The sequence below is a fragment of the Mus musculus genome, chromosome 12, assembly GCF_000001635.26.
Source record: "Mus musculus strain C57BL/6J chromosome 12, GRCm38.p6 C57BL/6J".
Classification (NCBI taxonomy): domain Eukaryota; kingdom Metazoa; phylum Chordata; class Mammalia; order Rodentia; family Muridae; genus Mus; species Mus musculus.
This window is the reverse complement of record NC_000078.6, coordinates 106,615,528-106,759,706: the sequence shown is the minus strand read 5'-3', so window position 1 is coordinate 106,759,706 and position 144,179 is coordinate 106,615,528. Positions and strand designations below refer to the sequence as shown.

Below are 144,179 nucleotides of genomic sequence, written 5' to 3'. Positions count from 1 at the left end.
GGAGAAAAATATAAGCTAAAAGGGTTTTTGTTTTGTTTTGTTTTATTTTGTTTTGTTTTGTTTTCATAATGCAGTTTGGTTAGAAAAAGGGTTTTGAGAGCATTTAAAATCTATGACTAAGCAAGTATGGACAAAAATGCCTAAATTCTTTAGAAATTGATGCCATTAAAAGAGGTGATTAAGTTGTTCTGGTTCATTGAGAAAGATACCTTGAATGCAAGTCTGCATGCACAGAAGTAAGATTTTTTTACTGAGGAGTAAAAAAAATCAAAGTTTTTTTCTTTAAAACAGAGTCCCCAAGAATACTGTTGGGGTGTGGTCTCACACAGGACTATCTAGGGAAGAGTATTCCCTCGTTCATGTACCCAGTGCTCAGAAACTGGTGCATCAATGGCTCCAGTGCAACAGACTCCATCTCAGGCTAGCAATAGAACTGGCATCTGGGCTGAACATGGGGACATAGATTTGTGACAAAGTTCTGAAAAAAAAAAAAAGCAAGGCCAGAAAATTGTGTATCACTGAAATTCCCAGCATGAAGCTTCTGAGTCGGCCATGAGTGGAACTGCAAAGTGAAGTCCACGTTGGAGTAGAGACTCATGGATTGTTGGAGACGCTGGGAACATGGAATGTTTGTCAGAGGGATGCAGGTAGAAAGTGGAGCCAAAGTAGAGAGAGACCACATATACTGCAGATAACAGGGATGTACACAGGGGGCTTCACAAACCTATCAGACCTTGAATGAGGATATCATGAGCCTAAGATGCTGATACAACACTCTAGTGTTGGGTGTAGATGATGCAGGGTTTAGTCTTGCTTTAATGTTACATTTTCTATCTTCCCACCTCTCTGTTTTCAATGATAATGCTTACCCTTGCTGTCGTATGTTGGTCACTTGTTCTCTTATATAACTTTACAGGAGCTCATAGTTAAGAGTTCACCTTGGGTCTCAGAAGAAGCTTTTTGGATTCTGAATGGTTTTGAAATCTTTTTTTTTTTTTTTAATGTGGACGTCTGAGGTTGGATTAGATGTAAACTTTGTTATAAAATGCCTACGTACCAATAAATGCCAAGAATGAAATGTTATGGTTTGGATATAAAATATTCCTTGCAAGCTCGCGTGTTTGAACACTTCACATCAGGATGCTGGGTGCTCTTTGAGGAGGCGGTGCTGCCTCTAGAATAGGAAGCATGGCTGATAGAGATTGCTAAAGGTTAGATACCTCTTTCAGTTCCATCCCAAAGCTCTGATTTCAGGTCTACCCATAAGGAATGAATCCATTACCACTTACCACCACGATGCACTGAAACCCCCTGAAACCATGGGCCAAAGTCAATCTTTCCAATTTGTTTCTGCAAGGTGTCTGGTCATAGCGATGGAAACTTCGTTAGCACACACAATCACTGCCATTTTTATCTATTTTGTTTTCCACTTTTATTTATTTTTCTTTCTACCTATATTTATAATTACTTACCTATTTTCTAATCTTATTCTAATTCTCTATGTCATTCTCCTGCAGCCTTCCTCTATGACTAAGTTCCCTCGTCACTGGTACTTTGTTTTCATTGGTCATTGATCCTTGAAGCTCTCCTTAAAGATTTTTGCTTTGCAGTTATGACAATGTAGAAAAAATCCATTTATTATAAGAAACTTCTTCAAAATTACAGCAAATGAAAACTGATTTTAAGGATGAGGAAAAGAAACATATAAAACATAAATACAATTATATATGTGCATAATTATATCGCTCCTCCCCCTAATTGGAATTTGTGATTTCCCATTTTCTAATTCCATGTCTCTTAGTACTCTCGTTATTTTGCTTTTATATCTCCATATGAAAACACAAATGGTATATACCTACCCCCGCCCTGGTGCACACCTTTAGTGTATTCTGAATCCAGACTGCTAGCCTCTCGGTCCTTTCTTCACTATTCTCCTTTTGATTACTTTTATGCTAAAGCAGGTAGCACAGCCTCTCATCTGATTTGCTTCCCTAATGTGAAGGCTGTTTGATGTGTGGGTAACTGTTCAAAGTGATGCTTCTGTAGGGAGATGATCACAGGGTGGTCTTAGCTGCCATCCTGCTTGGCTTCCCCTTTGTATTATTAATGACATTAAGGCACATCTACTCAAATTCATTGTCATTCTGAAGTCACAGAAGTGTCCAACCCTGAGCAATGGTTGAGTAAATTATTTATCAGTAATATGAAAGCACAATAAGTAGATATTTAAAACACTGTTACAAAAAGTCAAATACAAATTTAAAATAGTTGTTAGATAATAAAAATGGAAGTGTACATCACAGAAATGTGCACATTATGTATTTGTATCTGTTCATAACATTCTGTGAAATGACTGCACTTAACGAAATGAGAAAGAAAATAGCTAAAATAGTAATAAGTAGGCTTTAAGACTCATATTTCTTCAAATGTCTTACAATACAAATTTCAATTCAAATGCAAACTATTTTAACAAATTCATCTATGTGTTGAGAATAACCAGTAAATCATCCCATGTTTAGACAAAGGATCTCTCAGAAGAGTCAATGCCTACTCTATTTCTCCTTGGTTTTCCCAGTGACCTGATTTAACTCAGAACTGATATTTCAGAATATACAGAACACAACAGGCTTTGCAATGAAAGAGATGAAAGAGATATATTGACAATGAATTGCATTAGAATAGGCTTAGATACTGTCTTTGTTTATTCTCTTGTTGTACAAGATATCCAAACAGAACAAGTCCAGGGAGAAAGGATTCGCTTTAGCTCACAATTCCAGAAGGATCCACTTCATCCTGACAGGGAAGGCATGGTGCAAGGAGCAGGAGGGTGGCTGGTCACATTGCATCCCCACTCACAAAGCAGAGAGGCAACAGGAAGGCCCACCCCTTATGACTCACTTCCTCCAGGAAGGCTCTGCCTCAGAAGTATTCCACAACCTTCCTAAAGGGCACCACTTGCTAGGGACCAAGTATTCAATCACACAAGGCTATGGAGATACTTCACATTCAAACCACATCAGACGTACACCTTAAATATATTGACATCATCTCTCTGTTGTATCTATGTATCTATCATCATGGAGTTCTACCTTAATTATCAGAAACAAATAATTCACATTTGAGCGCAAATCCTGTTTCTGACACTTTGAGTCGTTGCACTAAATCTTTATGACAATCTGTGAAGAAATTAGTAAAATATTTTATGTGGCATATGGAAAGTCACTAGTGCATGGCAGAGGCAGGATGTGTCCAAGATATCTCTATCCACTATCCTCTCTCAGTCTTTATCATTGGTTTGTTACCTTGTCTAAGTCTCCCAGAGAATCCTTGACGCTGTCCCCACTATCTGGCTACCTGAGTGTTACTACCATTATTATTTATTGTTATATCAACTTGTTTGAACTTTTATATCCAGTCCTTTCCCCCCTGATTATGTTTAGGAAATATGAGTTTGTTTGTTTGGTTTTTCATTTGAATATTTTGAAAATTAGTTCAAATGTAGGAGAGAAGACAAAGGAGTAAATCATGATGATTTCTGTTTGTTTGTTTTTGGAATTTCAAGAATCCTTTAAAATAAACATAGTTGGGAGGCTGAGAAAGATAGTATTCCCTGCTCCTCTCTGGTATCCCTTCTCTGCAGTGCCACCACCGCGGGGTTATAGGGAAACAACACTGTCAACTTCTATAGTGAGTCCACGTAGCATCCTTTACTAGGGTCAAGGCCACGCTCTTTGGATTGGCCAATGGGGTGTCCCTGCTCTGTCAGAATTTTCCCTTCCAATCTCTACTTCAGCTGTGACCCATTTCTAATCCACCCTGTCGCCCAACAGCCAACTCAAGTCCCATTCTTCAGGTAAGACTCTTTTGCACATAGGTGTCTGCACACCCAGTAGAACCTGGCTTTCTCTATGAAGAGCTCCCAGGTCTGAGTTCCTCTGGTGATCTCACCTCTTCTTCAAGGTTCCAGTGGCAGTGGCATCTCCTCTAGCCTGGGCAACTCTGGGAGCATAACTCGAGACCTTGTTCTATCAGCACCCAGCCTTGGGGACTACATCCAAGCCAATCAGAGTGAGCGTTTGTGGGATTTGAGTCATGGCCATCAGTGAATCCGATTTGTTCAACCGGCTCAAGCAGATGGAGGAGAATGTGTTTATCATAAGACCAGGATGGAGTCCAGAGATTAAAGGAAGGAGTAGTGGAGACCTGCAACAGCCAGGGAGGGAGGCCTCACTCAGAAGGCTCTCTATCTGTTTCCAGCTCAGTTCTCTCTCCCTCTCTCACTGTTATATTCCACTCCAACTTATCACTTCCCCTCATGCCACTAGATTTCTCTTTCTTTTTAATAGAAGCACATCCGTCACTATTTCAGCCCCAATCTCCAAATATTCTGTTCCCGTCTAGCCTCCTGTAACAAAATATGGCCCTATTTCTTAGTTTCTGTCCTCAAAACCCCTACAAAGGCCTTTAGTCAGATGACTAAATCTAAACCAATAACATAGTCAAGCTAGAGTGAGACACTCCCTAAAGACCTGAGGCCAACGAATCAGATGCTGGTAACACTGGCCTTGAGGAACCACAAGGGTGTCTGACTTATCCACAAATACTATACACAGACACACATCACACACACACAACATACACACAGACACACATAGCACACAGAACATACCACACATACACACATCATGTAACATACTGTACACACCAAAGTACACACACATATACACACTATGCCACAAAACACACATACACTCACCACACACACTAAACACCACATACCACACACACACCACATGATACACAAGTAAATACATGTCAAACACACACACATCACCTACACAGGACATATGCTCACACCAAACAAAGCATTCATGCACACAAATACACACATACAAACACCACACGTACACACCACACATACACCACACACATCACCATACTACATGTACATACACAAAACATACCACACACGTGCACAAACCACAAGCACACACCCACCATACACACATATGCACAGAAACAAACAGATACCCACAACACATATATGCAAGTAGCCACACATCACGGATTCACATGTATCGTCTTGTCTAACGACAGTAGATCTAGAAATCTTTTTGTAAACTCATAACTGCATTATGTTTGGGGGCATATTTATCAACATACACTTTATTAGTGAGAAAACCCACATTCACAACAGTGGTCTTAGCCCTGCGGAGCCATGTTTCCTTTACCCTCGGAGAACGAATGCATTTCCGTCACTGTGGTCCAAATGCTTACTGCAGTTAGCACTCTCCATCATATTGACCACATGCTCAATGATGTTTGCTTTAATGAAGAGCCCTCCCTCACCTTCTCCGCAGCACTTGATCCTGCATTTGGGGTGCGAGAGGTCACACAGCACGGCTCTGCCCTCAGCTTTGCTTCATGCTCACAGTGGCAGGTCAGAATGGGAAGATAAACGATGAGCCTTGCCTTAAGGGCTTGCCTGGGTTAGCCCCCTGCCTTCTCTCACCTTGTAGCTCTGCTGTGCATTTCAGGGAGGAGAAGTGCAAGGTGGGGGAGTGGTTTAGGCCGGAGTATCTCAACCAACATCAGTGACACTATGAACTGATGACAGAATGACATGGGTAGAGAGGTAAAGCCAAAGGCTTGAAACTACAGTGGCCAAATGCCAAGCGGACCACTCTGCTCATCACTGCCTTCTCAGGAGGGATTCAGACCAGCCTCATCTCTGTGCTCCTCTTGCTACAAAGCAAGCATAGGAAAAGGAGTGCCTGGGGCTCACCCAGGGGCTGAGTGTCAGATGTGTGCAGGTTGAAGTGACATCCCCAGCATCCCTGACATCCCTACATTAACATCTCAGTGTTAGTAACCTGCAACCTGGACACCCCCCCCCCATGCTCCTACTTTATGTGTTCCCCTGTTCTCGCCTTGCCCCTGATCCCCACCCCTCTCCTCTGGCTTGTTTGCAGCCTCTTTTCCAAGCCTCTGTCATGACTCCTTCTCTTATTCTTTATGTAGTCACTCAACAGGATGAACTGAATGATTTTTGTTGCCTCAAACTCAAGGCTTTGTGATTACTTCCACCCAGAACCTCACATTTGCCCAAGTAGTCTCCACTACCTCCCTGCTTCATTCCCAGCCAATCATGACATGGCAGGATGGCCACTACCCTCTGATGCGTTATCTTGGCTCTGATGTGAGCCCTTGGATAGAACCAAGGGCTCCCTAGAGGCTGGAAGGCAGTCTTCCCTTCCCTTGGCAGTCTTTCAGCATCCGGATAGGAAACTTTAGTGTGTAGACAGTTCACAAGTTCTAGATTATTCACTAACTGACACCCCCCTGTTCCCATACTCAACTTTAAGTGGTCATGGCCAGGCCTACAAGTGGCTGACTGTCCCTCCATCCTATTCCTACTTGCTTCACTCTACCCCAAACAAGCTCCTGTTTCTATACATTTGTGAGGTGTCCCAATTTTTCAGATAATTGGGGCCCTGCATCAGGGTATCCAATATAATACCAAGTTGGGAAGTTGGGAACAGACTACCATAAAGAGAGAATAGTGGTTCCCACTGAGATCATGGTAACAGAGAGAATCTTGGTGTGTGGGTATACATGCACACATGTGTATACAAGTAGGCACATGTGTATAGGTGTGTGTTTGGGGGCAGAAGTCCACTTTGGGTGTTATTTACTGGCATTTTTCACATTGGATTTTTGATACACAGTCTCTCATTCGCCTAGAAGTAGGATATATGGGTCAGCAAGCCTCAGGGACTCACCCACCTCTACATCTCCAGCACAGATATTACATGCATGTGCCATGCCTGGCATTTCATGTGGGTTCTGAAGAAGCAATCTAGGTTCCTGTGCTTGAATGGCAAGCACTTTGCTGAGAGCTCTCATCAGTCCTCCTGGTCAGAGTCTCTATACAAAGAACAAATATAGTGTCTCTCCTACTGAGAAGACATTGCATAAATGAGATCCACAGCTCTGCAAGCAATGGACACAACAAGCTGGCCTCTCAGTTCTCCAGCATGAGAGAGCATGACAAAGCATGGGAGAGCATGACAAAGCACAGTAGAGCATGACAGAGCACAGTAGACAAAGCATGACAAAGCATGGCAGAGCATGACAGAGCCCCTCCTGGACCACAACCATGAAAGGGCTGTGCACAGACATTGTTTGCCTGTGAATGTCACAATCATGGAACCTCTGACTTACTTGGCTCAGACTCTACATCTGTGTTTCTACACTCTAGTTGTGATACTGGTAGCCACCAGTGTGTGATGTCAACCACAAACACTTGTTTTTATATTTTTGGTTGTGAGCCTAGCCTTTAACGGCTGAGCCATCTCTCCAGCCCTGACACTTGTTTTTAAATGCAGCAGAAAAATGGTATAAGAAGGAAGAGTATTTGAGAATGGTACCCATATCAGAGTATCTTTTCCTGTAGCTTCAGAATCCACACAGGGAACTTAACGGCTACCAATTCTCACTGGATACTGGACTTATGCTCAACTGATTTTTCAGATTTGAAAGTGAGTGTGAATTGTTTTTCTGCCATAATTCTTTCTTAGCATTCAAGAAATCCCAAGAAGGACAGACATGACTCATCAGAGGATAGCTATCATGCAAACAGAACTCAATGCAACCGCATAAAAGAGCAGAGGAGATTCAAACCTTTACTACCAGAGGATGAGTAGAAGGATGCCCACAGCTCTCTGAGCCAGAGTAAAGGATTCCCACAAGTCAGGAGGACATGTCATCATCCATAGGGCCACCAGAAGCATGGGCAACACTGACAGGCTGCCTTCACAAGCAGAGCTGACCTGGAAAGCCTGGGGTAGTCCTCACACATGGTAGATATACAAGAACAGGGGTAGAGAGAGATTCAAGAAAATTTTCATGGCCAACGTTTGCTGGAAGAATCCAGCTGTACTCTAAGAGAGGAAACCCTCTGGGTACATAAGGATCTTCTTGTGGCTGGCGACTCTACAGCTTTTCTCAATGTAACAAACATGTTTTAAATATCATTATCTTCCTAGCAGAGAATTTCAGGCCATATCTTTCGGTGAATAAATTCTGGACCTTCCTGTCTCATTTTGTTAGCAACTCAGAAAGGTACACATCCTAGCAACGTAATAATATGATACTTGATACTTTAAAAATAACATTTCAGATCTTTTAAAAAATCTATATTCTTGTTTATTCTTCATAAATTCATGCATATACACAATATAGTCCATCTCTACTCACCACTCTCAAGCTCCATCTCCCTCTAGACCCCCTGAAATAAATGTCTTCTTTGTTTATACACACTCCCACTGAGTCCAATGGGTGCTGCCTGGATAAGCATGGGTGTAAGGTCTTTCACTGGAGCATGGTGAACCTACCAGAGAACACACCCCTAAAGAAAACAGGCTCCTTTAACAGCCACCAGTAGTTATCAGCTTCAGCTGAGGACCAGATGAGACCTCATAAGTGCCTCCCCATTCATACATGAATGTTGATGGCTAGATCCTGTGTAGGCAACCAAAGCTGCCATGAGTTCATGGGTACAATGGCCTATCATGTCGAGAAGGCACTGTTTTTACAGTTTCCTCCCTCAACTTCTAGGTCACCATCTGTCTACTCTCCACTCTGCTGGTTCCTGAGCTGATATGAGTGTCACATTGAAAGTTTAGCATGCCGCAGTCATTTGTTCTCTTACACTGGCCAATTGTGAGTCAGATGCCTTTTAAATATTGAGACATTGAGAAGGCAAAGACTCTTGAGGATCAGGAATGACCTGATATCCTCACTGAGATGCACTTATGGTGGGGGGTGGGGTAGGAGGGTCAGAGACACACGGGAAATGTGATGGGAAAGTAGGGGACAAAGTGATGTACTTTACAGGTGGAGACAGGGCTGTGGTGCCAGAGACATCATTGACAAGGCAATAATGTGTGGGCTGTGAAGACATTCACCAGAAACAGAAGGCAGAAGTAGAGTCGATTAGATGCAGTGCGGCAAATTCCCTGCCAAGAGGGCAGGAGAGAGGGCCTTTCTGCACAAAGTTAGCTACAAAGCTGCTTTCTTGCCATAGGAGCAATTAGGTGCTTCATGGTCATCCTGGAGTCACTCCATGCTGAGCTAGACTAGCATCTATTGGAGCTGCAAACTCAGAAATGGTGACCACCTCTACAAAAGAAAGATGTGGATTCCCCATGCCAGGCTACTTGTGCCTTGATGGATGCTTCTAAGTTCCAGGCTACAAATGATGGCTTTATGGTTCCTACGCCCTGAGTATCTACTGTCCTGTAATAGGAACAGTAAGAAACACGCAATGCACCCACCCAGCAAAGACACTTTAGTCACAAGCTGGGACGACAAAGAAGAGACCTGACTGGCAATCCTGCAGAAGACACCTATGGACACTCTCTCAATTTTTCCAGGCCGATTCCCACTATCACAGCCTGAAGGTTACTGCCCTGAAGCCTGGGATTTGGAAGCTGAAAGAGTTAGAGGATTCAACACCAGGAACTCTTTGTCTTTCTCATGCCAAGAAGAAAGGTTCCCATAGGGAATCTTCTAAGGCATATGAGGATTACCTTCAATGTGTCTAACGTCTCTTATTAAATATGCAAATGCATTTCCCATCTCCTGAGGGGACCCAAACTTAAAAGTACCATGGAGAGCTTCTCACAGTGCTCACTTTTGCAATGTCACCAAGAAGTATCGCAAGCAAAAACTAATGACCATAATCTTCTACATTGACTCCCCCTGCAACACGTGCAGAGTAGACCTTGAATCCCTTGGTGTGTGATTTGGTGATCTACAGAACTAGGAACTAAATAAATGATGCCTGTTTTGGGTTATTAAGGATCAGGGTGCTATTTGTTACACAGCTGAAGCTCACTGATACACTCTCTCAATCCTTCTTCATCTCTTTCTTGCTATAAGTTTTTGCATGGGTCTTTCCCTCTTAGAAGAGTTACTCCAGCCTCTTTTGCTTTCAGTTCACCCTGGTAAATGGTGCTGTGCTCATAGGAAAGTCATCATTACTTGAGTCCCTGAAGCTCTCTTCCTCCCATCTTCCTCCTTGCCATTGCTCTTGCTGCCCAGTGTATTACCTGTGTTTACTCAGAACCATCTCCTCTCTTACATAGACATCAGGGCATACTAAGAGCATCATCACTGCCCACTCAGGGGTTAGCTTGTTGCTAGGACACTAGAGAACCTCAAAGGCTGAGAGAGGAGATCAATGCTCTGGATGACCATAACCTTTAGAGAAAGACAGAGTTGATACATGGAATAGAACATGTACTGTCCAAATAAAAGATATCATATATGAAGACTCTTAGGATGCCAGTTCGAGGCAAAGAAGAATGCAGGTCCTTGTATGATGGAACAGTAAATATGTGCAGGTCTGGAGATGTCACAGGACACCAGGGTTCTGGGATCTGCAAACTGTATGATGTCAGCCAAAACCACCTTTGTCCTTCAGCTAGTTCATTTCCTTGGCATTTGTTCCTTGGACAATCATTCTGAAAATCCCAACCTTGGCAGGGCTGAGAACTCAAAAAGTCGATCGTACTCTCCCGGGCTTCACAGTCAGGCTGAGATTGCCTTTCCAAGTGAGCAGGGCAAGGGGAGAGGCAGAGGCCAGAAGCATGTGAGCCCAGGCTCACAGAAAACAGCTCGCCGAAGTTCAACATTTCCTCCAATGGCTGCTGGAGAATGAGCTTGTCTCCAGGTGGTACCAATAATGGGATAAAAGCCCAGAGACATAAAAGCTGCCTGGAGGGGAAAGAGAGGAAGGGGCTGGGGGATGCCCTCATCCAGTGTTAACCATACCCGCATCAATCAGACCCAAGCATCTCAAATTGGTCTTGCCTGCTCTTCAGGAACATGAAGGGGAGCCGCAAGCCGTAGATCTTTAAAACAGGACAAGCCCCTTTAATCAAGTGGCCTGGCTGGGGTTGGGGGGTAGCAGGGATGTGCGATCTGAACAGGGCTGTGTCTTGGGATGGATGACACACGGAGCCTGCATGGAGTTCTCTTTGTTAGTTTTGGGTTTTTTTTTTTGTTTGTTTGTTTGTTTTGGATTTGTTGTTGTTGTTGCTGCTGCTGCTATTGTTATGTTATAAGATAGTTGAAGGCTTGAGCATATGTTTCTCTACCTTTTTATCATGCCAGATCAGTAGTCTAGATTAATAATAAATAAGACGACAATCTATAAGGTCAGACCATGAGAGACAATAGAAAATGATTTGATGATGACTGCTTGGGAAACATGCTATGCTATGAGGAAGTGGTTGAGAAGGGTAAGTCAAGGCTGACGAAGGGGAGGACACCTTGGAGTCTCACCAGGAAAGAAGAACACTAATAGTACAGCGGAGATTTGATGAATGCCAAGCTGAGTCGGGGGAACTGGAGCCTTAACAAAACAAGAAGTAAACACAGAAAGAATTGGCTATTGAGTAGTGAGTGGTCTGAGCAGGTAGACCAGATAGATGAAAAGATTCAAGACCAAGTAATCTGTTTAAAGTTAGTACTTGGATGGTTTGAATTCAAGATCAGAAGCACATTGGGTCTGATTTGGAAACCCCAGACTGCTCAGACCACATTCAAATACCAGTGTCTGCCTGAAATTTTACCAGGCTAATGAGGTCATATGAGTCCTGACAGCTCAGCCAAGGTCCCTTATTCCAAGAAGACCAGCCCAGCTCAATAGGTTACAAAGCACATTAGTTTACCCAGCCATTTATGTAGATCCTGAAGAATTTTCATCCTTGTGCTTTCAAAGCAAACACTATCAACTGGGGCATTTTCCTAGCTCTGTTGACTTTCTCTAACACAAATCACTTTCCAGTAGCCCCACATTCAAATACTAAAGTTGGATGTTTCCATCTTCCTCTTGTCTCACAAGGGGATAAATTTTAACCCACAAGCATTGAGAAATGGTAAACCATATCCAAAAAATGGACATCAATGTCTCACTGGGATTCTGCTATTTAAAGGAGATTACCCTCTCTGTATACAGTCTAATGTTGCTGCTACATTCTCAGAAAAGCTGGACACACCCCAAGGAGGTGGGGAGAAGAAGAGGAAAGAAAGAATTTAGAGAATCAAGGGCTCATGGTCTGTATGTCTGTCAATCCAACTGATGTAGCCCAAGCCCATGAAGTTGGAGGAGATATTCCAAGGATTCAGAGAAGGATAGAGAAGGAAGATCTGATGTAACAGAGAGCTAAGAAAATACACAAATGAATAAGGATCCTCCCTGCTTTCTCCTAACTTAATTCATCTCATTTGCAAATCTTAGTATGTAGATCAAGTGGCCACTGTCACTCCATGGTCCACAGGAGAAAGCTATGGCTCAGACAGAGCAGGCAACTCTCCCAGGGCTTCACAGACCTGCAAGACAGATCCGCAGTTCTGCTCAAGAACCATGGGCTTCCAGGAGTCTCAATAATGGTCATTCTGCACCATCCGTGCTAGGGTTAACATGAAGAACCATGGGTTTCCAGAGGTCTCAATTAATGGCCATCCTGCCCCATCCCTGCTAGGGTTAATATGAAGTTGTATACAGTACAATTCACAGGGTTGTACCAGTCCATTTGTGTTTTGTAATGCAGAGTACAACCTGTGTATTAGCATGCCTCCTCCTGAGTGAGCACCGCCCTAGTGGCTATGAAGCAACTCATAGGACTTTAATGACTCTCTATTTCCATGGAGCATGTTATTTATGGAAGCAGAGACATCACCACTGCAAACCCATTAGAAGGTGGTGATAGCTAGAAAGTACCCTCGGCTCTCCAGTGAGGATGGGATTCTAATTACTCAGGAACTTGCTGTCCTCACTATGGAAAGAGGCTCCATAAATAACACCCGTATGAAAATGGGACCTGATGTAAATTGCAGCTTCCTCTGCACAAATGGATGGTTGGCCAATGGAGAATTCCAGAATTTGCCAAGACATTTCCTAGCAGCCTGGGAGTTTAAAGCTCTCACTCTCCAACAATGGTGGTCCATGTTCCTCACTGCACACTTCTAAGAAACAACTAACATTCTTATTTAACTCATTGGTGCTAAGGAAGAGATGTCACTGAGAATTTGACAGCCTTGTGAAGTCACATGGGAGTTGGAGGTAAGTCCATGGGACTTCGTGTAAGGATGGACACACCCTTGATGGACACACCCTTGGATACCAGTTTCTGTGTTAAGTTTTTCCCCAAGGAATAATTCTGAGAGCCCACAATGGAAGTTGAACTTCAAAGGCAAATTTGTACAAATAACTCTGGAATTCATGAACTCAGAAGAAATGCTAGTTACAGGACCAAAGAGGCAGTCATTTGGGCCATTAGGGAAAAGACAATTTTCAGATTTTTGAAGGAGGCATGGGTGATCCTGCTGGTGTAGGGTTTAGATCTACAGGATTCATCCTTGTTTCTTGGAAAGCCAAAAGAAGAGTGTGGTGATTTACTATCCAGTCCGATTGCTCAGAAGGCAGCTGGGGCAGTTCAAATCAACAACAGGAGGATTCTAGGAAGCTGCTCTACAAGGAAAAGGGAAGCCCCCTGAATGCATAAAGACAAACACATGCAAGCCAAAATCTAGATGTAGGCCCCGCCTTGAAATACAGGCTTTGGGAACCCTGAAGTAGTCATCTGCAGTTCTGCCCAGAGGGGACAGGCTGAGTCCTAGAGGGGTGAGCAGTTTTACCTTCTGTAGAAAACTAAGCTAAACTTTTATACCTGTGCTTTGTGGTTGTGTTCATTTATTTATTCATTCATTCACTCATTTATTTGACTCACCATCCCACAACTGGTATGCAAGCCATGGTGCTGTCCTCTGTCATAATTCACTATAACCCTGACCTGTGACACTGTGTGTGTGATATCCCTTGAACCTCCTCAACACTCTTCTCTCCCTGTTCCATGGAGTGACTAAGGGATTTGGACACCACCACAGAGCTGACACATAGATATTCAAGTTACAGGAGCCCAGAGCCAGGCTTCTCCAAACTTCCTTTGCCTTCCTTTTCTTCACACAAAGGTAGAATTATTCCAGCTCTGCGAAGTGGTTCTCTGGTCAAGTACATGGGGTAAGAATTTCATGCTAGGCCTGTGTTTTAATGTTTCAACTTTGTGACTTTAAAAACATGCAAGGTTGCAACATCTAGAATCCCTGGCTGGAAGGCTTGTAGTAAGCATTAGGTGGTAGTGACATGAACACATACTTCTTGGTTTCTTACGGAGGAACATTATAAGACCATTTTCTAATTAGCTTCACTATCAAGTTGACACAGCCCACAGGCATTTGAGGGAGTTTTAGTTGGGGAATTGCTCAAATCATATTGGCCTATGGCCATATCCTAAGAGAGATTGTCTTGTCTGTTGACTGATGTAAAAAGGTCCAGCCCACTGTGAGTGGCACCATTCCCTAGGCTGGCAGTCATAAAGCAGCATTGCTCCATAGGCTCTGCTTAGTTACTGCCTTAAGTTCTGGCCTTCAATTATTGTCCTGATTTCCCCCAGAGATGGACTGTGATCTGGAAGTGTAAGCTGAAATCAATGCTTTCCTGCCCAGGTTACTTTTTCCTCAGAAATATATATGCATATATATAGTATTTATACATACACACACATACACACACACAGTATTTCAAGTGACACTGGTGGAACATGTAAACTCTTGCCCTGGAGTAGAGAGGGTCCTCATACCATGTGAGTGATCAGGATATGTAGTTCTCTTATCAGAGTGAAGAGTGGGGACAGTGGGAAGTCTAACTATGAAGCTTAAGAAAACATCTGGAAGTCTAGGTCCTCAACACCTCTTTGCTGACTATGGTCACCCTGTATAGTTTCTAATTTGTGTCTTCAAGCTGTAGAGTCTAGACACTGGAGCGCGCCATCAAAGCATTTCACGGGGTATCCTCCAGTCCTGGGAGCCATCATAAGACAGATCTCTTTCTAGCTATCTCCTGCTTTCTCTTGTTTGGGTACAGGATCTGGGGATGAAGCACACCCTCTTGTGGCTGCCACACGAGTGAGTGTCTGTCTGTTCTGCCTGGGAATCTAGGTGGGGAGGTGTCCAGGTGGTTCTTAGTCCCCAGGGACGACTGACCTCCCTGTCTTCTCTCCATCTTTCCTGGCTCTTGTGTGACTCACTTCTGTCACAGCCAAGAGGGCAAGTGTTGAGAGGCTGTTTAATACATGCATCCAAAACAGGAACCTTATAATTATCTCAAGTGGTCATCTGATCTACGTGGGAAAGCATGGCCTCCCTTTGGCTTCCAGGCACCAGGAAACAGTAAATGAGGCTGACCTACCACAAGGAGGAATGGGTGCCATATGGCATGAGATGCCTTCTGGTCACCAGGCATTTCCCACACACCATGTCATTAGTCTCTGGGGCAGCTCCTGAGGGAGGCCTCACATGCTCTGTGTCCCAGATGAAGGAATCAGCGAAGTCAAGGAACTTGCTGGAATTCTCAGCAGCTGAGAGGAGGCAGAGCTGCTATGTGTCTAGGCCAATGTGCCTGTCTTGGGAACATGAGCTCTGCTTGCTCAGCTGCATGAAAAGCCAATGCAATGTCACCAAGGAAGAAGTGGTAGGAAATTATCTGGGATATTAGAAGCAAAGCATCTCAGTTTCATAAGGACTCTTCTAAGAAACTCGAAGATGCTCTATTTGCCTTCTATTTGATCTTTCTTTTCTTTTGGTAAAACCCAACCGAAGTCTACTGGGTCCTGCCACCTTCCCCACCCCCCACACCCCCACACACAAATATGAAACACCTAGCTAGCACACCATGTTAAATATCCTTATTTTGAACACTGAAGCTATCTTACTCACTCTACTGTTGCTGTGATAAAATATCCTGATAAAAACAACCTAAGGGGAACAGCTTATTTTGGCTTATAGTTCCAGATAAAGTCCATCACAACAGGGAAGACCTGGGTTGGGGGTAGCAACATGACCAAATCAATACTCTACAGTATTTATAGTCAAGAAGCAGACAGGAAGTAGGGTAAACTATAAAAGCTCAAGGACCACCCCCTACCCCTAGTGGCCCACTTTCTTCTTCCAGTAAGTCTCACCTAGTAAAGGTTCCATTATCTTTCCAGAACTGCGTCTCCAATGGAGAACCAGGCGTTGGAGCACATGAGCCTGTAGGAAATAGTTTACAGGCAAGACACAGCAGAGTCTTACTGCCATTCATAATGCTGAGTGTAAGACCCTGGGTGACAATCCAAATTTGCTTTCCTCTTGAGACTAGATAAAGTACTATGATCCAAAACAATTTTTGGAAGAAAATGTTTATTTGACGTATAGATCACAGTTATATAGAAACCATGGAAGAACCCTGATTACTGGATTACTCCCTTTGGCCTGCTCAGTTACCTTCCTCAAACAACACAGACCCACCTTCCTAGGGATGGTAGCACCAACAGTGGATTATGTTTTTCTACAAGTAGCAATTAGGAAAATGCCCCCATAGACACATGCAAGGGCCAATCTGATGAAGGCAATGCCTCAGGTTGGGTTCCTTCTCCAAAGGTGTGTCAAGCTGACAATGACCATAAGGTACGTCACAGATGCTAGTTACATAGCACCCCACAGCCCTCTTTCCTATCTGCACTGTAAAATCTAGAGCATCTGAGTGTGAGACATGGATGTTCACACCTGTAGCCCTAACACGAAGAAGCAAAGGCAGGCGTGACATTGGGAGTTCGAAGCCAGCTGTACTATGTGCTGAGAAATTATCTTATGGAACAAACAAAGAAACAAAACAACAACTACAACAGAAAGAGCTGAGACAAACAGGAAACACCAGCCTAGTGTGTAGTCTAAAGAGTTATGGACAGCTGATCGTAGTGGTATTATTGTGGCTGTCACTGCTGTCTTCTTTGCCTGGTTCTCTGGATCTCCCCCACCTGGTGGCCTTGCCTTCCATCCCCACCAGTTTGAGAATCCAGCCAGCTTGCTTGTTGCTGTAGGGCTCCTTGGGCTTCCTTTATCCCCTGTGTCTTCTTGTTCCTCCCCTTACTCCTCCACAGATAAAGATAAGCAACCTCTGGTTTTAAGGACCTGGCTGACCTCTTATCTGAGGGTGCAATAAGGGGTGTTTTGAAAAGGAGGAGCATCACCCATGTGTGACTCCCGAGTCCTTCCCTCCGGTGGCCCAGGCATTCATTTCTAGTTACATCAATCAAGTTGTTCTTACACCCTCAAACCTGCCATGAACCTTTCATCTTTCTGATAATTTTAAAATCTAGACAAAGGCACATAGATTTTTTTTTAAATCATGTAGAATCTATCCATCCTCACCATAGCACACTTAACTAAATTTTAAGGTTTTATATTTTTAGATCCTTACTTAGGTCTGACAACTCCCTCTAAATGTTTCTGGGGGATTTCATATTCATGTTTCAAAAATAAAATTCTTGGTGTGTCAGGAAAAGAATAGAAAAAACAGATGAGGTATAATTGAGTCAAAAGTTAGCTTGCAGGGGGTGTCTGGGAATCTAAGAAAAGTCCACCATTGCTTTTTAACAGAGTATATTAAAATATTAAAATAGTTGGTTCTATGTACAGGTCAAAGGTCAGCTCCTTACCTCAGCCATGTACATAGAAATAAATGTTCCTGGCTTAGAATTAAAAAAAAAATGTCTAATGATTATATTCATGAGTTTAGTGAGAGATTTCAAAAGCAAGATACAAACAGAATGCCAGTGATACAAAGGTACCAATCCTATATGAAATTATGCTAATAAATAGGTCTAAGAATCTATAAGTCCATCTAGTTACATCACAAGTAGGTTCTGTAGATGTCCATTTTAAACTTCTTCCTCTGTACTGAAGAAAGTTGGCCACAGTTAGTTTTAGCAGATATGCGTTTACTGCACTTCTTCATGAAGAAAATGCCTTTGAGAGCACCCCGCGCCCTATGTAAGCACACCCTGTACAGAGCTGTGTCAGAGTCATAGACGTGAGCCAGGGGAGGTCACAGACCATAGAGGCAGGTGGCTCTAATAGGAGAACGGGGGGGGGGGGTGAACACAAATTGTGGAAAGGGAGGCCCCGAAGAGGCCTGTAGGTGGTTCTAGCCTGAGTCCCTGTCCTTGGAGAATGAGCAGAGATTTGCTAGGTAGACACTGGGGGAAGGGGGCAGAAAAGATGATAGTGAATTTGAATGTAGCAAGGCGGTCCAGGTTCACATTTAGGGGTAGAAGGCAACTGACAAAACATTCTTCCAGGAAAATGTATTGGGTCTTTATTTAGCAGACATTAAAAATTTTCACTGTACTGTATATTACCATGGGTAATTGTATCCCCTGCCCCCAAATATATATAGAAATCACAACTCCCAGTACTGCCCTTTCTCAAAGCTGTTACAACATGACTGACATGGGCAACTTGAAGGTGCATGGTTTCCAGGAAAGCAATTCATCATGGCAGGAAGTCACAGAGGAGGGACTAGGCTACAGGGAGCAAGAACCCATCACTACTGCTTCTCAGCCTCCACGGATTGGAGAGCCTGGCCAGAGCCAGAAAACGACAAGGCTGACCAACCGTTAGATCTGCTGGTTAGATCCCAGGTCCCTAACCTTCAACAAAGATACAATAACCACACCATAAGCTGAGGACCGAGTGTTCAAACACATGAAACCGCAGGGAACATGCTATGTTTAAATCATAACATTTCTACTATCTCAAAACATGATCTTGAAAATAGCTTGATAGAGGTAAATAAGGTAACACGTGTCATTGGGAGGGATACACATTGAGCGCTATTGAGGTTCGTTCTTTTACCTAGATCTTTTTATATTTATTTATGTTTTTATGAGTACGAACATTTTTTCTCAAATATATAAAAAGGCATTGTATGCATACATGCCTGGTTCCCTCAGAGATCAGAAGAGGCTGTTGGATCCCCTGGGACTGGAGTTACAGATAGTTGTGAGCCATTATGTGGGTGCTGGGAATTAAACCTATGTCATCTGCAAGAGCAGCCAGTACTCTTAAAATGTGGACATTTAGACAAAGGTACAGACATTCAGAGATGGTGGACACAAAATTAGGGTGATGCAGGTACAAGCCCAGCCATGAAGGAGCCCTGGAGCCGAGCTCCCCATTAGATCCTTTAGAGGGAACTCAGCCATGCCCAAACTTTATTCTGGTCTCTGGCCTCTACAGCTTGGAGAATACACATTTCTTCATTTGTAACAGACCGCACCAAACAAGTGTAGGTCTTTGCCAACTTTCAGAGAAGGCCCTCATTGGACAGTGCTTACCTCCTCCTCAAAAACACGTGAGCTGGGGCCTGGGAAGACAGCTCAGCTGGTAAAGCACAAGTATGAGGACATGAATTCTATCCATAAAACCCTTGCAAAGAATCCATATGTGGTGGTAAAGGCTTGTAGTCATAGCTCTGGGGAGGTGGATTCAGGTAGATCCCCAGAGGTCACTGGCCAGCTAGCTTACTGATGTCTGAGCAGGTTGTCCTTTGACCTACATGCATGCATGAACACTCACCAACAGATGATGTGATCATGCATTCTCATGCATTCTCTTGTACACACACACACACACAGAGAGAGAGAGAGACAGAGAGAGACAGAGAGACAGAGACAGAGAGCACAGAGAGAGAGAGAGAGAGAGCACTGGGCTGGAGGGGGAGATTCTAGTGGTTATGAGCCCAGCTCCAGACATTGGAACCTGCCTCTAAATTCCTGCTCTGGCTGTATAGAGATACATGACAGGTGCCTTAGTTTCCTCATCCATACAGTGGAGAGACTTAGACCTCTAAAGGGCCATAGCACACAGCAGCTCCTAGATGCTAAGCACCTCACACAGTGTCTGTCATGGTGAGCTGTCAGTCAATGCTAGCCTTCATGTGCTTTTCTCTCCCTTTAGTCCTGCCTTCAAACCACTCTCTGCTTGATAGGATTTGACCCTATGACAGAGGCTCTTGAAATTGCATGTTTGCATGCATCAAATCACTAACATTTTCCCAAAACGGGGTTCTCTTCCACTTGAGTTTCTCCTTGCCAAACCCAGTTCCAGGCCCTGGGAAAACATGATGCTATGACTAGTGAACGACTCATTGACCCTAAACCTCTTCCTGGTGATTCTTTTCAGCCCTTCTAGAATGTACACCAAAGTAATGAAAAAGAGCAAGTAATCATATAAAGGGAACTATGTGGTATGGGGATAATGTCTGAGACTTTAGGCCGAGGGTGGAGGGGAAAATGTGTGGCCTTAGACCTGTGACCAGGTCTTCGTGCTTCAAAGTCTTAGCATAGGAAATGAAGCCTTTGCTTGCTTGCTTTCCTAAGGGTTTAATGTGGTGAAATTAATGGTTCCTGTTGTCACATGTTAAACCTTCCTTGACAGATGCCATCTATCTTCTGTCCCCTCCTGGTCAATGAGGTCCATGCCATAGCAAGAAGGGCAGCCTGTGAAGGGATATCTCAACTGGCCCCTGCAATTTGGGAGCCTCTTGTTGCTAGGCTGCAAATATTTACCACTGAAAGTCTTACTCAATTTCCATATAGCAAAGAATGCATACTGCTCATCAATCTCATTTTCAGCATTTGAAGTCAAATTTCAGACATGACTTTTCAGGATCTGTCTCTTTCTAGATATATTTGGTGAGCTAGAGCTGGGAGGGGTGAGCTGAGGAGTGTCTCAGATCCAAGGGTGGCCTACAGGTTGTGTATGTATGTATGTATGTATGTATGTATGTATGTATGTACATATATATGTGTATATATGTACATATATGTGTGTATATGTGTACATATATGTATATGCATATATATATGTATATTGATGTATAAATGATATGTATGTATATATGTATATGTGTAGATGTATAGATATATATGATGCATATATGTATATACACATACACACATTACACACACATGCACACCTACACATTCATTTACATTTACTTCTACACCTACATCTATACATATACTTACTCCTACTGCTACACTTACACATAAACATATACATATACATACAAATATACATATCCATGCACATATATATATGCACATACACAATTGCATGCACAATTTACTAAAATGACTTACAGGCTGTGGTCCACTTAGTTCAACAATGGCAGTCTACCAATGCAAGGTCCAAGAATCCAGTAGCTGTTCAGTCCATAAGCTGGTCTTCAGTGTATGCCAGAATTTCGAAGAACTGGATGCTAATGCCAATGAAGGAACGGACTTGCCATCTAGAATGCGGGTAAGGAGGCAAGAGCTTCCTTTGCCCATATCCTTTACATAGGCTGCAGCCAGAAGTGGTGGTCCAGATTCAAGGAGGATCTTCTCACCTCAAAAGATAAAGATTTAAGGTGGATCTCACCTCAAAAGATGGAGATTTAAGGTGGATCTCCCCATCCCAAATGAGTTAACTAAAAATATACCTCCCAGTGGATAGTTATACTAGGCTCCTGTCTACTGTTGTCTGAGAGGCTCCACAAAACAGCTTACTGAAACAGATGCAGAGACCCACAGACAAACATTAGACAGGGAGTCTTGTGGAAGAGTTCTGGGAAGAGCTGAGGAAGCCAGAGGGCAGGGGCACTCCACAAAAAGACCAACAGAGTCAAATAACCTAGACCCTTGGGGGCTCCTGGAGACTGAACCACCAACCAAAGAGCATACATGAGTTTGACCTAGGACCCCCACACATATATAACAGATATGCAGCTTGGTCTTATGCTGATTCTCCAACAACTGTAATGGGGGCTGTCTGTGACTCTGGTGTCTGCTTGTGGATCCCATTCCCTTCATTGGGCCACCATATCTGGCCTCAGTAGGAGAGGAGATGCCTAGTTCTGCAGTGATTTGATGTGCTGGGGTGGGTTGGTATCCAAAGAGACCTCACCTTTCTCAGAGGAGAAGGGGAGGGGTGGGGGGAGAGACTTTGTAAGGGGAAAACTGGGAGGAGAGGGGACTGAGATTGGGATGTAAAGTAAGTGAATGGATGGATGGATAGATGGATGGATGGATAGATAGATAGATAGATAGATAGATAGATAGATAGATAGATAGATAGATGATAGATAGATGATAGATAGATAGATAGATAGATAGATAGATAGATAGATGATAGATAGATAGATAGATGATAGATAGATAGATAGATAGATAGATAGATAGATGATAGATAGATAGATAGATAGATAGATGATAGATAGATAGATAGATAGATAGATAGATAGATAGATAGATAGATAGATAGATAGATAGATAAATGAAAAAATACCTCATAGGTATCTCCAGCCACTTGGGTTTTAGTAAATTCCAGATGTAGCTAAGGTAACAACCAAGAAACCAAGAAGAGCTATCACATTAGTAAATGGTCATTTTTTTATAATATTTTAGAAATAATGAATTTCATATCTACTATACAGAAATGTTTTCCATAAACCACCTAAGTAAAATAATCCAAGGATATGAAATAGTTATCTAGTTTGGTGTGTGGGGGCGTGTAAGACATGCAGGTACGAGGAGACAATGGGTCTGGTTCCGGGCTCTGAAGCACTATACAGGTTTGAGTTCCTTGTGCAGGGAGCAGAGCTCTAGTATCTAGACAACTTGGTATGTGCTGGCCTCTACACATCCTCATCCTGTGGACTAGTGTCCCAGAAGCTGGCTAAATGTCATAGTGTTGGTGAAGTTAGCCATGTGAACTCAAACCTCCACCTTTCAAGACCAGACACATGACCTTAGGAGAAGGGCAAAGAGAAGATGCTAACAATCATTTGAGAAAGGCCCAGCATCTTGCACCAGCTCACACATGGACTGTATCAGTGCCTCACCATCTTAACTCCAAAGTCAGGCTCTCAGATCCTTACTTCCACCAGCATCCCAATTCCTGAGGTATCTTGGGGTTCAGAAGACACTGCCTGGAGACAACGAGTCATCTTGCCAGGTGCAGGTATGAACAGAGCCTGTGGTGGGGTGCCTATGAGGACCTGCAAAGGAAGATGACTTGTGGAAGACTAGTTGCTGGGAGGTGGTTGGCATGGAGCTCCACATCGTGATCGTCAACAATGAGACTCAATGATGATGCAGCTCTTGAGCAATGACAGAGAAAAGAGGAGAGGGACAAGCAAACCCATCTCAGGAAGTGGAAGGACATGGTGAGGGACACAGAGAATGTGTCTCTGACTGTACTGGGAAGAAGAGACGTAGGGACAGACATAACACAGGATCACTGTGGGAGAAGGTCAGTGGGTCTCTGTGTCATTCCATCTCCTAGCTAGGTGGCATATGATTATGAGTCTCACTCGTGTCCCTAAGAATGGTGTCACTCATGTCCCTAAGAATGGTGGAGCGATAGTGTGTATTTCAAGTGTTCAGAATCAAGTTGCTGCTCTCCCGAATACAAAATCTCTACACTATGGGGTCCAGGGCCATAAGAGGCACAGTGTGTACACAGGGCACAGGCAGGGAGTCAGGTAGGATGCTTTCTCCAAGAGTAGGCGAGGGCATGAGGCTACAGCTCTACCATGATTGTTCATGGGGAAGCTTCCAGTGTGGGACACCCCTTGGTCAGAGAAGTGGTCCATGGATCTGTCATCATCTGGATTACAGACATCCCATCTTCTCACCAAGAGAGAAGACATGGCTGTTGCCATCAGCGAATGGAACCCTGTTCTATCAGCCCTGGGAACCTCATCAGTCCTCACAAAACAGGCTCTGTTATCAGCAAAAGAACGTGCGCAGTCCCAAGGATACCTGGAAGGTAGGATGTGCACTCCTTACCCTGTGTTCTGTTCTGTGACATGAGCTCTCTTCTTGAGGGAGAGCCTCCACCTCCATATCCGGCACGTTGGTCTAGCTTGGTGTGAGTTCCTGAATGTATGAATGAGTGATTAATTAAATAACAATAAACTGTTTACAAGATGGGACAGAATAAATCTGCAAAGAGGGATGAGGACTTGGGCGACTTAGAAAAGTCTTCATTCATTAGGTGAAACAGGAACAGGTCCTGATGGTGGTGAGGTGTCCCCAGGTGAGGACAGTGACAGTGCTGTTGCTCTCAATCATGCTCTCCCTGAGAACCTGGGGGTAAATGGGGTCCTGGAACTTAGGAGACAGTCATGGCTTTGCTTTGAGTTGAGCCTAGAGTTCTACCCTGAAGAAAGCCTTCCATGTCCAAAACTGAGATTCTCTCTGTCCAGGATGCCAGAGCACCATGAATGGATTGGAGAGCTGTATGGTGGTGACAGTAAGTGACCTGAGGACCAAGATCCCTTCAGCAAAGGAGAACAGGTCTGGAAACTAGGAGACCTGGTAGAAAACTTCTTGGGTAGAAGTCCTAACCCAAGAGAGTGGGTGGCAGGCAGAAATGAGGAAAGTTTGAAGAGGGCGTGCCCTAGACTGGTGAGAGCTGGCAACTGGCAAGGAAAGGGAAACAAAAGGATTTAATCTCCAAGTGGGGGCAGATGGTGTCCTCGTTAATGAGATGGGGAGTACAAAGTGACAGAGCTGAGGGGGGAGGCAGTTGGGATTGTCAAGTTCAAATCCTCTGGGTGGGAGCATCCTATTCCAGGTCTTTAAATGTCAGGCTGGATAATCAGTATTCAAACAGAACAGAGAGGAAGCTGTGCAGGCTGCTAGGGCGGACACTGGAGGATCTGATCTCATTTCAACCTCGCTTGGAACAAAAAGAAGCTGGTACCCATCCAGGAGCTCTCCGTGCAGAAATGGATGCAGCGCATACCCAAGTTCACAGTGGAGCAAGTTTGTTCCTTTCCCCATCATAGAAACACATTGCCTCCATCACTGCCACTGCCTAAGGCACAGCCAGGCAAGGCTACAAATATTTCACCTCATCTGAGAACCATTAATGCGGAGACTGTTCAGGATGGCCCACTCTGAGCAGGACATGCCAGACCCAACCTGAGAGTGATGAACTCAATTCCAATCTCAACTCCTTCTCTCATAGGGTGTCATGGTCACTGAGTCAACTGTATTCTCAGTTATAAAAACACCAGTGAACTCCTGCAATCCTTTCTTCCCTTCTTCTGTGGGATTCCCTGAGCCCTGTTTGTCTGTGGGTCTCTGCATCTGTTTCCATCCACTGCTGGATGAAGCCTTTCTAATGACAGTTAAGCTAGGCACAAATCTATGAGTATAGCAGAATATCATTAGGAATCACTTTCATTAAAAATGTTTGCCAGTCATGTTTGTTTCTATCCTAGGTCTCTGGGCTATCTGCCCCTGTGTCCAGACAGCTCCAGGTGGTGTTGGGGATTGGTTCCCCTTGAGGCATGGACCTTAAGCTGGAGCAGTCATTTGGTGGCCCACTCCCACAATTTCTGAGCCACCTTGACCCCAGCACATCTTGTACGCAGAATAGATTGTAGGTTTAAGGTTTTGTGACTCCCTCCATTGGAAGTCCTTCCTGGATACAGGAGATAACCAGTTCAGTTCAGTACAGTTCAGGCTCTGGATCTCCCATTGTTAGGAGTCTTAGGTCAACCTCATAGATTCTTGGGCGTTTCCATTGGACTAGGTTTCTAGCTTGCCTCTAAACTGTCCCTCAGTTCCAGTTGTCTCAGTGCTCTCTCCCTCCATTCTTCTCACACCTGATCCCTCTTGTTCCTGCCACCCCATCTATCTGTGATGTCTATTCTATTTCCCATTCTTAAGATTAATGCACCCCCCCCCTCTCCAGCCCTCCTTATTACTTAGCCTCTCTGGGTTTGTAGCTTGGTTATCCTTTATGACTAATACCCACTTATAAGTGAGCACATATCGTGTTTGTCCTTCTGGGTCTGGGTTACCTCACTCAGGATGATCTTTTCGGTCCCATCCATTTGCATACAAATTTCATGATGTCTTTCTTTTTACCAGTGAGTAATATTTCATTGTGTAAATGTACCACAATTTCTTTATCCGTTCTTTTGTTGAGGGACATCTAGGTTATTTCCAGTTTCTGAGGTGAGCAAGAGTCCTTGTGGCATGGTGGAGCATTCTTTGGATATATGGTCAGGAAAGGTATTGCTGGGCCTTGAGGTAGATTGATTCTCAAGTTTTTGAGAAACCACAATATTGAGGGGGAGGAGCATAGGAGCCAGAGGGGTCAAGGGCACCACATGAAAACCCACAGAATCAACTCACCTGGGCTCATAGCGGCTCACAGAGACAGAATCAACAACCAGGGAGCCTGCATGGAACTGACCTGGGTCCTCTGAATATACGGTACAGTTGTGTAACTTGGTCTTCTTGTTAGATTCCTAACAGTGGGAGCAGGGGCTGTCTGATTGTTTTGCCTGCTTTGGGGACCTTTTGCCTCCTACTGGGTTGCCTTGTCCAGCCTTAATATGAGAGGAGGTGCCTAGTCTTACCACAACTTGATATGCCATGTTTGGGCGATATCTGTGGGAGGTCTGCTCTTCTCTGAAGAGAAAAGGAGGAGGAAGAGTGGATGACAGGGCAGAGGGGAGGGGGGCACTGGGAGGGAACAGGGAAAGGGATCTGTAGTCAGGATGTAAAAAAATAATGGGAGGGAGGGAGGGAGGGAGGGAGGGAGGGAGAGAGAGAGAGAGAGAGAGAGAGAGAGAGAGAGAGAGAGAGAGAGAGAGAGAGAGAACTCCAATCAGGTTTGCTGTTGAAGTCACAACTGCACGGATGCCTGGGCCAGAGGTGCTCCAGGAGAGATAGTAAAGTCCTCAGGGTAGGATGTCCCTCTGCTGATGAAATGCTAGGCAAGAATGACTTCTAGCAATGACAGAGGCAACCCAAAGATACCTTGAATGTAGAGATAGAAGAGCCCTGTGGCCAACCGGCGGGCAAGGGGATGTGCCTCCCTAAGTCCACTTCATCTTTGCAGACTTGCTGGGCTCCTCCTGACGAACCCCTCACAAGCGCCCAACACTATAGAGGGAAATGCTACCACAGTGCCCAGCACTGGCAAGCTCACAGTGACTCTGCCTGGGCAGCCCGACACCATCACTGGGCCCAGACTCTTGTGGTAGGATTACTTTCTCCTGAAAGCTGCTCCTTGTCTGTGCTCTTAAAGGCACAGGCCTCTGCACCAGATGCCTGACAGCTAGTAAATGTTCAAGGAAAGAAAGAGCTATCCCAGGCGGTAAATCAAAGCCCAGCATCTAATAAGAGAAACAGCAGAACAAAGAATACGGGAACCATTTGAAAGATCCAGAATCATAGCATAAAATAATAGTGTGCCTGGGCCTATAAATAATAACATGTGCTAGGGGGAGGATCCGTTCCCTTCTGATAGGTTTCTGAAACCAGATGAAGGGAGCCAAGGATCACTGGAACTCCCCGCTCTTAAAATTGGAACTCGCCAGAGCAGGGCAGATGAGAGCAGTTGCCTGATGATGATGTGTGGCAGAGAGTCTGCCGGCAAGTGGTGAAACGGCTCCTGCCTACTTGTCGAGGAGTTTGGTGGCTGAGGTGCAGAGAAGGGAAGGTCTGGTGAGATTCAGCAGCGCCACTCCTGAACGGGTGGCAGCGTCGTGAAGTTGGCCAAGGCTATCCTAAATCATATCTGCCTGGGACTGCGATCAAAGTGAGAGGCTGGAGGCAGGGAACTCAGCAGAGCTGCGGCGATCAGTCAGAAATGAGACACAGCTTAGGAAGCTGCTGGAGTAACTGGGGGCCAGGGTGGGGTGGGGGAGAAAAAGATCAGAAACAACTGGAGAACCCGGGATGGGACCCTGTAAGAGGCTCCAGCAAGAGACTCCATGGGGAGAGAAGAGGGGCAGAGGCTAATTGCAGGGTGATGGGGGGTGGGAGGGACTGGCACAAACTGGAAGGTCAAAGCAATATATGTGTTTCTGCCAATACCAAGAGTAAGCTATTCTGGTTGGGATATCATAGAGAAAGACAGGGGTTCTAGTTTGGGCTGTGGTAAGTTTCTGAAACTTAGGGGGTGGCTTTTATTCCGCTCAGCAGTGTTAGACTCACTCCCAGAACATTTCAGGCCTTGATGTCATTCATCATCTGTAAAGATCATCCAAAGTAAAGGAAATGGGACAACAGGAAGTGCTTGCACCCTGACCGTGAGGACCTGAGTTTAATATGCAAAATCCATGTTACAATGCAGAGGGGGCCATAGCAGTGTGCTCTTGAAGTCCCAGTGCTGAGTGGCCAACTGGGCTTGCAGGGGCCAGAAATCCCAGGCTACTTGATGAGTTCTTGGCCAATGAGAAACTGTCTTAAAGGAGAATGGCATTCCTAGAGGTGGCATTTGACATTGTCTGCTGACCTCTACACACATGCATACACTTGCCTGTAAATGTACACACCCATTAAGGAAGATAATGAAAATATACCCACATCATTGCTTTGATGCCTACAAATCAGAAAAAATCAGAAAGCTCTCAAGGGCTTCGCAAATACCAAACATTGATATTGTTTGTTCAAACAAGCCAAATTGATCAGAAAATTTTGTAGAGCGGTTGAGTTGCCATAAAAAACAGACATTTTAGTGAAGTGCTGGTGTGTGTGTATGTGATATAGGTACAATTTCTTCAAGAACTTCATACAACGTATATTAAAAATATTCACTGTCTTCTCCCAAGACTTCCCAGACCCATCCCACTTCCATATACATAAAGCTTTGTCTCTATTTGTTTTTAAACACATCAAGTCTAATTTGGTCAGTATACTGACCGTATACTCTTGGGTGTGTAGGCATCTGCTGGAGAATCTACCAGGAGGCACAGCATTAAAGAAAACCAACTCTCCCTCTCCCAGTAGATATCGACTACCGATCTCTCTTCAGCTAGGGGGTAGGACTTCGTGTCCTTCCTCTTCCATGCTGGGATTTTGTCTGACTTGAACTCAGTCTTTGTTGCCACACCTGAGGTGAGGCCTTCTGTGCAGCTGTCCTGCTGCATTCAGTTAACACCGTGTCCTTGTAGCCATCCGCTGCCTCTGGCTCTTACAATCTTTCTTCTCCCTCTTCCTCAATGACCTTGATATGAGGACCAACTAAGTTGATATGTGTCCACTCATGACCTAGATAATGTAACATGTATAAGTTGCCTGGATGCACATGAACATTCCGATCATTGGCATCTTGGCAGCGTGCTATCATGACACACAGCATGTGACACCCCACAGTCCCCATAGTTTCTTTTGCCTCAGTTTACCCATCTAGAACCTGAGCTCCTCCAGGTCAGAACTACCTCATCTATGTTTTATATTCTTTTTTTTTTGTGTTGTTGTTGTTGTTGTTGTTGTTTGAAACAGGGTTTCTTTGTATTGCTCAAGCTGTCCTGTAACTCACTCTGTAAACCAGGCTGGCCTTGAACTCAGAAATCCGCCTGCCTCTGCCTCCCGAGTGCTGGGATTAAAGGTGTGCGCCACCACTGCCCGGCTCTGTGTTTTATATTCTAACACAGAAACTTTGTCACATGGGCTTGTGGCTGGTTGTCATAGGATGGCTAATATTTATTGCTGCTGACGTTGTGTAATTATGTTAGTTGCCTTGCCTACCTTTATCCTCACAGAAATGCTGGAACTAGAAACTCTCATGAGACCTATGGCTAAGGTTTCACATACACAGAAGTGACAAGCCATACTGGAGTATTCCACAGTCTGGACTTGTAAGTACTACAAACACGGCATGGAAAAATCTAGAATGCTAGCTGGGTGGATGGGTTCCTTGGGTCCCAAGCTCACTCTTTCCCTTTTTTTTTCTTCTAGAAAGCAGCCACCTGCACACAGCCAGCAGGACGTCCTGCAGTCCTCTCCCCCTTGCTAGCTCCAGTAGGAGGATCTGGGTTCCACATGTTTCCCTGTGAGCTGCCCGCCAGATGTTAAATTTGGTGAAATCAAATTGTTACAGAAAGGTTTATGAACAGTGTAGCAAGAATCACGCCACACACCCAGGGCTCGGCTGCTCTGAGTCACTCCAGTGTAAGACTTCTGCAGCAATAGCAATCTCAAGATGGTACCTGCCCCATGCCCACCCTAAGCCCTGGCCCTCACCCCACCCCCATCCTGGTCCAAGCATTGTGCCAGTTGATCTCACTTACTGTCACCATCTGGCCATTGAACTAAACTCTCAGCAGAGGAGCTGAAGCTATGTTTTAACCAGTTCCTGGACCACTCTAGGATCCATGTCTAATCTCTCCATTCCTCAGGCAACCCTCAGTCCATCCCTGCTGTAAGCAAGCAACCTTTACATCCACCACTTATCATCTGCTTCAGATGAAAACTTTTGGCTACTGCTCTTTCTGGCTGAGAAATGTTAGCACCTCCGAAATGGCACCTCGTTAAACTTTTAATATCCTGTACGGCCACTCTTTGGAACTGTTATCTGAGTCTGGGAGGCACACGTGTATTAACATTTACACACACATACATGTACACATATACACAGCCTTTCCATCTTAGAAATAATGACAGAGTCAATGTTTATGCTTGGTCCTATTTTTCTACTACACCACCCAGTTTACTATATGGCTAACATTTACAATAGGCCACCCCGAGTCACCCACAGTCAATAGCACCGCGAAACCCATTCTCCCTCATGCTCATATGTAGACATCTCAGAGGCTAAGGCTGGCCTCCTGGATGGATGTGCAAACCTCTGCCCTGCTCTTACCTCTGTTCTCTGGCTTTCATCTTCCTGTTACATCTCGGAGTTGATCTAGAGTGATCTGATGAGTCTAAGTCAAATTTCCAAAGTCCAAGTTCGTGATAGTCAGTACTGTCAACTTGATAAGGTCTGGGACTGAGTTTATTGAAGATGGAAGACCCTCCCTGAATATGGGCAGCACCATTCCATGGGCTGGGCTCCTAGGCTGAATGAAAAGGAGAAAGGGAGCTGGGTACCAGATTTCATCAGCATCAACTTCCTGAAATCCTCACGGTCTCAGAGCTATGGCTTCACCTCTGTGATGGACAGCACCCTCAAACTGTGAGCCGAGCTACACCTCCCCTCCCATAAGTCAGATGTTTTGTTACATGGAGGAGAAAGGGTAACTAACACAAAGTTTCCCTGTGCTGGCTTCCTACCTGCTTCTGAAGCGCCTTTTTGCATTGCCTCAGGCTGTAAACCCTACACCAAGCTCCTGAATCTCTCCTACAGTCCACCATTTGGCCAGTTCCTCCACAGTACTGAGTGACAGCTGCTTAGTTTTCAGAGTGACCTTGTGCTATGAGGGGTAGAGTGCTTCCACCCCAGGTCTCTGTAATTAAATTCTGTGTTTCTACTGCTCCCACCTATCATCTGTCGGGGATTGCTACCCTCTGCTGAGTGGCTACCTTCCATAAACAGCCAGTCCACAGCCCGCTCACAGGATGCCCACCTTAGCACCTCTCTGTCAACTGATCCCTACGCAAGACCCCAGTCCCAGCCATAGCCACCCCCTCACTAACACACACTGACTCATCACTCCTAGAAGATACAGGCAGCATCTGTTGGAAAACATGGCCTAGTCTCTAAATGACTTTGCCTCTAAACACCATCTCCGATGGATGCAGTGTACAGCCTTGTTCCTCTCCTTCCCCCTCCTCATGCAGCATTCCTGGCTCCTGCACTGTTGTCTATATAAGAAAGATGTCCCTTTAAACCACTTAGCACCAGGGTTTTCTCTGTGTGGCCTAGGGTCTAGAATTGAGGCCCATCCCACACCTGACTTGGGGTTGAATATGCACAGCCCAGAACAGTGCATGGCACCCAATCCAGAAGCCTCCAGTAACACCAGATTTGGGGGAGAGATAGATGGCCCAAAGCCTACAAGGTTCAACATGCTGAATTTCTCACTTGCACCCTTTTTCATAATAACCACATCAGAGAGTCTTCATAGGGGTTTTGAAAACACACAGTAATACGAATAGTAGCAAGTTCATGCTAATGTCTAATTCCTGATCCTGATGCCGAGGACTCCAGAATTCTGTGCCAGACAAGGAGAGGTTTCACCTCATGTCATATGTCATATGGCCTGAGCCCATACAAAAGTTCCCTGATGCCAGATTTACTGCCACCATGCCAGGTAACATGGACAAGAGGGGCACACAGCCAGGGCCCAGACAGGGAGGAGCAGCAGACAGAAGGGGAGTCCTAATGAAGTGAGTGGTTGAGACTGTCAGCCAAGAAAAAAAAAAAAAAAGAGGTTAGAGCTGGACTCTTTGGGGATCTAGAACAATCAGTGTCCCAGGCTCCTTAGCCTAGAGAACACAAGGTATAAAAACATCCCGTCCAGAATTCATATGAATTTCCGGCCATAATCAATGACCACCCATTGGGTGACTACAAACAACAGAAGTCTAAAACCAAGGTGTAAATGAGGGTGATGTGTCCCCAGGGCTGAGGTAGAACTTGTCTCCCCCCATCTGCCAGCTGCTGCTGGTTGGCTGCCAATCCTTAGCAATCCTCCCTTATAGAACTATCATTCGATCTCCTGTCTCTATCTTTGTGTGACCTCCTCCAGGACAGTCTCCGTCCCCATCCCTCTGTGCACGGCTGCTCCATGTGTCCCTCTCTCATCGGGATACGAGTCAGTGAATGAAGGCCCCGCCAGCCTAATCCACCATGACTGGATCTTAATTTGATTACTCCTCAAAGACTCTGTTTCCAAACAAAACTGCATTCTGAGGTTCTGAGTAGACAGGCATATTGAAAGGGTCCATTTAGCTCAAAGCATAAGTCCCTTGGCAGATAGGCGATGAGCGGGCATTGTCTCTGGCCCATGGTGGGAAGCACAAGCCAGACAGATGGAGCACATTTGTATCCAAAATTACACATTCTACAATATGGCACCCATGATTCACCATTTTTTTTCTCTGTAGGCACTGGAATGGAACAACCATGTTAGATCCTGAGGCATCTTGACCAATGTGTAGGCTTTAAAGAGCCTGGAACCACAATGACTGTGATAAGGACATTAAAAAATAATATTTTCCCCAAGGCGTCAATGCCCTTATTTCATAACCCAAATGAATGGATAGGTGTGACCACAAAACCAAAGGAAGATGAGAGACACTGCCCAAATTGGCACTGATGTGACTCTGCTACTTCACTTGGAGGCCAGTGTCTCTGTCCCCACTCAACTGGGTCTTGGTGGTGAGACTTCGCTACTTCTCAGCTAGGGATCCAAAACAATCTTGCTTATGATAAGCCTATAAATGATTCCAATAGTCTATTCTTAGACTCAACAAAATGTTAAAAAGCTGGACATGGTAATATATATCTGCAGTCCCAGAACTCATAAGATAGAGGAATATATGTTTCTGTGGGTTCCAGGCTAGTAATGTAACATGGTGAGCTCCTGTCCTAAAGAAAGAAAGAAAGAAAGAAAGAAAGAAAGAAAGAAAGAAAGAAAGAAAGAAAGAAAGAAAGAAAGAAAGAGAGAAACGAAAGAAAGAAAAGAAAGAAAAGAAAGAAAGAAAGAAAGAAAGAAAGAGAGAGAGAGAGAGAAAAGAAAGAGAGAAAGAGAGGGGAGAGGGAGGGAGGGAGGGAGGGAGGGAGGAAGGAAGCAAAGAAGGAAGGAAGGAAAGGGGAAGGGGAAAGGAAGGGGAAGGGGAAAGGAAGGTAAAGGGGAAAGGAAGGTGAAGGGGAAAGGGGAAGTGAAAGGGAAAGGGGAGGAGAGGGGAATGGAAAGGGGAGGGGAGGGGAGGGGAGGGGAGGGGAGGGGAGGGGAGGGGAGGGGAGGGGAGGGGAGGGGAGGGGAGGGGAGGGGAGGGGAGGGAAGGGAAGGGAAGGGAAGGGAAGGGAAGGGAAGGGAAGGGAAGGGAAGGGAAGGGAAGGGAAGGGAAGGGAAGTTACCTTGATAGCTTCCAGAGGCTTCTTACTGCTTTGCCTACAACATTCAGGCCTGCAGAAACCTGATGGCTGACCATGCATAGAGAATCCTGTAAGGAGAGAAGCATAGGAGGTTGGAACAGTTCCCCTCAGGCGGGTAGGGCAGGATCTAGATGCACTACTCAGTTGTGTGCCCTGTGCATTTCTGGCTGGACTCTATCCCATGTGGTCAACCCACATCCTTATCTTTCTTGTCCCTTGAGATCTGCTTTCCTCAGCTCCTGTTCCCGATGGCTGAAGGAATTCAGGCTGCTTTCCCCTCTAGCCTACCATTACCAGTGTATACACTGGGGTCAGAACAACCCGCTGTTCTGACATGTACCAGCTAGCATTGGTGAGTGTAACCCTTTGACCTCATTTTTCTCCTTCAGGAACCACAACGGCAGAGACAGTTTGGGCCCAGGCACTCCCAGTCCCTGAAGAAAACATCAGTTTCCATCTTTTGGATGAGAAATCAGGAATTAATTAATTAAGTACTAATTAAGGTACTAAAGGTTTGTGCCTTATCAGACTTCTCTCCATGGTGACCATTTTCTGCTCTACGATTTCCTCTCAGGCTCATATCCTGTTTATCACTGGTGCCTCTCTGTGTGCCAGGTTTTGTGAGGACACAGTACAAATGGATTTGGCCCCATCTGCCTGACCTCATGCAACCCTGATTACCTCCTTAAAGGTCTTGTCTCCAAGCATCCGCACACACAATGTAGTGGGTGCAGTAGTGCTTCAACCCATACATTTTAAGAGGTAAGAAGGAAACAGAGGACAAGGTATTTGGCTCACAACAAGAAACAAAATTAAAATCACTTTGAGGGATGGAGAGATGGCTCAGTCATTAAAGACTAGGCTCACAACCAAAATAAAGTTGCCTTGGGCTCACGGCTGGAGCCTAGTCACCTGGACTTGAAAGCTATGCTACATGCAACTTGCAGAGCTTCGGCCTGGCCAGGTAATTGCTCAGTGGTCCTTTGCAATCTTTAAAGTGAATATAGAATATATAAAACCCACCTCTTTGGATGGTTGAAAGGGTAAGATGAAGAGGCACTACATATGTAAAACCAAGCATGACCCATTATAATCTCTCACAGATAGCAGCCATTTGAACCACTCATGTCTGCAGCAAGGACAAAGATACATTGATGCCCACTTAAGGGTTATTAATTATTATGTTTGAGGGACGTTGTGCAGTTTATCCTTAGTGCAACTGTATGAGAGAATAGCCTACGCCAGAGGTCCTTTTAGGGGCCCATGAAGAGTTATCTCTGAATTTCTTGAATCTGTAAAACCCCTGAACATCTAGGGGAGCCACTGTCCTCAGTATGGCAGGAAAATACCTGCTCTACTATGGGGTACAGTCTGAGGACCTTCTCCGTGTGGAGTGTTTTTATGTAAAAGACAAGACACAGCTTGACATTTGTGAAGCCCAATGTCTTTCTTTACCAAATGTTCATTGCAAAGGAAAACTGGACGGTTTTTATGTCTTCCAAAAGAGTCTGAAGGTACAGGAGTAGACTCTCTCCACCCTGTTTTCTCCTGATCTAGAAACACTGAGACCTCAATGACACCATGTCTGCTGCAAGGGAGTCCAGGATCCTGATGAGGAGACAGGTACAAGAAAGAAACCGAGGACAGGGAAAGCAGGGGGTGGAGCCTCAAGGATACATGCAGGGATGTTCAGAAGGCAAGCCCAGCCCTGAAGGACAAGGGAAGCACACGGGGTAGGAGAGGTAAGTTTGACCTCTGAACCTGGGCCTGATTTAATCGCCACCCCCACCACCACAATGAGAAAGTCCTGAGATGGGTAAGGAGAGGGAAAAGAGAATTGGCCATGGTAAGGATAAAAAATTCTGATTTGGCTATGTTGGGATTCAGACAGCCTAGCCACCAGCTAGAAACATGACCACTGCATGTGTGGGGGTCTTACAGCAAAGGTTCAGCTGTGTCATGGGCCCTAAGTACCCACCAACCTCGCTATCACAGGTAGTTGAAGCCATCTGTCTCAGTCCATTTCTGTAACATTCTGATTTCTTCTTCTTGGTCTCTGCATGGCACATATCTCTGGTGGGCATTTGTTATGCTTTGTACATGCTTGGCCCAGGGAATGGCACTATTAGGAGGTGTGGCCTTGTTGGAGTAGGTGTAGCTTTGTTGGAGTAGGTGTGTCACCATGGGCATGGGCTTTAAGACCCTCAGACTAGCTGCCTGGAAATAAGTATTCTGCTAGCAGCCTTCAGATGGAGATGTAGAATTCTCAGCTCCCCCTGCACCATGCCTGCCTGGATGCTGCCATGCTCCTGCCTTGATGATAATGGACTGAACCTCTGAACCTGTAAGCCAGCCCCAATGAAATGCTGTCCTTATAAGAGTTGCTTTAGTCATGGTGTCTATTCACAGCAGTAAAACCCAACGCAAGCAGCTTTATCTGAAACCTCTGGTTGCATTTCCTTTCTTAATGGCTATACAACACCGACGCCTAGCCTACATGGGCTGTACCACACTCAATCACACTCTGTTTTGCCCCCGTTGTATCTGAAGTTCCTTGAATAAGTGCTCTCTTTCCCATCTCTCTACACACAAGCCATATCATCATGGAGATGAGGAGAGGTAGGCAAAGGGCCTTGAACAACATGGGGGCAAGGGGCATGGGAACAAGTCTTTGCCATGTGGAATCACCATCCGTTAAAGCCTATGTGTCAGGAACTGCCCTTCTCATGAAAACCAGGCTTTCACCGACCAAATTTCCAATACATATGGATTATGACTTCTTCAGTCAAAGTAATTAAGAGACCATGATAAATTAGAGGTTGATAAAAGGCTCCAGTTCAAGATTTATGGCTCTTCCAGAGTTCTTTCAAGTTCTCCCAAGTGTGCAGGGACTGGCCCCTCTCCTGGAGAGGCAACATCTGACTCCGGTTAGCACGCTCCTGCTTGGCTGGGAGTCCTCGCCTTCCACGGCAAGCAAGCCCCATTAGGCAGTGCATGCCCCTGGCCCTGGGAAAATAGGGTTGACTTTGGGAGGGGGCTGCTCTCAAGTGCTTCTCCCTCCCCTGTGGCCATCAAGGTCAAGACTACAAAGGTTAGGCCTCTGTATTCTTTTCCTAGACATTTCTAGGGACTTTCTGACACCTAAAGTTTTCTCAACAGGAAAACATATGTGTTTACGCAGGCCTACATGTGATTGCATACAACTGTGTGTTCTAACACTGATAATCTGCAACATGAATTTAACAGGATCTATTTTGAAAAGCAACCAGGGATCGGCAATTATATAGAGAGAGGACGTCCTGGGTAACTGTTGTGCACCGTACATAGTGGCCACAGTAAGGCTGACAGTCTGAACGTTCTGTCCATGTTAGACTGTGTGGCTGAGCACCTGCAACGGGTCAGGCACCATCCCGGCGGCTGGCGACCCTGAACTGAACAGGCTCCTCACCCTCCTTGCTGAGGGAAACCTGACATCACAGCGGTGAGTGGGGAGACAGACAGTAAGCATCAAACAAACCAAATTCGATCAAGTTTCTGACCTGAGCAAGACAGGTGATCTGGAGGGCAGGTAGGTGACAGAGACCAGTAAACCCAAAGGCAGCTGAGGAGCATTTAGCCTGAATTAGGTGAGAGGTGAAGGCCAGAAAATAGCACTCAGCAGGAAGGAGGAGTCAAAGAGAGAGGGGAGCTGGTGGGGACCATGATAACGGTCACAGTTCACTAGCCCCTCCATACAGTTGTTCTGTGACAGTGCACACTGAGCTTGTGGCTTTAACTCTCACTGCCAGTATTTCTAAGATAGAACCGTGTTTTGCTCCTAGGACATACATGTGGCCCTGGAGCCATGACCTCCATGGTATTGTGTTTCTCCTTGGCTCTGGCTTGTTTCCTGTGGATGCTAGCTTTCTCATACTTACCTCTAGTTCATGCACTTCTGGCTGCTGTCTCTCACAGACACTCCCCAGTTGTCTCAGTTACATGCGAAATGATGAATCCCAGGGCTCCCTAGTCAAAGTTCAGGCTCATCCCAGGCCCCCTGAGCAAGACTCGTATTCACAGACTCTGAGTCAATCCCCCCACACACACCCCCACCTGTGTCTGAGGCTCTAACTAATCCAAAGCATTTCTCAGATTCCGCTCCACGCATCTGCTAGGGGGCTCAGATTCCTCCCTCCTTATCCAGGACTCCTGTGATCACGTTGACCAGGGATGAGGCTTGGATGGCAAGCTGGACCCTTCACAGGGCCCTCCATCTGACTTCACAAAAAGGTCCCTTTGACACACCTGCTCAGGATGAAAATTAGTGTCTTTCCGGGGTTTAAGCTCACTTAGCCAAGCCTGTAAATCTGTCCTGGTCTGGGGAAGGCTGGGGTCACCTGTCACATGTGGTTTCTGATCTAATCCCAGCCACTTCCCTGAGTGTACGCCTCTTACAAGGGAGACACTGCCCTCTGGGCTTTGGGACTGTGGCTGGGAGAGGGTGGCTATCTGAGTGCCTCCCTTGATCCGGCTGGGCATCACGAGGTCTCAGCCAGATGTTTTCTAAAACACTTGTCACTAAGCTACTTTGTGGATACTGATGAGTCATCTCAGTTGCCTATCCTTTAGCACCAAGGTCTGAAACAGAGCAGACATGGGTCCACAGCCCTTCTGCGACAGACACTGTGTTTGCCTTTGGAAATTGTCCCTCCTCACAGGCATTCCAATGTGGTGGTAGGTGAGAGAGCCGTAGGAGATGCTGTGCGGACGTCCCATGCGTCTGCTGTGGCACAGGTTGTCATGGATGTTCTTGTGGATGTTGTACTGAAGAGACAAGATCTCTCAGGACACTGCCGGCCCAGACCAATCTCTGACCAAAAGCGTGTGTCCTTGAAGATTCCAGGACAGAGTCTGATTGATGGATGACTGATTGATTGATTGATTGATTGACTGATTCTGTTTATTTGTTTGAGCATCTGTGTGATGCATGTATGTGTTCCTATGTGCATTTTGGGCAAGGGGGCTATGTGTACTTGTAAATTGGGGGACCAGAGGTTGATATGAGGAGTCTTTCTTGATCACTCTCCACCTTTTCCTCCTGAGATAAAAGATGTCTTCCTGTACCTAGAGCTCACTGATTGGCTAGGCTGGGTGTCCAGTGAGCTCCAGGGACCATGTGCATCACCTTTAATCTCCTAGGGTTAGAAGCATGCACCACTGTGACTGTGCCTGACTTCTTAGGTAGATGCTAGCAATCCAAGTCCGGGTCCTCAGGCTTGCATGGCCAGCACTTTACCAACGGGAAAACACATAAATCAGAAGAGAGCAATGACTTCATCAAGGAGAAGAGACAAAACAGCATCAGCACAGACTTCCTGCATCCTCCCAGCCCTGGGCTGGCTCTCACTTGCACTTTAAAATCTAGATCGACAGAATCTTCTCTGTGAAGCCATTCCCAGGAAGGACCAGATGTCTCCTTCTCGGTGACCTTAAGATTTCTACATGCCTCGTACTCTATGGTAAAGGATGGCTCTCGTGTTTCTTTCTTCCAGTAGATACAAAAATTATACCACAGTTCCTGACTACTTGTAGTCCCAGGAAATTGCAGCATAACCAATACTCTGTGAAGCTTTTTTCCTTCCTTCCTCTCTTCCTTCCTTCCTTCCTCTCTTCCTTCCTTCCTTCCTTCCTTCCTTCCTTCCTTCCTTCCTTCCTTCCTTCCTCCCTCCCTCCCTCCCTCCTTCCCTTCCTTCCTCCCTTCCTTTCTCCCTTCCTTCCTTCCTCTCTTCCTTCCTTCCTTCCTTCCTTCCTTCCTTCCTTCCTTCCTTCCTTCCTCTCTTCCTTCCTCTCTTCCTTCCTTTCTTTTTCCTTCCTTCTTTCCCTTCCTTCACTCCTTTCTTTTTTGCTTTCCTTTTCTTGACATTCATTTTCTCCTTTACTTCTTACAATCCTGGTCCACACACTGAAATTTCCATTTTGTAGGAAGAAAACTAAGATGCTCACAAGCTCCCTTCCCCATCAAAACTAAGAGAGAACTGAGTAAAAATTTCACATGGAGGAGTGACTTCCTAAATTGCAGGAGCTACTCACAGCTAAAGCCACACTTCACTCTGTCCTGCCTGACCCTCACCTCTGCCAACATGCACTCTCCATATCTACCCTCACCTCTGCCAATATGCAATCTCCATGTCTCACTTTCCTTCCCATGCCTGAAGCAGGCGTTCCCTGCCAAGTCCACTTACGATGGGAGCATCTGCAGCACTGTCTTAATAGAAGACAGATCCATGGAGGACAGTGGTAGAGTGATTAGCTATTTATGTCCCTCCCTTTGTGCCACTGTTTTGTCCTCAGTAGAGAGTGTAGTCCCTCTCCAGGGGTACCTGGGATGTTCAACAATTATTACTGAATTATTACTGACTCTCTACCCTAAATCTACATTCTTGCCAAACCCAACATTCCCATGACCCCCACCCACCCCCAACCCCCAGGAAATGAGTTCATAGTTCCTTTACCTGCATCAGGGGGAAAGGCCTGCTTGTAGTTATTAGTGCAAGGATATTTTACCACAAGTCCACAAGGTCCTTATGCAGAAGCCATGGGTTGGGTGGCCAATCTGATGACTGTTTTACTTTGCTTTTCAGTGTAAGGTGATAAATTGATGAGGGACTCGGGCAGAAGGAGTGTGAGAGGTTGGTCACATTGGATTCGCAGAGAAGAAGCAGAGAGATGAATGTCGTTGCTCAGATCACTCTCTCATTTTATTTACTTCAAAGCCCCTCCCTATGGGATGGAGCTGCCCCTATTTAATGTGGGTTAGCACATATCAATCAACCCAGCCTAGAATTCCTCATAGGCATGGCCAGATCTGTGTCTTCTAGGTGATTCTAGATCCTTTCAAGTTAACAGTCAACACAAACCATGAGCCAGGTCTCCAGCAAGCCTTCAGCCTTCATCAAAGCAACCCACAGCATCCCCTAGATGGAGGCAGACACTTCATGCCTTTCCATGATGGGGAGGGGTATCAGCTACCTCAATTCACAGTAGTCACAGCATGTAGATTCTTAGGGCTAAGTCTCTAGGACCTAGACTTCGTGTTAGGTTTTATCACTGCATCCTTCAACACTATGGAAAACTAATTTTTTGGCTTGGGTGGAAAACTAACATCTGAGCTAACCAAGTTTTGGTCCTGTTGGTTGGTCAATTGCCTAGTCAAGGGACCACTGCTTGGGAAGGCGGGCTCATATTGGGTCATGCTAAAGTAATGGGAGGGATAATTATCCCTTTAATGGGATAGTGTACTTTTCCTTCCCAGAATGCAGTTGCTTACCAACACACAGCCTTGTAAGTCTCCCTGTTCTTCTGCAGTACTCAGAATAATATTCCCTTTCCTTCTTCCCCGCTTTTATCAGCATCTTTCCCCTAACACTTCTTCTCTAAAGCCCCCTCCCCATCGTTTGGTTGCTGGCCTACCATGTAGCTGACCTCCATGCTTACCTCAGAAGGCACAGGTTTCTCTCTTCCTCTTTCCCATCTCCCTCCTTCAGACATCTGATGTGATTTGCAGCTTGCTTACTTTGGGGTTTTTCTTAAGTTCTTTTCCTAAGCCAAGTAAGAGGCCCTCAATTTTCCCAGAAACATGTGGGACTCTGGTGAGACTTGTCTTACGTCCGGCAACAGTTTGTGACTCCTAAGTACTTTTCCCATTTTCCTCTACCACAGGCTGCTTCCTTTAAGGCTTCCCGAAGCCATCTCTGTTCGTAAAACATGCAGATCCCTGAGACATCTCATCAACTTCTCCACTCCCCCACCAAAAAGAGGCCCTATAGCTTGAAGTGCTTCCCTGTAGAATATGAGGATTGACTTGGGGGTGGGCAGGTAATGGGAGGGGAGCCAGGCCATGTACACCTCACTTGTGCATAGCATCCCCATCAATGTCCTGTGTGCTTGGCGGGGCCAGTACTATTCTGGGCCACTTACATATGTGCTTAGCGGGTGGCCAGTACTGTTTCAAGGCTTCATGGCATATGACTGCTCTTCTCACCTCTGTGGTTGCAAAATCTAAGATTCAAGGAAATGGACCTGCCCATGATCCACAGAACTAGGAAACCACAACATCCATCCCTTTGCATCTCAGTATGTACAAATTCCAGTGGCATCGGAGTACTCAGCCCGTGGGTCTAGACAGTATCACAGAAGCATTATCAAGGTCTGTTTCCCTCGCCTCCGAAGGGTTTAGTCTACCAGTCTTTCATCCCATCCTGCGGCTCCATGGCCATACCCGACCCTTTGCCCTATGAGCAAAGGCTCTTTGCAGCCCGACCTTGTCCTGGGCCTAAATCTAATCTATAATCAAGGAGGACCCACTAGGCTGGCAGCATGCATTGGTTCCCTGGAGACTTGATCAAGGTACCAGAAGTGTGCACTAAGAAGGGGAGAGGCCTCTCCCCCGACAAGAAGAGTAGAGCTCAGCTGGCATGACTGGGTTCTGTCCTTGGGAGGTTGGGATAACCTGTGCAGCCCAGGGTCTACTAAAGTGTCACAGGCTTACTTCCGGATCCTTTATCATTTAGCCCTTGTCATAGTAGCCGTCCTTTCTTTTGACTTAGCCACTCCCTCCTAACAGAAGTGAAATATCCCCTTTGAGACAGAACTCAGCAACATGTTGGGACAAGAGAAGGGAGTCATTGAAAGTTGCCCAGGAACCCCCATCGGGAGCAGTTCCCGGGCTCTTGAAATTTGGATTCAAGCTGCTCTCATTTCCGTGTGTTTGCTCGCGTTGGAACACAGAAAGGTGGACATGATTGAAATTTGCATTTAAATGGAAATGGTTAGAAGTAAGGGCCCCGTGTTTAGAGAAATGAGAGTATCCATTTTTCTGAAAGGGAGGCGAGTGTTATCATACGCTATTAAGGTGTCACGAAGCCGAAATATGTTTAGAAATATTAGCCACTGCTACTGCATGCAGAGTGGCGCCCGCCATTTGGAAATGACTCCACACTCTGAACGGATCCCAGAGACCCTGCATCAAACACAATTGCTTGTAATACCACCTGCCACCCCTGCCTGCTTCCAACCACGCACACCAAACGGTAGACGGGCGCTCTCTTCTACTTTGCAATGGTAGTTAAGTGCTGAAGTCAGCTGTCAGCACACAGCTGGATCACACGGGTCCGCTCCCTCAGCGTGTTGGCATAGCCTTGGAATGTGTGGCTGCACCCTAACCAGGAGTACCACATGGTTGCGCACACCTCCGGTAGGCAGTTCATGGGTGACTGTACTGAGCCGAGGAGAAACAGCTTAGCATATAGCAAGTGTCGCCGTCTTCATCACCTCGGATCAGGTGACAAACATTCCCACTCTTTAACTGTATCAGTGACTTTTCTGTTGCTGTGATAAAACACCGTGACCAACGGAGACAATGAAAGGAAGAGTTTAGTTTGGCTCGAGGTTCCAAAAAGAATCCATCTTGGGGGCGGAGCAGGAAGCTAAGAGCTCATGCCCCAAATGCAAACATGAAGCAGGAAGTGACTTGTAAACAGTGCAACGGCCCATAATCTCAAAGCCCACCCTCTGTGACGTACTTCCTAGGCTGCAGCACCTAAACCAACTGATTTCCTCAGGGAGACCAACATCTCATTCAAACCACGGCAGCCTGCAAAAGCTAGGCTTCGTTCTTATGTGTGTGTCCAGGATCTTTCGTGGGCCCAAAGAGCTGGAGCGGGTCTTTACTGACTTACCGCTGGTATTTGCCACAGAAGCAGAAGCGAAGGTATAACTGAAGGGCTGCGGTACATAAATTAACATTTTACCCTGACGTCTGTCATGCTTCTAAATTTCAACACATTGACCAAATCTAACTTACTCCCAAAACAGGGTTTTACTCTGTGCTGCCTAGGGTTTTTATTCCCCCCATAATTTATTTTTTATCCATATTATATCCCGTTCTCAGTCCCCACTCCCTCCTCTCCTCCCAATCATGCCCTTACAAGTCCCTCTCCCATACCTGCTCCCTTTCTCCTCAAAGAAGGGGAAGCCCCACCTTGGGTACCACCTCACCCTGGGACAGTTAATCCCAGCATCTAATCCCAGCAGGACTAAGCCCATTCTCTCACACTGAGGCCTAGGCAGGTAATCCAGGGAGGGAAAGAGGACCCGATGGCAGGCAACGGTGTCAGAGACCGGACCCAATCTAATTGTCACGAGATGCTCATGCAGAACAATCTTCACAACTGCTACAAATGTGGGGAGGAGAGAACTAGGTCCAGCCCCTGCGTGACCTTCGGTTGGTGGTTCAGGCTCTATGAGACCCAATAGGCTTAAGTTAGTTGACTCTGTGGGCCTTGTGCTGTCCCCTCCAGCTTACTCAATTCTATCTCATACTTTCCCACAAGACTCCCTGAGCTCCATCTGATATTTGGCTCTGGGGCTCTGCATCAGCCTCCATCTGTTGCTGGATGAAGACAATTAATGCTAGACTCTTGTCTGCAAGCACAGCAGAGTATCATTAATAGTATCAGGGGTTGACTCTGTCCCGTGGGACGGGTCTCAAGTTGGGCCAATCATCAGTTGGCCATTCCCTTGGCCTCTGTTACATTTTTATCCTTGTGCAACTTGTAGGCAGGACAAATTTGGGGTTGACTGATTAGTTTTATGTCAACTTGACCCACACCAGAGTCATTGGGAAGAAGAAATCTCAATAGAGAAAATGCCCCCAGAAAACGCAGCTTTCTCTACAGATTGGGAAATGTTGTGTGACCTTGAATATTTCTCAGTGAGGGTGGTGTGACATTTCAGCCTTAAAGGAAAAGGAAATGTGTGTGTGTGTGTGTGTGTGTACACCTGCATGTATACACCTGTACACATGCGCACACCAATGTATTAAGAGTGAACAGGAAATCTCAAGAAATGGGGACTAGAGAACCTGAGATGAGGCATAATAAATGGTTACAAGTTTCTGGGGACAGGGACTATGTCCAGCTATCTGTGTCCATTTCCAGGCAAGTCGATAACTAGAACCTTGATTTCCTGTTACTCTTGGGATGGATAGCATGGCTGCAGTCATTTTAAAACCACAGACAGAAGTTTCCTGAATCCACCTGGCTGAGGTGGGCTTCTGTCATCCAGCCTTGGTTCCCTGAATTAAGTGTGGGAGCTATAGCCTTTCCTACAGAAGTCCACAGAAGAGTGAAGGTTGTACAGGCTGAGAACTCAAGTTCTCTGATTTGGAATCCTGCTTAGAAACTCTGTTAACCCAAGACAAGTCAGCACTTCCCACACCCATGTCCCTAGATTCTCAATGAGCAATGATGTCACCATCTCTTGCCTTCTGTCATCTGTGCACTTAGACCTCACATCATGATGCTGGCTTCTGCTGCATGTAAAGGCTATGCTGTGGTGCTGTGATATGAGTTATATGTGCCATAGCATGCAGAGAAAGAATATTTGATCAAGGTATGTCCTACATTGCAGAAATTCTTTAGTGCACTGCTCAAAATGCTTGGAAGATGGAATAGGAGATGATCTATCTATCTCTCTCTCTCTCTCTCTCTCTCTCTCTCTCTCTCTCTCTTTCTCTCTCTCTCTCTGTGTGTGTGTGTGTGTGTGTGCAAGCTCAAAAGTTGGAAAGATTATAACTACATATGTGTTACTCACTTTTCTATTGCTATGAGGAAATCCCAGGACCAAGACATCTTACAGAAGAAAGGGTTTACAGTTCCAGAGTGATGAGCATTCATGGTGACAGAGTTGAAGCATAAAGCATGACAGCAGGTGACAGGCAAGACTACACAAGGAGGAAACTGAGAGTTCACACTTGACAAAGCAGAGAATGGGAATTGGAGGTAGGGTGAGTGCTTAAGCTCTTCCAGTGTCAGTGCCTCCAGCAAGGCCACACTTAAGCCTCCCAAACTGGAGATCAAATGCTCAAATACTCAAGACTGGGAGACAGTTCTCTGTGACCCTACTTTTGGCTACTTTGTTGGGTTCTTTTTCCTCTACTCCACCCTTATCGCTTCCAACCCTCCAACACGAAGTAGGAGAGAAGGAAGTTTGGAGGGGAAAGAGGGTATCCACACCACTAGATCTCTTCCTGCTAATTAAGGGCATCAAGTTCCTTGAGACAAGTCTAATCTTCACCAGCAGGATATCTCCAACCAGCAACTAGCGCACAGCACAAGGGGATGTGGCAGCAGCCACTGTCTCTCTTAAGACGCTGACATTTTATACCCTCTGAAGGGTACCCAGAATTCCAAACATAAACCGTCTTCAGTTGGCAAAATCACACCCCTGCCAGAGCACTAGACAAACCATAGTTATCGGCTGTGAATAATCTGAAACAGCCCCATATTCCACACTTGGTACAAAAACAAAAACATATTCACATAACATCAGTGTATTTTTAATAACCAAAAGTCTCACCACCATTCTCATTCAAATCATTGCAACTACACGAAGAAAAGTGAACTTCACTCTACTATAATTATGGGGGAGAGAAATCTTTCTAGACAGGGAACACTTGGAGGATACAGGAATAGAATCACATTTATTTATTTATTTATTTATTTATTTATTTATTTATTTATTTATTTATTTATGTGTGTACACTGTAGCTGTCTTCAGACACTCCAGGGAACACTTGGAGGATACAGGAATAGAATCATATTTATTTATTTATTTATTTATTTATTTATTTATTTATTTATTATATGTGTGTACACTGTAGCTGTCTTCAGACACTCCAGAAGAGGGCATCGGATTTTTGTTACAGATGGTTGTGAGCCACCATGAACTCAGGACCTTTGGAAGAGCAGTCGGTGCTCTTACCTGCCCAGCCATCTCACCAGCCCCCGAATCCCATTTTAAAATCATGGAAACCTCAGTGTACATAAAGCCCCGGGTCCAATTCCAAGCAACTGCATCAACAGGGCACTGGCAGTTTCGTAACTCACACCTCTAACCCCTGCTCAAGAGGTAGAAGCAGGAGGATTAGAAGTTTAAATCTTTCCTGGGATACATAGGGAGTTCAAGACAAATGTGGGCTACAGACCCCATGTGTATGGGGTGGGGTGGGGGGAGACAAAGACAAGGACAGAGAGACAGAGAGAGACATAAATACTTAAAACTGAAGAATTCACTAAGAGATGAAGATTAGCTGAACTGATTCTGTCTATGGATATTTTCTCATGTGAAAGCCACCTGAGGGGCTCGCTGCATACCCAGGGCACTGGGAGGTTGATTAGCATGTTGTCCCCCATCCCCCTCCAAGGCAGAGGTCACACAAGCTTCTCCCTCCAGGTCCCTTCAAGCCCACTGGTAAGCAGTGCTGAGTGCTGTTCGTGACTCTGGGTTCAGTGGAGGCTAGGTGACAGGAGCCCTCTTGGGATAGTTGCAGGGGCTGTCTGAAAATCCTCAGGATGTTTCCAGGCTGTTTATATGATCATAGAGTCAATGTTTATGGATGGGGTGAGTATGACCTCATTGCCAAGTTCTGATGCAAAGAACAACGCCAGAAGAATCAGGCAGAGATACCACATAGATCCACATCTGCTAAGATTTAGGGGGAAAGGGGTAATCTATAGTTTATAGAAGGACTAACCAGCATTTATGCTCCATAGGGACCAGAAATGTACAAACACTTCTCTCTCATCTCGTGAAATGGGAACAGTTCTTATTTCCCAGATTCCCAGATGAGAAAACAGGTCCAGAGTGGTTAGGTGGTTAGGAAGTTCACACATGGAGGTAGCAAGGGGTGAAGACTCACTCTGAGTTCACACTCATCTACACTAGAGTTCCAGATGTGTGCCTTACATAACACTTCACAACTTTAACCCCTGGCCCACAGATCCTCAGCTGGCGACCCACTTCTTCTATTAGCTTGGTTTCTTCATTTACAAAATTGCAGTAGAAATAATCAGTGCCTGGATTTATTAACAAAAGAAGAGTTGGAAAGCTATGAAGCCATGTGTTGCTTGAAGTGAGGGCTCAGCATATGCAATAAATACCATTTATATTCTTACTATGCTACAGCTTCCTCTACGAGCTGTCTCTAAGTGATGAATAGGGCATGGATTACGTGAGGCCTAATCTTGGTTGTCCTTATGAATAGGTTTGATATCAAATACAATACTAGGTTCTCCTGTGAGAGACTTCCTTGATCAGATTTTTTGAAGTAGAATGATTCCACCTTAAATGCGGACAAGTGTTGGAATGATCTCTTGTGTCCTGTGTAAAAGCACCACCCATCAATCAAGAGCTGAGCAGCCTATAACAAGGCAGGAGAGAATAGGTGGAACTTCTGAGAAGAGATGAGGATTCTGGGAAGGCATCAGGCATGGGAGATTTGCCACTGAGACACAGAGGAGGTGGACCTATGAACTAAGGAAAGGTACCCTGCCACATGGCACATATGGAATAGTGTAAACAGGTTAATTGAGTTGCAAGCTAGTTGGGGAACAAGCCTAGCTTAAGGTCTAGGGATAACTTCATAAATAAACACGCCTTCGTGCCATTATTTGGGAACTGGGATAGACATAGAAAAGACTAAACACTTACAGGTAAGACCGTCTGGCTGCAGCCCAAAGAGACATGGGAGACAGGAACATATTCCTTTTACCTGTTTGCCTTAATAACTGCTGGCACATCCGTCTACCAAAGATGCTGTGTTCCTTCTCTGATGGTAGAATCAGTTTCTTCATATTCCAGTGTAAACTGAAGACCAGAAGCTGACCTTTGGAGACATCTAGTCCAGCAGAGCAGCTGCTGCATTCTCAGTATCTTCAACGTGAGACAACCATGTCGGAAAACCCAACCCATATCACGTAAGTTGATCTATAGTGTTCCCATTTTATTAGGTCTGTGTCTTTAGGGAGAACTTACTGAAATATGTTGCAACCTATTTGTATCAAATGGGCGAGATGCTGCAAGGACTGGGGATATAGTTAAAGTTAAGAGTGCCTCCTGCTCTTGCAGAATACCTGGGTTCAGTTTCCACCACCTACGTGGTGGCTCACAACCATCTGTAACTCTAGTTTCAGGTTCTGATGTCGCCATCTGGCCTAAGGCCCCTGCATGCACTGGTGCTACTGCGTATGAACTCACATAAGCGCACGCAAACACATAAAAACAAGTAAGTAAGCAAGTGAGTAAATAGATGGATGAATACATAAAATTTTAGAAGAAGAATTAGATGTAGACATTTAGAATTGATAAAGCCAGCAATAATCCTGGATCTTCATGGTGTTGCTGAGGGACCAGCTAATCTATGTTTGGCAAACTGCTTCCAACCAGCCAAATCTGTCCATCATTTCCTGATAGTCCTTCTGCGAGCTTGGAATGATTTTACACATTGTTTAGGTTCAGGTGTTGGAGTGCTAGCTCTCCGGTGTGAGCAGTTTTAATTGTAACACTCTGGGAAATAATCTGGCTGCATTCTACCCATGTCCTAAAATTTTGAGTGAGGCTAAATTCGAAAGTAATGTTTGAGGTGTTTGGAGGAAGAAATTGCAAAACAATGTAACAGTCAGGTCTAGCATACTGAACCGTTCACTGAGCTTGGTCACCTTTAAAATTAGAATAGTGAGTGGAAATGGTCTGAGGAGTGGGGATCCCTCAGTAGGTTAGTGCTAGCAGGGACGAGTGGGAGATTGGGTGGAAGTTTGTAGCTGATTCCTACCTCTTGTCTAATCTCTGCTTTCTGATTGGCTGGATATGAGTGAAAAGAATACCATTCCTTCAGCTACCTTTGTGAGTCTCCTACCACCATGCTTTCCCTGCTGTGATGCACTGGACCCCCAAGTTGAGAGCCAAAGCATGGCTCTCATCATTTAGATGCTTCTTGTCAAGTGTGTGATCACAGTTATGAGAAAAACAACTAATAGAAAAATGGAAATAGGGGGGCAGGCAGTGGTGGCACATGCCTTTAATCCTAGCACTTGGGAGGCAGAGGCAGGTGGATTTCTGAGTTCAAGGCTAGCCTAGTCTACAGAGTGGGTTCTAAGACAGCCAGGGCTACACAGAGAAACCCTGTCTCAAGAAAGAAAAAAATTGAGTACCAAGAGTAGATTGGTCTCAACCCAAACATGAGTACTTAAACCTGTTTACATACTAGAATATTTTGTCTGTGGGTTAAAGAACTCTCATAAGGCTGCAGGCAAAGTTGAATCAGCCATTCTAGTAAACCAAAGGTCCAGACTGCTGATTGAAAGGTAGAAAATGGAGGCTCGACTTGTGAGGACCATAAGGAATGAGGACCCCCATCGTGAAGTGTTCTTGAGGCCATTCATGTAGCATCCTCTCAAAGCATCTGGCTACATCTAACTGTGTACTCAAATTTGAATGAGGTTCATTTCAAATGCTGCCCATGTTGCTTACAGGATAAAGTTTCACATCGAAACATTCGCACCACAGCATGGACGCTTCTCTCTGCACTTGGACATATTTTCAGTGGAATGAGAATACAGACAAAAAGAGGTGAGACATCTGTAATTTGACAAGGAAAGGAACATGATTCTCCTGTTGTAGTTATACACAAAGTAGATATAGATAGAACATCTCATTGCTAAACAGATTGCACAATGTAAGAGAAACCAAGCACTTTGTAGGGGAGCTGTAGGAAAGGTACCCTGAGGGTGAGATCTACCCATAGAATACACCAAGGCATACTTATACACATTCATTGAGAGAAGAGTGCCCTAAACAGATAGCTCCTTCAGGGTGCCCTGCTGTGAAGATACCACTTCTGGAAGTGTTTCCCCAAGTTCACTTGCAAAGGACATGGACGCTACTGTACCCATGGTCCAGGTACTATATATATCACGCTGGCTGGAGAACTTGGCCTTGCTCCCATAGAGTTGATTCTGTGTGCACACAGGATACAAGAGTCAGGGGAGTCTTGGAGAGTTATTCCTGAGTTCCAGAAAGCTTTGGGGGACAGCTAACATATAATAGAAAGCATTTCTGGTACAGAATTCTGGAATAGACTATATTTGAAGCTGTAAGAGTGAAGCTTAAGTTGTGGTAGAAACTGCAGGGTGTTGAGGATAACAGAAACATGAATTATCTGCATTGGAAAGCTTCAAAAACTGATTGGAGTTGGCCTGAGAGAGAGAGAGGCCATATGGGGTGTAGCAAGTGTTGGAGGGATGAGGCCACTTGATTTCCCTAGAGCCTAGATGAAGACATCATGAGTCTTAGATGCCAGACAATGAGCCACAGGGTTTGGTGTGCTTGCCCTATTGACTTGGGTCTTGCTTTGATTTGACTTCTTCATCTTGTCTCCCATTTCTCAATTAGTTAGTGGATAGGATTGTCTACTCTCTGCATTGTATATTGGAAGTAAGTGACTTGAGTTTTGATTTTATAGGATTTCACAAATAGGATTTTCAGTCTCCAAAGAGATTTGAGGTTTGTTTTGTTTTGAGCTAAGTTTTAATTGTGTGGTTATGGGGGTTCTTGCAACTTTAATATAGCCATAAGCAATGTCATGGGTTAGAGATGACATGTCCTCCTATACTCCTATGTTCAAAGACTTGGTTCAATCTGGTGGTACTGTTTTGGGGAGGTGGTGGAGACTTTAGTTAGTAACTAGTTCTTTAGAAGATGGGTCTTGGGGTGTCTAGCCCAGTCTTCTTACTGGCCCATCTCCATCTCATGATCCTTCTGCATGTGAGCAGGCAGCCCCATCCCTTTTCAGCCACAGCCGCCATCCACTTTCACACAACACACCTTCTCAGGGAGAGTGCCCTCCAACTGGGAGGTAAAATCAATCTCCCATCTGAAAATCACTTATCAGCAAGCATCCCCGCACTAAGAATAACAACTGTGCTTGGAAAGAAAACTCAAAGGGGGCAGAAAGCTTTACAGCATGAAAGAAATATGTGGAATTCTAACCCCAAGCTCTGGAGTCACAAGTCACATTCGATTAGCATCTGCTGTGTTCATTTCTCTCTGTTCTCTATGGCAGCTTTTGAAGGCTAGCAGCTAACCTGAGCTCCAGAAACCAGAGGCTCGTAAAGCCTGGAATAGTCACTGTCATGTCCCTTATGGCCTAAATTTAGGAACGTTGTCTTGGTCATTTGTAGCAAAGATAGCATCAGAAGCTAACTTTATATACAATTCCATGCCAGAATATTCTCCACACCTATTCCTACATAAGGTCCTCTAATGATTCCATGGTTCAGCCAGCCTTGGGACCCCAAAAAAAGGCTCCATTAGGAATGCCATCCTTAGACACTTCAAACCCATGGTCCACAGTTGCTTTATTTTTACTTTGAAAACTAATTTATATCCCCCATGTTGATGGATTCAGTCCCTGACTTAGCATTGAACCCTAAGTCTCACCCACAGTGTTTTAGCAAAAGTGATTTAAGTGGGTCACACTCTCTAACCTGAAGGCTGGTTTATCTCTTCCCACCACCTTCATTGAAATACACCCAGTCGTGAACTCGGGGCCTCTGAGCCCTTTGCTAGCAAGATACTCAAATAGTTTCCTAAGAACGGGAGTGGGTTTTATAACAGTCAGTAAGGCTCTGTGGGGGAAAAAATAAGAAGGCAAGTCAGGACGTTTTTGTAAAGCCACCTGAGGAGAAATTCACCAGGACCACGTATCAGTTACCCTTCCAACCTTGGTAAAACTCCATTTCTTTCCAAGTCCTGCTCATGTCAATTGTCCCTCGCATGACAAGTAGCTCACAGCACAGGGGCAACATGCCTGTTAATGTTTGTTGATTTGTTCTGTTTTGTTTTATCGTTCACCTACTGAAATGGTGGGGGTGGGGGAAAGACTTCAATTTCACTGCCAAGATCCAATAATAAGATTTTAATTGAAATACAGATAAGATAGGAGCCTTCCATTTACCTCCTCCCTAAGCAACAGGACGTTCCTGGCTGTATCTGATAGATAGTTTGCCTTTTTCCTCTGTCTCAGCCCAGGCCAGAGCAAAATTATCTCATCTCCAGATGAAATATTTTAGGGATTTGGGGAGTGTGACAAAAGACAGTATTTGTAAAATGATCAGTGACCTCTGTCTTGTGTGTGTGTGTGTGTGTGTGTGTGTGTGTGTAGGCAATAGGCACCTGTAATGAAGTTCTGACAATAAAAGAAGTTGGGCATCTCATTTCCATCTTGCATGCCAAATCTTTCATCCTCTCCTGGAAGATGACCCCAACACATCAAGCGCAAGAGAATGAAGACACAGAACATTCCACTGCAGTCATGTCTGGTGAGGCTTTCTCCCCCAACAACAAAAAGAGTTTGTACAGAATGCAATGCCATAAACATGAATCATGTCGCCCTTACTGCGGACTCAGAGAGACGAGGCCTCCTGGACCACTAGATCACTGTCATCCCCTGGGAGAGTAAATAACAGGGAATCTACGCACAACCCAGAGCTTACCTTCCTGCAGCCAGCCCAGGGCCATCACCCTCCGGTCTGACAGAATAGCACAGATAGGAGAAGGTACAGGAACCATAGGACATGACTTCCAAGGCCAGAGATAATTGAATTACCTGGTTGTCAGCCGTGATGAATATGAGCCACGAAGGCGGTATAAATGTCCTATTTGTTCCATGTCCCCGGTAGCACCTCCAGCTTTTTGTTTCTATGTTGGGACTGAGTGACCTCTACTCCACAGTATGGCCATTTCCAGCCCCTGGGGACCTCTAAGGCACCCCTGGGAGGCAATTGTGATATCAGCCATGAATTCCGTACCAGCGTGACAAAATGTTCTACTATGGGATTGTGTGAGTCATGTAAACTTCCTTAATTCCCCTTAAGTTAAAGATGATATTTGCCAATAACCTATGTATTGTTTTCTTTCCTTCATCTTTGTTGGCCAGGCAAATCTCACCTGCTTTCCCTTGGCATTTTAAATCTACCTTCTCTGGAGATTTTTTTGTCTGAAATTTTGTAAACCTTAAAACTGGTTTGGAGAGATTCTTGGGGATTAAAATCATACTGTTCTTGTAGAGGACTAAAGTTCACTTCCTAGTACCCAGCTTATGACTGAGTGTGCAGTCAGAGCTGCCTGTTCCTCTAACTACAAGAGATTTGATGTCCTCTTCTCGGTCCCTCGGGTGCACATATGTGATGCACTCATACAGACACATGTACATATGTTTGCATGTATGTATGTATGTATGTATGTATGTATGTATGTATATGTGTGTCTACACACACAAACATACATCTTTTAAAAACAAAACAAAACAAAAAAACCCTCAAAACATTAGAACAACCAAAGATAATGTTAATGGTTTGGAAAAGGCAGAATCCTCTGTACCAGAGCACAGAACTGGGTCTAGAGTAGGGGAAAATGTTTCCCATTGCATTTCCCAATGGAGACAACAACCCTAAAGCCTATCTTGTAGGGTATAGACAGTAACCCAAGTGATGCATCACCCATGAGTTTGTTCCCTTTTCCTCTTCCAATGGCCATGGGAGCAGAGCCAGAAAATGCACTCTTTGTTTACCACACTGCTCTCCTTCCAAGGAGACCCAAAGGTTGCTAGGGCTGTGTGTGGTCCATGCGCTTTAAGACATTGGGAACGTGGGTGATATATTCTTCACTGAGCTTCCAGCTCCAGCTAGGCTTGTCCCAGGATCTGTGCTTTTTAAAATGATGTGACCACACACAATTTACAAATAGTCCCCAGCACCGTCGGTGAACTAAAGAGGCACAGCAGCTGCACAGTGAGTTCTTTAATTATGTGCCACAAGCGTCCCTGAATATCACCTGCTCTGAAAAATGCATGAGAGTTCAGAGAAAGAATATGAGGACATTAGGCTGAGTGTGACATTTTAAAACTCCATCATTGGCGTGCCTTTGTAAAAAGTGGTACTTCATAGAAAACGTAGCAGTTTTATGCATGTAAAATCGTAGAAAATATATAGGGGAAAAGCTCACCAGGTATTTGTCACTTTCCCAAGAGATGGGCCTGAAGCTTGCTTGGGGAAGTGGGAGGGGGAGGGCTGGAGTCGCTGAGATGCTGACAGGGATGGAAGGAAGAAGGTGACCTGGAACTAGAGGACACACTGAACATTGAGACATGGCTCTGTCAAACAGAAGCTATCTTCTCTTTTAACTGTGTTTCTTATGGAGGGAATTGAACATAAGCAAATGCAAAATTTATATGATATTCAAATTGCCCTTAACATGTCAATCACATGGAGGTATCTTTGAATTTCCTGAACAAATAGGAGAAGAGCAACTGCATATTAATGACTCTAGTGACTCGAGTGACTCTCCTGTAGGAAGATGGTCAGGCTGTGTCGTGGCTTCTCCGAAGGGTGGGGTCTAAGTGGGTAGTTGTGAGAGAGAGGCAATATGACCCTGGTAGAAACTCATTTCTTCAAGCCTGGGAGCTGGCTGACAAGGAATGTCTGTGAGAGACAGAGAGCACCTGGTCATGTGAGGGGTTCATGTAAAGATGGTAAACAGCTGGTGGGGGCCCCTCGGCTGGTGGAGTGCTGGCCTGGCCAGGTACTCAGTTTGAACCTCAGCACCACATAAACTAGGTATGGGGTTGGACACCGAAAAATCCCAGCCTTTGAGAAGTAAAGGCGGGATCTGAGGTCAATGTTCAAGGTCATCCTCAGCTATATAGCAAAGTCTGAAGGCCAGCCTGAGCTGCATAAGCCCCTAATCAAACAATACAGAAAAAATGCTGCACATGAGGGTCATTTTAGGACTTCCAAGGTTTCTGGCGCCACGGGTGATAACAAACACTGTACCTTAGTTAAGGTTACTACTGCTGTGACAAAAATACCACCAGCAAAGAGACTCAGGGAAGAAAGGGTTTATCCAACATCCACATTGCTATTCATCACTGAAGGAAGTCAGGACAGAGACTCAAGCAGGACAGGAACCTGGAGGCAGGAGCTGATGCAGAGGCCACGGCAGGTGCTGCTTCCTGGCCTGCTCTCGAGACTGACCCAGCCCACTTTCTTATAGAACCCAGAATCACCTGCCTAGGGGATGGCACCACCCAAAATTGCCTGGGACCCCACCCCATCAATCAGCAATTGAGAAAATGTCCTGCAGCTGGATCTCATGGAGTCACTTTCTGAATTGAGGCTTCCTTCTGACTGATGACTCTGGCTTGTGTCAAGATGGCATAAAACTATCCAGGACACACTATATAGATCTCTTTTTCCTACACACACACACACAGACACACACACACACAGACACACACACACACACACACACACAGACACACATACACACACACACACACACACACACACACACACACACACACACACGGTACAGTCCGAGGCTGTCCGCATTGGCAGGTAGTAAAATAGAATAACCTCACGCTGTCATGGAAGTCACATGAATGTGATCACTGCTCCATGAAAGAATCAAGATAAACTTAACAATTCCAGACTAGGGTTATTATTGTTAACCAGAATGGGAATCAGGACCACGAAAACACCAACGACAGAGAGAGGATTCTCAGATGGCATCTGAAGGGTTTTCCAGATACACGATTCTAATTGGGATAGAATCTCACTATGTAGCCCAGGCTAACCCTAAACTCAGAATCTTCCCACTTCTGCCTCCTGAGAACTGGTTTTTGAGCTGCGGATCACCACATAAGGCAAATAAAAAAAAATGTGGCTTTCATGTTGGTGGTTTTTAAACAGCTTAAGTATTCCAAGCAGTCTTGACCTCACTATGCAACTGAGGATGCCTGAGAACCTCTGAGCTTCCCGTGTCCACCTCTCAAGTGCTAGGGCTATGGGCCTGTGCCACCACATCTGGTTCCAATTCTTGACCTTAAGTTTTGGTTTGTGTTTGTAGAGGCTAAGAATGTCCAGACAAAAAGGTCAACCGTGAGTTAACGAAGTGTTCGTCAGATCTCAAATTTCTAGCTCATTGTGAATTGGGTGTGTATGTGTGTGTGCCTGTGAGTGTATGTATGTATGTATGTATGTATGTATGTATGTATGTATGGTGTGCATGTAGGGTGTATGTGGGGATGTATGTCTTGTTGTGGTGATGTATGTGTGTATATGGTGTGTGGTGTGTATAAGTGTGGTATGGTGTGGTATGTGTGTGTGTGTGTATATTCTTATGGGGTATGACTGTGTCTGTGTGTGTGCAAGTGTGATGTGGTACATGTGTGTATTTGTGGTGTGTGTGTGTGTGTGTGTGTGTGTGCCTGTGAGTGTATGTATGTATGTATATATGTATGGTGTTCGTGTAGGGTATATGTGGGGATGTATGTGTTGTTGTGGTGATGCATGTGTGTATATGGTGTGTGGTGTGTGTAAGTGTGGTGTGGTGTGTGTGTGTGTATTCTTATGGGGTGTGACTGTGTCTGTGTGTGTGCAAGTGTGATGTGGTACATGTGTGTATTTGTGGTGTGTGTGTGTGTGTGTGTGTGTGTTGACGTGTCCATCCAAATGTGAGAACTACCTCTAAGTCAACGGGCCATGATGGGGCCAGCTGCTGGTTAAGGTAACACTAGGCAGGTAATGCTCCAACCAAGATTGATAAAACCTGAAGTCATTGAGATTTATTTACTGTTCAGGTTCATTCTGAACAGAGCATCACTGAATGGACGGGGCCGTGTTACTTCACACACTTTCTTTTGTGAAGCCCCGTGAGACATACATAAGAAGACCCACAGCAGCACCTGGCTGCACATGAGGCTGCATGCCATGCTCGCCCGGGAGTGCAAAGGGAGGCATGGCAAGCCTCCATATCCTCAGGCTCAGCACAGGTCACATCATCTGTATTCATCCATCAGTGCGCATGTGCTGAGGCAAAGCCTTTTCCCAGCAAGGGAAAAGAAGGCCAATGGTGATTAAGCACCTACTATATCGGCGGTGCTCAGCCTTCCTAATGCTGTGACCCCTTAATACAGTTCCTCATGCTCTGGTGACCCCCCAACTGTAAAATTATCCGTTGCTCCTTCATAACTGTAATTTAGCTATTGCTGTGAGTAGTAATGGTAAATCTAGGTATCTGGACGCTTGGACTCGGTTGTGGAGCTGTTTGGGTAGGTTTTGGAGTTGTGAGTTTCCTGGAGGAAGTTCATCACTAGAGTCTGCCTTAGAAACTCAAAAGCCTCACGATGTCTAGCTGGCACTCTCTGCTTCATGATTAAGGTTGACACTGGGAGCTCTCAGCTCTCTGCTCCTTTGGCCATTGGTGGGACTTTCTGCTCTGCCTCCTGCCGTGATGGGCTCTCTCTTCTGTGGAACCTTCAGCTCAGCCCAAACCTTCCTTCTCTAACTTGATTTTGCTCATGATTGTTTTATGAAGGCAACAGAAAAAAAAAAATAAGTCAATGCCCCAGCTAAGCCCAACCCCTGATAATCAAAGACCCATCTCCACCTTCATCCGATGTCAGTATCCAATCACCCGTGGGGTATAATGATATGCATAAATATCTCATACACAGAACATCTGATATGTGACCCCTGGGAGAGGGTCATTTGACCCCTTAAAGGGGTCCCGGCCCACACTTCATGAACGGATGTATTATGCGCTTGGCTAACCCTCTCTTCTGTCTGCTCTTATCATTTATTTTAGAGCCTGATCACAGCATCCATTCGGGTACCATCCTTGTCCCCCCTTCACATGGCGAAACTGGTAGCGGAGAGAAGCTGCAGTCAACACAAACTCACACAGACAGTGCACCCCAAGAAGAGGGCCAGGGCTCCAGGAAAGAGAGATGTGTCGCTCTGCCATCATACCTACCATGAGCAATTGGATGCCAGGCACTCACATTTCCAAACCTAAGCAAGCAGCAGAGACGACAAGCTACGTGTGGCTGAGGCGTTTGACTTTCTTTCTTTCTTTTTTTAATATTTATTTTATGTTTATATGAGTACACTGTTGCTGTCTTCAGATACACCAGAAGAGGGCATTAGATCCAATTACAGATGGTTGTGAGCCACCATGTGGTTGCTGGGAATTGAACTCATGACCTTTGGAAGAGCAGCCAGTGTTCTTAACTGCTGAGCCATCTCTGCAGCCCGGCTTTTGACTTTCTAAGGCAGACCCTCACCCTCGAGATGAACATCCTCCAGGAAGCCCATAACTCGCAAACCTCTCCAAATAGCTTCGCCAACTGAGACCAAGTGTTCAAATACCTTAGATTATGGGGCATCCTCTGATGCAAAACACCACACTGGCATTAGCTTCACAGAGAAGGAGGACTTAGAAAGAAGGCCAAGTAGTCACTATGGGACTGCCATCGGTCCTCTGATTGTGCTGGCTGGCTGTCTTGGGCGGGGGCATGTCACCACCTGATCAGCCTCTCATCATGCAGGCTCAGTGTTCTGTGCTTGACCCTGACCCTGAGAAGAGCAGCTAACCCTCCAACTTCACTTCCTTCAGATCACTGTTCTCTGATGTGAATGTAGTAGTAATGTTTAATGTGTTTTTAAGCCCTTAGGTACTGTGTTGTTATCACCATTACAGAAAAATAACCATTTGTTTTATTGGGGAAAAGAACTAAACAACCAGGTTCTGGCTGTCTGTGGAGAAAATACAAAAAACAAAAAACAAAAACTGGATCCTCATCCCAGAAGGAGACACAAAGACAGTCGGTGGGCCCCCCTGCTGCTTCAATGACAGTCGCTAATGTGTCTGTAACTTTGAGAATGGTCTTATGAGCTCACTGTGCTGAGGCCTTATGGCAGCCAAACAGCCCGTGGGAGTCATTTCTAGGAATCCAAGTTAATAAACTGTAAACTAACTTCTCAAAGATTAAGAAAATTAAAAACAATAGCAAAAAAAACAGAGCTACAACTTTCAACACTCCTCGGCAGCTGCCGAGTGTCTGACCTCTGGCTATCAGTCTCTTCCCCAGCCTTGGCATGGCAGATGTATGAGAACCTAGAGCCAGACAGCTTACCTCAGGACTGACCCCATGGCTTGCTTTTCTTTTGCCAAATTATAATCACCCACTAAGCTGCAAAATGTTTGGCCATTTTCTTATGATCACACGCAGAAGAGTGAAAATTTATCTGAAGGGAGAGCAAGAAATTGGAGCTACCTTTTGCCTTCCGGCCCCTGCTCCTCTTCCCTGGCCACCCTAGTTGTCAGACAGAACATTTTGCACCTGGTATGATGGAGAGACGGATGGGAGAGCTTTGCCTCGATGGCCTGCTGATGGGATGAAGAGAAAGTGAACATCTTAGGGGAAGAGGGGCACTGACAACCATGGATGGAGCAAATTCAACAGCCATGCCATGGTGAGGCAAGACTAAAGGCCCACGGCTGCAGGGGAGACATGTCAGCTTCTATCCATGTCATCAGGTACTCAGACAAAGCTCACCCACATTACAATGTTTGCTTTATAAACCCATTAGTCTAAGTGTTAACTCTATCCAAAAGACACCTGTCCAGAAATAGCTGGAATAATATTTGATCAAGCATTTGGGCACCTTCACCTAGCCAAGTTGGCATTCAAAATTAAATGTCATTGGGAGTTATTCACTGTGATATCAAAGTGACAAAGAGTAAATCACCCCCAAATCCAGATGCTAGACATCCTAATTCTTGAAGGGAAATTAACTGAAATCGCACATGCTCAAATTCAGCCGTTGAGACTCAAGTGACAGTGTCCCAAGGAATAACAAAGAGAATGCGAAACCAAAGCCATGGAGAGGACATGGAAAAGACAGAGCCCTGGAATTCTTCAATTCCCTGTGAAGCTTAAACACTAATTCATCACCTTCTGCTATACATGGGCTTCTGCTGCCTTAGAGCATTGTCATCTGTGGATGTGGACACACACGGCATAGGACAGACACCACCTGCTCACTTGCTACCCAGCTCTGCGTGGCTGCCATTATACCCACAATACCAGCAAACAGTGGCAAAGCTCTTGCTAGTCCTCCATGGCTTACCCTGAGTGTACTACAGAGTCAACAACCAGTCACTAACCTCCTAACAGAGAATTCTCACCAGTGTTCTGTATGCAGAAAAGCTGACTCTCGGTAAGGTAGGATAAACTTCTTGGAACACCGAGATTCCAAGCAGTAGAGCCAAGTTCAATCTCACCCCTTCCATGTCTGCTCTGTGGCCTCCACCTGTGACCCACAGGCTGTGCCATCTCTTTCCATGATCTTTGTAGAGTGCAACTTGTCTCTATATCACTTTTAGACTTATATTTATTTAGAATATAATATGATCCAGTGTTGAAGAAGTTACTTTTTTTTCAGGGTTCATATTTTAAAATAAAGGCTCTGAACACCACCCTATCCCATGCTTGGATTTTTGCCTGGTTTGAGTGTGCACAGGACTTGTGCATTACATTCTAACTATGGGCTCATTTGTCTAACTGCCCTACTGTGACTGGAAAATGTTAGGTTTGTAGTCACCCACTACCCCTGGCTCCTACGTCTTTCTGCCACGTGTACAATGATCCCTAACCAAGCTTGGGAAGAGGGGTGTGAGGTAGATGTCCCACTTAGGGCTGAGAACTTTACAGTCTCTTATTCTCTGCCCCTTGACCAATTGTGGGTCTCTAAGAGGGGAGATTCCATTGTCTTTAAGTGTGTGGCCGCTGTAAGGTTAACCATGCTCTAGTGGACGGCTACTCACCCAAGAGCATGTTGCTGTGACTGGACTCAATACGTTTTAAGAAATGAGAACCCGAAGAGTGGGTGGGGAATAAGGGGCTGGGGCTGGGAGGAATTGGGAGAGTCGGGTAGACGTGGTCAAAGTACGATGTATGAAATTCTCAAACAATTAGTGATCTTTAAAATTCTATCAGATAATAAAAGGAGGAGGAGCTATAATATACTGATCTTTCTAACTTTTTATTGATTCTTTGTGAGTTTCATATCATGCACCCCAATCCAAATCATCTCCCCATCCCCTCATATCCACCCTTTATTGTTGTATCCTCCCCCTGGAAAATAACATAGACAGACAGACAGACAGACACACACACACACACACACACACACTAAAGCAGAGAAATCACCTAAACATGGAAGCTGTAATGTGTCTCATAATACACCCCTCTGTCCACACATCTTCACTTGCAAATGTTCATTGCAATGAAATTGGTCTGGTTCCAGGTCTCTGACTCCTTTGACACCATCAATATTCGATGTTCCCTGTTATCCTATCATTGACCTGTGTCATGGAGATCCTGCAGTTTTGGGTCAGTAGGACTGGCCCTTTAACACATTCCAACCATTCACAGATAATATAGATTTTGGACCGGGCCAACTCAAAGCCCAGGATCAGGGCCTGGACAGTAGCTGAACTGATCGGCCCTCTGGCTCCCCCTTATCTTCACCACCAGGGAGAACTCTCCACACTGCTTGGGCTAGGCCACCCAATGCCGTCATTAGCAAAAGAGAAGGTCAGCTCTTCTGCTCTCATGCCCTCAGACAGGCTCACCAGCACTCACCTCCAGAGCCAGTTCCACTTTGTTCAGTCAAAGCATGGGGCTCACTTCCCCAAGTGCCGCAGCCTGAGAAGGCCTGGGTCAGCTCTCCCTGTGCTCACAATCTCAGTGCTGGATTAGCTGTGCCTTCACTAGCAAGGCCAGCTCTACTGGGTTGTCCAGGCAAGGTGCAGGGTCCACTCCTGAGTGCTACACACAGTGAGGGGTTGTCTTGGGGTTTCTATTCCTGCACAAACTTCATAACCAAGAAGCAAGTTGGGGAGGAAAGGGTTTATTCAGCTTACATTATCCACATTGCTGTTTATCACCAAAGGAAGTCAGGACTGGAACTCAGGCAGGTCAGGAAGCAGGAGCTGATGCAGAGGCAATGGAGGAATGTTCTTTACTGGCTTGCTTCCCCTGGCTTGCTCAGCCTGCTCTCTTATAGAACCCAAGACTACCAGCCCAGAGATGGTCCCACCCACAATGGGCCCTCCCCACTTGATCACTAATTGAGAAAACGCCTTACAGCTGGATCTCATGGAGGCATTTCCTCAACTGAAGCTCCTTCCTCTGTGATAACTCCAGCTGTGTCAAGTTGACACACAAAACCAACCAGTACAGGGGTCAAGGAGAGCTCTCCTGCTCTCATGGCCCTGTAGCCAGGTCACCTGTTCTCGTGACCCCAGAGCCACCTCTCTTGATGGCCATAGGAGGTGAGAGGTAAGGAGAAGAGGGCATCACCCATATCCACACCACGTCACATACTGCCTTGGTCTTGCTCTTTTCACAGGTTAAGTATGGCATAGACACAGATCCACTAACTTACCCACTGGAGATCAGTTACCAAAAAAAAAAAAAAAAAAAAAAAAAGAAAGAAATCTAAAACTCAAAATGAAGATGTAAAAATCAGCAACTAAAAGACAAGAGAAAGCAAAGCCCAAAAGTAATGTGATGGTTAAATTTCAATGCTACCTTACTACAACCCAAAACTCCGTGAGAAGGGATAGTCAGCCCAAGTGTTATCTAGATCAGTTGTCCTGTGGGTTATTCTGTAGGGGGGAGGTATGCTGAAGACCCACCTTGAGTGTGGTTGGCTCCGTGTCATGAGTTGGGTCTTGTACCATGGAAGACTAGAAATCGCTACCCGAATAGTAAGTAACCAACAAACAGGAAGCTAGGGCAAGTTCTTTCTCTCTGCTCTCGATATGGATGAGATATGAAAAGCTGTCTCAGTCCCTGGCTTGGCTTCCCTGCAATGATGAACTACACCCTGGAATCATACTCCAAACTCTTTTCCTCTAAGTTGGTTCTTTGCAGGATAGTTTGTCACAGCAACAGAAATGAAATAAGAGCAAGCAAAAAGATCAGAATCCCAATATCAGGAATATTCAATATCCTCCTTTAACTCCCTCTGATACAGTCAGATGCTCCTGTCAATGCCTGCCTGTGGATGCCATCACCTCCGTCGGCCACGAGTTCACGGGAAGCAGATCCCTGATCATCTCACACCTCACCACGGTCGTCTAGGCTAGATGAAAGAGCTCTTCTGCCTTGAAAGATCTCCCGAGTGTGTGTCAGCCACCCGTGAGTCCAAAGCCTTCACAGTACTTACCAACAGGTACTCGGCAAAGATTCTGCCTGCAGCCCGAAACTGAGCAAGCTCTCTCTTAGTCTATGCCTGTATCACAACCTAATCATCCCAGCGACGACCACCTCCCACTCCCCTCGCAGAGTGCCCACTCGCTTAAAACGCACTGGCTGTAATGTTTATTACCCAATGAGGACACCCGTGTTATTGATAGCAGCAATAAGGATGCCATCAAACATGAATGCTCACATTCAGCAAGGGCCCGTCGACTGATTGTTTATGTAAATGCAAGCGTTCGCTCATCATCACGCCCATTTTGCGAAGAAACAATCAGGCGGGCGGGCTGTTCCTTTCTGTAATATGTTTTTAATATTCACTTCACTGGAAAAACAATCTGCAACAAAAGAAAAATATATTAACAAGTGTACAGCTGAATCAAAATTTATAGCGAACACGAGGCCAGAAGATCAGTGGCTGTCTCTGTGCCCTGGGAATGTCAGAGGGGGCTGCAACTCTACTGTTGGGTCTTCAACTCGGAGTTCAGTGGACAAGTCCATTGCCCAGCCTGGCCCTAACCTCTCCTCTGTCTGCTCTCAGGGATCATGAAGACCACAGAAGAATATATTTACATATGTGTCCTGTCCCATGTAACTCCAGCAAGTGGGAAAGTAGATTCATCCTAATTGCTCCTGTAGAAATGATTCTGTAAGCATCATCCCAATGGTGGTGACTACGCAGAGTAGAAACAGACACAGTCGTTATACCCTTAAGCAGAGGGAAGACTCACAGTCCCTAACATGTGTAGTTAATACTGAAGGCTTCGGTTTGTTATAAACAAAAAGACGCTTACTGAACTATGAATTACTCCCTGTAAAGGACCAGACTGTGGATAATTGTTTTCTTTGTAGGCAATGTAGTCTCTACTTGAATGCCTGTTTCTGCCCTTACAGTTATAGACATCCATCAGCAACACATGAAAACATGGCTGTCTAGCCCTAAAATGAATTCCCACTTGTGGAATGGGCTTGCACACAGTTTGCCAATCACTAGTCTAACCCCTTATCACCAGAAGTGTGACCACAGACCCTGAGCTATTATATTCTTCTCAATGAAACTGTCCTGTGGGTTTAAAGAAAGGGTCAACTTTCCATATTTTATTTTTGTTTAGGAATAGCTCCCACATGCATTCTCCTTCAAATATGTCAGCAAATTCTGTTGCAAAAGATATATAGAGATAGAGATAGAGATAGAGATAGAGATAGAGATAGAGATGATAGAGACAGAGACAGAGATAGATATATAGATATGCCAGAATTCTAGAATCTGTGAGACTTTCCTTAGCACCTGTCTGTCCCTCTGAACCTGTCTAAAGAACTCTTGTTTTCGGATGATGCTCTCCTGGTATGCGTTGCTCAGCAGTACCAAGGATGTTGAAAACCAAAACCATTTTCACCCTTTGTTGCTGGCCTATGGCTGTGAGCTAGAGCTGGAGTTCAAAGGCTCACCCAGCAGGTTGAATGTGAAGCTCACCGCTAATTGGTTGAGACACCTTCTCTTGACCCATTGGGAGACACGCCCAGAAGCACCCATAACTAGAGGGCCATTTTGAGAAGGAGAGAGAAGCTGCAGTCAGCCCTGGGCTGCATCTGCCAGCTGAGAGCTTGGTGGTCCTGAGGAGTTTGTTTGCTTTTCTGAATATCCCCAAATCTCTCTTCCTCGGTCAGGGAAGGAGTCAATCGCACTACACAGTCCCTGGGGCCTTTCTTGGTCACATTCCTGTTTCCTGTCTTTAAGGGGAAATGGGATGGAAAGGTAACATCTCAGGATGAGGACAAAGAGAACGGAAGAGTCCTCCCCTCTACCTTAGACTTCACTCTGAAGTTTAACTGCAGGAAGAGAACTATAGTTACATTTTATTTCTGGACTCAGAACCACAGGGGCCATGCCCCCTGGAGGAAGGCAGACACAAGGCTTATCTTCAGCTTGCTATCAGACCCACCAGGCCTGGTCTGAACTTCAGCTCCACCTCATTCCTCAAGGGAATTAAGCAGCCTGCCTTCTCCCTCGTCTGCCCTCGGTTCCCCAGTGTGTCATGGGAGTGTAGGAGGTTAAAGTGGCACTTTATAAAAGATTGTGTTAAGCAAAGAATAGTTGGAGTGATATCATTACCACATCCATCAAGGCTATCCTGCACAAAGCGCGTGGGCAAAATCTGGTTACCTGGGGTCTATGGAGTGCATTGCATAGCTGGCAAAGGCACTGGAGAAGTGGTACTCGGATGTTAAGTGTTGCCCCAGGGAAAATGGGGGTGCTCTTAACCCTCACCTCCCCCTGCTCTCTAAGACATTTGGAGAGAATGATGTGTAATGTCTCAAAGACCATTAAGTACATTTGCCAGGTCATTCCACTCTAGAGAGACACAGGGCATGCCTCACCCCGGAACTTGGCGACAATCTGAAGCTATACAGAGCAAACACGCTGTCAGGGCACAGCAGTCTGTGTCGCCAACAGGGAGGAAGAAGCCAGCCTTGATTCTCAAAGTTTGCATGGAGATTTCAAAGAAAGCATGTCTCTGCTTTCTTGAAAATGTATCCAATTGAATTTCCTTTCAAAGGAGAACTGAGTGATTCCTTCATTTCGGCTTCATAAATACCATCTCTGCACAGTGTATTACGCCCATCATTTATTCAGCAGATACCATAATGTATTCCGGGCTGCTCTTAGGGAGAGAAATTTCAATATTAGATAAAAATAGTGAGATGGGAGCTGTAACTGTGTTTGTCTGGTACACAGAGTAAATAGGATTGTTAGTGATTGCTAAAGGCTTCGGGGAAAGATAGGGTAACAAAGATAGCTTGTGCCGGACGGGGAGCGAAGCAGTCACAGAATTCAAGGGAGCTCATCTGCTGCTGCCGTGCACTTCTAAACAGGCCCGGAGATGAAGCCTTCCTTTCTTAGACCTGCTCATGAGACTAGCTGAATGCTATCCTAATGAGAAATCTACCCAGATTTGGAAACAGGCTGGGATGCATGTCTTCTCTTCCCATGCCTCCGTATCGCCCGCCTTATGCATTCACAAACGCACGCTCGCAACAACCTCCAATGTCACAAAGAATCAGAGGTCTTGAGAATCTCCCATCAACAAGCCAGCTGGCATGGCCGCTCCTCCCTCCGGATGTGAATCCTGCTTCTGCATCTTAAAGCTGGCCCATACCGAACAATGAACAGTATTTGGATCTGGGCTCCGAGTTTCCCATGGACTCTCGGTCCTCACAGCACCTGGGATATAGGCAGCAGTATCTTTCCACCGGATAGGGAATGTCACCATTTGACAAGTGAAGAAATAGATAAGGTGGGCTCAGAGAATTTAAATGACATCCCAAGGTCACACCATAGAAGTGGCTGACCCAACGTTCCCCTTACATTCTAGAAAAACGTGTGCTATCCAGACTGGGTATTCCATCACAATCTTTGGATAAAAGGTACCAGGATTAAAATCTAATGACTGTCAGTGCTGGAAAGGTGATTCAATCCATAAAGAGCTTGCTATGCAAACACAGGGACCTAACTCCCATCCCCAGGACCCGTGGCAACACACACCTAAAACCCTAGTACTCGGGAGGTAGAGACGGGGAACCCCGAGCTCACTGTGGGACAGTCTGGCTGAGTTGCTAAGCTCTAGATCCAGGAGGAGACCCTGCTTCAAAAACAATTGGGAGGGAAAGTGATGGAGGAAGGCATCCAATGTCAACCTCTAGCCTTCATGCGCATGGGTACAGACATAGATGTGCACCTTTAGGCACACAGGGCACATACATGAATTTGTACAGAGACGGAGGTGGGTGGGGAGGGAGAGAGACAGACACAGACAGAAAGATAGAGACAGAAAGAAGAAGATGGAGACAGAGACAGAGAGATAGAGACAGAGAGATCCTCCTGAGCAGTCCCTCAAGCAGCCCCTCACCGTTTCTTCTCAGCCACAGACAAACACCTAGGCAGTTTTCCTTCACGCATCTCACCACACACAGCCCTGTCTCTTTCCCTCTACTTGGCCTTTGTGCGTGGGAAACACCCATGGACGCCTGCACAGGAGGATTTGGAGACCCCATGAAACATCAGACAGTGCAGATGGGAACTTCTCCTACCAGCCGCTGTTTGTGGCTCATTAGGAGATGGCTGGTCTCTGCACTCACCAAGTTAGAGGATTTCTGATGTTGTTTGTTCAGGTATTCTGACAGTTTCAAACCCAGAGAGCAGGGCTCACGCCTACTGCCCTGAATGAAAGAAGTGAAACTATGTGTGTAGAAAGACCTTTCATCTTCTATCTACTGCTCCTGACACACACACACACCGTCAGCACGCAGCTCCTCCACACCGAAGGAAGCAGCACGGGGTCCACCCATGGCTCCTTTCAGCTCTTGCTTCCCGGAGTGTCCTCCCAGTTCACACAGAGGATACTTCTTCCTCTCTGAGAACCTGCTTAGCCCCCATTAGTTCTGCAAAGCTGCTTTCCTAATTCACATGGGCACAGTCCCTGGCACTGAAAAAAAAAAAAAACCCAGATATTGTTTAAAGAAAATAATTTAAGCCAAACTACATCAGATTCCAAAGTTTGCATTCTTGCCAATATGCTCAGTTCCTGTGCCCTGAGTGGAGAGGATGAAAATACACTTTAAGCTATATAAAATGTAAAATATACTTGAAGCTAAAGTTTCAGCCTCCCGTCTGTCAAAAATACCTCCAAAGCTGATAGGAGAAACTGAGTTATCCATGCCTTATCAGCAACGGCAGGATACAAGACATTGGAGCGTGTGTACACGCACTCAGAGAGAGAGAGAGAGAGAGAGAGAGAGAGAGAGAGAGAGAGAGAAATACAGAGACATAGAGAGACAGAGAGACAGACAGAAAGGGAGGAAGGGAGATGCCTGTGGACTTTGCGTTGTCTTGGTTTCACACAGAGGGCACTAAGTTGTGTTCACATTGGATATTTGGGATTAAAGTCAAAGCCTTGCAAGTCCTGGGCAAGTACTGGCCTCTAAACCACACCAGCCCTTTACTGAGGCTCTCTTTTGTTGTTCGCGTGCTTGCTAAGACAGAGTTTGTGTATCCTGGGCTGACCCCTAATTTGACATGTAGCGAGCACCAAGAACTTCTTCAACCTCTTCCTCTGAAGTTTGAATTCAGAAGTACCTACCACAGCTGGTTTGGACTATCCTGAGGATTGAACTCGGGGCTCCGTGTAGCCTAAACAAACACTCCCACTGTGCTACATGCTACATTCCCAGCCCACTAAGGCTCTTTTGATTCCCAACCCACACAGGTGGCTCAGGCTTGGAAAGGCCACACCCAATAGGACCTCGATATTCCTATCTATGTCTTTAATCATTCCCGTTAAATAAAACATTGAGTCCAGAAGGGAGCAAAGACCTGGGCTCAGATCCTCCTCTGTGTTGCTCCATGAGTCTGGAAGAGTCTCTTGAACCATGAGATCCAATGTCTTTCTGCATAGAAGGAAGAGTCTAAAAGTTTCTGATTTCAATTCTTCCTGTCTTCCCTCCTCCCTGGGTTGTCCTTAAGAAACTCAAAGGCTCCACAGAATCCCAGCCTACACAGTGAAACCTGGCTTCCTCCTCTGAATCCCTCTTGTGGAATTGGGGCCACAGCTTCAGGCCTAGGCAGAAGGACTCTTCTCATGTTGTAGTGCATTAAATCCATTCTGCGTTCCAGCCTAGACTATGTCTCAAAGTCACTCTGAACTTGGGTGAAGTCCATGTTCCCAAGAAGAAATCTATGGTCCTTCTTCTTCTTCTTCTTCTTCTTCTTCTTCTTCTTCTTCTTCTTCTTCTTCTTCTTCTTCTTCTTCTTCTTCTTCTTCTTCTTCTTCTTCTTCTTCTTCTTTTTCTTCTTCTTCTTCTTCTTCTTCTTCTTCTTCTTCTTCTTCTTCTTCTTCTTCTTCTTCTTCTTCTTCTTCTTCTTCTTCTTCTGTTTTTCTTCTTCTGTTTTTCAAGACAGGGTTTCTCTGTATAGCCTTGGCTGTCCTGGAACTCACTCTGTAGACCAGGCTGGCCTCGAACTCAGAAATCCACCTGCCTCTGCCTCCCGAGTGCTGGGATTAAAGGCCTGCACCACCATCTATGGTCCTTCGCAAGCAAGGAGATTGCTTGCGTGCTCTCTTCCCTTCCGGGACCACATCCCCTGCTACTAATAACCAGGGGTAAATCAAGTCAGAAAACTGGAAGGAGGAACGAGGACCAGGGACAGTAGGGAGGGAACAAAGGAAGGAAGCAAGGGGCCAAGGAGAAAGGAAAGGAGCCAGGGACAGAGAAGCAAATGGCAGAGAGGGAAGGGAGGCCCAGAACAAAAGGGGTTTCTGAGAGACAGGCACAGCAGGAGACCAGAAAGGCTCAGTAGGAGCCCCTGGGTTGCCCTGTTTAGAATCCCCAAGTTTCTAATTTCTGCTAAACTGGACTGGAACTCACCGTATATTCTGGAGACAAGCCACTCTATTCATCCCTTCTAGAGGGTGATTTATTATTATTATTATTATTATTATTATTATTATTATTATTACTTTCATCCTGGACAAAGTCTCGCTTAACCTAACAGTGATTGAAAGGGGAAAACTGATAATAGGGCAAGGATAAGGTTTACCATCCATGGTCCAGAGCCAGGACTATTCCAACCTGGCTGCTGGTCTCCACACTTTGCCCTGGTCTTACCCAAAGATGCTCAGATACAAAAGCACAGAGAGTATTAAAATGTTCGAGGGAAAGATGCTCCACCTGAACAAGACAAGCCATGGGACACAAATGCCCCAGAACATCTTTTTCTTCCTTCCTTCCTTCCTTCCTTCCTTCCTTCCTTCCTTCCCTCTTCTCTCTCTTCTCTCTCTCTCTCTCTCTCTCTCTCTCTCTCTCTCTCTCTCTCTCTCTCTCTCTCTCTTTCTTTCTGTTACTACAGACCAGCAAAATCCAGGCATGTTGCAAAATCACACACGAGAGCCAGGGGTGCCTGCAACCCGAGCAATGGACACAGGTAGGATTTTCCTAAGTAGCCATCCTGCCAGGAATACACAGCCACCTGCAGGCCTTGAATTCTGGGACAAGTGGGATTGAGGCGCCTCATCCACCGAGCTGAGGTGAGAGCTGAGGTGAGGGCAGGTGATGAGGCAGATTGCTGTATGCCTGGTGGATCTCCGACAACAGGCACACATCTGGATTGTGTTCCTCTTTTATTTAACTTACCCTTGCTTGCCCTGTCTTGCATTTTGCCCCAGTCCCCCCCCCCCCCGATTCTTAATAAGTAAGCGGGACAGAAAACCGGAGAGGGAAAACACATCAAAATGGTGAGAATTCTGAAAATACATCTTTCCAAATTGTGCAGCTTGGTACTGGCAGGATGACAAGGGGCCCTGCATCCTGGTGCAGACAGCGCCGCAAAAATCCCACAGCTTGAGCCCGCAATATATGTATGTTATATGCCAAGCGCTAAACGAGTGCTTTTAAACAAACGATAACGATCACGCCGATGCTCCCAGGATGAGGCTAGGAGAATGTGTGTAAAGGGTCTCTAGGTTCAGATCTGGACACAAGGTCCACCTCGCTCTGCCAGCTGGTGACTAGCCAGGGACCGGCACTACAGCATCCCCTTGGCCACAGCTCCAGGCTCTGCATCCATACCTGGGTCTGGCACCACCAGGCACTTGAATTTCATCCTCCTTGCAAGGCATGTGGGGTCCAGAACATCAGACAGCGTGTTTCCTTGCGCTCAACTTCATAAACTTAACTAATAATTCCATTCGCCCCATGCTAAAGCCACTAGCTCAAGCCGCAAGCAACTTAAATGAAACGGGTCATAAAAATCCCTCTCTCTCTCTGCCTGTGCTTGATGCCGTCGTTAAAAAAGAAGGGATGACAGAGTGAGGGAGGGAAGCGCTGTCATTCCTTTATGTGAAGATTACATTTAAAAATAACCGACTAACAGTCTGCACTTTTCTGGGGCCTGACGTCTCGAAACGCATTTAGATTGATGCAGGCTGGGGCTGAAGTTCCCAAGCTCAGTAAACAGTCAAGTGTTCTTAATAGAAATTGCAGTTTCCCGACATCTGTTAGGGAAAAGGGAGCGGGCGAAACAACAATTTAGAGTGAGATTGGTTTTGTTAAATGCATTTAAATTCCAAGATTAGTGTGTTCTTTCTTTTTCAATTAGCATTCACTTGGAGAAAGGTTACAGATGAAAGGGCCGGGAAGACACGGTGGGTTTTGGTTGGATTTTTTTTTTTTTGAGGGGGGTGTTTGTTGTTTGTTTGGCCTTTTTATTTTTTTTCTCTCTCTCGCTGCCAGGGCACTCTCAAGCACAATACAGCTAAAGCAAGGAGGGGATATAGACGTAAAGGCACTTATCACTGATGTAGAATGGAAATGGCAAAGCTTGAAGCAGACCCATTCCAAAGAGAAGGCAGGTGGGCACTGAAATAAACCGAGACTGTCCAGTTTCCATGATCCTGCCCTCGGCGTGGAAAAAGTAAAATAAAAAACGGTGTGCATTGCTTTGGGGGGAAAAATACAAAAGATGTGTGTTTTCTAAACAGGCTACCAAGCAAAGTGTGTGTGTGTGTGTGTGTGTGTGTGTGTGTGTGTGTGTGTGTGTTTTAAACACACCTCAGCTCAGTCTGGGTGTGTAAGGAGCTGTAACTAGCTCCCCCCCCCCTTTATACCCTTTATAGAAGCATAAACAGACCCAGAAAATATAAGGCATGTCTCACCTGTTTTAGTGCCATTAAATAAACCTCATCTGCTGCCAACCTGTTTGGGGTGACATTTGTTAAATAAATACATTTTGTGGAAATCAGGATGCTCACACAGAAACAGGCCACCAACGTTCTCAGAGAGGCTTCCCAGGGCTCGGAGCCCTGCCCCCAGGGAAGGTTCGCGGCTTGAAGTTGCAGGAAGGGGTCTGATCTCCAACCCCTCAATGGCTTTTGTTGCTCGCCCTCTGGTCCTCTGTCTCCCATCCGTCACTCCCTTCCTTCATTTCTCCCTCTCTCCACAAAGTATGTTTATTCCTTTTCAATTTTTTTTCTTTTTCATGTTTCTATATAATTTCTGTTTTTAGAACTATATTAGCATGCATAGCTCGGGCACGCCTGCAACCTTTAAAATACTGTTTAATCCTCCTGACTACTTCAAAATAGGCATTGTGGGAATTCGCTTCCTGGGAAGCTATGGCTACCATTTCTAATTAAAAAGCTAATAAATTAATTAAGAAATAATGTCAACCAAGACTGTTCTCTGAAGTATCTCTGTGGACTTTGAAAGACACCAAGACGATTGCTGTTTCCGGTGACTTTTTTCTTTTCATCTTCTCTCTCTTTCTTTCTTTCTTTCTTTCTTTCTTTCTTTCTTTCTTTCTTTCTTTCTGTGTGTAGAACTCAGTGATTTCTCAGAAAACGTAACTGAAGAAAATGAAGCAGCTTTGACTGTTGAATACAGGGGAGGAGGACCTTCAGGTGTTTTCTAGCAGGACAGAGCTCTTCAGAGTCTCTCCCAAGTAAACAGAGAAGCCACCCCAACTAAAGAAGTATGCAGTTCTAGAACATTCTGCAACAAAACTCTGGGCACCAGGATGCCTCTGTAGGCAGGCTTCCTCTGAGAGATTTCCATGCCAATTCCTTTCAATTATCTGTCAATTTTCAAAATGCAAATAGAAACATTCAGACATCACTTTAGTACTTACCAACTGATTTCTCCCAAGCACCCAGACCATACGCAAATGCGATTCAATATGCTCCCTCCGCTTTTTTTAAGTAGAATTAATATTACTGAGCAGATTTTGGTCAGCTTCCAGGAACCCAGTGTGTGGAGAGGCAGGATTTTAATTTAGAAGCACAAGTTGGTTCAGAAAAAAAAAAAAATGTGAACTTAGCCCAACTCTCTTTGTTGCATCTTTCTTGCTAGACTCACTTCTCTGGAAACGGCCTCAACTTTTCGATTATTATTAGGAATGTTTTGAATTTTTATGTTAATGGCAGAGAGAAAGTAGAACAAAGAAGAAACGGGCCTGTCATCTAAGCTGAGACGATAATCAATAATGAAAACGCAGGAATGGCGCGGCCTCGTCGTCTATGCACATATATTTTATGGGGTTAGGTTCACACTCTCCTGAGACTGTTGAAGTCTGTGTTTGGACCCCAACTCTCAAGATCCAGTTCCCCCCATTTCATTAATATTTCTTTGTAATCGTAGCCTAATACTGATCTCTGATATTTTGCCTAATTGTTCACCTCTTTCGGGCATTTTATAACCTCCTTTTTGTCCCCCCTCTTCCTGACTGTAGGTCGTGCTTAAATAAACCAATTCGTACAAGTAGCTATCTATGTTGGATTACTTGAGTAGAATGGATTCCTGGAAATAGAATTACTAGGTCAAAGGGTACCGATGTATTTAATGTTCCCAACACACACTGGCAAATTGCCCTCCATAGAAAATTTTATCATTTTGCCCTCCTGTAAGAAGCCTGAGGGGCCTTCATGCAGAGTACTTTCTCTGTACCAGAGGGTCTTGTTTTTAAATCTCTACAAATTTGAAAATGTGAAGGGGGAAGAAAGGAAACTTTTTCCAGGAACCATTTGTTAATAACATGCATGGAACAATCGATTCATTTTTTAAAAAATTATTTTAAATCATAAAGAATTTTTTTTAACTTCTAAATGCTGTAGAGCTAGTAGATTGTTTAGTTTGAAAATGTGCTACGCTTTTACATACACTAAGGAAGATTTTGGTCTGGATACATTTCACTAAAAGAGACAGGCGTAAGTCATGGTGTGTGGCCAAAGGCAGCTTATGCTGGATTCTAAATCTAACTGGTGAGGGCTCCTCATGACCTCATACTTCTTGGCTCCTTACTCCAGGTAAGGGGAGGGCAGGTGGTACCCTGGTATTTGGCAAGGGACTCCAAGAGCAGGAGTGTTGAAGAGGTATTTGAAGACCTGGATTAAAATGGTCTCTTTGAAATTTCACCAGAAGAGAACTCTCAACTGAACAGGAAGGATGGCAGAGAGGAAACTTGGGACCCCTTCCCCCACGCCAATGACAGAGTGAAAATCATGAAGAAGAAGAAGAAGAAGAAGAAGAAGAAGAAGAAGAAGAAGAAGAAGAAGAAGAAGAAGAAGAAGAAGAAGAAGAAGAAGTAGTGTTGTCATGCAGAAGCCCTTGCCAAAGATAACCCAGGGCTCCTGGGAATGTCTCCTTGGCCTCTGATAGAAAGTTCCAGAAGGAGGAGACAGTCAATGCATGCTGCTTTTGCCTGTGTCTCCCCACGGGCTTTGTGTTTCCCTAGTTAATCAAGCCCATCAATCTCATGTCTCGAAGTTTTCTACAAGACACTCCAGTCTCCCTCCCATGACTCGGCTCACAGCAAATCTTATCAGATCTCCAGTGAGCTCCACTGCCTTGAGGTCTCTTTGAGGGAAAAGGGAAGACTGGTCACTCAAGAGTAACTTAGTCCCTAAAGGAAAGCCAGTTCTGTGGCCCCAGCACATGGGAACAGTTCATGCCTAGACCCCACCACTTACTCAAAGAACAAGCAAAGGAAACAGTGGGAAGAAAGGAGAGAGATCTGAGATGTTCCCCCTTCCCTCCCGCCCCAAGCCCCTCCGTCCCCATAAGTGTCAGCCACTGGAAAAGGGAGCACAGGCTCCTGAGAGAGTGGCATTTGTCACCCTTGGAATGCTCCCTCCGTCTAGTGATGAGCTCCACTTAATGAAGTGTTCCCTAAATTAAATCTACCCTTTAGGAAAGGTTACTCCCCAAACAAAATGAACAAAGAAATGTTTCTAGTCCATAGAAATGTCAACCTGCCCCCCAGTAAATCTGTTTTAATCGCCTTTTTTTTTTTTTAAGAAAGCAACCTGGCTGCGTAGGACAGGAACTCAATTACCATGTGTAGGAAGGTAACTGTCAGGGGGGGTCATGCAAAGTGTCTTTCCTAAGAGAGATAAGAGACTGTTCTTTTATCTCTTCCTCTTTCTTGTCCCATCCTCGAAAAGCAGAACAGAATCCTGGGGTCAGTGGAGTGCAGTGTGAATGGCTTCTCCTTACCCATCTGCTCGCTACATTTCTTGCCACAGGATTATTAGAGATCTGTCCTTACGTCTTCGTGTAGAGACACAGATGAAGTCCCAGGGAGCTGACTCATCTTTAGAGGGTTTAGTTTTGAGGGAGAAAGAGTAAGGTGAAACTGGGCCCCTATCCTGAACCACTGAAGAATGCCTCTGTCCAGGAACAAGCAGCTCAGTCTCCACTGAGCCCCAAAAATCACGCGTGGCCAGAGGTTCTTCTGCGAAGTGGCTCTCCAGGGAATACTCAGCTGAAGACGGCCTCTCCAGCCTTCAAAAGCTGAACTCCTAGTGGCTTCCGTTGCTACTGTGTCACAAGGTGTGGAAGGGTGATGGACCACAGGACTCGGGCATGCTGACCCTGAAAATGTAGCTAAAGGTCTGTCAGCCAAATAAAGCTATAGCTAGTCCATCCACAGAATCCGTTTGGAGAGCGCCAAGCACTGAGGACTTCTTGATGCTGACACCACAGAGGTCTGTGCTTTGCACGGGGTTGCTGCAGAGGCCCCTTCGTGTTTTTTGCAAAGTTAATGCGCAGAGGCGAGCTTCAGTGCTTATGTTTTTTGGAATTGAAGTTGCGTGCTTTTCTCTCTAAAATGTGTAAATGTGTAAATTATGCTAAAACAGATTGCCAGTGCAAGTTGAAGAAGTGGAAAATATGGTGTACTCTCATGGTGAGGGTGCAGGGGTGCAGGGGTGTGGCTTACTGGCTAATGTTAAAGACGGCTTCCCAACACTTCCTTCTTGGGGGTTTTGGAGAAGGTTCATAGGAAGACGTGATGAAATGCTATGACACTCCATGGCCTTTTCCAGAGCCCAGTTACAGCTAAGCATAACCCCTTTTACTGGCACAAAAGAGTTTATGTAAACTATGCACAGTACCCGAGTCCTGTCTAAATTAAATTTAATTCTCCCTACTCACCATGTCCTAACCTGATAGAAAAGCTGCAGCTGCCTGCCAGAGCCTGCCCCGAAAGATGTTCAAGAAGAAACAAAAGCAACCTGTGGTTGTCACCAGGACTATGCCACAGTAGGAAGTCCCGTGGATGTGGCTGTGGGTTCTCAAGCCATTCCTTGGAGTGACGTTCCAGTTTATGGTGGTGACAAGACAAGCCTGGTCTATGACATTATTGTTAATACCCTGAGATGTCCCTTTTCCCAAAGATTGTGAAAAGAACGGTGTGGCTCCAGCCTCCCATAGACTGAGAAGGGAAAACAAGCACAAGCCATTTCCATGGCTTGAGATGTTCTCACGACAAAAAAACACAAAAAACAGAAAAAAAAAAAAAAAGAAAGGAAGGAAGGGGGAGGAAGGGAGGGAGGGAGGGAGGGAGGGAGGGAGGGAGGGAGGGAAGAAAGAGAGAGAGAGAGAGAGAGAGAGAGAGAGAGAGAGAGAGAGAAAGAAAGAAAGAAAGAAAGAAAGAAAGAAAGAAAGAAAGAAAGAAAGAAAGAAAGAAAGAAAGAAAGAAAGGTAACGCACATTAAGGTTGTGGAGGAAACTGGGTTGGTAAGAGATGGCCACATAAGCATGAGGACCTGAGTTCAGATCCCAACACTCACATAAATAAATAAATATCCGGGTGTAGCAACACGTGCTTGTAATTCCGATGAAGAATTAAAAGGATCCCCGGGGCTTGCTTCTCAGTCCTCTTAGAAAAATCAGTACGTTTTAGGTTTAGTGAGCAACTCGATCACAAAAACGCCTTTGAAGATTACTGACCGTGATGGACTGACAGCTTCCATACACATGCGCACTGATGCCACAGCACCCCCAACACACACACACACACACACACACACACACACACACACACACACACACACACACACCACACGCACGCACGCACGCACGCACGCACGCACGCACAAACCTGTCTGCGCATGCCCACGAACATGCGCATTGGGCCAGGGATGACCTGTCGTGAAAGGTAAATTGGTAGGTATCTAAATTAATGAAGAAATTGCTGAAGATGATCAGATTCTAATCCATTTGTTCTACGGGTAAGAAAGACAAACAAACAGAAAATACCCAGTAAGAAAATGTCCTCAGAGCCTAGGACAGGTGTTAGGCGGAATGGAACTTCTCCTCAGTCCTTGCCCTGAGTTCTCAACGCAGACCATCATCTGGAAATGCCACAGAGGTAGTTTTACAAAGTGAGAGCACACACACCCCCACCCCACTCCCAGAAATGCTTTAGGAAGAGAGGATTTGGCTTTGAAATTAAAAGGGATAATGAGCATTGGGTTTTTCTTGAAAGGAGCTGCTCCAGCAGGATGAAGATACTACCTTAACGGGTGGGGCTATGCAATTCAGCCACAACACAGACTTTCGTCTCTCCGGAAACTGGTTGTCACGCACAGCGTGCAGAGCAATTCAACTAGGAAGGAAACTTGCAAAGAGAGGGCTGCAGACAGCAATGTCTAATGGAGGAGAGAGACTGGTGGTCAGGCCAGGGAGGACTCCAGGGTCACCAGGTCACCTTTCCTATAACTCCCTCCATTGTCTACTGCTTTCTCTTGTGTCCTCGTGGCTGTGCTGATGAAACAGAGATAAGATGTAGAGGCATCAAAAGCTGGTCGGCAATGCCATGAAGACCATGTAATATACTACACAACCCTACAGAGGACAAGATCAGACTCCCGAAGATAACTAATGACTCTGGATAGATTCTTAGAACGGTTGACACAGACAAAATCAGATGCAGAAGTGGACACACACACACACACACACACACGTCCTTCCTGGTCCCCAGTGGCTTGGCCTTGCATAGGTACAAATCCCTGGACCAGAGAGCCCACATTTTTAAAAATACCATCGTTTCTTTACATGTGCGTTTCCTTTGGCGGGGAAAAAAAATGTTCCTAACCAAGGCCCAGAGCTGCAGATCCAGTCATTATTGCATAACTCTAACACCAGAGTAACCGGAATGATGTTCATCACCTCTTGTCTTATCTGACAATACAAAACCAAAGGTATGTGGTGTCTATGAACCCTGGGAAGCTGTGGAGATATTCAGGAAAATGCTGACCATACAAGCCAGAGGACCTGAGATCAGATTCCCAACACTCCTGCAAAAAGCCATGGATGGTGGTACCTGCCTGTCATCCCTGTGCCAGGGACAGAAGGACCAGAGGATCCCTCATGCTGACTGGCCAGCCAGGCTTTCTACATTGTAAGATCTGGATCCAGTGATAGGTCCTGTCTCAACAAAACAAAAAGATCAACAGCAAGAAAAGAAGACACCCAAAATTAACCTCTGGCTTCCATGTGCCTTTACACACACACACACACACACACACACACACTCACGTGTGCACACGCACACTCACGTGTGCGCACACACATGAACATGGACACACACATAAACCACACATACAGAAGAGGATACTGAAATGTATCTAGAACCGTTAAAAGAGCCTCCGGGTTTAACTCACCATCCCTTCCAAAGAAATGCAATATTATGGGAAAGTTAGCTGTCTCTGGATCTGCTCCCCCTTCAGATCAAAGAGCACACTTTCTGTCTTTGTTTCCTTTAAAAAATAAGTACACTGTCATTATCTAGCACGCGTTGCCTGTCACTTCATGGGCATCTAACGAATGCGAGTAAATGAATGAATCCACGGAACCAAGCAGACAGAAAAGACTAACTTTTTTAATGACACCCCTCCCATAATGCTCTGGGTCTCTGACTGCCTGAAAGCCTTCTCTGCTGCGTTCCTGCTTCTTTCCTTTTCTTTTATTATTATTTATTTATTTATTTATTTACTTATTTATTTACTTCAGCGATGGCTTTCATAGCCATAGACCTTCAGAGCAGTTTATTCCGTTCATTCAGCCTTTCAGCTCAAATGCCTCAACAAGTCTAAAGGGATAATCTTGAAAATGAATTAATATATTCATTGAGGAGTGTGCCTTGTGGGTTCTTTTAGTATTTCATTTTGATTGAAAGAGCATAACTGTAAATAACTCTAGGAAATGATTTTTTTTAAGGCTCTGGCACACATCCTGTGTGGCAGATGTCATCCTGGCCATTTCTGTATATATCATGTCTCCATGTCATCTCTTCTCCGTTTGTCAGCTCCGTCCCACCTCCTGACATCTCACTCCAGAATGAAGGGCCTCTTCCAAGGTCACCGAGTTGTTGCGGAAACCGGAATCTGAATCCACGTGTGTCGCTCACGGCAGCCACATAGGAATATAAAAATGAAATATTCTTTTTCAAACAACTCAAGATTCTCTGGGATCAATCATGAGTGCTCCGTATTTACCCAGACGCTCTGTCAGAGGCTATCATTTATCAGGACACGACTCCACAAAAACTTTTAAGTTTGCTTTCTCAAGTGATTGATTTCGGAGATGACTCTCATTAGATTCCTGCAAGCTATGTTTAGCAAAATGGATTATGTAATCCATTTTTTAAACTGAATTTTTATTATCAAATATATTTTCTAGTCAACTCGTCATGACTGAACTTTTTGATGGCTCCAACTTCTAAACTACACCTTACATAATTTTTTTTTTAAAAACCTAGCACTGAAAAACATGTTGAGAGATCCATTAGCAGCTCAGGAGGCAAGGCACGGGGCTCCTCATTTCTGCTTGCTGTGGGAAGGGGTTGAGATGAGGACCACGGAGCGTTCACCTCTTCAAAACCTCTCAGGAAAGTGTGATCGCAAGTTAGTCCTCTCATCCCTTCACACTCACCCTCTTGTCTGTCCGCTGGGCTGATAAGCATACACATCATTTGCAGTCCTTTTCCCGACTGCTGTGTGTGCACACAAGAAGAGGCTGCAGGGAGTTTATAAATGGCTAAAACAAATGTCATCTCTAGTGAGGACCCTTACTGCTGGAAGTCAGACCAGTTCTCTGACTGACAGGAGCAGGCCCAGCTATCCCCAGATGAATTGTCCCTTGACAGCTACTCAAGACTTCGTCCCTCCAGGCTGGAGAGATGGCTCAGTGGTTAAGAGTATTGGTTGCTCTTGCAGAGGTCAGAGTTCAGTCTCCAGCACCCAGATACGGCTGCTTGCAACTGTCTGTAACTCCATTTTCAGGGGATCCAATGCCCCCTGCCTTTTTGCCTCCAGTGGCACCTGCATTACAAACACACACACACACACACTCATATACACAGGCATACATATGCACACACTCAAATGAATAGACCAGTCTTTGGCTGTCAAAATCTCTGCAGAGGTGATTCCCGGCAATGCAACAGCTCATGAGTCATTCTTGGATTATTGACTCCAAGACCATCCCCACTTCATGCTGAAAAGGTAGCCTTCATGAACAATATCCTACTTATCACTACTATCACGGTTGCTGCTAGTGGCTAAGATGATCTTGATTATATTCTCCATGTGTGTTCAGCTTAAGACAGTCAATGTGGGGAGAGCCGTCCATGCCTGAGACAGTTGGGTGTGCACTGTCTACCCTGGCACCTTTCCAGCTGGGATAATTGCATTCTGCTCACCAAAAACTCCTTCAGTTTTCCCTGGAGAAGGTCTCTCTCATTTCCTGTTTGGGGCCAGCTGTGCTGTGGGGTAAACAGCTGCCACGGAGTTACTGCCCTGTGCTGGCTGTCGACATAGGTCCTAACACAAGCCTGGGCGATCCCAGAATCAAGACTTTGGAGCAAGCCAGTGAGGATCTGAGCATTTCCTTTTGGGGGTGAACAGAAAAGTTTTCATAGCAGTACTTCTCTGGACGCTGGCGAGGTCTCAGCCACTAAAGCGTTTGTCAGGCAGCCAAGGAGACCAGAGTTCCGATCCTCAGACCCCACATGAGAAGCTGAGTGTGGCCGTGTACACCTGCAACCCTAGCACCAACAGAAGGGGACAGACTGATTCCTGGAGCTCATTGCATGGACAGAATAGATAAACTGGTGAGCAATCTGTCCAGTGAGAGACTTTTTGAAAAGCAGAGTAGACAGAGATATAGGGAGACGTATATACACATATACATGAACACATATATAACACACACATATACCCCATACATGAACACATATACTACTACTACTACTACACACACACACACACACACATATACATACACATGAATACACACACACACATCCCATACACTACTACACACACACATACACATGAACACATATGCCACACACACACACACACACATATATATACCATACATGAACACATACACTACTACACACACATACACAGCACACACACCATACATGAACATATACACGATTATACACACACACAAACACATATACCACACACATACATACACATGAACACACACACACATATCTCATACACATACACTACTACACACACACATACACATGAACACATATGCCACACACACACGCACGCACACACACACACACACACACACACACACATATATATATATATATATATATATATATATATATATATATATATATCATACATGAACACATACACTACTACACACACATACACAGCACACACACCATACATGAACATATACACAATTATACACACACACAAACACATATACCACACACATACATACACATGAACACACACACACATATCTCATACACATACACTACTACACACACACATACACATGAACACATATGCCACACACACACATATATATATATCTCATACATGAACACATACACTACTCCACACACACATACACATGAACACATACACATTCCCCATACATGAATACCTACACTACACACACACACACACACACACACACACACACACACACACATGCTCATAGCCACAGCATAGACTTGCTCCAATATATAAAAATAATTTAACATGATAATACTAATAATACTTATAAGTCAATTTTGTAAATTCTCACCTCTGAAACCAGGAAGGACATCCCACTTAAAGATGGCCTGTCAGTTAGCTGCCTCGCGTCTCTCCAGCCCACACTAAGAGCTAAGGCTGATAGATAATCTGGAGCCTTTCCACACTGTGGTCCTGCGGATGCAGTTTTGGATGAGAACATGATCCTATTTATTCAATGTTTAGCCAAAGGGAGTGTGTAGATGTTTGTGGCTTTAGTCGGGCCTCCTGTAAAGCCCATGCAGCACATGTAACCCGAAACCCTCTTTGTAAGCCATCCAAGGCACCTACCCCCAGTCCGTACACTTCATATGTCTGCAATCAACTTTTATTGGCACTTGAATTACATTCTGTGAGCACACAAGCTCTCCCTTGCCAACCTGGGCCAGGAGCAGAGCTCTGAAGTGTCATTAATAAAGGGCCATGTGGTCTGAACACAGCAACGTTCCTTTTTGGTTTTATTGCTTGTTTCTACCAATGCTAATGTTGGTGGGAACAAGGATGAGGAGAGAATATCTCACACAAAAGGATAGCATCAAAATTAGATGTGTGATGGGCTAAAAGTAAGCATTCATTCATTCATTCATTCATTCATTCATTCACTTATTTATCTGTGCCCTGCCAAGTGCTCCCTGTGTGAAGGCTATAAAGAAAGTATTCACATGTATTACATGTTCAGCAGTCTCCTAAGGAGCCTGCGAATGGACCCACGCCCTAACAGTCTATGCAGTATTATAAGTAGGGGGAAAACATGTGATCACAGAGCGCCATTTTGGAAAATAATTAATCTCTGAACTCCATGGTCCAAGCCAGAATTTACCATTCATTTTGCACATTTCCTATGGCCCCCACTGATAGATATAGGGGAGGAACCACTGAGACCCAAAAGCTGCACAGTGAAAGAAGCTTTGGGGCTGAGTGAGGAGCTGGTGGGGTCTGACATCCATCCAGGACACCCCCATGCTCCCAGAAAGCTCTGTGCCTCAGACCCTATTGCTAGCACTGCCCTATGGGCACCCACAAGCCTAGAAAGCTGACCTATGGGCTGGAGTTTGAGCTGTGCCCCACTTTAGTGCACACTTATGTGTCCACTGGAGCCTAGACTATGCACTGTCAGTGAGTTTAATGTTCAGAGGCAAATGCTGATACAAGGTTAATGATAGACACGTAAGGTCACCTCCAAGAGGAATCTATGTGATGTAGACTCTATGCTCCCTCATGCATACCCTTCAAGCAAGATGAGACCCTCTTCCTCGTGCCACATAGTCTGGGGCTCCATCTTCAGCCCAAGTATAAAATGTTCAAGTCTCTCTGACCTATTCTGCCTTTGGCAACTTCTGCAAAAATTCCTTTGATTGTTTCTTCTTTCTTCAAACATTTCTTCCATCTGCCTCTGGCAATTCTTCTTGTTATGCTTTGGAAATTGGATCCTGGTTCCTTCCAAACTAACCTGTAAGGAAAATTTTATCACTAATAAATCCAGCCTCCACCTTCATCAACTCATTTATTTGTGGACGGTGGGAGTGTGTTTGTTCATGTGTGCATTGGGGTGTGTGTGTACTTGTGTGCATAGTTGTGTACATGTGTGTGTGATGGTGTGTGGTATATGTGTATGTGCATGCATGTATATATACATGTGTGTATTGGCATGGGGTGTGTGTGTGTGTGTTGGTATATGCTAGCAGGCTCATAACCTTCCTAGGATCCTCGTCTCCATGTTACCAGAAGGGTGCTGAGCTTTGAAACTTGTGTTAATGCTCCTGGTTTTACAAGGGTTCCGGAGACTTGAACTTGGGTCCTTGGGTCCTCTTCATTGCTGTGAAGAGACACCATCACCATGGCTACTATTGTGAAAGAAACATTTAATTAGGGCTGGTTTGCAGTTCAGAAGTTTATTCCATTATAATCAAGGCAAGGAGCATGAGAGCATGCAGGCAGACATGGTGCTGGGAAGGTAGCTGGAAGTTCTAATTTAGATTGGCAGGCAGCAGGAAGAGAGAGTAACACTGGGCCTGGCTTGAGCTTCTGAGACCTCAAATCCCCCCCACTCCCCAGTGACACACTTCCTCCAACAGAGCCACACCTACTCCAACAAGGGGCCAACTTCTGATAGTGCCACTCCCTGTGAGCCTATGCGGCCATTGTCATTCAAACTACAACAGTTCTCAATTGGACTGGGCTCTGCAGACATACCTCTACCCCAAGTATTATCCAAGGAATATTTGAACAGTGGTGACTGAAAGATGTGGGGGTCTGGTAAATGGAGAGGGCTGTGCTATGTAGTCACATGAATAAGAATTCATCCCAACTTAAAAATGGAAGTATCAGTTTGATTGGTTGAATTTAGCTACCCCACAAAGCTCTACAAGCAGGGAGCTTAAACAGAATCACCTTTATTTAAAGACCCTAGCTCTGAGTCTTTGAGCCCTGTGTCTTACTTACTGATTTTATGGTCCTTCCAGAAGTTTCTCTACCTCACAAAAGCATCTTAGAACCAGGAGCTCTGGTTCCCAGGATGCCACAAGTTCTCCTAGTTACGGGACCTCCAGGCCCTGGGATTTTTCTGTTGTTTATTGATGGGCATGGAACTATCACGTAGATGAACACAGGGGGAGTAGGCAGATGTGAGGGACTCAAAAGGTAAATTAGCCTCAAATTTAGAAAGAGTAGTGGTTAGCAGAAGGTAGGAGTGGGTGCTTAAAAAGAATGCCCAGGCTGGACTTTTGGAAAAGAATGATACAAGACAGTTGGATTGGCTCAACAGCAGAATATCTGCACTCTCTCTATTCTCTGCTTTGTCTAAAATCCACTAGTGAATTCGCCCACTTGAAAATCAACCATGGAGACTTGGGAAGTCCTCCGGGTGGCGAAGGAATTGCCCTTGACATCAGAAGACCTGCATCCTGACCCCATCTGTGTCTTGAGAAGATACACCTATTAACTGAGCTCCAATCCTTATCTGGTAAATGGCCAGGGTTTTATAATTCTTCCTCCACCTCAGTCCAGAGATAGAAAGCTTCACAGCTCATTTCCCAAATTCTTTTTAAGCCCACGAGGTCCCTTGCAAAAGCAGAGCCTCCCTTATCTGCCAAGATCCTATTAAATAGTGTCTTGCTTTGTTTGGTTTACTTGTTCAGAAAGCAGTGTTTATCCTGTTCAGAGGAATTTTAAATCTAATTTGATTTCTCTGATTCTGGCTTTCCCTCTTACTTCCTATTTCAAGAGAGAAGGTAAAGAGGGACCCTGTCTCTCTTTGGTTTAAGGCTCCAACAGCAGGGGTGTTTTGCATTCCGGATGCAAGCTTGGCCTAACAAAGCCATATTTAAACGCAGGGAAATGTCACTTCCATGTATAAAAAGCTCACAGAAGCAAGCCTGTCTCTGCTTCATCTTTGAAGATACTGCTTAATAAAACTGAGAGATTCTGACACTGCCCAACTGAAGCTCTGGTAGATTTGTTCCCTACGTATTTTCAAATGACAATGATAAAGGGGAAAACTTAAAAAAAAAAAAAAAAAAAAAAAAAAAAAAAAAAAAAAAAACAACCGGAGAAAAAGCAAAAGCGGGGGAGGGGCGGCGAATCACAAAGCTCATTCTTCGTGGCAGCCAGATATCTATGAGCTTTGGTGTAACGGAGTCGGTCAGAGAAGACTGGGTATTAATTACGAACATGCACTCCAATTTATCAGTAAAGGATATCAAACAGGCCAAACGCCACAGCCTCTCGTGTAATTTATCTCTTCCTTGGAGGGAGGCAGATAGCAATGATTTGCAAATTACCTCCTCTGCAAAGGGAAGGGAGGCAAAAGTACACACACAACACACAATTAAAAGCAGATAAGCATCAGGCAGTGTGTCACTTTCTCAGAAGAAAGCCAAAAGTGGAGGTCTTAATCTCAGGGGTTGGCTCGCCGGGACTGTCCCCACGGCTACCTCCCTTGATGCGACTACTTAACTCCTATTAAAATTAATAGGGGTCAGGCCTGATCATGGAGGGAGAAGGGGCCTCCCGGGGTGGACGGGCTTCAAGCAACAAGGATTTGGTGATTACTATGTTATTTGTCTGTTCATTTTCAGATTATCTTGTAAGTGTGTGCTCTCCTTCTGATCTCTGGTCCAATTATAAAGAATAACATGTCGCGTAGGATCTATTTTTATTAAAGCAGCCCACTCTGGAAAAGCATGTAATTTAAGAGGGCATCGTGACAGGTTCTTAATGCAGGGGCCTCAAAAACTTTCTCTCTCCCCCTCCCACAAGTAAATAGCAATTCTGGCTGTGAACTGGGTGTGCATTTGGGGACCAGCAGGGTCTCTCATTCCAAGACTTGGGAGCAGCAGCATTTCCCAGAGAGACTTAACTCAAAGGCACCAGGGGAAATGGACGGAGAGACAGACATTGGCATTATGAAGCAGTCCACCTTTCTAGAAGCAATGGGAAGCCAGAGGGGGCAGTGTGGCAAGCCTCCATCGCTCCAGCCCAGTCTACACTCCAAAGGGACTCTCAGGAAAGACACAACAGCCATGTCCCATTTGCAACTCTTACGGATTTCGTCCTTAAATTTTGTCCACTAAAGAAAGAAAGAAATGGGTGGGGACATGGCTCCGTTGTCTTGGGAGAGCAAGACTGTGACTGCGGTTCCCCAGAAGCCACGTGCTTAGAACGTGTGGATGTGGTGGCCTTGTCTATAACCCTCCTTCTAGGGAGATAGAGACAGGAGGACACTTGGGAGGCTGCAGGCCACCTAGCTTAGTCTAATCAAAGGTGAGTGGAGTCCTGAGGAACAACAGTCGTGATTGACCTCTGCCCTACACACACACACACACACACACACACACACACACACACACACACACACACAACGCATACACACCAACAAAGCAAGCAGCCTGACCCTTATCAACCTGCCAATCAGCTCCAATCTCTAGATGATCATTAGGAGACTTTAAAATGGCGCAGCACCGGGGAGTTCTGCAGCACCCAGAGAAAGGAAGCAGAGGCAGAGGCCCTGTGAGCTGACCCTGTTCACAGAGTGTGCTGACCCCATTCTTCTACCGCAGATTCAAACCCCGTGCTGTGTGCACTCTGGGCAAAGATGCTAGCCCTTTGACTTCTCCTGTCTCCTCTTCTCTTCTTTCTCACACTAGTCACTAGACCGCTCTTTATTCGCCTGGGAGTTTGTTTACTTATTTACATATTGCGGTGCTGGGCTGGAGTCTAGGGCCTCTCTCACATACTCTGTGGATAACCGCTGAGACTAGAAGAGGGCAGCAGATCCCCTGGTGGCCATCAACCGCCCCAAGCAGGGGCTGGGAACCAAACTCTGGTCCTCTGAGAGAGCAGGAAGCACACTTAACTGCTGACCCATCTCTCCAGCCCACAGCTTGTTGTGAGAACGAGTCTCACTACGATTCTCAGGATACCATCGAACTCAGGATCCTCCTGTCTCGGCTTCCCAGGTGCTAGGATTGTGGACACTCATATCCCAGCATTCCTTTGGAATTCACGTTTCTGTCATCTAGAAAAATCTCTTTGCCTGTATTTCTGTGGTCTTTCCCGCCTGTGTGCTCCTATATACACATAGATGGGAGCCGTCTACTAATTTGTTGGATAAACTCTTAATTCGACTTTGTCACGAATTTACATGTGGCTGAAAGAAATAAGTGTTCTCTATCAAAATCCACTCGGGGTTAATTCCTTATACCCATGAGAGGTATTAACATCCCAGGCAGAAAAGCCACATTGCTGCAGTCAAATCCTGGAATGCCTTCAGCAACACAAAGCTTTCCTTTTGCACATGTACAAGTGGTGTGTGTGTGTGTGTGTATGTGTGTGTGTGTGTGTGTGTGTGTGTGTGTGAGAGAGAGAGGGGTTATTCATATGTATGCATGTTTGTGTAAGGATTCACATGCAGGTATGAGCACCTACGTGTGGAAGCTCCAGGTTGACTCTAGATGTCTTTCTTGATCAATCTCTAGTTACTGAGACAGGATTTACCACTGACCCCAGGGATTGCCAGTCTCAGCTAGTCTAGACAGTTAGTTGCCCTGGTGATACCCTAGCTACTTTTTCCCAGCACTGGGGTTACAGGGGGCCTCCAAGTCTTTTGGGCCCTTTTGTGGATTTGGGGGATCTGACCTCTGGTCCTTGTACTTGTGAGGCAAACCCTTCATCCACTCTGCTGTTCCCTGAGACTTTTCATAGAAAGCAGAGAAGGCTTCTCTGTTGCTATCTTTCTTTTCAGCCATGCCCACTGCCCCTCTTGTGGTCACCACTCCGTAATCCTTTGCAAACCTTAATAGTATCTCCCATTCTGCCGCTTGAGACGAAATGACAGTACGTTACTCCTGGCCAGCTGTTTTTACTGTTTCTGAGGGACACCAGCCTGGCTCCTGGCTTGAGGCTATTATACATACAACCAATATAAATATTTTCGCATAGACTTTGGTGTGAACATACTCCTTTATTTCCGTGGTTCACGGAAAGTTCTTTGACCATACGATACTTAAGAGGGCGTGTTTTGGTAACTGCCAAATGGTTTTCCAGACCATTCTAGCTTTTCTCCCAGGAAGTCTGCGTGATCCTCTTTCTCTCCATACTCACCAGCATTGAGGATGTCAGGAGCTGGAGGTGCGAGCTGCCATGGTGATGCCTTGCTTTGCACACCTCAATGGGAAGAGGATGCTGGCCACCACTCATAGGCTATGGTCTGTGAGAGGCCTCTAGGTGAAATGTCTCTCATCACTCATTTTCCAGCTGGATTGTTTGTTTTTCTTTGTTTAACATGAGATTCTGTGTGTCTTCCAGATAACAGACCTTGATCAATGCAGAGATTTTTCTCTCACTATGCAATATACATACATACACATATATATGCAGTACACATACATGTGTGTGTGTGTTGCATATATTATACATTTGAAACCCACTGAGTCGCCTCCGTACCATCTGTACAGGTAACCTCTCTGGGGTCACACCCCTAAAGATCTTTGTCACAGCTTGGAGTGGGATGACATGATCCCCACCCGCCCACCCATCCTGGGACTTTGGCTGCTTCGATCTTGCGCATGTCTTGAGTACACTGTCACAGTCGCAGTGGGTGATTCAAGTGTGCAACTCTCCTGTCATGGCTAACAATACTGTTCTGTTTCAGATGCCTGGCATCTCTGGCTCTCTGCTCCCTTGTCGGTGATGATCCTTAAGACTTGATGGAGGTGGCCGCGACAGGTTCCCCGTTTAGAGCTGAGCATTCTATCATCCATTGTCTCTTATGCTCTGTATATTGACCAGTTGTGGGTCTTTGTAGTAATTGTCATGAACTTAAAAACAACAAAAACCCTTCTCCCACGAAGGTTAAGAGCTGACCTAATCTATGGGCATACAGTAAGAAATTAGGAGATAGCTTATTAATAGTCCCATTTAGCAGAATAGTATCGTCAAGTTCTTCCCTGTGACTTAAGCGGCCATGGGTTTCTATTCCAGTTAGCAATGTTCAGCGTGCGTTCAATCTTGTGGAGCAGGCCTTAAAGTCAGGCAGCCAGTACTTGGCTATTCACATAACAGCCATGCCACTATTGCAGGAGTAGGTTTCCTTTTCAGGCCACCCATTCTTGTAGCTCATCAATCGAGCGTATGCTAATGAAGAACACCAATTACTGTTCTTCTCCAGTAGTGCGCGTGGACTCTTCTAGCGCTGAGAAAGCCGCCAGTAGTGATGAGGCTACCAGGTCAGTACCAGCGTGCTCTCTCCATGTCTCATGCAGAAAGGATGTGGTGTCTTGGGCAACAGCAGCTTACCACCAATTTCCGGAAGTGCATTTTGCACATCAAATGGAGCCATTTCCAGTTGACCGCTGCTGGGAGAGAGAAAAAGAGTTCTCTTTAGGAGTATGACAACTGTTGGATTCCCAGTGGGTGACCCCATGCCCATGCCAAGATTAGTTAGACCCAATTGGTTTCATTAACAACAACAACAAAAAAAACCAATAACAACAAAAATAATACAATAATAGTAGTAGTAGTAGCAGCAGTAGTTTTAAAGTTTCTAATTCTGGTGAAGTCCAACTTACTGATTTTTCCTTTTACATAGTGCTAGATAGTGAAGACATTCTGTTTTTTTCTACAAATTATAGTTTTGCTTGTAAGCCTTTCACCTTTTGGGTATTGTGGGGAGGGGGTGCTATGACATTAGACTCAGGCCACCTTGGATGTGTCTTGTTAGCCTCTGAAGGTTCTATTGTTCCCTGACCAGTTCATTCAAGGCTGCTCTCCTGAACTGAAATCATGCAGCATTTCCCCCCACACCTGCACTTCCCTTTGTGTGTGGATTTTCTGTGACTTGGTTTTCTTCTCTGTTCTGTTGACTCATGGATCTACTTCTCTGCCAATAACATGTAATTTTGATGCACATAACAGTGAAATTAGTCTTGAAATTAGGTAGATGAAGGCTTCTCACGTAATTCTTTTCTAATTATTTTTTTTTACTTTTTAAGAGTATAATTACACCATTTCTCACTTCTTTTTCTTCCCTTTAAACCCTCCCATATACTCCCCCCTTTAATTCAAATTTGTGACCCCCTTCTCATTATATTCTTGTTAATATATAACTGTATACCCATAAAGTCTCACTCATGTGACTGCCTAAACATAAGGCAACAATAGACATATATATTCATATGTGTATATATTCATATGTGTGCTTCATATATATGTACATATACATATATATGTATGTATGTATGTGTGTGTATGTGTGTGTGTGTGTGTGTGTGTATGTATGTATGTATGTATGTATGTATGTAAGTATGTATGTATGTATGCTTTAGGGACCTTGACACAAGAGCCAAAACCCTGAGTTCCGTCCTCAGATCTCACAGGGTGGAAGGAGAAAACTGACTCCTACAAATTATCCTCTGACCTCCACCTATGTGCTGCGCACACACACGTAATAAATACACGTGATATATGTTAAGTTGTTTTAGCTGTTCTTCTGCCACTGCATTTACATTTCATTTTTAAAAAAATAATCTTTTCTGTATCCATCAAAAGGCCTCACTAGGACACAGGGTGGAATCACAGTAAAGTTATATCTCACTGTGTGTGTTACTTGTGGCTTTGCTCTGTTGATTCGTGAAGGGTGTCTGTCTTCTTGTCTGTCTCCCTGTCTTAGATATAACTTTTTTTTTCCTTCATCAGTGGCACAAACTTTTTAAATAGAACACACTTTTAGTCTTACACCAGCTTTATTTTCTTTGATTATTTGGAAGAGGTTGTACATTTGTTATCGTTTTGAGACAGGGTCTCACTCTGTAGCCCAGGCTGGCCTGGACCGTGTGGTAATCCTCCTGCCTCAGACTCTCCCATAATATTTTGATTTATTTCTGATGATTGTAAGTGGTGTTGTCCTGTAAATGTTGGCTCCTAAAAGAGGAATGCTAGTGTGTGAAAGTATAATTAATTTTTCTATTCTCCACACTATATGACTTAGCTGCATTTATTCGTTTCTAGGACTATTTTGTAGGTTCTTTTGGAACTCTGTATTTAAGCTGTCACTCTCATTGTCATTTCTAAAATCATCCCTGGGCTACCATCTCGGTGCATATCTCATTGAAACAGAATACCTCTGGGAGTTATTTGGTTTTATCCCAATATACAGAAACTTGGTAAGTAGCAGATTTCGATTGTTAGCACTGACTGTCTAAGGATACCATGTTCAGATTGACTTAGATAACTACGTCCCGCTTGTCCTGTTGGCCTTGGGTTCTCCTCTGTGCTTGCTGCTGTACCAAAATGCCTGCCCGAAGCAACAGGAAAGGAAGGGTTACGAGCTCTTGTGTTTTCAGTGCATCACGGCAGAGAATGCCTGGTGGGGGACCATGGCTGAGTGGGCAAGTGGCAGGAGCTGCTCACACTATGACAGAACATAAAGCCTGGCTCTCAGGCAGGAGCCAGGGCCGATATAACACTCAAGGTTCAACCCCAGTAACCCATTTCTGCCAAAGATCCAGCCTCCCAAACATTTCCAAAATTGGAGAGCAGCATTCAGACAAGGAGCCCCACGGGAGTTTCCAGTCCTAGCCGTGACACCACCCGCTTGTTAACTGACTTTTGTTAACTCAATGTGGGTGTCTCCCTTCTCTTCTTCCTTTAAAATACACGCTCAACTAAGCAGAGGCTCCTTACTGTGGCCCATCCCTTCTGTGATAAATGCAAGGACTGTGGAATATTTAATCCCTTCCTGTATCTCACAGCGTTGTTGACTCAGATTGAGCCCCGTTACCTTGTTTCTAAGCCTACTCAAATGTCCCCTCATGGTAAGAAGCATTTTCTGTAACTGCGTTGTTAGTAGAAGCGGCCCTGTTCCTGAGCGAACGTCCTTATGCACATAGAGCCAAAGCATGTCTTACTGTGCTTGGTGTGCTTGTGTGTGTGTGTGTGCGCATGCGCATACACATACACGCGAGTGGGCAGGGCTGGAGCCTAAGCTGCATCTCTGGCTTGGTGGCTTCTTCTGAAATAGTCTCTCAGTAGTTGCCATTTTCCGGCTCCTCCATGTCCACCTGCAGATGGACATTCTTTTATTTAATGGATTCACTATGGTCCAGGATTGAGGACAGGGTCAACCTTTGGTTTCCTCCCTCTGTCCCTTTAGTTGGCCTCCTCAGTGGGTTCACAGTGTGGGATGGGTATTCCCTTTGAATATGCTTAAAGAAGGCCCATCTGGATTCCCTGAGAGCTCAAAGAGCAGACATTACTGTAAGTCACAGAAGACAGGGGGTGCTTAGGCCAAATACAGCCTGACATTTTTAGGGGGCCTTTCCCCTCATGAGGACACCAGACTGTGTTCCACACTGCCTCTCCCTCTGCCGTTAATCTGCAGTTCATTCCTTTCCTCAGCTTGACCATACACAGAAAGCACACACAAACATATTCCAAGTCCTGTGTCCCGCTAAAATCTAATGACCTGCATGGTAGCTCCAAGATACTCTGTGGGCATTCTGTCCCTTCCGAATAGTCAATCAGGCAGCCACTCGAGCCTTTGCTTCCTTGATGTTGTGACCAGGTGGGACATCAGCTGTTCTGTCTTATCAGCCCATACCTTGGTTCTATATCCTGGCTGCTGTGCCTCCTCCCTATGACATCCACCTGAAGAGATGCTAAGGGTCTGCATCTCATTTCCTTGACAAAAATGTCAACGGCATTATCTTACACATGTGTTGTACAGATAAGGGTAAGACACATTAAACAGTCTGCTCCACTCACTTTGGGTCTACCAGCTTATGTCTTTATTTTTAATTTAGCAAAACCGTGGTCTTTGTCACAGAGGTGACAAAGCCAATCCAAGGCACTGGTACCCAGAGGTGACAGAGTCACCTTCCACAGTATGGGACTAAGATTTACCCAAGAAATAGAGTCCTCGGTGAATAATGATTAAAAAAAAATAGCCACCCTTCCTTCTTGCAAGTATATCAAGTCTTGATAGTTTTTGTATGCAGTTCTGCTACAAATCACCATCCTGGCCAGTGACTTTCTGGGAGTGAAGATGACCTGCCCCTGTGCACTCGACCAAGGCTTCCTGTTCTATTTCCCCTTTCCTGGGTGACAACGTTAACTTCTGTCCAACAATAGTGATAAGAAGAATAAGGACATCTCATGGGATATTCCCTGAGTGTCATCCTCCTGCCAGGCACAGCAGGAGGATGCTTCGTTTAGCTTTGTTTAACTCCTGTCCCCAGCTCCCAGGATGGCTTCACAGGACTGGTGTGGCACAGAAATTCAGAGATCTTGGAAGATCTCTAGTTGGATTCTGATTGGTCAGTATCAACTCTAAACTGAGTATTGGACTTGCATCCAGCTGCCATGGCGTTCAGAGCTTCCGTGCTCACAGCTTCGAGAGCTCTACCAACTGCCATGGGCTAAAGCCTGGTCTTAACCTGCACTGTGCTGGGCAGAAGGCAGCGCCCCCTGGGAGACGTAGCAGGGAGGCTTCACTCTGTTTACTTCCAACAACTGGCCAAAGAAGGGAGGCAGAAGCATCAGCTATGCTCAGTTTGTAAAGTACTCCTTAGGAGGACCTACACATGACCTCCAGATCCTACCAAAGAAAAAGAAGGAGGAGAAGGAGGAGGAGGAGGGGGAGGGGGAGAAAGAGGAGGAGGAGGGAAGGAAGGAGGGAGGGAGGGAAGGAAGGAAGGAAGGAAGGAAGGAAGGAAGGAAGGAAGGAAGGAAAAATCAAACCAGGTGTGGCAGCACACACTTGTAATCCAAACTGGAGAGGTAGACACAGAACTCTGGGGCTCCCTGGCCAGCCAGTATAGTCTACTTGGCAGTTCCAGACCAGTGAGAGACCTTGTCTCAAAAGCACAAATATTGAGGATGCCTGAGGAGTGACCCTGAAGTTGTCCTCTGGTCTCCACGCTGATGTACATACACGTGAATGGATGTACTCATGCACCCCCATACATATGAACATATATGCACATGTGCATGCATACACATACTCCCTACAAAAGAAAGAAAGAAAGAAAGAAAGAAAGAAAGAAAGAAAGAAAGAAAGAAAGAAAGAAAGAGATAAGCAGACAGGAAGGAAGGAAGGAAGGGAAAGAAAGAAAGAAAGAAAGAAAGAAAGAAAGAAAGAAAGAAAGAAAGAAAGAAAGAAAGAAAGAAAGAAAGAGACAGACAGACAGGAAAGTAAATTGCTGTGGATGGCCACACTTCTCCTTTCTTTCCTGTAGATCCACACAAAGGGAAGCAGAAACTGACACGCTCTCTTGCTCTGCAGAGAGGGCTGTGTGGCCAGTAGAAATAACCAGACGTGACAAAGAAGGATGTTTGTTTGCTTAGCAGTGGATGCATGCAGGTGGAAACAAATGATCGCTTTGAGTAAACCTGGTCCTACCGGAGAAGGACCCAACTCAGGGGAAGACTTTCATAGCAGATGGTGGAGTATTCAAGGACTGCAGACCCAGATAGCATTAATAACTGTAGCAAATTATCTATATATCTCCACAGCATATTAAACAAAACCATGTAACCATGTACTATCTAGGCAAAATGAAACACCAGAGTCCCACCTTATAGTCCCTTTTGCATTACATGACACACAGGCTACTGTGTCAACTCTGAGTGTTAGAGTAAAAAATACTGATGAACTGCTATGTGGACTTTGTTAACTGATGGCCATGTCTGTATAATATGGGATATACCAAGTAGGTAGGTAGGTAGGTAGGTAAATAGATAGATGATAGATAGATAGATAGATAGATAGATAGATCAGTCCATACATACATACATACATACACATATGTAGATAGAGTGATAAATGATAGGTAGAGATTATGAATAGATAGATAGATAGATAGATAGATAGATAGATAGATAGATAGATAGATAGATAGATAGATACATAGATACATAGATACATAGATACATAGATAGATTGATACATAGAGAGAATGATAGAGATTATAGATAAGTAGATAGATAGATAGATAGATAGATAGATAGATAGATAGATAGATAGATAGATAGATAGAGGCCAGATAGATGATAGAATGATAGATAGGTAGGTGGGTGGATTGGTACGTACATAGTAGTTAGGTTGATAGGTAAGTAGATAGTAATTAAAAACAGATATTAGAAAGATACATTATAGATAATAGATAACTAACAGATAGATGATAGATAATAGATAAGCAGACAATTGACAGATGATATGCTAATAATAGATAGCATGAAAAGTTTTCTTAAGTCTACTTGTAAATCCACCCATGGGAGGAATGCACAGAACTCAACTTGTTTTAAAAATTAAACAAGTTGATGGCTTGGTGCATAGAGCATGCTCACAGAGATGGACCATTAAGGCCTGGTCCTCAGTTTTGTACTGTGCAGGCTGTTGACCAAAACTCCAGCAGAAATTATTTTACATCTCAACTGCTCCCGATCAGTGCAATCTGATGCAATAAATTCATAAAAAGTCAAAATAGACAGGCAGAATGATAAAGACACAACCACCACACAGGGCTCTGCAGCTATGAACAGAGGAGGAGTGGGCAGCCATCCGACCCAGCAGCCAATATCCACGAGCCATCTGAGAGGTAACTTTGCAAGGTTAATTACTGGTGCATTCAGCAGAATACAGTCATTTTGTTGGGAGAGTGATGCTTGCTTTTAGTGGGAGTGTGGAGCAGCATCATAAAGTAGAAGAGGTGACACTACCAGGGATTTGGCAAACCCTGGTTGCAGGAGACTGGCAGTTCCAGGGGGAATTAAGCAAACCTCCTTCCAACCTTTTTCCCTTTCCGCCTTTCAGGGAACAATGGGCAGAGCCTCTAGCCACCCGCAGTTTACCCTCCTGCTTATCGAGAGCTTGCTGTGGGTGCAGCTCAAGTTTCTAATGTGGAGCACAAATTGGTAACAGTGCCCACCTTACCCCAGCACAGGTGGAACAGGATTCCTGTCAATCAAGCAAACAGACAGCTGCACGGTCCAATCAGAAAGCACAACAATCCTAATTAAGAAACTGTCTCCGTAAGCCAGGGACCGGAATTGGTGAGACATTTGTCACTCCACAGTGGAACTTAGAGCCTGGAATGCTCAGGTCTGAGGGGTGGTGAAGAGTGTTCGTAATCCTCTGCCAGCTGCTAGGAAAGACAAAGCATTAGGGTGGACCCTGGTCACTTGCTGTGCAGTGGGGCTGTGCAGCTTCCTTCTGTTCTGAACTTCAAGGAGCTTGGCCAACCCCTGCAAGCCTCTGCCCCAGCATCCCCCCTCCCTCCTCAGCATCTGGCAGCTTCTCTTCTATTCCTGAGATCAACTTCATAACATTGGCCTTGGAAAGCTGTCACCACAAAGATGGGGTGGATATGCTAACTAACCTGATCTTATCACTAATTGAATGAACACATCTTACACATTGTGCCCATGTTATATAAAATTAGCTTGCCTATCACAAAAGAAACTGGGAAAGCGATACATTGGCTGGAGGTAAGAATGCTTGCTGTGAAAACGTGAGCACCTAAGGTTTGGGTCCCAGCATCCACATAGAAAGCTGGGTGTGGTCATGCCTGTAAGCTCAGTGCTCAGTGCTGTGGGGACAGGGACAAGAGGCTCATTGCGACTTGTGAGTCACAGGTCTAGTTTTGGGGTCCAAGAGAGACCTCGACTCAAGGGAGTAAGGCAGAGAGATAAAGCAGGCTAGCTGATTTCTTCCTTTGGTCGCCCAAAACACCTACATGTATGTCTATCTAATGAGAGCCAGACTCACATACCAAAAATTTTAAAGGGGTAAAGAAATGTGAAGGAAAAATCTATAAAGTCATATCAGAGGGCATGGAACTCGCAAAGTACAATGCAAGCATGAGGGAAGCTGTCCAGAGATGTCCACACAAATTCACATAGATGGCAGAGGCATGTGACGCTCACTACGTCCTGGTGTAGGTTGGTGACATGCCCACCTCACAGAGAGGAAACTGAGGAAAGATCTTATATAACCTATTCAAGGTCCATGGGGGAGAAGCTGGCAGTGCCTGGATCAGAACCTCCCTCCACCTCTGTAAGCTGGGAGCCCGCTTGCCTGCCTTCTGAGTTCCGTTTCTGGAAGGGGAAAGGACAGGTGGACCAGTGTCACAGAACCATACAGTCAGTATTGAACAGACCAAGCACAAACCCAGCTTGGCCAAGTCTACAACTCTCTGTGATGACTGTGACCCCTGATAGAGCATACACAACCTCATGTTGCATGAAACTCTGATGACCATGGACTGGTGAGGTTTTCTGGTCCTCCAAGACAGCTTGGAACAATCCTGTGCCCTTGATGCATTGTAGTTTCCTGGTGTGTCATGGACCTCTGATGTTGTATGGACCTTGTCCTAGTTAGGGTTTTACTGCTGTGAACAGACACCCTGACCAAGGCAGCTCTTATAAGGACAACATTTCATTGGGGCTGGCTCATGAGTTCAGAGGTTCAGTCCATTATCATCAAGGTGGGAACATGGCATCGTCCAGGCAGGCATGGTGCAGGAGGAGCTGAGAGTTTTACATCTTCATCTGTAGGCTGCTAGCAGAAGACTGACTTCCAGGCTGCTAGGATAAGAATGTTATGCCCATGCCCACGGTGACACACCTACTCCAACAAGGCCACAGCTCCTAATAGTGCCATTCCCTGGGCCAAGCATATTCAAACCATTGCAGATTCTGCATCATGTAGACCCCTGATATATCACGGAACCCTAATGTGCTATGGTCCTCGGATGCATCATGAACCACTGAGCAGAGGATAACAAACATATATATTCTGGGTTGATAGCTCCTGCTACAGCATAGGGACTCCTCTTGCTCTGGACCAAGGGAGGTCGCTCTGCAACAATTCCTTCCAGGAGGAGTTGGGGTGCTTCTGTAGGGTATGTGGATACTAGGCCAGGGTCTGAGCAGCTCAAGTGTGCCAGTCCTCCATTCTGTCTCAGCCAGCTTTGCAGCAGGCGAGTCCCTGTAGCTAGTGGTTCAGGGTTTTAGATGCAGCGTTGGAGCGCCTTGGTCATCTGCTTAGGACCCCTCCCATTGTTGTCATTAGCACATTCAGTGGGGTACCATGCCCCCACCAAGTGAGGGATCCATTGTCAGAAGCTGTGATGTTTATAGTTGAAGTTACATTTTGCATATGGGTGTGGCCTCTGAATTGATCTTTGGTGCCACCTTCCCCATTTCCAGATTATTCTTTAAAATTTCTTTTAAGCTATATTTTCTTTGGGGTATGTGATGCCCTGCTACTGTGTGAAGGTCAGAGAACAACTTACGGGAGCTGATTCTCTCCGTCCATAGTATGGGTCCCAGGGATCAAACTCAACTTGTCAAGATGCCCCAGATCAAGGTGCCCCAGATCTCACCGGCCCCAGATTATAATTTCAGTGGAGCACCGTTCATGCCACCCTTTCTGGGGCATCCAAACCTGGCCTGAAGGACTCATCCCTTGATCCCCCTCACAGCTTTGCCATGATATATTAATTATTATATTATTATAATATTATAATTATTATATATCATATATAATATGTTGTTATTTTATTATAATTAACGTGTATTATTACACTTAACAGCTAACTTTGCTGCTCATTTCCAAGGTAGCTGATTGTGATGGTTTGTATATTCTTGGACCAGGGAGTGGCACCTTCTGGAGGTGTGGCCTTGTTGGAGTAGGTGTGACCTGGTTGGAATAGGTGTGTCACTGTGGGTGTGGGCTTAAGATCCTCACCCTAGTTGCCTGGAAGTCAGTCTTCCACTAGCCGCCTTTGGATGAAGATGTAGAACTCTCAGCTCTGCCTGTGCCATGCCTGCCTGGATGCTGCCATGCTCCCACCTTGATGATAATGGACTGAGCCTCTGAACCTGTAAGCCAGTCCCAATTAAATGTTGTTTTTTATAAGACTTGCCTTGGTCATGGTGTCTGTTCACAGCAGCAAAACTCTAAGACACTGATCAATCATTTGGGGGCTGGGAGGACCACTCACTCTGTCTCAAGGTCTGTGTCTTAAGCATCCTGCCCCAGACTTCCCTATAGAGGTAATCTGTAAACATTTATAGTGAGAGAGTGAATGAGTGAGTGACTGAGTGAATGAACGAAATGGCCTGAGAACACATTCTTAGATAAAGGGCAGCCTGAAGGGGCTCTCTGAGTGGTAGATCCTAAACAGCCTGCTACATCCTACATCCCAACGAGCTTATCTATAAAGGAGGAAGTGATGTGACACTCGCCTTGTTCTTATTATCAAGGTCATTTGGAGCAACTAGTCCTTAATCCTGAAAGATCATGGGTGTTGCTTCTGCCCCCTCATCTCTGAAGATAAGAAGTCCTCATGGGACATAGCTAAGCCTCATAGTCACTGCGAGCGCAACAGTCAGCTTCTGCTGTAGAGAGAGGGGGGCATCCTCTGCTCGTCCAAATCCTCCCATGCTCTGCATCCTGAAGTCAATCCTGAAATCAACCCTGCCGAAGTCCGTTACGAGGTCAGAAACGGGTTCAGGGTGAATAGATATTCAGGAGCGTAGATAGCAGACACTCTCACAACGAAGAAGAGAATCATCGCAGATCCTTTTGCTCTGTAGGCTCCCCAGCACCTCTGTTGCTGGAAAGTTCTGCACACACGGGCCCGGAGGCTGGAATTCAGGTCAATCATATTCGGGATGCCCCCAGAGCAAAATGCTTCTGCAGCAAATGCCTCCTTTCCATTAGGACTGTGGGTCCTCTTGCAGCCCCGGTGAAGGGCCCGGGCTTCCATCCTGTTTGTTTAGAAAGCTTTAACAATGGGCTTTTGGGGAAGGAGGGACCGAGAGAAGGCTCCGGATGAGCTGCACAGAGCAGGTGATACCGCTTGAATAATGCATGCCCACTTTGTGTGTGTGCCTGATGCGGGCTGGAATGTGGGGGATGCGGAGCCTTTGAAGCCCCTGCTCGGAGCAGTGTTGGTGACAGCCTGAAAGTCCAGATAAGATCTGAGCCCTGCCTCCTCCCCACTGCCTCCTTGCTCACGAGTCTGCCCCATTTCCCTTTTTGCATTTAAAATAAGCATTGCGACAGCATCCTGGCTTCTGAGAGAGAGAACTTGTCAACAAGGCTGCTTTTGTGTGGCTCCACTTCCCTTTCTGGATAGCCCCACCCTAGTTTAGGGCCTTCTCAAGGCTATTGTTGGTACAGCAAAGGGAGCCTCCCCAGTGGCTGTCTGGGCAGTGGTGACGCCCCACCACCACCATAAGCAACTCTACAGGGATGCAGTAAATAGGGTCCATCAATAAACACACAAGGCTCGTGTTCTGCTTCAGCCCCGGAGACCCACGGCTGAGCTTCCGGTCACTGCTCATAGCTTCATGAGAGTTGGGTATGCCTGAACAAAGGCCTCCCATGTAGGCTTCCCCATCATCTCAGCTCACAGTCAATCTTCTTAGCTTAGACAGTGACACTACAGCATTTCGGCTCTGCTCTGGGTCTCTCAGAACACAGCATCCCTGTCTGGCTTGATCCTTCATTATCTATGGCCCATGAAGGTTTTTCTCCTTTCTATCAACCCCCACACCAGACATGACCAGGATGGAACAGTGATGCACACTTAGTATTGATGCTTATAGTCTAAGCCCCATTGTCTGCATGCCTTGATTCAAACTGACAAACGCTTTGGTATAGATAATCTACTCTCGGTCCTGTTGAAAACCACACTGAGCCTCCAGATGATACAAATGATCCTTCCAAATAGAGAGACTACTCAGACACAGGTCTGTCACTTACTATAGCCCACTAACACAAATCAACCTTCACTTGAAGATGACCTAGGTTCCCGGCAGTGCAAACAGGGTCATATTTGAAGTAATATAGAGCAAACTCTCCTAGCTTCAAAATTCCACCTCTTTCCTCTCTTACCCAAGCTGGGCTCTCCTTCACACAATGAAGCTGGATCTCCATTCTTCATCCAGGAAGCCTCACACTCCCCGAGGCACAGCAGGCTCCTTGCTTAGCTAAGGCTGTGGCATCGACCACAAGGATTGTCACCAACATCTATATGAATGTATACTTTTACTATATCATGAATATACTTAATGATGTGTCATTAAATTTATATATATATATACATACACATATACATATGCATACACATACACACACACTACACACACACATACACATATACATATTTCTGGCTTATTACTAAAAGGCCTATTGTGTAAGCATGGGAATATGAGTATCATCCCTCACATCTACATAAAAGACATGCACACAGTGGCACATGCCTGTATTCACAGTGCTACGGAAGCAGAGATAGAAAGATCCCTGAAGATGGCTGCCAAGCTGTTAAGCAAAATTGGTGAGCTGGTTCTGTGAGAGACAAATGAGGTGCAGACAACTGATAACAACTTTGACCTCCACATTCAGGTACACACACACATACACACATACATATACACACACATACATGCACACACATATACACACACACACACATACATGCACACACATATACACACACATACTTGCACACACATACACACACATACATGCACACACATACACACATACATACACAACACATACACACATGCACACAGATACACATACATACATACATACACACACATAAACACATACATAGCGCACATGCACACACATATATATACACACAGATACACACATATACACACATGTATACATACATACACACATACATACATAGTCACACATACACCCACATGCATACACACACATGCACATATATAACATATATACACGCATACATACATAGTCACACATACACCCACATGCATACACACACATGCACATATATAACATATATACACACATACATACACAAACGTATAAGCACATACATGCACACACACATACATACACACACACACATACACACACACACATGGTCTCACAAACACATACACACATGCATATACACCCATACATACACACACATTGCACACATGAATGATTGAATTTATCCACAATGTTTTCTAAAATCACATAAGGTATGAACAGTTAAAATACAACAGGCGGCCAGTGTAACCCAGTTTAGTGATAGGAACTTCTGGCTTCTCAGCTTCTCTTACCCTTCCACCAAGCACAGGCTTCTAGCCCCCCTGCTCAGCACACTCCTGTTCTCACCAACACCTTGGGCCCTGTTTGGATTCCTATAAATTACTGTTCAGGGTTGAGCATTCTGAGGTTTATGTAAATGGATTCCTAGGAATGCACTCTCCTGACAAAGTGTGCTGCAGCGCAGTGGTACCAGCTCGCTTGTCTCGGCTTCTTGGCTCACTGCTGCTTTGCTGAGACTCACCTGTGTTGTTATCCGAACCTGCGCTAGGCTTGTTTTCAAAGCTGAACAATACCGGACTGTGGGACTCTGCCAGGCTGTGTGTACATATTCTGCTCCGGGTGTACATTTCCAGTGTTTTGCTGTGACAAGCTCCCCTGTGCTGGTTCCTCTCCCTTCCCGTCTCCAGATGCAGGAGAGCGGAGATTCTCCCGGGTGGGCACCTGAGAGAGGCAGCGCTGGCACCGTGAGCACGTGCGCTCTCAATGTCACTAGATAATGGCAAATTGTTTTGCAAAGTGATTGTACCAATTTGTACCCTCGTGAGAACTCTAAGAGCGAATCCCCTGCTCCTTGCTGTTGCCAAAACGTATTATTGCTGGGTATTATCATTTTTGCCCATATGGTAGGTAGGAAACGGGAGCTCATCATGGCTTTAATTTACGTTCCCCTGCTCGTCAATGAGCCACACACTCTCCCTCTGCCGCTGGCCAACGGGCCTCCTGCTTTGTGAATTGCCTGTTCAAATATTTTACCTACTCTTCTATCTGGTCATTCATGTTTTTTTATTATTATTTTATTTATTAGGGGGGTGTGTGTGTGTTTGCCCACGCACATGTGTGCATGAGCGTGCCTGCACACATGTGCATGCATGCGTGTCTGTTTGTATAGAGGACAAAAGACTACTTTTGTAGTCAGTTCTTTCCTTTCCCTGTGGGCTCCAGGGATCGAACTCTGCTGGTCAACTTGGCAGCAAGCCCCTCTCCCCACGGAGCCATCTCAACAGCCCTAAGGCATTTGTATTTTCTTATAGATGCATAGGCATTTACCTTGCTTGATAATATTTTCCCCTTACGAGCTAGACTCTGTTTCCATCTGAAAGCTCTTGATTCCCTTTATTTTGTTATCTTTAGAATTCATTGATGTTTTTACTCTGTGTCTTTAGTTGTTTTTTTTTTTAATAATTCTCTTTTGTTTTGTTTTGTTTTTTGTGTGCAGACTTTATTTTAAATATTTGTCAAGGTGCCATTGCAGTGTCTCAGGATGAGAGAAAGGTCACCCTCCGCAGAATCTTAGGACTGTGTATAGAAGTCTACAGCGACTCTTTAGCTGAAGATGGCTGCCAAGCAGAGCTAGATAGGGTTTAGGCGGGGAGAAGGAAGAGATTGACCCCGAATCAGCATCAGCTCCCCTTGGGGCAGTATCCTGTTATGGCCACAGGCCTCATTCTTTGGACACTTTGGATACCTAGAAATTCCACTTACTAGGCCATGCTGTTGACTGAGGTCTCTTTAAGTCAGTGTAAGTAAGCTCCTGGCCAGACAAAGCCCTGCAGTAAAGAATCCCAAGTTCATTCTGATTGGTGGCTACTATAGATACTGTAGAAGTGGTCTCCACAGAGTCAGGATCCCCAGGGCCTAATGGGTAGGGCTGGACCAGCAGCTGTCACTGTGACCCCACTGAAAGCCATGGCAGAGTCTCCCATCTCCACTTATATGTATGTATATAAAAATATACACTATACAATGCATCCCGATCATATCTACTCTTCACTACCTCTAATTCCTCCCAGGATGCCTCATCACCTCTCCATCTCAACTTCATATCACCGAATCTGACTCATGCAGCTGCATACACAAGAACATGGCATTGTCCACTGCATCATGAAGAACCTACCAGTGGCCACACTCTTAAGGAAGTGGCTCTTCCTGTCCCAGCAGCCATCACCTGCTGATAGCACCTCAGCCAGGGGCAGAGCCTTGGGAGGCCCCACCCCAATTCACACTGGAGTTTTAGCCGAGTTGATCTTATGTAGATCTTGCTGTGAGTTCATGGGTGTGACACCATGTCACATCCTCAGGCCAGCACTCCACCGCTCCCCTCACCATCTCCCAGCTCTTAGAGTCTTCCTACCTCTCTTCCAATGTGCTATTGACAGGCTGTGTGTGCATTAGGGAAAGGTTAGTAACATGTAGAGGAAATGACAGTCAAGGAAGTGAATGCTGGGGAAAGAAGTCTCCAAGTGGGTAGTGGAGAGATGGCGACAAAGAAATGAGAGTCAAGGTAGAGGTTGACCAAAACAAAATGCATGAAGAAGCCACTTGAAAACCAATCATCTTGCAAGTTTAAAAGTGTAATTAGAGGAAATAATAGACCACATGTGACATGAAATTGTCCGATGAGTGCTAGCTAGGTAGTAAAAGTTTAAGTAGGAATGAAAACAGGGGTGAGAGAATCAATAGACCAGTAGACTAATAGATGGATCAGTTGATAGATATAGATAGATAGATAGATAGATAGATAGATAGATAGATAGATAGATGATAGATAGAGAGATAGAGAGATAGAGAGATAGATAGATGATAGATAGATAGAGGCACATAGATAGAAAGATAGATAATAGATACAGAGATATATAGATGATACATACATACATACATACATACATACATACATACATAGAGGATACATGGACAGATTATGATAGATAGATAGATAGATAGATAGATAGATAGATAGATAGATAGGACTGATAGATGAGAGAGAAATGATAAATAGGTGATAGAGGGGTAGACAGACAGACAGACAGGTAGATAGATAGATAGATAGATAGATAGATAAGCAGACAGACACATAGATGATGATTGATTGATCAAAAGATAAAGAGATAGAGAGATGATTGATAGATGATATATAGAGAGAAAAAGACAGGTACATAGACAGAAAGAGAGATGATAGATGATAAAGATAGACATAGATAGATAGATAGATAGATAGATAGATAGATAGATAGATAGATAGATAGATGATAAAAGAGTTTGAACAGGAGTATCACACATTAGTGAACAATGTGCTCCCAGAAGACTAAGCTTTTTAAACGAAAATCTCAGTGCCACACATTAATATTTTGGATCTTGTCAGAAAGATCCAGAAGGCAACTAAACCAACATAGGCCATTGTCATTGCTCTTGCTTGCCCAACCTAACTAGATAGCAAAAACCGAATTGTTGAAGATACACACACTTTAGTCTCAGGTCACCAAGATTACACTTTGAAATGATCAGGAAACTCCCTGATGGCTAGCCTTCAGAGTGCTGGACAGTGCTATATAGGCTGCTGGGTGAGGAACGGTACCAATAATCATAGCCAGCACAGGAACCTGCTTGCTGCCATACTGACCTGACACTTGAGATGTTTACAGTGGCGCAATAGCAGGATTGCTGTTATGAGGACAACTAACCGTTCTATCGAGGCGACCTGAGATCTACTCTATGGGAGACGATTCAATCCTAGTGCTTTGTGCACATGGTCAAAGCCCCATAGCCAGGGCTATAGCCAGTCATAGGCCCTTGGGAACGATCTATTGATCTTTTCTAAACATTTCTGTTGTTAAGCTGCCTTTTAAATATTTACGTCTATACGCATAGCTTTGTGCTGGTCCCAACCTTAATTAGGGAAGCATCTCGTTGCAGTGGGCATTGGTTAATGAAGAGACACATTACTGTTCAAAACTGCTGAAAATTGGTGGCTGTGAGCTATAGCTGGGACATCTGTATTAATGTTTCCCTTTAAAAATGTTGTGCCTCATTTAACGAATTACTCCTCCTCATTCAGATGCATTAACGCCATCCTATAGAATCTTCTATTGCTTTTGTTATTTTTGCCTTCTTAGGTCTTTTTCACCTATAATTCACTATTGTGTACACTGTTCTCCAGAGTCTGTTTTATCCATATAGATAACATACCATCTTTTACTATGAATTACAAAGTTCATCCACTCCGCCTCTGAATGGCAATGAAAGTCCACTCTGTAGTTAAATGTGTCTTTCTCTTTTTGCTCTCATTCTCTCTCGTTATGGATGCTGATGGCTTCACTGGTGTATGTGTTGAACCTGCAGTGACATCACACGATTGTAATTACTACCCCACACTGGCTGTTGATATTTATTCAAATCTCCAGCCAGTGTGGTTCTTCTAAGCTGATAGGCGCTCCCTTTTCCTGCCATTTGCAATTACGCATAAATCACAGAGTCTGCCTGTTAATTTTATCACACTCACATGCCCATATAGCCTATTAGGAAAAGTATTTGAGTTCTAGAAAATGTGGTGATCAATCTATGAAGAATGGTCCCAATACTGGCAATTATGTGATGATACCAATCACTTGCCCACACATCTATGATCTCTCAGTGCCTATAGATTTTTAAAAATCCCTCTGCTTTCTATATGCATATTCAACATGTGCCACCAGCTTCCTTTTCTAGCCAGCATGCCATGCCTATCCTATCTTTATAGACCCCAACTCTCTAGAACCATAAGTCAAAATAAACTCTTCCTTAAGTTGATTTGGCCATTATATTTCCTCATAGCAACAGGAAAGTAGTTGGTTCATTCTTCACATTTGTTCAGTTGTGCAAAGCTCGTATGTTAAAGAGTTACTGTCCTGGGAAGTATTTTGAGTAGAATGATAAAATAGTCCAAAATATATGTGATACAACAAAAGTAATATCTAACTTAAATCCTTAAAAGATTAACCCATAGAGGAAGTAGTGAGTTGATTCTCACAAGCCATCAGTGTGCCTTCTCTAAAGATGAGCAGTGTATCAAGAAGCTGTAGAGTCCCATACCCTGTAAGTCAGGATCCATGAGGAGGCCTTGGGTTACTCCACGTTAGTCCTGAGGTTACCACTAAAAGGAAAAGGGGGCCTCAGTTCCTTCCTCTGTCTTATTTATATCCCGGGCCATAAAGGAAGGAATAAATGCTGCCTCACTGTTCTGGCTGGTTTTGTGTGTCAACTTGACACAAGCTGGAGTTATCACAGAAAAAGGAGCCTTCCTTGAGGAAATGCCTCCATGAGATCCACCTGTAAGGATTAGTGATTAAGGGTGGGAAGGCTCGTTGTGGGTGGTGCCACCCCTGGGCTGGTAGTCCTGGGTTCTATAAGAAAGCAAGCTGAGCAAGCCAGGGGAACCAAGCCAGTAAGTAACATACACACACACACACACACACACACACACACACACACACACACACCCATCCTCCTCATCAACTCCTGCTTCCTGACCTGCTTGAGTTCCAGTCCTGACCTGCTTTGGTGATGAACAACAATGTGGAAGTGTAAGCTGAATAAATCCTTTCCTCCCCACCCTGCCCATAATGTTTTGTGCAGGAATAGAAACCCTGACTAAGACACTCAGCAAAGTCCTGAACATGGGCCCAACTGAGCATAGACTGGGACACAGAAACTATGAGCTCAGAAGAACATTTCTCCTTTATAAATTGATTAACACAAGTATTGGTAGTGATGGAAAAATGATACCATTACAGCTGGGGAGATAATGAATACAAGGAGCTCTGGTTGAAGTCATGTAGTAGTCGTGTGATTAACATCATGTAGAAGTCATGTGGGCATCTTTGTTTCTTTTCTTGTTGCTGTGATAAACGATTCTGAAGGAGCCCACTTAAGGGAAAGGAGTTTATTTGGGCTCACAGTTTAAGGGTGCCTTTTCATTTTACTGCACATGTTAGTTAACTTTCTGTTGTTGTGATAAAATATTGTGACCAGAAACAAATAACAGAAAAGGGGGTTTATTTGGCTGTCAGGTGGAAAGGCTAAGAATCCATCATGGTGGGGAAGCATGGTAGCAAATGGCAGACATGGTGGCCTGAGCTGGAATCTGAGCCCTCACATTCACAACTGCAAACCTGAAGCAGAGGAGAGGAACTGTAAGTGTAGTATGGTTTTCAGTTCTCAAAGTCCATCCCCGGAGACACACTTCCTCCAGTCAGGCTGTACCTCCTCACACTCCGCAAACAAGGCTACCAATTGAGAACCAAGTGTTCAAATTTGTGAGCCTATGAGGGATATTTCTCATGCAAACCACCACAGTGAGAAGTCAAGGCAGCAGAAACCAGGGGCTTGAAATAGCTGCTCACATCAGACCCACACTCAGGAAGCAGAAAGCAGCCAATGCCTGCTGCTCAGCTCCTTTCCCCAACTACACAGTCCAGAATCCCAGCCAGGGAATGGTGCCGCCCATGGTGTACACAGCATCTAGACAGTGAGGAAAGGCTATATATTCCCAAAGCCTGTACCCAAAGCCTGCACTCCCTACAGCAACCTTTACCTCTTAAAGGTGTTATGACTTCCTTGAACCAGCTACCAACTAGAGGCTGAGTATTCAGTACATGGTCCTATGGGAGACATTTCTCATTCAAACCACCACAGCTGAATGGGAGAACCACCTTTTCCAGAACTACTTTCTGAGTGCTGGTATAGTCCCTGGTAATCTTGTGTTTATATCCATAAGGGAGTGGTCCTGTAATCACATAGTCTTTGTGGGTTACCCCAACCACAAAATTTGTAGAAGTATGTTCTCTTCCATTTGATAATCTGCAACATATGTGTGAAGTTGAATTATTTATGACTTTACTTGATAGTGGAATCTACTAGTAGAGCCATTGAGGATAGACTATCTTTGCTGGAAGTTTGTTTAAAATCTGACCACATCCTCTTACTCATGATGAGGCTGCTTAGATTTTCTTCTTTATTCTTAAGTCAATTTCTGTCTTTGGGGGAGGCAGAGATGACTCAGTTGTTTGGGGTAGAGGCCTGCACTGTAGAGTTTGGGTTTCAATTTCCAGCACCAACATAGCAGATCACAACCTTCTGTAAGTCCAGTTCCAGGAAATCTGACACACTCCTTGGGTCCCTGTCAGCTCTCTATATGGTGCTCATACATACATGTAGTATGTACACTTAAACACACAAAATAAAACATAATAAGTCTTTAATTTTTAATCATTTCTCTAAATATGTTTTAATTCTCTCTAAATTTTAGAATTTATGAGTTTAATATCTTATTATCATTCCAATATTTTCACCATGAAAATGATATTTCCTCTCTTAGGTTTTACTTTGCCATTTTCTTACCTATATTCTACAGCTTAATAATTTTTTCAATTTTTGCTAATATAGAATACATACATACAAAAACATTTCTTTCATTGTACTATCTTGGGTTTGTGGGACTCTTAACCTTTTCCTTTCTTCTCTTGTAGTAGAACACTCTAAAAATGTAAACTGGGGAATTATTGTATAAAACATACAGTTTTATGTTCTTTTAATCATTCCCCTATAAGTATTTATATGTTCAACTATATAAAAAACCATTATCTATAAATCCAGGCATGGTGGTGTGTGCCAATAATTCTAGAGTTTGAGGAAATAAAACAGAAAAATTGCTGTTAGTGTGAAACCTACTAAGAAGGAAAGGAAGAGAGAGAGAGAGAGAGAGAGAGAGAGAGAGAGAGAGAGAGAGAGTAAAACCTCTGTGCCTATAAGCTCATAGTGATTTTTTTCCAGATGTATTCTTGATACTGATGATAATTTCTTTTCATTTGGGTCAAAGTTGAAGCCTGAATCAAGTTCCCTCTTATTCTAGTATGTTGTCAGTTTTCTCTATGTTATTTGTGCTTGAAAAGAGCTTGTGTTATACAATGGTTGGCTCTAACATCCTATATGAGACCAATGGTTCTATAAAAATAACATTTCCTACACATAGAAATATTATTCATAAGCTAATATTCTTAATACTTTTCAAACAGACCTTACTGTTTTCCCCATTCTATAAGGCAAGTGCAGAGATGTTTCCTAGACTGTCAGTAAGTGCCAGAGCTAACATAGAGACTTTCCAAACCTTCTCTTCACCATGCAACTTCTTCCACTCCATTCCCTTTCTAATTCATGACCTTGTCTTTTTAGTTAGATATTGATAGATGGATGGATGGATAGATGGATGGATAGATGGATGGATGGATGGATGGATGGATGGATGGATGGATGGATGGATAAAAGGATAAATGGATAAAAGGATAAATGGATGGACAGACAGATAGACAGATGAATGGATGGATGGATGGATGGATGGATGGATGGATGGATGGATGGATGAATAAATGGGTGGATGGGCAGATAGACATGGAGCAAGCATTCTGAGTCCCTTTAGTATTGCTCACATGTAGGTGTGTGCTTAAAGTTGACCACTTAGAATTGATAACCTGACAGGCAGATTATCCCTAGAAAGAACTAGTTCACCCTCATTGATTGCCTAAATCTCTTCATCTATGAGAAGAAAATGTGAAATTTCTCCCATAAATACTGCACATGTATGAAAATCTCAAAAAGAAGTATTTTAAAGAAAAGAGAAAAAAAATGTTTTCCATATGGAGCCTATTCAAGATGTCCTGATGTAGTCGTGATAGTGATAGGCTTGTTTGTCAGTCTCTCTTTGAGGATGTGGCTGGATTGAAACATGTTGATATTTTCATCATGGATCTTATTGTTTCTGGAGCCTACAACTGTTGGAAGGATGCCCTCTATTCTTTAAGGTTATTTCTCACTAGTATATCGCCTGCTTCCTTCGAGACAATAAAACGTATAATCGTCTCTCCCCATCCACTTCCTCTCTAGCTCCTTGTTCCTGCATTGTAGAAAATTATGTATGCTGAGCTCTATTTTTCATTCATTCTGAAAGTACATGAACCACTTAATAGTATTCATTTAGTATAATCCATGTTTGTTGTATTTGTTTGGTTTATAAAGACAATATCTCATGTAGCTTTGGGTGGCCTTGTACTGACTATGTGGTAAGGGATGACCCTGAAGTTCTAACCCTCTTGGCTCAGCTTCCCAAATGCTGGGATGGTAAGAATACATCACATCACCTTATTATTATGTCTGTATTTTATTAGCTCATTTGTATTGTCTGCAGGTGGTGCATGCATGTGTACGCATTTGGGGGTAGAGATAACCTCTCTCTTTCTCTTCAGCTCTCTCTTGCTATCTCACACTCTCTCTCTAACTCTCTCCTCTCTACCTCTCTCACTCTCTCGCTCTCTTGCTCTCTTTGGGAGTAGACCACAAGTTGTTAGAAAGTTCTTCCTCTGTTTTCCACCTCATTTTTGAGGCAGTGTCTCTCACTGACCAAGAATTCACTGTTTGGCTCGAGTGGCTAGCAAGCCCCCAGAATTTACCTGTCTCTACTTTCAGCTCTAAGGTGAAAGTTTCACCCCAGCATGCTACCAGTTTCCAGCATCTACATGGGTTCAGGGGATCTGAACCCAGAGCTTCAAGCTTGCACAGCAACCACTTTGCCACTGAGCCATCTCCCGGGTCCTATATTTAATTAATTCTGTGTCAAAGTACTTTGTAAGTTCTAAAACCCCATCTTCTCTTCATCAACCTCATCTCTTGCTTTTTCTCTGACTGTTTGACATTTGAGCTTTTTCTCTATCTGACTTAGAACATCGCAAACATCCTTTCTTCTTTCCTTTAGTAGCTGTGAAGTATGAAGGCTCATCCATAGTTGATCATTGAGTAGAACTCACTGGGATCTGTCCCTCTCTCCTTCCTTCCCAGGCAGCACCGGTTCTCTGGAAAACTAGCTCAAGGCACTTCCTCTTGACTTCAAGGTCTCATTGCTGGTTTATTTTGTATCTTTTTAAACTCGGTCCATATCTGGTATTGTTCCCTGTGTAGTTAGTGTTTTACACCATCAGACACTCCTTCATCTTCATCACAATGGCTCCAAGTTTTAGGTTTTCCATCTGGACTGACTTGACTCTTCCTAAAGGGAAAGATTATCTTTAGAGAGGGTCTGACAATGATCAAACTCTCCTCTCCCTCTCCCTCTCCCTCTCCCTCTCCCTCTCCCTCTCCCTCTCCCTCCCCCTCCCCCTCCCCCTCCCCCTCCCCCTCCCCCTCCCCCTCCCCCCCCTCTCTCTGTGCCTGCATGTGTGTTTGGTGCCCTTCCACTAGGTTACTTTATTCTAGTTGCTTGACATTTAATTGGGTGGTTAAAAGTTAAGAGTTTGTACCTTGATGTCTTTCTCCAGTGGTGAGAGATTTAAGGCGCCATCTCTTAAGTGTATGCTAAGTATAGTCCTCAGGGGCACATTTTTATGTACTTTAAGGCACTGGACAGCATGCCGGGCTTCCCAGCTGACCCTCTGTGTCACCCACCTGGCCACTCTTGCTCCCTTGGTCTTTCTAAGGTGCGGTCACAATGTCTCTTCATTCTCTCTTCTCCTTCGTTGAGCCGCTCCTCTGTCCCGAGTGTTAAACAGACACTGAGTTTTCAGTTGTACTTATTACTATTGTAAGTTTCTCATCTTTCTGCTCGATTCTCTTTTTGAGATTACTGTCCATCCACTCTTATCTTTTCTTGATCTTATTTGTATATCTCCTTTCACTGAGAAACACTTCAAAGCACTTATTTCATGGGCAGTTTCACTGAAGCATAAATATTACCGGATAAATTGCACAGATTTATAAAGCACACATTGGTGTTTGAGGCAGATGCCTAAACTCATGAAAACACCAGGAGTGTCAAGACAGGGACAGAGTAATCAGCTGCAACCAATCTCATCCAACACCCTCCTCCCTCCTCTCTCCCTCCTCCCGTCTCTTCCCAGAGAGCCCCTGAAGTGATTTTTCTTTTCATCATTTGGTTTTAATTTACCAAACAGATTTACCCTCTGGCCTTAGCAGCTTCAACATCTATGTACTAGTGTATTAGTTTAGATTTTGATTCTGCTCTCTGGTTCTGCAAATCCAAATGCTGGAATCTCCCCCAGGTAATCACACAGATGAAGTGTGTGTGTGTGTGTGTGTGTGTGTGTGTGTGTGTGTGTGCCCCGAGTGGTACATCCTACATCCCATTCCTTGGGTCCCATCACCTCCCTCACAGTGTCTCAGTGCCTTCTCGGAACTATTCCGAGTTGCTGTGAGTACAAAGGGTAACTCTCATCCCTGTCTGCCATGAGATGAACCTGTCTGTGCTGTGAGATTAATGGTGTCCTCCTTTCTTCTCAAAACTTGTCCATCAGAGCAACAGTAATGCCAGTGTGTTTACGAAGGCCTTCCCCGAGCACTAAGCAGGAGGCTGAGATCCAAACTGTTCTCACCCATCCTTTCCCCATGACGTAGGCTCAGAGGTTAGAACTCACCTGAAACATGCTGATCTGCAGACCAGGGGCTCCCACTCCAGTCACAGAATCCCAGTGCCCACGATTTTAGCCAGCCTATAACTTTTTACTGCATGTCCTGGTCAGATCTCTACAGTTCCGTTTTCTATTTAAATGTTCTGCCTCATTTAACCTGACCCCTCCTGAGATTCTAAAAGTGGTTTAATGGCAGGCAAGCTCGTACCATCAAGCTCTTCTTTAAAGTGTTTTACATTCCGACTGACACTCCACTAGTGTCCAAGGTGGCTTCACTCGCCCTTTACCAAGATACAGACTATGGTCTGAGGCTGTTGGATCATTCACAGAAGAGTTTAAATAGCCAGTGGCTTACAAAGCTTGTGCTCTGTGTCTCCCTGACATCAGGCCTGGAGGACACTTGATCATTACCACGGTCTTGGAAAGCTTTGGGCTACTGAAGCATGTAAAAGAACAGAGATCCCAGAGAAAGGGATGGAGACTCCAGATGGCTCCTCTAACAGTGACTGCCTGAGCCGAGTCCAGTATAAATGGAAAAAAAAAATGCTGCCACAAGGCAAAAAGGCACAATCCACAAAGACACAGAGGCAGAAATTGGAAAGGCACAAAGTACAAACAGTCCCACGCCACAGAAAACAAGTGAGGCCTGCAAGCAAGCAAAGCCAAGACCCTCTGTAGAGCTTGGCCTCAACTTTAGAGCCGTTCTGAATCCTGAGATGGAAATATTGCTAGCCGTGAGTGTGATGGCCCCTTTCAAGGAAAGAGGCACAGGGTCCTGAGTGTGCAACCAAGAATAAAAATTAACACCCAACCTGAAATAAGAGACAGTGGGAGGAGTCTGACAGACAAAGGTCAAGGTGAACTTAGGTGCCATTATGCTCGTAGCTGGTGGTCCTTATGGCCTGATGTGAAGCCACAGAGAGCATTTCACAGTGAAGTTTCCTGTCCCCGAGTGAGTGACATAATCAACAGTGTGAGGAGTGGGCTGAGGTAGACAGGGTGAAAGACTCTGCTCTAATGTTCAACAGTTCCTTGGAGTTCAACAGTTTCTTGGCAGTGAGGTACAACTGAAGAGCAGCCGGGGGCTGGGATAGGAAAGGAGTGTGGGTCTGAGAGTTCTTCAGTTATTAGGGTTCAGTGAGTGGGTGTTTAGGGGTAGAGGGAATTTCACGGAACTGGCTACATGCTGACTGGGGTGGCAGGGGGCTTTCATCCCTCTCAGGTTGGGAATCCCAGAAGCGAGGCCAAGTTTGAGCTGCCTGGCAAACATGAAAAATGGGAAAGTCAGCCAGTCCTCAGGATCAGGAACTCAGGGGACAGCTCAGGGCAAGCAGGGATCTGGGGCCCCTCAGCATCTCCACAGCTCCGAATGACACTGGCACACACAGTGAGGTGAAGCGGGGCTGACAGCGCTCCTTCAGGGACTACATGTGTGCAAAGGGGCGGGCAGAGGAAGAAAAGCCCAAAGATCCTGTCAAATAACCAGAGAATATAGTGACAGGAAGCCAGTGGGGAGAGTTGTGAATGTATGGGGGTGAAGATAGCTGGGCAGGATCCAGCTGCGTCCAGCACCTCTAGAGTCAGCAGAAGTCAGGAAACAAGGATGCGCACGCTAGACTTTGTGACTCTGTCGAGAGAGAAATTCCAGCCCATGTGCTTACGGCTTCTTATGAGATCTTGTGTTAACTTTTCTTCACAGTGGAAAAAAATACTTAATTTAAAAAATTACTTAAGGGAGGGAAGGGTTATTCTGACTCACCTGACCTAAGTATCAGGGGTTTCCGAGTCATGGTGGAGCAGAACAGCTCATACCATGCTGACAAGGAAACAGAGAGAGGAGAGAGAGAGAGAGAGAGAGAGAGAGAGAGAGAGAGAGAGAGAGAGAGAGAGAGAGAGAGCGACAGAGACACAGAGAGACAGAGACAGAGACACAGAGAGACAGAGACAGAAGCCCAGAGGGAGACAGAGTGAGATGGAGAGAGACAGGGAGACAGAGAGAGGAGAGAAGGAGGAGGGAGGGAGGGAGGAAAGAGGGAGAAAGAGAGATAGAGGATGCCTGCTTCTACCCCAAACCATGATAACACTGGATACACTTAGGGCTTCCACTCAGGAGAGAAGAGGGCTGCGATATTAGTTACTTTTCTCTCACTGTGATGAACACCATGACCAAAGGCAGCCTACAGGAGAAAGCATTCACTTTAGCTTGTGGTTCTAGCCGGAGATCCACGATGGCAGACACAGGCCTGGCAGCAGGTGGCTGGAGCAGGCAACTGAGAGATCACTTATTCAACCACAAACATGAAGCAGAGTCAACAAACTTCTGCAAGGCCAACACCCACCCGCTGTGACACGCTTCCTCCAGTCAGGCTGCTCCACCATAACCTTCCCAAAGAGCGCTGCCATCTGGGGAGTCAATTGCTGACATACAGGGAAAAGATTTCTCATACAAACCACCACAAGGGTCAGAACAACAACGCTGCAAGGGCCATTATAATGTCTTCTGAAGATTCACAGCCTTGTTAGTGCGCATCTATAGGCAAATGCCCTATTGCCTGATTCTGATATATTGGAAACAATCTGACAGTGGCCCCACAAAGAGATGTGCAATCCGCAGGTAAAGCTACCGAGAGATGCAACTATAGGTACCCTTGGTTAACTTGTATCTAACCTACCAATAAGAAAGCCTGAGAGGGTCTCCTTTCTGCACTAGGCCGAGGCTTTCTTAGAAGCCTTTCCTGAGTTTCATCTGTTACAATTCAGTAACAGTAACAGTGCCCGTGAACTTCCCGTAGGTCCCCACCGCAGCCAGTTACAGCCTGCCATGTCTGGCTTCATCATTTTGTTTTCTTTTGTTTTGGTTTGTTTGTTTGTTTGTTTGTTTGTTTTACTGAGTTATGTCCCCTCTCTTCTCTGGTCAGCTTGATTGTCTCATACCCAGCTGCAAGCCTTTTCTTTCTCAGCTCTGGTGTTTACAGCCTCATTATTTAAGCCTGGTGTTTTTTGACATATTATTGGCTACGGTCAGCCAGGCCCAGGGGCTCATCTGAGACTTGACTGGAGAAAGAGCTTCATCCAAGCTTTCAAGGCAACTGAAGCATTCAGCTCCGTGAAGACCAAGATTCCTGGCCTCCTCTGTTCCTTGCCACAAGGCCTCCTGTGCGAGGCAGCTTACTTTCCCAGAGCCAGGAGGGCAGGGAGTATTGCTCAGCAGAAATGACATCTTGACTTTATAACATAACTGCAGAAATAACACCTCAGCACCTTGTTTCCTTTTGGTGAGATGCAAGGGAGCCTGTAAAGCGCCTCCAATCCAGTGTGTTCCTTCGAATGGTCTGTCTCCTGCTCACAGGCAAGGAGCAGAACTCACTAGAGAATGTTGACATCAGAAAATGGGACTGAGGGGTGCCTTCCTTCCGAACTGCTGCCTGGATCTCCTTATCGAGGTTGTTTTTTTAAAAAAAAAATCTATTTCCCTACCAGCTGGGAGTCTTTCAAATCCAGTTGCTGCTATTTTTCCCTTGTTTTATTGGTTATTTAAGAACTTTCTACAATGGGTGGGTTTGATCATATCCACCCCATTTGCAACTCCTCCCAAATCTAACCCCCTCTCTATCTTCCAACTTGCATGATTTTTTTTAAACTCATAAATTTCAATTTGTGTGTCAAAATATGCCTTTAATAGGAGTTTGGTTGATGCACAGGGCTACATTCTTAAAGAAAATTACCCATAGCCCCTCTGCTAGGGGTGGGACATCATGTCCTCTCCATGCTGGGGTTTTGTCTGACTTGAGCTTGCCCCGGTCTTTCTCATATGGTCACAATTGCTGTGACTTCCTATGTGCAGATGTCCTGCTGTGTCTGGAGGACACTGTAGCTTCAGCAGTGGGTCACAGCCCAACTTTAGTGTAATACTCAAGTGTTTTTGTTTGTTTGTTTGTTTGTTTGAATCAAGCTTTTAGAATGGCTCTGATTGTCCAGACACATCCACTGAAAGTGTGCACTCCTGTTCCATCCCAGACACTCTAGACGTATATCTTAAGTTTTCTCTCTCTTGAATAGGGAATAAGGACCCCACATTCGGAGGCTGGCCAACTATAGAATAATCCAAAGTAACAGGGGCTAATAGCTAGCTCGCTCGGCAGCTTGTTTTCTTTTGGCGAGATGCAAGTCAAAACCTGAAAGGTGCGTCTAACCCAGTGTGTCCCGTAGGACAATCTGTCTTCTGGCCACAGGCAAGGAGCAGGACTCACTAGAGGATGCCCACATCAGGGAATGGAAGGAAGGGGCTGCCTTCCAACCTGCCAGCCTGGATCCCCTTGCCAAGGCTGCTTTACCTTTTATATATTCTCTTCCTTCTCTAGTAAGAAAGCACAGCGAATGGGAGGAGAGGTGTAGGTCATACCTGTTCCCTTACTGGAGTGTGTGGGGTGTGTGGGGTGTGTGTGTGTGTGTGTGTGTGTGTGTGTGTGTGTGTGTGTGTGGTATGTGAGGAGGTGTGTGTGGTGTGTGCGCACTCACGCACATCTGTGTGATGTGTGAATGAATATATAGAGGTTGAATCTCTGAAGTCTTGAGAAGGTGTCTCCCGCACTGACCCTGGAACTCGTCCATTCAGAAAGCATAACTGAGCAGCATGCTCCAGGGCTGCTCCTGGCTCTGCCTTCCCAGCACTAGGGATACAAGCGTGCACCACCGTGCTCAGCATCTGACATTGCTCCTGGGGATCTGAACTCTGATCCTCGTGCTTCCATGGAAACCAACTTCAGCGACCGAGTCATTTCCAAAGGAGGAGGCTGTGGGCATGGGTGATTAGTGGTGACTATGCAGCCAGGTTACACAGGAGGGAAAGGCAATGCTATCTAAGAATGTAAGTGATAAACAGTAGCCGGCATAGTCAGGAAAGCCTTACCTGGAGGCTCCCTTTCAAGGAAGTGTGCAGTTAAATGCCCTTTCTCACTTGATTCTTTCAGGCTGATCCACAAGTAGGAAACAGTGGCCATTTCTACCTGGATATTGTTTTTGTAGACTCCAAGTTAGAGATGCTAAAGATGGAGATGCTTGGGCTGTTCTTGTCTCTGGGACTCAAACGAAGTTGTCCAGGTGACGGGAACATGCAGGGATGCGGTTCCATGCTGAGATGGAAAACCCACGTCCTGGTTGGAATTGTACTCATATATAAGTATGTAGGTTCAGAGTGGATCCTGAAAAAATACACTTCCAGGTGAGACGAAAACCAGTCTTTGAATATGCATGTGATATTGATTGGATGACTGGAGATGTTTAAAATCACAAATAAAAATTGAATTTTCCATTAGAGGTGAATAAAGTTGACCCAGAGGTTGGTCAGTAATCTAGTCGGTACACACGCCTTTCAGAGTGCAAGGAGGTCTGCGTTAATGTCTATAATTGATAGCGTGTGGTTCATGGTAGTACAGTAAAGCCTGTGGGTTATGCTGGTGCTGGGTGGAATTCCTGAAAATGAGAACAAAATCTATACAATAGGCTTCTCAATTCCGTAAACAAAAGCTCTCATCTTTGCTATTAGATTATAGTTCTTAAGCTTAAACGTAGAAGATACGTTTGTTTGATAATGACTGGTTGGCTTATCCTTCTGAGGTCTCCAATCCTGGGCTAACCCTGACAATCCACTGACCCTTTTGCTGCACACCAGGGCCAGGTGGGAAGCTATGCCTCTCACTACGGGTGCAGGGCTCATTACTAGGACTTTGCGAGACCAAGCATCAAGTTGGGATTATTCTGTTGGAGAAAGACAAAGTTATATCCAAGTCGGATCTCCCCAACTTGAGCACAGTTTCTCGTAAGCTCAGGTTAATCAAATGGCATTCCTAAGGAACTACTACCATCAGAGTTACTAGGCTACGGATCCTCGAAATGTTCCAGTTGTAAACATCACTTGGGGGGCATGCCTCTGCTAGCAGTGTACCCAGGGCTGAAATCTAGTTTGTGCTCTGAAGGAGCCACCCTGCCAAACACTCTCCAACTTCAGAAGTCAGTTCTTATATTCCCATTCTCCTTTCCAGCCCCTATCAAGAGGTTCTAACTGGACAGGAGATAACAAACATAGCTGGAAACACCCGACACTTTCTAGAAAAGTTTAAGAGAAGTCCAGGCTGATTAGCAAGAGTCTAATGTGGAAAACTCGTTGATGTAATTGTTACAACTGTGGTTACTAAATGGATAACCCATGCTAACACCCCAGACACACAAAGGAAATTGAACACTAGTCAGGGATATTTCCTTAACCTCCACACACTAGACAAAAGTCTCACATGTGTAGGTAGATCCTCAGAATTCCTTATAACTAAAGTGACTATCTCCTGTCCCAGCAATCAAAGATGTCACCAAGCAAGATCAAACCAGCCATCTACTGAAGAGCCCTGAAGAAGATTAAGTCAGTCCTGTATCCCCAGGGACCTGGGACTGTATCTGTCTACAAAGCTGGAGGTAAAAACCAGAGCTTGGTGAAGATATTCTCATGGGAAGCAAAGCATCAACGGACAAGGATTTGTGGGTAAGGCGAGACCAGTGACTGCGGGACAGTATGTGGGGGAATTCTAAATGTGCGTGGTTGATGTCACTTGGTGCTTGAGGAAAGTTGGCTGAGTTCAGAAAATGTAGGTCCTCTTGGAGAGCCAGGAGGTAACATGGAAACACAACACACATTTGTTCTGCTTGTTTTCTGAGTTGTTTACTAATAGCCCAGGAGTCATTGCCACAGCCACATTAGGCTGGAGACTTGACTAACTATCAACAGCCAGTGTGGGGATAGTATTTCCAACAGTGTGATGTCACTCAGGTTCAGCACCTACACCAGTGAAGCCATCAGCGTCCACAACAAGAGAGAAAGAGGAAAGAGAACAAAGAGAGAATGACCTGTTTAACTACAGAGTAGGCATGTCATTGCCATTCAGTGGTGAGTGAATGAACTTTGCAATACCTACTAAAAGATGATATATTGTCTATATGGAGAAAACAGACTCTTTAGAACAATGGTCTCTGAGATAGCTAGATAGACAAATGATATATGGTAGATAGATGCATATATGAGTAGATGGATGGTAGCTGTGTAGATAGATAGATAGATAGATAGATAGATAGATAGATAGATAGACAGATAGATGATAGATAGATAGATAGACAGATAGATGATAGATAATATGTGATAGGTAGATAGGTAGGCAGGTAGGTAGACAGATAGATGATAGATGATAGATGATAGATAGATAGATAGATAGATAGATAGATAGATAGATAGATAGATGATAGGTAGGTAGGTAGGTAGATAGATAGATAGATAGATAGATAGATAGATAGATAGATAGACAGACAGACAGACAGATAGATGATAGATAATATGTGATAGGTAGATAGGTAGGCAGGTAGGTAGATGATAGATAGATAGATAGATAGATAGATAGATAGATAGATAGATAGATAGATGGATAGATAGATAGATAGATAGATAGATGATAGATAGATAGATAGATAGATAGATAGATAGATAAATTATAGATAGATGATAGACAGACAGATACAGATAGATGATAGATAAATACATAGAGCTACAATGATAGCCTATCACTAAAACCATTTCAGTCAAATTATGTCTTCTGCTCACTCCAAAGTATAGTCAAATAATCTCCCCTTTTCTCCTGACTCTCGTTACTTTTTCTAACAAAGGAACTTGTAGAGTACTACAGAGTTGGTGTAATTAGAAGTGACTTGTCACCAGTACCGTCAAAACTAGCTAACAATGATATCTACTCATACAAAGATGAGCTAGCACTGAGCATACTCATCAGCTGACCTATACCAACCATGAGAATGTAAGATAAGAAAACATGAGACAAGAATCTCCCTGGGACTCATAGAGCAGGGAGGTCATTTAGATGAAGGGACATCTCTGACTGTAGATAAGATCAAATTCAATTTACCCCAGTAGTTCTCACTCATGTGCACCCATATAGCTCTGTCATGCTTTGCTCTGCCATGAGATGTAACTCTTGTCTCGGAGCTGTAAAGGACCTAAAAGGCCCTACTATATCCACATGTCAATGCCACCCCCCCAGGAGCATCTCCACTGAAAACACCCCAAATGCAAATCACAGGTTCCATCCACCAACCTGATCTCAAAACCCATAAACTCACTCAAAGATGTATGGTAAAATATTACTATAAACGTGGGACTCGACTTGCCAAACTGAACTTGGAAGGATGAATGCAGTTGACTAGATCTGCATCATCAAGATATATCTGATGCAATTGCAGGAGGAATTTAAGGGGGGGGGGACTTGGCATTTCAGTTCATCACCTAACCTCCCATGCATCCCATTATCCCAGACCCTAGTATACTCACCGCCTCACCCACTCCCTCATTCACACATGTATTCGCTGACATGAGGTTGCCTGACTCATTGATTCACCCGCTTCTCTATCATTAACTCATTCACATTTGAACGGTATCTCCACAATGGCTGACAAAGTTAGGTCATTGTTCTGTGACGTGGTTTAAATAGAACAGTAAGCTCACATGCCTGGGGACTTGGCAGTGAGGGTACCAGGCAGGAGGTGTGCTCCAGTATGTGAGTCCTTCACACTAGCATGGAATGATAGAGGGCAATACACAGTTCGCAGAGAACACAGCCTAGCCTGCATTTAGTTCAAATCTTTCAGAGAATTCTGAGAAGCGTAGTGCTAATACTGCAATGTCCTCAGGCAGAGAAAATTGGGGTTAGAAGGCTCTTCCTGCCCCAAAGTGGTTGAAGATTATGAGAAAGCTCCAGGATCAAGCACTAGTTCTCCACTCCCCTGTGAGCCTGTGTGCCTATGCTCTTGCCTGAAAGTCCCAACCCATGGTGTACTCACTCGCCTTGGCCTACTAACAAGGTCCTAGTGCATTCCCATGGAGCTGCCCTACTGCTCTTCAGTGGCCAAGGACTCAATGGGACTTCTCTTGTCTTGGCCCCTCTCCCAGGGCTTGGGTTTCCTCTCCCCACCCAACTTTACTCTCTGAACCCTCAAGGTCTGAAACATGTTCTCTTAGTTAGAGGCAGCTTGGATATTTATAATGTATACTCTGCCTTTTCGGGAGCCTTATAATCTGCCCCCCACAATGTCACATATTTCCATCAAAAAGAGAGAGATTTGTACAGTAGGGCTTAGAATTATGACCCCTGTGTGATCTCAAACAAGTGTGTAAAACATCAGTATCTTGAATTTTTATTAAGCGTACCCCACAACTTTCTATATATATACTTCTCACAAATGACACGAGGAGGGAGGTGGTGTAGTAGAATAGATTACTGCTCAGAGATATTTCTTCTTTCCCAAGGATATAGCTGAGTGTTAGAACTCTGACCTGGTATGGGGGAGGTTCTGGATTCAATCTCCAGTACCACAGAAAAAGAAAATTTATCCTTTCCCCCAGTCTTGGTCCTAGAGGGAGTACCTGCCACTCCACAGAACGGCTCTGTGCTTGGCCGGGTGATGAAGTTTGGCCAATTACTCGCCATTATTTAAACATGACCAAAAAACTTCAAAGATGCTAGTGACGTGGATATGGTCTCTGTGCACCTCTGCTGTTGCGAGGAAAAGAACCTGACTTAGAATGTTCATCTGCCCAAGGGAAATGAAAGACAGATGAATGGACCACTGGAAAAGTCCAGCCTCCATCAGATATGCCCAGGGGAATTTCAAACACAGGAGCCAAACCTGGTTGCTATTTAGGCAATGAAGTTTTTTTGTGCTTTTGCCTCTGCTGTATGGGTGGTGGCATGTGCGTGCCATGGCATCCGCATGAACGACAGAGGACGAAAGGGTGCCAGCCTTTTCATTCCACCTTGTTTGATAAAGAGTCTCTTGTTTACCACTGCATATGCCAGGCTAGCTGCCCCTGGAGCACCTGGGATCCTGCTGTCTCTGCCTCCCACTTCTGTGCCATAGACGGACGAGGATTACAGATGCACTCCACCACATCCATCTTGAAGGGGTCAAAGGGAAACAGACCCTAGCTCCCCCCCATTTTCTCACAGCAAGTGCTAAATTCATTAATCCATCTCCCTAGCCAGACACCCCATGAGGTGCAAGTCTCAGGATGTATGTGTGTGTGAGCATGTGCACTCACACGTTTGTGTGCCCGTGCATGCACACTTGATGTTTGCACCCAATTTTCCAAGTGACATCTAACTTGAAGTTGATGAGGTGGGATATTGGGTCTTTTTAGAAACTGTAACCAACAACAAACTTTACTGAATGTAATTTTAGCGAGGGTACAAGACAGGGAGACCCTGGGGCTCAGTGGTCAAAATAAGGTAGACAAGGGCTGAGGGATGACACCCAGTGTTGTCCTTGAGCTTATACTTACATACGTGCATACATACATACAACATACATACATACATACATACATACATACATACATACAGACAGACAGACAGGCATGCATACATACAGACATGCATGCATACATGCATTCAGACAGACAGACAGAGAGACAGACAGACAAACAGACAGGCAGACATACATACAGGCATACATACATACACACCTACCCACCTGAATATGCATATATGTGTATACACTCAGAGAGAGAGAGAGGGAGAGAGAGAGAGAGAGAGAGAGAGAGAGAGAGAGAGAGAGAGAGAGAGAGAAACAGATACAGAGATGTACAGAAAGAGAGATTAAGTAATATTGCCAACGTTCTCAACTAGGAAGTGACTAATCTTGGCCTTACAGCCCCTAAACCCTCCCTCCTCTGAATGTGATCCAATACAGTTGTTGTAAAATGGAGACATCCTACTGAAAGCACGTTTCCTGGTTCCTGTTCACCAACTGAATCCACTGCTGCGTGTCTGTTACTGTGGGAAGATTCCATGTGAATCGCGATGACAGAACTCTGGCCACCCAGCACTCACTGAATGGGATGGCAGTTTCCCACAGACCCACATGACTGGTCCCAGGGCCTTGAATTACGGGACTCATGCCCTAGGGATCTAGGCACAGCCAAGGCTACCAAGCAAGCATCAGACTCCATGGATATATGCTGAAAGAATATTTAAAGAGTGTTCTGGATATTTGGGTGCCTCTTTATTTATACAAAAGGCTTCCCAGAAAACTCAAGACAACAGTAGATGCCAGCAGCTCCACAGTCTAAATGTTCTTATCCCTCTTTTACTCCCATCACTGCCTTAAAAATATGTGTCACTATTTTTCCTTGCCTCCCTCACGCTCACAGACACAGACACATATATACACTATTTTGTCAAAACAGTCACCACACGATCCCGTACTGCACCTTGGCAAACTTGTACCCTCGCTAAAATTACATGCAGTAAAGTTTGTTGTTGGTTACAGTTTCTAAAAAGACCCAATATCCCACCTCATCAACTTCAAGTTAGATGTCACTTGGAAAATTGGGTGCAAGCCTCAAGTGTGCTTGCACCGGCACACAAACGTGAGAGCACGTACGCACGCACGCACACACACACACACACACACATCCTGAGATTTGCACCTCATGGGGTGCAATCAGATCATATGCCAACATAGACAGGGCGCATGTCTGAATTTCTTTGCTGATCCCAATTACTCTGCTGCAAAAGGCGTGTGTGTGTGTGTGTGTGTGTGTGTGTGTGTGTGTCTGCGCGCGCGCGCGCGCCTTCCACCCTAGAAAGATGGACTTTTCCCCAAGGTCTACAGTCAATTCCTCTGCCTTTTGTCTTTTGGGTTGGATAAGGGTGGGCAGTTAGATTTGTCCCACACTTGCCTGGGACGTTCCAAAAGGAAGCCAGAGGATCAGTGGCCTTGGCAGAGCTGTGGCTTTGTGCACAGCACAAAGAGCAGAGGCTAAGAGCGCCCGCGAGCTTGCATGGCAATCCCCGTTGCAGAGGGCCCAGCCCGCTGTCCCTGGTGCTGAACTTGCCTTCACGGGGACTGATTTGGCCTTGTTATTCCCCACCCACCACCCACCCCCTATTTGATCTAATATTTAAAACAGGAGTTCTACAGCGTGCTTTTTAGCTTCCACTGGCAATCTGGAAGTCAAGGCCACCATGACCTCATTTCTGCTTGCACTGCAGTGGCTGTAGCCTGCAGAGAGCTTGGCCCCTGCCCTTCATGACATCCACTCCCTGCTGGGCATGACCGCAACCACCCTGTCATCTTTGTACTCAGTGTGGACTTCTACCTAACATCACATCCACTTCAACTATTTTTTGACCTTAGAAGATATCTAAAGGAGAAACAGCAAACAATAGCCTTGAAACTCCATGTTCGACACAGTGTTGTGTGTCCTGGGTGTTTGATATGGGCACCAGCTCTTTCCCTGCGCCCTGTACCACTTCCTGACCATCCCGACTTCTCACAGTAGCCACAAACTCTGGATAGTGGATGCAACTCCCTTCGGGAAGGACCACAGGAGTGAATGGGAAAATCTGGGTTCAAATTTTCTCTTCAAAGTCACACCCTCTGAAATGCTGCCATATCCTTATCTGTTAAAGACGAAGGGGGCAGTGAAATAGTGTCCATGGCACTACCAGGCAAAGCTTGGGTGCATAATAGACCCTCAAAGATACGTGTCTCTTTGATTCAGTGCAAACAAGTCAACAGAAGGACAAACTAAAGCAGCAATGGCAACCGAGTCTTGTGAAGCCAGAAATAAAATAGTAATAAAAGAAGTGACTTTAGCTGTGTCTTGTCTATATGAAATTTGTGTGTTGGAAAATTATAAGTTCTCCAATCAGATCTATGTTGGAAAGTGCATGTAACACACGCCCACACACTCTCAGACACTAATATATACACATAAGTATGCATATCCACCTACTCAATACATGTATTCATATGTAAATACACACATGTACATACACTAAAACACACTTTCATGTATACCTATAGAGATATACACATATACAATGTCATATGCACACTCAGACACACAGACACATACATATATACAAACACACTGATAAACATATACATATACCCACACACACACTCACACTACACATAGGTACACAGACACTATTATGCATATGTATGCATGCATATTTACATATTTACTCATATTCACACATTCACAGGCATACCTAGTATATGTGTATACATTCAGACACACAGACATGCTCTTCCATATAAATCCTTACACACACATACACACACACACACACACACACACACACACACACACACACACACTACATAGTCAAGCAGAGAGACTGCTGTTTGGCCAAAGCCAGCTTCATGATCTTCTTCTCCACACACTGTCCACAGCTCCAGTTTGTTCACACTGGCCTTCGAGCTCAGTTCTCACCAATGGAATGGAGCAGAGGAATGAGGGTCCCTCCTACCAAATTTCCTCACTAATGATGACTCTACTCCATGCTCTCAACTGCATCCTAACAGTTGGCTGAACACGACAGAGCCAAGCTGCTCAGCATGGGCAGAGCCCCACGGTGGAAAGGGTCTGGTCTCTGAGTTACAGCATCAACGGCGGGCACGCGCGTCTTGGGTGCTGATGTTGGATCTGAGTTACAGCATCAACGGCGGGCACACGCGTCTTGGGTGCTGATGTTGGATCTGAGTTACAGCATCAACGGCGGGCACGCGCGTCTTGGGTGCTGATGTTGGCGCTCCATTGCACCTTAGCAGTTTGACAGTGTTAACAGTTTATAGCCATGTTGATCTGAGATCCACACAGCACATAGTTTTGAAACTTGGGGGCCTCTTACAGAACATGATGGCCACCCAGTGAGACTGCCCCAGGTCACAAAGCTGTCCTTCTCGTATTTGAGAACGCTCGATGGAAAATCTTTTAACTGGTTATAAACAAACACTGAGCTAAAGGTTCCCACTAGTGAGTTGCCCAGCCAACTAAGAAGAATGTAGCATTTAGTTCAGAGTCAAGTTAAGAGGATTATCAAGGTCATTGTGCAGAGGGAACTTTCCATCCCACTGACAACTACTTGGCTCCTCCTGATCATCTACTGGTCCCACTGGCTTTAGCTGTGGTTAATTACACAAAGGGAACACTGTAACTGTCCTTGTATGAACTCTGTCCTGACCTCTGTGACAGGGACAGCAGTCAGAGAAGAGAGCTGCATGTGCCTCCAAATTACCCTGAATCTCTTGGTTACAGGAAGCTGAAGCTGAAAGCTACAAGTCTAGACAAGTCTCTGTGACCTGACCAGTGCTCTGTTCTGCCCACTGGAAGGTCCCACATAGAGGAGGCAGAGAGTTATCACAGTTCTCAGCCACATTGTCACTAGTTAGGTGGGCTTATGAGACTGGAGGCTTCCGAGGACCTACAGATATGCTATTCTGGGTCTAAGAAGCAGAGACTCAGACTGTCCCAAGCACATCTGCAAACTAAACCAGGTTCAGTGACACCTACAGTTATAGCTTGATAGTCCATGACCCCCAGGTGTCACCACCTCCACTGTAGGAGGCAATATCCGTGGAGGCAGAGCTTGATTGGTGTGTCTCTAGACAAACCCTGCATCTTATTCAGAAGAAGTCGAAATAAATTTTGATAGACCCAAGTGATCAGAGTGTTCACAAATGCAGACTGAGAAGTCAGCAGTGTAAGATATGAAAGTGATGATCAAAATATGGATGCAGACATCACACACACACACTTAAGTAGTTGAATGTTTAGTCATCAGGAAATGGTACTACTTGAGAAGGATAAGGAGGTGTGGACTTCTTTGGAGTAGGTGTGGAATTGTTGGAAGAAGTGTGTCACTGTCGGTGGGCCTTTGAGGTTTCTAAAGCCCAAGCCAGGCTCAGTGCCTCTCCTTTTCTGCTTTCTGTGAATCAGAATGTAAAACTCTCAATTACTTCCCAGAATCAGCATCATTAAAACACCATCATTACCCCCACTAGCATCTTTATCATCCTCATCAACCTCATCACCATCATCGCCATCACCATCATCATCATCAACAACAACAACATCATCAGTATCATTGCTTCATGTCTGCCTGAATCTGACATGCTCCCTGCTGTGACAATAATGATCAGGAAGTGGCACTACTTGAGAAGGACTAAGAGATGTTGACTTGTTGGAATAGGTGTGGCCTTGTTGGAGGAAGTGTGTCAGCATGGTTGGGCTTTGAGGTTTCAAGGTTTTTTTTTTTAAGTACAAGAAGGACTAAAGTTGTTTTTTTGTTTGTTTGTTTGTTTGTTTGTTTGTTTGTTTTTGTGGGCTGAGGGGAATTGAACTCAGGTTCTCATGCTTGCACAAGAAGTACTCTTGCCCACTGAGCCAATCCCCCATTAAGTGTTTTCCTTTACAAGAGTCACAGTAGTCATGGCCTCTCATCACAGCAATAGAACAGTGACCAAGACACTCCCTATCCTACCCAGCACTAGATCTGAGTGTTAGTATTGCCTTCCACTCTTTCATTGAACCTGTAGCTCTTTCCAGAGCCTTAAAGTTTAAATCTTTAATATAGGGGCCGGGGAGTGGGGAACTAGTAAGATAGGTTGGTATTTGGGAGCATGGTTTTGCTTTGTTGGCCTGGAACTCAATGATTCAACTAGGCTGTCTGATCGGCAATCTAAGGGACCTTCCTGTTTCCACCTTCCCATCAATGAGGTGGTAAATACATGCCAGCACACCCAGATTTTAACATGGGTTCCGATGAACAAACATAAGTTGCCCCCCCACCCCCGCTGCCACTACAGAACAGTCACTTTGTCAACTGAGGCATCTTCCCAACACCTCTTCATTCCCTCACCAACCTATCTCCAATCTCTCAAGGGAGCCAAATGATTTCTACAAATCTCCATGTCTCCTCTTGTGACTCTGTACGCAGTAGGACAAGAAAGCTGTTCATCTTCCAGAGGGTAAAATGGCACATTCTAATGGGACTCAATCCCTTTCCCTCCTGGAGATATTTGGCAATTTATTCTAGTTCAAATAGTAAAATAAGAGGCCCTCTCTACCTTTCCAGCCAACCTCCAGCAGTATCCTAGCCAACCATGGGGTTTTTTCAATGGCTGTGTGGCTCAACATTTTTTGAGAACCTAGGTCATCAGCTTAATAATAATAATGACAGTGCTCACTGAAGTGGTGATAAGCACTTTGTTATAGGAAGTCTGGACAGAGTGAAGAAAGGGCCTGATACATGCCAAGTGTTCTGTACTCTTGCTCTTAAGGAAATGGTTGTCTCTGTCATTATCATCATCACCATCAGCAGTATCTCCATCATAATTGCCACCATTAACATCATTATCATCACTACCATTATCATCATCATCATCATCATCAACAACAACATCACCATTACCAGCATCATCACATCATCGCCATCATCAACAGCACCGTGGCCAGTGAAGAAGCAGAGCTCATTGTACTTTAGGTCCATGATGGCCAGTGCCATTACTTACCACTAACAACCATCCCCAGTAATGTCATTTCCACTTTGTACATGAGGACCCGGATGCTCAAAAGTTTCAAATCATCTTCTAAAATGCTAAATGACCCTATCGAAGCTAAGGGACACCTATGTAGACACTGAAGTTTGTTCCATGATTCACATCTCTCTGGTGTCAGCCAGACTGCCATGTTTTTCTGTCCATATCTCAGAGAGTTAACTAGAATAAACTGCATAGTTCCCTGTTGAGGTGGGGGGGGGGCACTGCTGGGACTTCCGAAGCATCAACTATGCTTCCGACCTCCAGGTACAGGCAGGAGGTTTGATGCTCATATGACAAGGACACCCAGCTGTTCCAACAAACTTCTGGGAGATTGTCCCTGGGACTTACTGTGAATGCATTGCAGAGCCTAAAGATGGACAAAAGCCACAAGAAATGACCCGCTGTGGTTTGCTGCAAAGACAGGCATTGAGACACCACCCTTAGCCCGAATCTCAGCAGCTGTGGTGCTCACTGTCTGCCAGAGCCTGTGGCCCAGATGAGGATCTGGGACATACACTCCTCATCACTTTCAGTCTCCATCCAGTTGAGACAGCAGAAGAAATACATCCTCAGGACAAGGGAGAAACTGAGGCACAGGAGCACTCAGGTATTCACTATAGTCGTTGAGACATACCCACAGCTGTCGCATCCATGAGGAAATGCTGTCTCCACACACGCTTCTTACAAGGGACTTTGGGGGCTGAGGAACTCTTGAACTGGTTAACCAATGACAGCTTGATACCCTGAAACCCTTCCCGAAGGGCTCACTGGTATCAGGTCCCACTCCAGAATCTATATCCCAATCCAGAAAGGCTCAGGCAAAACAAACAAACAAACCAACAAACAAAAACAAAAAACCAAACCAAAACAAAACAACTCCTCTTACACAGTTATAACTCAAGTGTTATCATGGGAGGTTTCATCTTCAATAGCCAGAATGCAACTGTGCTTGGAGATGGGGCTTCTCAGAAAAGAATTAAGGTGAAACGAGTTCATAGGAATGACATGATACCTACACAAAGCGCCGTGTCCTCTTCGGATGGAGAAACACCAGGGTAAGTCTGTGTAGAGAAATGACCCCTAAGGACAAAAGTGTGAAGGTGGTCATCCCTCGGTGCTTCTGACACCTCTTTGACTCCGAGCTTCAGGACAGGGAGTGGGGTTTCATTCCCACAATGAGAATAGACTCTTACATAGTCACCAGCACTGTGAGGCTGTCCACACTGAACAGCACTAAATGTGGGTGTGTAGGAGGACAGCACACATGGACTGATGTGGTCAAGACAGATAAGCCTGTGTTGCTGCCGGGGTTCCAGGTTCCCCCTTCCTTTCCCCCTTCCTCAATCATTGACATTCACAAGAAACACCAGACACTCCAGTCCAGGGACCTTGAGCCCATCCAGGCCAGGCCTCCCTGACTTTGCTTGTGAGCCTGTCAAACCAACCTGCTCTCCCCGAAAAGGACAAGGCAAAGCCATCTTTCAGGAGTTTTCCTCCCCTGACAGAAATCAGCAGGGTTAGAATAAACTGCATAAGTTATCAACTCCTCAGGAAGGAACATGAAAAAGGCCCTTCTATCACTTAATGAAAAATAGCTTCTTTTTTGGACAGAACTTCATAGGCCTGCAATCAAGCCCTGGCTCCCTCTCCTTCCCTGACGTGCCATGCAGGCAAAGCGAGTCGGCATCTATTAATAATATTTTCTCCGGCTCCTTTCATTTTTCTGCATGTCCTACCACTGTCAGGCCCCGTGATGCAGCCGAGCCTTTATCTCGTCCGAGTCTGGCCTGTCAGGGTGATAAACAATTCTAACAAGAATCAGAATAAAGATCTTCCCAGTAGACTCAGCGAAAGATAGAGGCTTTTCTCATTTTCTCGATGGAAAAAAAAAATTTAATCTAGCGGCTCGGGCTTTTTTCAAGCGTCACATTCAAAGAGATGCAAATTTGTCAGAGCGGAGACCCCAGCTGACTCTGAGCACTGCGTGAATGTCAAAGGGGGGAGGCAGTGTCTTTGACATGGCTGCCTTTTTGGGGGGTAGGGGGTGAGGAGCTCTCTCCACCAAATGTTAAAAAAAAGGATTCACTTTGTAGCGGATGTTTCAACAATTTTCATAAGTTTTCTTCTGAAATAATAAAATAAAAAAAAACCTGCCATGGGAAAGGAAAAAAAAAAGAAGAGAAAGGGACAGATGAGGACTTGGGGTGAGAGAAGCAAACAACTCCATTGAGATGTCAGGGTGGACAAATTGTGACTGGGTGGGAATTCTGGGAGAGCACAGGGTGATGAATTAGGGAGGGTCTTAAAATTGATGGATGAATGGATGGATGGATGGATGAATGAATGAATGAATGAATGAATGCTGAATTTGGGATATATATATAATATATATATATATATATATATGTGTATATATATATATATATTATATATATGCCTGTTCTTCATCTATGGCCCCTTATATTTTTATTTTTCATATATATATATATATGCTGAGTCTGGGAGATATATATATCTCCCAGACTCAGCATTCATTCATTCATTCTGGGATATATATATCCCAGACTCAGCACACACACACACACACACACACACATATATATATATATATATATATATATATATATATGAAAAGGATAAGGGGCCATAGATGAAGAACAGGTGTGAAAGACTTGAAGGTGACTATACTAGCATGCTCATGCTGGAAAGAGCAGGAAAGGTGGCTAACCTCTACCTCCTGGAAGACAAGCCCAAGGGATCTTGCTAGCGCTTGCTCATGATTTTATCCAGGGCCTGTGCGGAATCAGAAGGCTACTGGGCTAGCCTGGGCTGCACTGTGAATATGGTCTCCTCTTCCCCTGGTTAACCTTCTCCACATCCCTGGTCTCTGGGGAACATTCAAGCCTCCTTCAATCCCTGTGGTGTGTTGAAGGTCAAGAGCAACTGATGCCACATCCTTTAGTAGCCTCTTCCTCCTCTCCAGCGCCATGCTGATTTCCAATGCCCAGCTTACCTTTCCCTCCTGAGCATGACCGTCATCCCTCTTCACATTCGTGGGCAGCCTGCACCGGGAGCACCTCAAGCATGGGGACTGTGTCCCTCGGCCTTGAACTGAAAGTGAAGGTCATCAGAGGGCGGTAACAGGAGAAAGGGAAGCTCTGAGCCTGGCTGAGGGAGCAAGGCTACAAAACTGACTCAGAACCTTTTCAGGAGTCACACACACGCTGGCCTAAACATGGGAGCCCAAAGCCTGTTTTCCAATGCCAACAATAAGTAGAGGACATCAGAGTGTGTGAACTTCTGCAATTCAGTTGTTCGTGGCTCTCTAAACTCTCCTATCTTGCTTATACTCCCTTGTCTTTCTAAAATCCTTCAATCTAATCCTTAGATTTAGATCAGCAAGGAGGAGTTGATGTGTGTGTATATCAACATTGCTATCTACAGTGAGGGGATTTGAGCCCCCAACCACAAGCCATGAAGACTAATATCAGAAACTGCTTAAAACTAACTGCTATGTTTCCAGTGCTATATAGGGTTTGTATATAGCATACACACATCCTCTTGTGTATTTTAAATCTAGTTACATAACCTATTGCAATGTAACTCTCAAGAGTGTGTAAATAGATGTCATACTATGCTGATAGAGAGTAAAGACAAAATATAGTTAATGCATCATCAATATGATATAATTTTTAAATTTTAATTAATTCTCTCATGCAACGTATTTGATCATATTCTTTTGACTGAATGCATAGATGTAGCATCTGCAGATGACCAGGCCTGTCTACATATGCATAAAATAGTTGGGTGGTTCAAGTAAGGACTGAGGCAATGAGTGGTAGGGAGAAGGGAGACACCCTGGGCATATGTGACAGGGTCTGTGATGTGCCTTCTTATCTGCGGTCCACTCCTAGTATCAATATAATAACAGACTGTGTGACTCTGAGATCTACACGATGTCTCAGGACTGGGTGCAGACGCCTTGGGTGTGGCCTCACTTCCAGCTCTCCTCTGGGATAACTGATGGTGTTCTGGAAGACGGCTTCTGCATCACACACAGCTCTCAAGAAGGGATGGCTGAATCCCATGGTTCTGATGCAGCAATAACAAAGTCTGCAGCATCAGTGAAGGCAGGGAATCATTGACTTGTTGACATAGACACGGCTTGGGACATCAAGACTGATGGAAACTTTCAAACGTGTCCCTCGGGTTTGGGATACATATTAATAAGGTACAGCTTCCTGCTAAAGACTAGAAGAGGCTACCTGGTTCACTAGGAAAGTGAGTCAGCCTTAGCATCTCTGAGAGGAGTGCAGGGTAAAGAGGGCAGGGGTCAACCCTTAACTCAACATCCACACGGGGCAGCCTAGCTTAGACCTGGTATAACAGTCTGACTACGTACACTCGGGTCCCAGATTTCATCTTAGAAGACTGCATCTTTCGCCCGCATCCTTCAGAGGAATGGCCCTGATGGTTTTACATGCTTTCTTCAAAAAGACAAGTAATTGAATAATTGCAATAGCAAAATCAGGTATACTGACCCCATCTGATTTTGGTTTTTCAGAATCTAGAGACAGCGACAGCCTGAGTCTACACAGCACATGGATAGGCTTACAACCACCTATAAATTCATTTCCGGCAGAAACACACACACACACACACACACACACACACACACATAAACATAAAATAAAAGAAATTAATCTTAAAACTCACAAGAGCAAACTCTCGAGTGTTGGAATCCAGAGACCACAGGAAGAATCTGGAAACACTTCCTCCTGTGAGCCTCCTGGAGACCAAAGAGGAAAGGTGCTCATGCTGACTACCCGAACACTTAGAGAGAAACCATCCGAGTTGCACTACAGCCAGCTCATCTGTGTTACAAGGCCTCACTGAGTAGGCTGTGCCTCTTTTTATTTAATGGAAAAGTCTTAAAGTATCTGAATAAATTTGAGTAAAAATTTCAGTTCCCTGCCTTTCCAATGGCAAAGTGTCCATTTAATGAGCAAGTGCTAACTCTGAGTGGACTCACTGTTTGCTGGGCAGAAGATCCATCCCTAGGAATAGAACCAAAGGGCAAGCTGTCCTCGTGCCTGCCTGCATGGAGGTTGTGGAGCATTAAAAACAAGCTCAAAAATCTGTAAAATAATCACAATTGTGATACAGTCTATAAAGAATGAAAAACTGGGATAAGGAAAAAAATTAGTCAAAGAAGACTTCTCTGGCTGAGGCCCTTAAACTCAGCTTGGGAGATTGAGAAAGAGTCATGCAACAAATAGAAAAAGAATGTTCCAGGCTGCGCACAGCACATTGTGTACATGAAGACTTGGAGGTAGGCAGAGTACTGATAATTTCAAGGGACTTCTGGTGAGCTGTAACTGCAGGACAATAGATGAAGCAGGAGGGGTGCCATAAGGTGAGAGATCTGCTCATTGGCCAGTTCACTCAGAGAGGCAGAGGTAGCCATGAATACAGACGACATCTTAGTACAATGGAAAAACACCAATGTTCACTCACCATCAAGGAGCACTATGGCCTGGTGTCAAGGTCACTCTTGGTATGGAATGAAGACAGGAAGTCGGAAGAATCTACTGACGTCACTTGATCTTGGAATGACAAAAATCTTTCTGGACCCTTTATAGCTGCAACCTTGTTGAGGAAGAGGAAAAGGAAGTTCAAGAAATCTTGATGAGGATTGCTGGAACTTGCTAGAGACTAGTGTCAGGAAGTAAGAGAAATAAGTGCATTGTGACAAATTTCAGGTGTCCAGCATGCAAAACCATAGGGATGGCTGTTAATTATCAAGTTGGGAAAACTGTAGAGTAGTCTTCATAAATGTGGCTCCTGAATATGCTTTGGTAACATCATGGGTAGATAAAGTACCCAAAGTCTTCTCTTTGTTGTATTCACAGTACCTTCAAAACATATAAGCAGTGGGTAGGTATATTTGATTGATCCAAGTGGGCATACAAATATGTCGAATGGAAATATTTCGACATAGAAATTGAGAGTCTGTGAGCATATCAGTCTGGGTAAGCCACAGAGATTAGAAGAGATTGGGTATGGGAAGTATAGAGTGACTCACACCATCTTCGAAGAGGTGTGAGGAAGAGAATGGGCTCAGAGAAGCCAGAATGTGTAGCAGGCAGAGGTGACTAGAGGCCAGGCAGGGAGTGTCATGTGACCAGCCATGGTTTGGGCTCTAAAAGATCTAGTCAAGGGAAGACAAAGGAGCACCCACCCGAAGCTGATGACTAAATCAAACACTGGAAGCCAGCGCACTCATTTTGGCTGAACATTACTTTGGTTTTTTATCACATGTTGATTATCGATAATGAAAGAAAGAACCAACAATCCATGAATTGCAACTCAGGAAAAAAAGTTAATAATCCATGGACAAAAATCTCAGTAATAACAGTTACTCCTAATTCCCAGAGTGATGTATGTCAGTGGAATACAAAACCAGGCAAGTCGGTGATTAAGCCTAAACCTGCCCACTTGTGGGCAGCCAATATCATTTAGCTAAGTTAAGCTTTGGTAAATATAAAAAGCTTTGTCTGCTGGGCTTGGTGATAAAAACACAGTTACTTATTCACAGAATATTCATAGGAATTATAAAAAGCTGAGGGGTGTGACAAGGTTTGGAGAGAGGGAAGAAGCTCTGCAAGCATCAAGGCTCATGTGTGAGCACTGGAAGCCTCTATTCTACCCTCTCTGTACTTGTCCAGTGTCTTGAAGTCTTGGGGTTAGGCCACACCCATCAAGTAGTTCCCAATATGGCCACCTGGTCTTTATTGTGTGAACTTCATATCCCAAAGGAAGCATCTTAGGTTTTTAAAATATGCACAATTAGAGAGGTCGTCTAATTATACAAAGTCAAAGCTAAATACTAAATGAAATGGTATCTGGGGTATTTGGAATCATAGTCAGCAAGAACCCTCCACCCATGAGATAAGCATCCCATTTCTCTTCTGGCTGGATTCTGCAAAGCACCCCTGCCCCGCTCATATTTTCAGGGCTGTTTTCCATTCTGAGCTAGAACATGGTTGTCCTTGGGACAAGGTCTGTGTCTTAGTGCTAGGGTGTTACTGCTAAATATGATCTACCCTGGGTGAATCTTCTAAGAACAGCGGGTGTGAATGCTGACCTTGCAGTTTCAAGTTGAAAGAGAAAATAGACATTTTCCAGAATCCAAGAGCCTGGTATAGCCCAAAGGTGGAGATGAGAACGTGGTACAGCATTGAGTGGGGAACCTTGTCAGATGAATGGACAGGGAGGGGCAATATCCTAAAGGGAAAGGTTATCTTGGAAGAGCCTGCCCAAGCTGGCTTTTTGATCCAATAGCTTATGAAAATCATTGGTCCTCAACTGTCTCTTGACTTGAAGCGAGCAACCAGGTCTCATGTGTCCACCCGAGCCAGACAATGACTAGATGCCCACATCCACCTCTGATACTGAGGGTGGGACATGGCATACAAGAGCTTCATTCTGAATGGCCATGCTCTCAGCAGCTGGCAATCACGAAGGAAGTGCATTAGAACACCAGCCACCTGAGCAACCTTCAAGCAGTCTCCGTGGCCTTGACTCATGCCTAAAAAGCGGCTTCTAGATCATACTTGACATAACAGGAGAATGACACATGTCTGTTAATACCCAAACCCCTATCAACACAGGACTAAGCAGCTATCAGATTCCTGGAACGGGGCCTTCCATTCTCTTGAAGAACTGTGGGGTTCTCCAGGAAAGACCATGGATGCCAGGACCTAGATACTGAAGTTAGAGCCATGGCTGCAAGGCTTTGCTGGGTGTGTGCAGCAACTAGCAGCTAGTTAAACTTTATCCAAATGGAAAAGCAATAGCAATTTCTACCTTGTGAACTTTCAGGGAAGACAACAGCCAATGTGACAGACATGCTGGTAGCAAATTAATGCTTGCTGCTAACGTCACATCTTTATATAAGGAGAACTCTTGCAACTGAAAGAAGACCTAGTCTCCTAAGTCCTACTCTAATTGAGAAGGTTTGGGGGTTTTCTTGGTTGGGTTTATTTCTTTCTTTCCTTGTCTGGTTCAGTTTAGTTAGGGATGTTTTGTTTTGGGTGTGTGTTTGTTTGTTTGTTTGTTTGTTTTTCTTTGCTTTGCTTTGTTCCCTGTCTGTCTGTCTGTCTGTCTGTCTGTCTATCTCTGTCTCTCACTTTTTCTTTTTTGTGATAGAGTCTCTTTAGGTAGCCCAGGCTGGCTTCCAATTTTAGATCTTCCTTCTTTAGCCTCCTCTGTGTAGAAGGGACAAGTGTCGCCCACCAAAATCTCCCAAAGGGTTTTCTTTAAATACTTAGCATGGTTGGCTTCATTATGAATGGACACCAGGCTATAGAGTCTTAGCATCTGCCCTCGGTGACTTCCTTCTTCTCCAAGGCTTCACCTCCTCAAGTCTTCACGTATTTCCCAAGCAGCACCAGCAGCTAGGGACCAAGGGTTCAAACACTTGAGTCTGTGAGGGACTATTCACATTTGAGCCACAACCTTGCCTTATGCCACGTCTAACACTTCGAGTCTATGTATATGGTTGGTGCTCACAGCCAAGCCTAATGACCTGTGCTGTAGCCCCAGAATCCACATAATGGAAGCAGAGAACCAACTCCTACATTGTCTTCTGACCTCCACACACGCACCACAGCATGCACACGTGTTGACACGCACACAATAAATGAACGGATGTCAATAAAGAAAGATGCTGAGTCCCTGAGTCAGAAACAGCAGAACATCTGGGGCAGGGACTCTGAAAACCTCATAGTGTTGCTGGAGGAATGGTGTCTCAGAGGCAGGCCAGAATGAGAGACTTTTCATGAATGAAACCTGCGGAGACTAGAAAGAGGCACCACTGATCAAAATACAAAACATAACAAAGCTGTCGGGGCCCGGAAACTGAATCACAGCTGTGCCAACAGCTGTACGCAAAGCTGAGTTCAAGAATAAATTCTGTTTACAACATGGCTCCTGTTAGGTATGTGATTCTAATGAAGGAGGGAAGCGGAGTTTAAGAACAATATATTAAAGGTAGGCGTGTCACCCGAGGGTTCTGACTGGGACCTGGGCTTGTTTCAGACATTACTGTCCTTACAACTGTCATCTAGGCCCAGTGTTTATTTTTAAACCCCAGCTTTGTTCTATAAGCAAGTGCAGCACTTGTTCCCAGCCAGCTTTCAGTGTGAGATGTTCATTCAAAATCCTAAATATAAGGAGAAAATTAATTTTTTTTCCTGAGACATGGTGCCAGTTGGCCTTTGAAGGGTTAGTTTGTAAATAAATGAACACTTCAAAAGGATGCTCAGAAAGGCCCGTCAACACACAGTGGGTCCCGTCAACACACAGTGGGTCCTGTCAACACACAGTGGGTTCCAAATGGGCTGGAGCAAGCTTGCTTTCATGAGAGAGTGTGGCTTCATGTGAAAGAAGCCCTTGGTCAGCTCTGGTAAGGCGTGTGCCATTGCGAAAGCATTTCACCCTCTGAGCCTTAGTGTAGAACGTATAATAGTACAGCCATGGCTCCTCCGCCCCCTCCACCAGCCGGAATGCTGACTGTTCTCATGAGCTCAATGGCCGTGCCTGTGGGAAGACTCCATACACCATCGAGTGAGGCAATGCCTGCTCTTGTTGGCCTTGAGGTCTGCAAGGCCAGGGTTGACCCTGTCAATAAATAAATAAATAAATAAATAAAATAAAATAAAATAAAATAAAATAAAATAGCACTGATGTCCCTCTGCTACAGATGATGCGTCTTGTCCTCGGAGACCTCAGATCTTCTGGGACATTCAGTGGGTAGCAACAGAGCAGAGGAAAGTCTCTGCCTCTTGACACTCAGCCTGAGCTCCCTGTCCAGATGGCGCCTCTGCTGGCACCTCCTCCTCCCACAGTGAGCCCCATGGCCCTGGCAACCAGGAAAGCCGTTTCATGCCAGTGTCTATGGGTGCTTGTAAAATGCACTTTGTGTTGCCTGCCTCACATGTCTCTAGACATGGCGTAGCTTTCCTGGGAGAGAGATTTACAGTACACGGTAAGCATCAAGCCTAACAGTTCAGATGCCCACTGGAGGTGAGGGCATAGACACCAGGACACCGATTTTTCCTCCCGTCCTTCTTTCCTCTGTTGTCTCCCACACTTCTTCCTCTCCCTCCCTCGTCTTTCCTCCACTTCATCCCTTTCTCCTTTGCTCCGCTGCCGTCCTCTTTTCCTCCTTTACGCATTACGATTCTTCACTGAACGTCGTCTGTAGCCAGTCTGTCCCACACATACCATGAGTCTGTGCCTTTACTTCTCCGTGGGTCCCCAGAACTCCCACTTCCTCAGCCTGGTTTTCACCCAACCCCCACCTTTTCTTCTCGCCTACTCGTAGGCTTCACGAGGCATGACTTCTTGTCCTTCTTGTGTGCTTGTCTGTCATCTGTCTGTCTGTCTGTCTTCTCTCCACTACTCATCTCTGATTCAGAATTTTCTCATGGTAAAGTCTCCAACCAAAGCCCAAGAGAACGGTCCTCAGAGTCATCCCAAATTCTGGGTTTTGTTTGTTTGTTTGTTTGCTTGCTTGCTTGCTTGTTTTTTGTTTTGTTTTGTTTTGTTTTGTTTTGTTTTATCATCTGGAAAATCTCTGAGACAAGCTAGGTGGGTCCTGCTGAAGATCACACAATTGTCCTGAGGACTCAACATGATTGGAGCATCTATTATGGGCTTTACACTTGTTATGGCCGCAATAATAGACACAAACACACAATAGGATCGGCGTGGAGAGTCCTAGGAGGAGCGACAGCAGAACGGAACTAAACCTATCGTGACTCCTATCAGGAGGAACAAGAACCCCAGAACCATTCAGACCCCTCAGAACCAAGGCTGAAATGACAGACCAAGATGTAGGGGGACACCCGCTGACGTCCTCTCACCTGTGTCCTCCCCTTAGTCCTGGGAGTCTGCCCTGTCAGAACCCAAGTCAGAGCAGGGTCATGCCAGTCACAATCCTGTAGGTGACAGCTGTGTCTGAGGTGTTAGAAACTGAGGTGAACCGTGGGTGAAGTGAAGTGGGTGAAGCTTTTCAGGGTACACATTTCTGCCTTGATTTCTAAATCCAGCTGATGCCTTGGCGTTCCTGGAGTAGCCTGGCAAGCCGCAGAGTTGGCATGGATGATAGCAAGGTCAGTTGAACGCAGTAGCATTCTAGTTTGAATTTAGTCTAGCCCCATGCTTTCCATATCTGTGGTCTCTCCTCGACTCTGCAGCATAGTCTCTGGGGTAGGGACCAAGAAGCCAGCTCCCGACCTGTCTCTAGTATCTCCTCTCCTGGTTGAGTACAGCTACTCAGTACCCAGCACACCTCCACCCACACCGACTTAGGTTCAACGGTGCCTGGAAACCCATAGAGGATGTGGGAGTCCATCCGAGATGGTGACAGAGACAACTGTCACCTACCGTGTCACTTCTTCCTGTGTTTCTCACCTTGTCTGGCCTCCCTGGTCTGGCATCAGGCAGCAATTAATTATGGCTAGTGAGACACATACATGGGCGATAGACAGTCCCTAACATCAGAATGCTGAGTGTCTATGTGCAGCCAGCCCCTCTCATCCATGAGGACCAGAGGATGCAGGAAACCCTGCCTGACATTAGGCTGTGTGGATACATACACATCGATATTAAAGTTCGGTTTATAAATTGGCCATGGTGACTAATAATAAAATGGAACAATTAAGATCCACTCTGACGCAAGCTTAAAGCGTGCCATTGGGTTGTTTCTAGAACTTTCCGCTGAATATTTTCAGGCTGTTTCCTCACTGCTGGTAAAGGAAACCTCAGAAAGCAAAACTATAGGGAAACCAACTAGTATATGCCTTTCTCTCCTCGCCTTGTTCTTGGAGCCTGTATCAGTAACCACTGCTGCGAGCATGTAGCAGCCATGTAGCACCCTAGGCCCACAGTTTGGGATGCTGTCCACTGCAGGGGCAACCATGAGTCGGCTTCTCCACACTGGGTCAGTCAGGGAACAGAGAGCAGATGAAGAGTAAGGTAAAGCTTTAGATCCTAAGGAGCACCCCCCCCCTCACAAACCACTTTCTTCCACAAGCCTCTACCTCCTAAAGGTTCTGCAACCTTCCACACAGCATCTCCAGACACACAAGCCCATGGGAGGCATGCGCATTCAAACCACACCAGAAAGCAATTACTCAGACATTAATGTCTCGGGATGATTTGCTGAGCCGCCAGGAGGAAAGAAGAGACCTTTGCCCACTCTAACCATAAAAAAAAAAAAAAAAAAAAAAAAACTTTAGTGTAAAAAAAAAAAACCTTCACAAATAAATAAAGAACACCACATACCAGGATTAACTGGACTTGAGGTCTACACAGCTTAGCTGGTGAAATGATATGCAGTTGACTGGCATTCAGAACAGAAGCTGGGAGGCTTCGTGGTAAGTTCTACAGTTCCAGCCGGGAATACATTCTATACACTTCCTTATCATCACCGCACTCTCAGTAATGGAGAACCTCTCCATCCTGTGCGTTCATACAGCATATTCGAGCTCATCTGAACTGCTGACCCCTTCACTCATGACCCCAACAGGCGCCTTCCTCGAGTTCAGGTCTCACTGTCCCTCTTGTCTGCTTTCCTAGATATGCCCAGACACCTCCACAACTCACCGCCATCTTTTCACTCAAAACGCGCAGAATCCTAGTCCCTGGTTCTATGTCTGAGCTTCCACCCGGGTTTAGTCAGGGTTTTACTGCTGTAAGTAGGCACCATGACCAAGGCGAGTCTTATAAAGGACAATATTTAATTGGCCCTGGCTTACAGGTTCAGAGGTTCAGTCCATTGTCATCAAGGCAGGAGCATGGCAGCGTCCAGGCAGGCATGGTGCAGGAGGAGCTGAGAGTCCTACATCTTCACCTGAAGGCAGCTAGCAGAAGACTGGCTTCCAGGCAGCTAGGATGAGGGTCTTAAAACCCACAGCCAGAGTGATTCACCTACTCCAACAAGGCCACACCCACTCCAACAAGGCCACACCCACTTTAACAAGGCCACACCCACTCCAACAAGGCCACACCTCCTAATAGTGCCACTCCCTGGGCTGAGCATATGCAAACCTTAACACATCTTTAACCACCAATTGCTGCCTGTCCCAGTGCAGCTGGACCTAAGTGCTCACTCAAGCAAAGCTGAGGTGACCATGCAACCCCTGACCACGGCTCTTGTCATGAAATAGATGAAATAGAACTCTGAT

General features: G+C 45.1%; 1 protein-coding gene and 1 long non-coding RNA gene across 2 annotated transcripts; one reads left to right on the top strand and one right to left on the bottom strand.

Annotated features, from left to right (window-relative positions):
* Nucleotides 1–43,382: 43,382 nt before the first annotated feature.
* Nucleotides 43,383–74,100, top strand: 4933406K04Rik (RIKEN cDNA 4933406K04 gene). Its single transcript, NR_015512.2, has 8 exons — nucleotides 43,383–43,546; nucleotides 45,123–45,228; nucleotides 45,457–45,617; nucleotides 48,478–48,593; nucleotides 48,804–48,901; nucleotides 50,148–50,244; nucleotides 63,564–63,761; nucleotides 73,688–74,100. It is a non-coding gene; the product is annotated as an RIKEN cDNA 4933406K04 gene (long non-coding RNA).
* Nucleotides 74,101–87,619: 13,519 nt separating this feature from the next.
* Nucleotides 87,620–125,002, bottom strand: Gm46320 (predicted gene, 46320; the record flags this gene model as incomplete). The annotated part of the gene is made up of 5 exons (XM_017315292.1): nucleotides 87,620–87,725; nucleotides 102,626–102,686; nucleotides 106,233–106,295; nucleotides 121,648–122,066; nucleotides 124,935–125,002. Coding segments are annotated over 5 exons (717 nt in total), but the record flags the coding sequence as incomplete, so codon positions are not given.
* Nucleotides 125,003–144,179: the final 19,177 nt, after the last annotated feature.